This window comes from Carassius gibelio, chromosome B23 (genome assembly GCF_023724105.1).
Source record: "Carassius gibelio isolate Cgi1373 ecotype wild population from Czech Republic chromosome B23, carGib1.2-hapl.c, whole genome shotgun sequence".
NCBI lineage: Eukaryota > Metazoa > Chordata > Actinopteri > Cypriniformes > Cyprinidae > Carassius > Carassius gibelio.
In genome coordinates this window covers 20,311,844-20,456,022 of record NC_068418.1, presented here as the reverse complement: position 1 = coordinate 20,456,022, position 144,179 = coordinate 20,311,844, and the positions used below count along the sequence as shown (strand labels likewise).

General features: G+C 36.6%; 5 protein-coding genes and 1 long non-coding RNA gene across 9 annotated transcripts; 3 read left to right on the top strand and 3 right to left on the bottom strand.

Moving 5' to 3' along the window:
* Positions 1–26,578: 26,578 nt before the first annotated feature.
* On the top strand, positions 26,579–74,228 carry LOC128011333 (integrin alpha-5). The gene is made up of 31 exons (XM_052593608.1): positions 26,579–27,751; positions 28,038–28,511; positions 42,442–42,572; positions 49,138–49,238; positions 49,692–49,815; positions 49,900–49,961; positions 50,053–50,098; positions 50,758–50,886; positions 50,979–51,023; positions 51,443–51,486; positions 51,653–51,706; positions 52,288–52,340; positions 52,424–52,632; positions 53,534–53,734; positions 53,824–53,869; positions 54,071–54,184; positions 55,702–55,757; positions 56,458–56,615; positions 57,166–57,303; positions 60,013–60,080; positions 61,520–61,667; positions 62,104–62,196; positions 63,686–63,765; positions 64,691–64,771; positions 64,905–65,010; positions 65,500–65,658; positions 67,421–67,528; positions 70,592–70,705; positions 71,284–71,385; positions 71,475–71,597; positions 72,006–74,228. The coding sequence occupies exons 2-31, from the start codon at positions 28,315–28,317 to the stop codon at positions 72,087–72,089; spliced, it is 3,174 nt and encodes a 1,057-aa protein (XP_052449568.1). The 5' UTR covers positions 26,579–27,751; positions 28,038–28,314; the 3' UTR covers positions 72,090–74,228.
* A 101-nt stretch (positions 74,229–74,329) lies between these two features.
* Positions 74,330–107,551, bottom strand: LOC128011334 (rap guanine nucleotide exchange factor 3). Of its 3 annotated transcripts, none has more exons than XM_052593611.1 (28): positions 107,121–107,551; positions 102,004–102,071; positions 94,414–94,458; positions 87,616–87,722; positions 87,283–87,404; positions 86,846–87,026; positions 86,363–86,447; positions 86,220–86,280; positions 84,859–84,935; positions 84,577–84,723; positions 84,388–84,500; positions 83,182–83,270; positions 82,874–82,952; positions 82,593–82,743; positions 82,086–82,168; positions 81,701–81,731; positions 80,875–80,953; positions 80,556–80,693; positions 80,350–80,447; positions 78,976–79,101; positions 77,402–77,583; positions 76,519–76,609; positions 76,056–76,106; positions 75,885–75,972; positions 75,715–75,779; positions 75,575–75,629; positions 75,364–75,435; positions 74,330–75,247 (listed from the first exon to the last, which is right to left on the bottom strand). In XM_052593611.1, the coding sequence occupies exons 2-28, from the start codon at positions 102,055–102,057 to the stop codon at positions 75,129–75,131; spliced, it is 2,589 nt and encodes an 862-aa protein (XP_052449571.1). In that variant the 5' UTR covers positions 102,058–102,071; positions 107,121–107,551; the 3' UTR covers positions 74,330–75,128. The 3 variants fall into 3 exon arrangements, with proteins under 3 accessions (XP_052449571.1, XP_052449569.1, XP_052449570.1); XM_052593609.1 differs by lacking the exon at positions 107,121–107,551 and adding an exon at positions 104,462–104,577; XM_052593610.1 differs by lacking the exons at positions 102,004–102,071; positions 107,121–107,551 and adding an exon at positions 99,324–99,619.
* Positions 107,552–108,949: 1,398 nt separating this feature from the next.
* Positions 108,950–112,319, top strand: LOC128011737 (heme transporter hrg1-B). The gene is made up of 3 exons (XM_052594438.1): positions 108,950–109,208; positions 110,045–110,212; positions 110,307–112,319. The coding sequence occupies exons 1-3, from the start codon at positions 109,079–109,081 to the stop codon at positions 110,441–110,443; spliced, it is 435 nt and encodes a 144-aa protein (XP_052450398.1). The 5' UTR covers positions 108,950–109,078; the 3' UTR covers positions 110,444–112,319.
* A 109-nt stretch (positions 112,320–112,428) lies between these two features.
* On the bottom strand, positions 112,429–114,581 carry LOC128011738 (uncharacterized). Of its 2 annotated transcripts, none has more exons than XR_008182641.1 (3): positions 114,448–114,581; positions 114,266–114,319; positions 112,429–112,741 (listed from the first exon to the last, which is right to left on the bottom strand). It is a non-coding gene; the product is annotated as an uncharacterized LOC128011738 (long non-coding RNA). The 2 variants fall into 2 exon arrangements; XR_008182640.1 differs by having other exon boundaries at positions 112,429–112,738.
* Positions 114,582–114,657: 76 nt separating this feature from the next.
* On the top strand, positions 114,658–120,720 carry LOC128011735 (chitotriosidase-1). The gene is made up of 11 exons (XM_052594437.1): positions 114,658–114,941; positions 115,920–115,968; positions 116,768–116,800; positions 117,043–117,211; positions 117,682–117,729; positions 117,909–118,071; positions 118,165–118,274; positions 118,361–118,418; positions 119,424–119,612; positions 119,705–119,785; positions 119,864–120,720. Exons 2-11 carry the CDS (start codon positions 115,953–115,955, stop codon positions 120,272–120,274), a joined length of 1,278 nt encoding a protein of 425 aa, XP_052450397.1. The 5' UTR covers positions 114,658–114,941; positions 115,920–115,952; the 3' UTR covers positions 120,275–120,720.
* Positions 120,721–129,084: 8,364 nt separating this feature from the next.
* Positions 129,085–136,286, bottom strand: LOC128011677 (transmembrane and death domain protein 1-like). The gene is made up of 5 exons (XM_052594353.1): positions 136,232–136,286; positions 134,184–134,360; positions 133,680–133,799; positions 131,448–131,606; positions 129,085–130,700 (listed from the first exon to the last, which is right to left on the bottom strand). The coding sequence occupies exons 1-5, from the start codon at positions 136,284–136,286 to the stop codon at positions 130,396–130,398; spliced, it is 816 nt and encodes a 271-aa protein (XP_052450313.1). The 3' UTR covers positions 129,085–130,395.
* Positions 136,287–144,179: the final 7,893 nt, after the last annotated feature.

The window sequence follows — 144,179 nt, the reverse complement described above, 5'->3', positions numbered from 1 at the left end:
GGTAAAATGAATGAGCAAGTTAACAACTAGCAAAACGAGGCTAGTGATAATTGGAAAATAGTTTCTTGTTGAAATATGTATCTAATAGGCCGAATGTCAATATTGGTGATTTTTCTGTTTAGTTTTAAACTTTTCTAGTGTTATGAATTTGTACACAGAGCTTAAATTCAACAGGAACAAGCCAGTATGACTTAATTATTATTAGTGTTCGATAGAGTGTAATTTGAGCATTATTTATATACTAGGATAGTATTTATTAAGATTTTGAATTGGCTTTTTTAGTTTTCATTATGGTTTGTCTTAGTAATTTTATGTGCTTTTGTAATTTTTATTAGTTTTAGTTATTATATATATATATATATATATATATATATATATATATATATATATATATATATATATATATATATATATATATATATATATATAAAGATACATTTATGAAATATATATATATATATATATATATATATATATATACATATATATGAAGATTAATTTATGCTATATAAATACACACACACGCACACACACACACACACACACACACACACACACACACACATATATATATATATATATATATATATATATATATATATATATACATATATAGCATAAAATAATATTTTGCCAAATCAACATTTCTACGTTTAATACGTTTTTAATCCATCCTTTTTTATCGATTTTATTTATTTTAGCCTTATTTTATTTAACATTATCTTACCTATTTTTAGTATAAGTTAACAATACAACACAAGAAAGAATCACTATTAAAATTGATCTTACATTAGTGTGCTAAATATATCTTCACCGCTAACAACCATTTGTTGCTTTGTTTTATTGTTCCTTAGCAACATATTAACTGTTGTTGATTAACATTTGCTGAATGGCTGTTAGAACTTTCATTTCCTCTTAGCATCTTATTTAGAATATAATTAAGTCACACATAGTGTCAAACCAAAATATTTGTTCAGAAATATTGCCTTAGCAAGCGAAAGCAGCTGTGGATGGAAGGTGTGGTTAGTTACATTTCCTTTTTTCCAAAAAAGATTTCAGTTCTGTGGCAGCAGAAGAGGGGCTAGTAGCAGATATTGTTGTAATGTACTTCCTCATTTTGCAGGCAGAGGGAGATCTATGAATCCCACACTGACGATCCACCCATATGATGTAAATTGTGGTTGATCCGGAGCACTGAACCCTCACATGTCACTATGGGAGTTCCTGTCCCATTACTGACAAAATTATGCACATCAAATCCCAACTTACCATTGACTATGTTACAGTATACATTTTAAAATGGTCTTTGCCCTAGGAGTTGTTTGTGCCATGCTGCAGAGGTACTACTAACCCATACAGCAAGAACCATACGAAATCAATTATGTCATACATTTGCAGGCGCACGGCCATCGAGCAGGAAAATAAGAGAGGAACAAAGGCAGAACATGACAACATAGTCAAGCTGTTCCAAGAGGACCCAGAAAACAGCTGCACATCAGCTGAAGAAAGTTTCTTAAAAAGCAACATAGGTTTACAGTATAGAAAGGACGAACCTCCAAAAATTGTCAAAAACATATATGGGTCATATTTCATTCCAAAATTACAATAAAACAAAAGAGAAAAGAAAGAAATTTATATTGTGTATAAATTATTGTAAGACCATTCAGTTCAAAATGAATTTATTTTCTGTTACACACATTGATTTTTAACATCTTAAGCAAACTACAGTCTTTGTTTCACAGGGATTTGCCTGCTATGCTCCAAATGTGTAAATTCTTGTGTAAATTGTACCTTGCAGGGAACAGGTCTTTTTTCTAACCGTTTCTCACTGGTTGGATAAAACATGTTGCCTCATATCCATTTTCATCTGTATTCCTGGCCATCTCTTTCTTTGTAGTTTTTCATGAGTCTCCGTGCCTCCCATTGTTCTGACAACACTGATGTGTAAACACTCGTGGTGCTGAAGTGCCTTTTGAAAACAATACGGTTGTAATCTCTTCCAAATATTTTTTACATTACCTAACAAATGACATCTTCATTTCCAAAGGAAAACAAAAGAGGTCACAGTAAATTACATGTTAAAGGAAAATCGAACTCACCCACTCACATTTTTCATGAAAAAGCAAATTATTTTATACATAATGCCTTTTTAAAGTGGCTCTCGTGAGACATATCATAGTCAACTCTCTCTCCTGTAGTTCCCCAAACACAGAAGGGATGTGCTGACATCATGCAGATGAATGATGAGAGAGGTATGTAATTAGCAACAGTATGGTGGAAGTCATACCATGAGCCTTTTATGGTCTTTTAGAGAGAGACCACAGGAGACATGACCAACGGCAACACTACCAGACCCTCCCGAGCTGTCTAAAGCTAACTTAAAATCAACACTATTTACTTTCTTAACCCAAAGTCATGGTCATTGTGTTGCTGTAAAAATAACGTTTCCATGATCTGACCTCAGGCCTAAAATAATTCTGTAAAATATAAATGTTATGGCAATAATTAACAATTAATCAGAGTAAAGGAAAAAAAAAACATGCGGTTTGGAATACAAATTAAGATATTTTTATGAAAACCAAAAGCTTTATGATCCTCCATAGAAAGCAAAGCAACTAGCACGTTCAAGGCCCAGAAACATAGTAAGGGCTTCATTAATTTTATGAAAGGATAAGAATACTTTTAATGCACAACAGGACAAAAGATGACTTTATTTAACAATTTCCTCTCTCATGTGTCAGTCTTTAACGTGCGTTGACGAGAGAACCACAACACATGCGTGTTCATTCCATTAAGCTACTCTCGTAAATGAGCATTGAAGAAAAATCGTTGAATATAACCTTTATTTTTGTTTATGTTTGTTCTTTCCAAATAAAAAGTATTCTCGTAGCTTCATAAAATTTAGGTTGGACTACTATTGATGTCACACTGACAATTTTAACGATGTAAAAATAAACTTTAAAGGGATAGTTCACCCAAAGATGACAATCCTGTCATCATTCATGTCATCGATCTCCCCTCATGTCATTCCAAACCTGTATGAGTTGCTTTCTTATGTTGGACAAAAAAGACGATATTTTGAAGATTGCTGGTTATCAAACAGTTGGTGGTTCCCATTGACTTCCATACTATTTCTTTTCCTACTTTGGAAGTCAATGAAAACCACCAACTGTTTGAGAAAGCAACTCATACATGTTTGGAACGACATGAGGGTCAGTAAATGATGACAGAATTTTCATTTTTGCGTGAACTATCCCTTTAAGTTTGAAAACCTGCATAATTAGGTCTGACTTTGTTCTGATCCTACACCATAATATGGCACATTACAGAAGAAATAGATTGTGAATGCCATTCTAAAAACATTTGTGATTCTGACTCTTCGGCTAAAGGCAAACAATGTCATAGAAACTCACTGAACTCTTTCCCTGTGTCAATCTCTCAGCGTTCCTCTGCTATCTGAGATGCATCCTGCCGCAGGTGTGACCTTGCTTTCGACAGAAACATTGTGTTATGTGCGTTACATCTGTTGCCTCTTCAGCATACACTTCAAATTAGCTCAACACTCTTCTATTTACAGGACCTGAGTGCATCTGGGTGCTCAGGGGCCTCGTCTGACATGAATTGTGCACGGTGATGTCAGCGGAAAACTGTGGTGTTGCTGAACAGAGTCTTGGGGAGGTGGGGGTGAAGTGATATCATCTCATTAATGCTTTGGCCATGAAATCATTTCAGTGCGTGAAGAGCTTTGCATCGTTGGGTCACATAAAAAAGGGAGTGCTTGGCGTTTGCACATTGTAGGGTGAGATATGGATAAAGGGAATGCTGGGAAGGAGACCGTGGTGCCTGTTGGTCCGCTGATCTCGTCTTTAAACGTCTGTCATCATGCTGATGTCGGTCGATCAAGCCTTGATCATTCTGTAAGGGAGGAGAAGACGAATTAGGAGTGAGAATCTTTGGGAGGGAAGAAGCGTTCATGAGAAGAAGTTATCGTGAGAATGTGTAAGGGTAGATTTTTTTTGGTTTCTCAGGGTTGCCGAAGGCCTTCACATCATTGGGGTGAATGTGGTCAGTTTGGGTGTAAAGGGTAGATGATTGAGGCTTGTCATTTCTCACTTTCATGTCTGACCACATGAGCTAGTTTATCTGACATGTGACACACTCTAGATTAGAAAGAGGATTTTCAGTATCTCAAGGGTTGCTAGACAACACTATTGAGTGATTTAAGATGTTAATGTTTTGAAATCAACCACTAAGGGAGGTAAAGATGGGCAGATGAAGATAGAGGCAGGGTAAGAGGTCACCACCGAGTCACACAAGAGCTGCTCAGTGATGAGAGATAATATATTCTGTTAAATGATAACACATCCCAATGCGCTCAATACCCTAATGCTTCCTTAAAGCTTAAAACTTGCTTTTGTTTACCTTATCATCATGCATTATGCTGATGCAGATTTGATGAAATCCAACCACATGAAGTCACAGGAGATGCAATTAAGGTCCCTGTTAATATCAGCTGTTAACAGCAATCTAAAATTGTGGACTACTAGTGATCCGATTACCTGAGACGGATGTTAATACCTGAGGTAAAATGACAACAGTGGAAGTTGTAGAAATACAGAAGAACAAGAGAAAGACAGTATAGAGATGGAGAATAATTCACTACTAAATCACCCCACAAGAGGCCCATTCACTCAAGTCACATGGAATCACTGGAAACAGAGACAGATCATGCTGAGGGAAGGGAGATATAGAGGAGTTATTCAGGGTGAAGGGACTGTTTCCTGTGTGCCACAGAGGGAGAAATCAAGCCCCCTGGGTCAAGAAAAACATAAGGCTCAAGTGATAGAAGGAAAACACTAACTAAAAAAGCAAGTGGTTTCTGTAGAATTGGAAATACAGAGGATGCACGTTTCCTCTCTACTACATTTCTCTTCATGGCAATAGTTTCGTGGAATAAAACAGAACCAAAAAAGTGATTTTAAAGTGATTTTCCATTAATTTGGATACAATTTGAAATATTTGTTTTCCTTTGTAAGAATTACCGCACGAAGCAAGAGGAGGTTAAACTCTGTGTTGCACCCAGTGCCTTAGATTTCTTGAGTGCACACTTGCTTTTCACACTCTCAAAGAGCTCTCATAAATTTAGCTCCCTGGGCGGTGACAACAGACCTTCATTAGTTTTCCCACAAGGACACCTGTTGTGTTTAGTTCGGCAGTGTTGATTTTGCTGTGGGGTTCCTGTTTTGGAGTAAATGGAGAGGGGCAGAGCTTTAATGCTAGGCAGTTTGGTTATGATTTTAATATTATAGCTAAGAAATAGGTATAGTTTAATATATAGCTAATCAAAGAAAGCATAGTTTGTGAATTGTACCATCAAACTTCTTTGATCATTTCTAACATGCATTTATTCACATTTTAAATTATATTTTAATTATATATTAGAATTAATTTAATTATTTATTTTATTTTATTTTTATTTAACTGTAACCTGTGTGTCCTATCAATGTCCTTTTCACACAGGATGTGCTTTACTATTTCAAGATTCTCACCCAACTTGTAGCTGCTGAAAATTTTCACAAGTAAGTTACAGTGAAATGCAAATCATTTCGGAACAGAAAAACGTCCACCGACAATAAGACCAGCATGCTTTCCGAAGTTTATGTATCTTTAATTGAACTCAGAGTAGAGGAAGTGTCGTTTTAAACATATTCAGATGTGATCAGATTTTCCGATAAAGTCTGTACAACAGCCAGTGAAAAAAAAAAGAAAAAAAAGACAGACACTAGCTGGACAGCCACTGTTTCCGGTTTCTAATGTGTTGATTTGTACAGCAGCTCTCCGGTTCCATTACATCCCAGCAGGAGACACTAACCAGGTTACCGGTGGGAAAACAAGCCCAGCATGGGCCCGAGAGGTGACAGTGGGTGCTGAGGGATGATTGGGTGTCATGAGACCCTATGGCTTCTTCTGTAGGGATCCCCTGCCTGTAATTAATTACCATTTGCAATGAGCTCATAATGTTATTTATAGGGTCTCCCCGGGACAGGGGGCTCGCATAGGGGGGATCATGTTATGCTCTTTGAGAATAAAGGACATCTGGGCTGTATGCCTCGAGAGTGTGCTTTGAAACATAATTTTACCACAACTATGATGAATGTTTGTAGTCATGGGAATGGAAATGGATTCTATTCCGAGCTGAAGCGTATGTATGAACCGTATGTTTTTGCGAAAGCACGCCAGTGACCTTGGCTAACGTTTATAAACCAGTGAGGCCATCCATCCTTCAATCTACTGTAAATAACATTCCTCACATCCTCTAGAATTAAAACGCTCCGGTAATTACCAAAGAATCCACTCCGTTTCACGATCATGGATTACCTCCCTTCATCGGCGCACATAAATCAGCGGACACACAAATCCCCATATCAGCGAATGTTCTGCATGAGTAAGACCTCATCAGGATCGGTTCTTAATTTAATCATGGACTCTTATTTGTCTTGTAAGGCTGTCTTGGTGAAGTTGTAAACCATAGACGGGTACAGAGTGGGGGATTGTGAGAGGCACGACTGGAATTTAGGGTCAATGCACCGCTGCTCACCGTGACATGATTTACTGCCATCTTGGAAGGGGAGATTTAGGATAAAGCACCAGCAGCCGCCCAAACTCTTTTCTCTCCTTTGCATTGCATCGCCCATAACCTGTGCCCGCATGGTTGGACGGTCAACACCATACCTCTCAGAGAGATGCATCTCTCCCTGGGCTTCCGCTCAGCTGGGATTTCATGGTGCTAGGCTGTCCAGAGTACTCATTTATCTCGCTCTCCAAAACCTGGTCTGACAAAATGAATTCCTGAGGACTTCAGAGGAAGGGCTTGAATTGCTGTAGATTTATGCTATACTCCCATGCTGGATGGCTTCCAGAGGAACTGATAAAACAATTTCAATGGCAACCCAATCTCACTTACACAGGATCCAGCTCAGGGGGAGTGGCTTTTAGCCACTATAAATTCTCAGGTGGTAATTCGAGCTGGATTGAGATGTTAGGGTTTGTTCCTGATTAGTTAGTGGCCTTCCACAGGTAACAGTACATTATGCATCCAGACCATCCGAAGCACACGTTCTTCTCCTCTGTCAAATACGGGATACTCAACTCCAAAGAAAAGTCTATTGAGATTTCCAGAGAAATGCTGTTAAAGCTGTGAGACATGCTGGGTGTTAAACTCGACTGGAAAGATAACATGAATATAAAATGAGTCTGAGTTTTACCATTTGTTTTGTGGTTTTATTAACCATGCAAAATTTGCTACCATCATGCTAGGCTGTTATTTTGCAGCTGATAAACACATTGCTATGCAGTTCCTAGGGTCTACTAGTTTTATAGGGGGTTTCTAGGTGGTGTGCTTACTAGATTTGAGACCCTGATGTCACTAGTACAAATGAAGTAAGAAACACAAATTAATGTTTTTTAAATGTTGTTCACTACACAAGTTGGAGTCCGTTTTTTGAAGGAATCAATTTTGAGCAATGTTCAAAATTGTTTAATTTTACCCAAAGTTGCGTTAAATTAGTTAAAAGTCACAGTAAGTACCTTTACATTAATATATTTTTTAACTCTCTTCTTAAAAGAATCCTAAAAAAAGTGTATCACATCCAAAAAAATATCAAGCATTTCATGAGCACCAAATCAGCATATGAAAATGTAAGTTACCTAATGTAATCTCTTAAACAACATTTTAGTTTTAAATCATTCATTCATATTTATTACATACCTCACTCAGCAACTAATATAAACATCAAATTCACCATTACACGATAACATCAAATATTAAAGCATAAGATTAATTTCCCCATGTGTAATTGACACTGAAAACAGGAACAACTAATCAAAACAGTCGTTATACTAAATCCGGTTACCATATTTGAATTTAATGATCCAGAAGTGTTAATGGAAGATCTGTGTGGTGTGTTATGGCTGGGAAAATAAATGATCATTCTCATTTCCTTCCCACACGTCTCCATCAACAGCTGTGGTGGCACAAAGCCTGAATAGTCCACACTTAATCTATAGATCCTCCATTTACAAGTTTTAATATGAGAAGTGGTGTTCTCACACAGCCAATGATGCCAGGTGGAACCTGATGTCACTGCACTGTCAAATTAATTCTCTGTATAAATTTGTTCGACTGAAATGAGCGGATAAGTTGTAAAGAAAACAGTTGCCAATGTTTAGTCTTCACAAAGGATCCTGTCTCGTGATCTTCGCCATGGTCTAAATTGTTTAACATAATTGGTTATGGATATAACCGATGAAATGAAATGCTAGAGGACATGCAGTAAGATGAGCACAGCACATATACACACTCACCAGAAAATATGCACTCAAGTTCTGTCTTCTCGCAGGACTTGAATTGAGGCATGCAGGGTTCATTTATTTAATCATTCCCTCAGGGTTTCCTCCAGTGCGTTCATCCTCTACTCAAGAGCTCCAGTCCTTCATGATGAGGGGTTTCCTGGGGAGTGAGAGGTCACAGGTTTCTCTTTAATGTGTAGTCACACTCTTCTCTGTTCGGTAAATTAAAAATGTATGCCTTGTAAAAGGGACTGAAATTTGGCTTTGGTAAAAAACAATAGCAAAAAAAAAAAAGTAACACTTTGAAAAACAACAAAAGTGTTTTAAGAAAGGTCAGAAATGAATCAGTGCTCAAGACAAACTAAAAAGTAACAAAAAAGTCATCATAATATTAAAAGTAAAAATGATGCTGCTACTGGAGAGAAGAAAATCCTGATAGCAGATCAAGTCAGGTGGTGCTGGGGAGGCGGTCGGCTGATATGAGGACATGCATAGCATATAACGTGCAGACATGACATTCATTGGATATATCCTGGTCAAATAGGTAAACAGTAATGAGTTCAAATGATTGGCTGGAAACATAATTGAATGTGCCAATTAGAGCGCAAGTAGAGTTTGATGGCTGACTGAACTATCCACTTAAAAAGTCCCACATAAAGCTAAAACATGCCCCTAAAATACAGTTTAGGGGGCATATATGCTTATATTATTTTATTACTAAAAATAATAAGATAAAAGATAATAAAAAAATTCTGACCTGGTTTTAGGCCAAGTACCTGGGTTCAAAATTAACAATTCAGGTTACTCACACTTCCATTTGTCATCCCAGTCTTCCTGTAACATCTTTAAAAAAATGAGGAAAGGCAAAAAGAGGGCGAATGAATTAACAAAGAGCCATTATTGTCACTTAGACATAGCGGGTGACTGGCCTTAACCATCTTGAGGGGACTTACTTTTAAAGGCTCCATAAAGGCATGCTGGGATAATGAGGGCAGACTGACTCACTGTCTCTACCCAGCATGGATGCTCTCTGGGTGGACTAAATGTGTGGAAATCACTGGTGCTGGTGGAGTCTATCCCTATGATGATAAGCTATGAGGAATTTCAATCATTCAAAGTAATTAAATATTATGGAAGACAAGAAAAGACTTCAAAGCCTAAAGTGGCATTTAAGGAATGTTTCGCAAGGATCGAAATGGTCACAGCATTAAATTCATACAAACAGCTGGAAGTAACAATTGGCAGATTTTTTGTACAAATTATGGTATTTAAGTGTTAAATGTTGTGTACTTTTACACATTAAGCCTCCTGTCTAGAGAAATGTGAGAAACTATTTGAAGCATTATTTCAAGAATAAACTGGCTGAAGAAATATAACACCATTCAAAATACCCAAATGACAGCAATTCTAAGCTAAATTAAAAAGAAAACTTAATGGGAAATCTTACGCTTTATGACAACGACTGTTTAAAAAATCCCAGAGCATTTATTGGAAAACAAATGGAGTACTTTAAGAGTTTATGCTGTTGTTATTTTTTTCCCAACTATCTTTACACCTAACAGCATTGTTTGCATCCATAAGAGCTTTTATTGAAATGGAAGCAGAACTTCCCTTCTGAGCTCCAATGATCTGTGACGTTTCCATTGTGTAACCTTGGTCACCCAGACGTGTTGAATGGCCTTTCAGGATGAGATAAGGCCAAAAAGCTAGTATTCAGCCATTTATCTTTGCCAAGTGTCAGCTACATTGACTACATGTCCACTTCACTTAATCTAGATCGCATTCTTTAAGGATCTGTCAAACTGTGATATGGTCCTCCTGAGGTCACCAGGCTTATAACCTCCACACAAGGGTCAGAACAGGTCAAAATATCATGCTTCACCACGTCCTGATCCTTATTTAAGTCTTGATTTGATAACACATTACAAAATACCTTGTTGACAAATGATGCTCAAAGGTCACCTTTTCTGTAGGGTTGGATGATACCACTTCTATTTGACATAATACTGAGGACAATCAGGGCCATAATTGATCCCTGATATTGTTTTTGTGATTTCTGAAAATACAGTTAGCAATAATTATATCTTTACTTACAGCCAAAAGTGTGGAATAATTAAACGTTTCTAATGGTGTCTAACACAGACACAGTCTTAATTTAATTATTAATATAATGTAAGAACTCCAGACTTAAAGCTGAATTTATACTTTAAGACTCTGCATTTCATAGTGCCCTGATGAATATGATATAAAACATGACTGTTTAGATTTTGTAATGCGATGTTAGTTTGCAAAAGCAATGAGGATGAGGACAGATACATAGAGTGATGTTGTAACTCTCTACCATGCAGCACCTATGTTTATCTAATAGTTTTTTTCCCAAAACATTCCGAAATGACTCCAGACATTAGAAAGAAAACAAAACCAAAAGGTAGGGGAATCTAAGAAAGACATAAGAGAGAACATATTTTCTCTACCCCTTCCTACACTTTTTCATTTAAGTGCATGTCAGTTTGCATGTTTTTGCATGAGAGCACAGATACATTTGTGATCTGCTCAAGCATGTGACCTTACCAAAGTACAGATTCAGATAACATCTAGGGCCTATGGCTATGACCTTATGCTGTCCTCAGCAAACAAATAAGTTGTGGTGCACCATGACCTGCTCAGATATAAACAAAATCATACCAAACACAACAGTCGGGACAGAATTCAGAAGAGATCAGTATAACTTTTCATCACACAAAGACAAGTAAGGTCACTTTGCACCACACATATTTGACATTCAAAAGAATTATTAGCTGTATTTAACTATGATTTTATTAACTGTGTCATTTCTGCGCCACATGTCTTCACACAATGAAGACATGGTTAAATAATAGAGGTACATTTATGTCGTTTCTAGTCTTTGTTTAAAAATTCAAAAAATCAAAGAATTCAAGTTTAGTGAGCTTTCAAAGTGTGGGCTGTTTTCTGTCACCTCAGATGGAATTTAATTATCTTTGCAGGGGGGAGAGCTAGGGAGTATAACTTATTGCCTAATTTATAGGCATAAACTTTGTCATAAAATGTAAGTTTTCCAAGGAACAGTCATGACTGAAGGGAATCTCCCAGGGATTTAAGTCTCACTGCACAGAAATGCAAGCTAGGCCTCATTATATTAGACCTGGACATCCTCCAATGGATGTGAACATTTAAGCTGACATTCACACCCTCCCTGAAGTTGTGAAGTCCCTGGCATTCACATACTCTCACGTAAGAAAACTTTGTCTTTTCATTTACACGGACATTGCTAAGATTGATTTGGTCAGTGCTTCCTCATTACCATGTGACCTTAGGAGACATACTCAGACAGACAGCAAGCAGATCCTATCTCTCGTAGACACATACACACTTTGTCTGCCTCGTTTGTCTCAACACTCATTCCCAGGAGCAATATCCTCAGTCATTGCTGTAGGAGGCTCATCATCTTCATGAACATGTGGACACTGCATTATTCTGAGCGTGTGTGTGAGTAAGTAACCAGTTTCCTTCATCAATAGGAGTCTGTTTTGGCTCCAGCAGGGGAGGTGGAGAAGTCTTGGGCAGTAGGGTTATAGCGTCACTCACCGCAAAGATTGTGGGAACATTTTTTTCTGCTTTCCTTCAGTTGAGTTGTCCATTGTAGGGCAAGCCAAACTAGGTCTCGTGCCGACTCCCCAGGTAAGCGTATCATTAACTCAGCTGGAGACTCAATGGAAACAAAATGACTCAGGTTTACACAATGGAAAAGACATACCCACCCTGAACAGAGACGGGTTGGGGTTATGGTCCCTTCAAAAAGAAAGGTGAAACTGTGATTCTACTTACCACACGCTCTTGGTCAAGGTTTAGCAGTGAAACATAACTTTAACAACTTAATGGTATGCAGGGACCTCTAATGGGGTAATTTAAGGATAATGTAGCAATCTAACTATTTCAGCCATGGAGCCCCTGTTCCCCTACTCGCCTATCCTCATGTCACCCCTCCTTCATTCATATCAAAGAAACATGTGTTCAGGACACACCTGGAGAACAGTAGGTCTTAGATAAAGCACACCTGTGGAATTCAACATCTTCACCTGCTAGGAGAGACTCGGGAGCAGCTATCTTCCAGTTTCCTTTCCGTTGATCTTTCCTTATACAAAAAAGCAGCGTTCGTACAAGTGTGCATGCAGTGTGGTTTCTACATAGAAACATATTCTTTTTTATAGAAACATACTCTTGTTTATAAGGCAGAACTGTTGCTGGTGGTGTGGGTGGAAATCATCTGGGTTTAAGGTGTGTTGTTTTGCAAGCCTTCTCCTCAGCGAAGGTCCTAACTAAACCAAAAGTGAAGGACTCCATGCAACTTAGATTGCTGAGAGCTTCTTATCAAAGTTGTATGGACATTATGATATTTGAGAGTGTGGTTTCGTAATCCCATGTGCAATGTGTTTTCAATCAAAAGCTCCCATTTCTTGCTGTCTTATTCAGCAAGTTGTTGTAGTCTCTATCTGTTTTCATTCACTTTGTTTTATTTTTGCTTGCCTATCTAAAGATTTGGTCTGCACTGCTTTTCTCAGATGTGTTGTTTTGAATATTTTGGGACACCTTTTGTTTATCTGTGAATATGTGAACGAGTTGCATATACTTTCTTGGCTTCTCTTAGCAGCAAGTACATTCAAAGGTGTAGGATCCAATACAAATAAAAAGAAATCACAACTAGGTGACCTAATCCTCCCCACCCGTCCCGTTCTCCTAGCCCTCCCTGCATTAATTCTCTAGCAGTCAGCATTGACTGCACCACAACTGAGAGAGATGGAAGCAATTAAGGCCGTAGGAAAGCACGGGAACATTTTAAAAGACCGAGCGCTCAAACGGTGGGATCAAAGCAACCCTGTCTCTGTGCCTGCCAAACCGTTGATCAACTGTTTGAGAATCTGTGACACGTTAGATGGGAGGTGATGTGAACTTGAGCATGGATGAGAGGATAGATGGCTTTACTGTGGTGTGATCTGCTGTTTGGGTGGGGAACCATAAATTCCAGATGATATTACAGATGATGGAAGAACCCAAAGACTTGAATTTGGAGACCTGATGTAGTTGCTATCAGGGGACAAACTATATTCAGAACTGAACAGGACAAAGGCGTACCTAGCTCTAGTGGTTGCCTGGAGTAACATCAGTAAACCTAGCATCCACCAAGTTTATAAACTCTCTCTCATTCAAATCTCCCCAAGTCCCTGAGTTCTTGTTGCAATGAGCTTTACGTCATGCAACATATCTCTCTCTTTAAAATTCCTGCCTGGGCTGGCCACATTTTTTACAGTCTCCAATAATGCTCACGTCAGAATTGAGTGCTCTGGGCCTTCCCAAAATCCCCAACCTCAGCTCAGGGTCTATAGCCAGAACATGACAGGATGAGTTAGCCATGATTGTGTACGCACTCCTCAGAGATTCCAGCTTAGCAACCAGCTTGCTTACACACCAAACTTTCAGCTCACTCACACGTTCCGAGCTCTGGCCATGAGTCTAAATATTCAGTCGGGAAAAAGGGAGGGTGGTGTGTGTGACTGTAGGGGGCTGGAAGGCTTCGATTGGTGGACGGGACTGAGACAGGCGGGGGTCTGAGCAATGAGGGCTCTTGTGGCTGTGTGAACCGCCCCAAGGGGAGCCATGCCAATTCGTTAATGTAAGCCAGACCTCTGGCAAATGGGGAGCAGGACTTTTCATAGCAGAGGAAAAGAAATGAAGGATATACATAGAGGAGAGGGGAATAGTAATATGGGGTTGCTCTTGTTTGCCATGGTTATGTGGAAATCCCATGCTACAAAAGATCATGTGACTCGGACATCTGGAAAGTTGACCTTTTGGAAGGGAAAGGTGAGGTTGGTGGGATGTAGACCTGATAGGATGGCAGCCAAGTTCACTCTCTCATGAAGTGAGACATTACATGCTGTTACTGTCAGGCTCGGACATTGGCTAGAACCTTCTGGATCCTCAGTTTGAAAGCTATTTAAATCCTATCTTCCAGAGGTGACTGCATGGAATTTAAAAATAGGGGAAGTGTGTCCACAGGACTGCCCCAAACGACTCATACTGGGAGGGCAAGGAATGGAAAGACATTTGAGAGACAAGCAGTGGGTGTGTGAATATTTCAAGCTGTAAATCATATGATTCTTAATCATTCTTTTGTGACTCATATTTCCCAGGAACTTTCAGGGAATAGTACCCCCTCTCAATCTCTGAACTATTATGAAGTCAGCTGTCTTAAGAGATATAAAGCGCAGCATTCAACTTCCGAACAGCTTCATGTGATCCTGTCAGAATGGCTCCACTTACCATGGCCTCTTATCAGCAGATCTGGGATCACTTTCTTTTTTCAATATTGAAATCATGTCAGAACAGACTCTACATCATCTCCTCTGGGAACTGTTGTATTAGCTTTTTAGGGGGGGTATGACGCTACCACAGCATCATCTGATACTAGCGGTCAGGAATGATACAGATAAGCGGAGAACTGTGTCTGTGTTCTGTTTTCAACCTCACACTCATCACGGCCATCATTAAGTGCACTTGGATCAGTAGTCTAATAGCCAAAGCCTCTTTGAGAACACAGATGGCCATACAAGGTGGTGGCTTGGTACGTTTAGTATAAACAGTTAAATGTTAGTGAGTTTCCCGGATGAAGGACGATGAGTTGATTCACATAAGAATAGATGCCTCACATCCTGTAGTCACAAATGGAGATCTGTTTGCATGAGACTTTTCATATGAAGGTTATGTTTGGCAATAAAAATATACTATGGTGATTCACAATATGGTGGATTACACACACGGCACGCAGTGAGTTTACAATAATTTAAAAACAAACACTCACAAAATAGCACATGTAAATAGTCGTACAGCATAATAACCTTTTTTATAGTCTCTGTATGTTTACATGCTAAAGAAGAATGCAATATCTAACACAAAAACAGCTTTCTCGCCTAAGCAAATCATCTGAAGCTATTTTGTAGTGCATTAGAAACTGCTCTTGTTCTTGCTCAGTTTACATTAGCTGCTAATGGAACCCCTGTTACACAGTTAGGCCTCAGTTGGCATAAAACTGAGGAAGCCTGTGTCTTGTTCTTTGTTCATGGTTTGTGCTGTTACAGTTCTCTATAAAAGGAAGGAATTAAGGTTTAAAGGCCTGAGAAGGTATCATGTCTTCTCATCCTTGTGCTCTCCCTATGGTTTTGGGTTTATCTCTAAAGTACCTGTGAAGGATTCTCACTTGCTATCAGCGGGTCTTGTTTATTTCGACGCGCTGATGTCAAATACACTTATAGGGGGCATTCAAAGTGACCTGGTGTGAAAAGCCCTGGTTATTTCCATAGATTTAGTATTCATTATGGGATTTTTTTTTTTTTCAAACTAGGGTCTGTAGAAAATGTAAGACAAAATTAGTTTAAAGTAAATGTAATTGAATGAATGAATGTCATTTGATAATTATAAGTAATTTTAATAAATATAATAAACAATATACATTTTATCTATATAAAATATATTTCCTGTGGTGACTTTGGGTGATTTGTTGGATTGAGTTGTATTTAACTGAATGGTTGGTCTCATTCTTCTTGGGTGTTCCAGTGTAGCAGAAACACTAAAAGACAAAATTGGTAGAGTAGAGCAGCACATGCCACAGTGTTAAAGAAACAACACACATAGAGTCAGCAGGAAATGCAACTGTCACATAATTCTCCAGCTGCCTGTCTATGGCTAAACACATTTATCAGAATGTTGTTTTATTTTAACGTGGCATACCATGCATTTCCTCTGTCCGATCTGCCACAAACAATCCCGTCTGAATCCCAGCCCTTCTTCTGGGAAACATGAGGATGAGCAGATGAGACTCTCACAGTAGCAGATGTCTGCATGCATCTTAATGTGCTGTGTAGTGTCAGAGTCCCAGTGGCAATCCACTGAGCTGTAAAGCAAAGCCGTGTGTCATGAGAAACGGTCAAAAAACATTCAGAATGGAAATATGGGGGTGATATCGGAGTAGCTTTTAAACAAAGACTGAAGCACATAAGTTGACGGACAGGCAGTCATAAACAAGCTTCACCCCATGCTGTTCAAAACTGTAATTCATGTACTGCACCAGACTTTTCAACAATGCACCATGGAATATGTTTTTTATTGTAAGAGCTGGAGATGCATCAGACTCTCCAAACAAACCAAAAACATAGCAACATTCTTTTACACAATAGCAGGAAGTGATGGATTGTTCCTGTAACATATAGTCCGGATTTAACACCATAAATGGTCCACACACAAAGTTTCACCACAAGGAGACTTCATCAGAAAGACTTGCTTGGTCAACCCTTTGTTGGGTCTAACAGACAGTAATAATCACTAATGATAATGAAAAGATGACAGATCACAACGGAGAAATAAAGTAAAATACACACACACACACACACACACACACACACACATATATATATATATATATATATATATATATATATATATATATGATAAAAACACATAGTTTATATATAATATGTAAACATAAGCTTAGTTTGAATGCTATTGATCAAGTATACATATATATTTATATAATAATGTAAAAACATCAGCTTGTCATCGCAGGAATAAATTACATTTTAAAATTTATTCATATAGAAACGGTTATTTGAAATTGTAATAATATTTCACAACGTTACAGTTTTTACTGTATGATTTGATAAATGCTGCTCAAAATTTTTACTGATAATGTTAATGTATATAAAAAAACGCTTTTATTAAATGATCAAAATAACTCTTATTTAGTCCTTGTTATACAGTACATTATGCATTTTGGTTAAACATCATGTATTCGGAACAACCCCAGCTGTTGACAGTTATCTTATAAATTGCATGAGTGAAAGGAATTTAAGGTCATCCTAACAGGTGGAGTTGCCTTAACAAATGGAAAATGAACTGGCATTATTAATGGTCAGAATATCTCAAGTTACCAGTGCAAATCCAATGGTCAGCATGCTTTGGACTTCTCCATTAAAAGATATCACCCTGCCCCAAGTTTGTTTGTGAAGACAACTGTGGTATATTTTCACAGAAACCTGACCCTGCAAAAAAAGAAGAAGTGTAAACCGTGCTCCATCAGCCCTGCCCTCAGTGTTTTAAAACAGCCACTCAAATGCTTCTCTGAGATGCCCCCTAAATGGTGTCATATTCAAAACAACTGTTCTTAGAGAAGGGATGATGTCCTACAAGTGACTAACAGAATAAACGGTCCTCTCCACCATACAGATATGCAAATATTCTAATCAAAACCTGCCTTCTATATTAGGGACTCTGTTGTATGTCACCCTGTTTTATTGTGAGCATAGTCTTATAAGGAAGGCTCTGTCATATTCTGAGAGTCAGAGTTATAAGGCTATTAGAAAATGCTGTGAGTCACTCCAGAGAACACTGTGTTTCATTGCAGTTGGGCTGCGATGATGCTCAAGGACTATGGTGACCTTCTTATGTGAGTGCCAACAATCTCGCTCACCAAAAATGGCAGAACTATGGCTGCACAGGATGCAAGGAACAATACGATACAGAGCATTAAAGAATGTTTCAGAGCCAAAAGCAACACACAGAGGCTGTGACCTATCAGCGGGCTCCAGTTTTGATAGTATTCAGTTTAAGGTTGAAATATCACAGAATTTGATTGTTTTACCCTTGTCCCCGACCCAAGTATTTAGTCTTGAACTATGAATATCAAAATATAACATCAAAGTTTATAAACCATTTCAAAGTTAACTTTGAATTTTTGCACAAATTACGATAATCCCACAGCAACATTTCTGCAACTATAATAAAATTTGGTTCAAAACTTCTAATAATAATTGGTTGAATCATGCAAAAATGGTGGAAATATTTTTTAATAGCCCCTGTGTCTGTTAGCTATAAAATTAGTCTTAATGCAGTCATTAATATGAGGAAAACCATTTACGCAATTGTCATTTCCATTACAAAACCGAACACTAAACACTACATCATGTGAGAAGTTGTGGAAATGACTCGTTACAATTTTTCATAGTATTTTAAGTATAGTTAATGTGTTAAAATCAGTTAGTTTAACCTAACTACATTTTAAAATGCCACACATGGCATTTTAATTCTGAGGACACTGAATGGGAATTAATTGATTTTGGAAAGATTTTTGGACCACAGCTAGCCATTCTTTTGAGTATAATACTTCAAACTTTAGAAGCCCATGGACATGGAATGACCGCAGCGGTGATCTGTGTTTATTTATGTGTGCGTGATTATGTGTGTTGGGGGTTCAAGACAGAGGGAACAGCGTTCCCCTGTGGCATCCCCCTAAAAGCCTGATTTACTGCCTGTCTGTTCTGAGCTCAGGACCCCTGGACACACATACTCACCCACACAAACACACTTACCCATATTTTTTCCCCGCTGGGCCTCATGCCTGCCTCCAACTTGGTTTAACCCAATGAGAAAACACAGAAGAGGGTCAGAGGGCCACTGTTACGCTAAAATAAATACTATAAATACTATATTACATGGCAGGTAGAAGAGACACCATTTAATATAAAAAATAAAGGATTATTAGAATCCAGTTAAGTATGTTTGTTTTGTTCCAAACCATTCAAAGTAAGAATTTGGAAAATGCCAACTATGTCATTAAGTGTTTGTCTCAGTTGCACAAATTCAAAGGAGCTCATTAGCAAGTGACCAGAGATCGTTATGAGATCAACAGAGATTTTGTCTCGTATGCTCTCGTTTTTTCGCTTAAAGAGAAAACCAAACATTAAATGAACCTTGAGCCTAAAAAACAAAGCTCTGGTCCAAAACCTAGTGAGCTGAATTTTGGGAGACTCAACAACATGAAAGCGATTCAAATAGAGTTTGTGATTAGCATGTTGCTAAGCTGACAACTCTAAGCATTAAAACATACAGTAACAAAGTCCATTTTAATTACACTTAACTGCTTTTTGGCACATTGTAGAATTAATATAAATAAGACTCAAATACATACACTATAGGGGTTGGTGAGGTTTTTTTTTCAATACTCACCAAGGCTGCATTTAAAACAGCAAAATTGTGAAATATTATTACAACTTTAAATAACCGCTTTCTGTTTTAATACATTTTAGAATGTAATTTATTTCTATTTTGGCAAAGCTGAATTTTCTGTAGCAAATACTCCAGTCTTCAGTGTCACATTTTTTATTATTAGAGTTGAAAACAGTTGTGCTGCTTAATATTTTTGATGTTGCTTAATTATTTGATGATTAGAATGTTCAAAAGAACAGCATTTATTTGAACATGGAAATCTCTTGTAACATCATTAATGTTTATCAGTTTAATGTATCCTTGCTAATTAAAATTGCTAATTACTTGCTAATTATCCTTGCTCAAGGGCACCTAAGTCGTGGTATTGAAGGTGGAGAGAGAGCTGTTCATTGTGGGTGGGGGGAGTGCATGAACAGCTCTCTCTCCACCTTCAATACCACGACTTAGGTGCCCTTGAGCAAGGCATCGAACCCCCAACTGCTCCCCGGGCGCCGCAGCATAAATGGCTGCCCACTGCTCCGGGTGTGTGCTCACAGTGTGTGTGTGTGTGTTCACTGCTCTGTGTGTGTGCATTTCGGATGGGTTAAATGCAGAGCACAAATTCTGAGTATGGGTCACCATACTTGGCTGAATGTCACTTTCACTTCACTTCACTTAAAAGCATTCATTTGTTTAAAAAAAAATATTTTTCTCTCACTTTGAACTCCACCTTGAATTGTTTATTCCCTGTTGTGCAGTGTATTTTGGCATGGCCTTCGTCATGATCTATGATAAATTGTTTTAAATCAGCATGTATATATGCAAACTGAATGATTTATTGTGCAAGTTAAGTGAAGTTGCCTTTTTAAAAAACTGCGCATCAGGGGCTTACCCATGATGCGGTTTATAGGCAGCTCATTGGGATTGGAAACAGAGCTCAAGATGCATTAGTTTATGTTAAACTGACGTTAACTCAAATGTTTGCTCTAAACGTGCTCACCTCTGCTGTCTTGTGGATTTTAGGTGACCCTGAAGGCCTTCACATAGATCTTTTTGCACTCTCTGTCAACATACCCACTCGGCTGCTGACTCTGACCAATGTCCTGTACCTCTTCTGTGAAATTGTGTCACATTTTATGTGATTCCTAAACAAGCCAAACAAGTCAAAATGGGAGACTGGAAATTTGTAACCATACTTGAATGGTAAAACCATCACATGATGTAGCCTTTAAAAGTGAATTTTCATTGACTAACACTAAGCTGAAAAAAAAATGATTCCTATGGATGACATCTGATCTTACGATAATGCAACATATGTGTGCTGTAAATGGCATGGTGGGATGTTTATGTGGCTCATTAGTTGCCTGGTGAACTTTGAGCTAGGGTTCAATGCAGAATACTATGCCTCATGTCTCAGTGTGGGATCCTGGTGGATGTGCATTAAACACAAGCACGCATGAACCATTTTGTGGCTCTTTAAAGAACGTTTCTAAACAATGAACACTTTAATGTCATCTCAGAGCGGTTTCCTGTAGTGATCGGCTGAATGGGGAAAAACCAAAGCTAAATGCAAATAATAATATGAAACAAACCATATATGAGAACCTGGACCACAAAACCAGTCATAAGGGTCAATTTTATACAATATCTGCCAGCTGAGTAAATAAACTTTCCATTGATGTATGGTTTGTTAGGATAGGATCATTATGGTCGAGATACAAATAATTGAAAATCTGAGGGTGCAAAAAAAAAAAAAAAAATCTAAATATTGAGAAAATCACCTTTAAAGTTGTCCAAGTTCTTAGCAATGCATATTACTAATTAAAAAAATAAGTTTTAATATATTTACAGTATAAAATTCACAAAATATCTTCAAGGGACGTGATCTTTATTTAATATCCTAATGATTTTTAACATAAAAAAAAACAATAATTCTGACCCATACAATGTATTTTTGGCTATTGCTACAAATATACCCCAGCGACTTTAGACTTAAGTTTTGTTGTTCAGGAACAAATATAACCATAAGACCCACTCATCTATTCTTCTGAGTATGGACGCATGTATGTGAATCAAATGTTATGTTAGTAATTAAGCATATTCAATTTTAAGAAGTTTTGTTTACTTGTGCATGCACTTTTGATGCTGTGTTCATTGTTTCTGTCTAATGCAAAATGCAAATTCTAAAGCAAATCCAATTGAGATCAACTGCCCTAGCCTGTAATGTAATGAGGTAATTCAATAATAACACTTGGGGGGGAAATGTTTAGTTAGAAATGAAAATATGACTTAAGGAGCCAGCTCTGAATTTCTCTACATCTTGGTTTCTCAAATTACTTTTCTTGGCTGATGATCTTTTATTACCAAAGCAACATGCAAGACCGTGTTTGTCACTGTACCTATCAACAGTGAGAAAACAACAACGATTTTGGTGACCTTCTAGAGATCTAGAGCAGAGTAATGAAATTACACAGTGGGAGAATTTATGGAGTCTGCAATGTTTCTCCAGGAGGACATAATTCTAATGAGTCTTTGAAGAGCAATGTAACTCTGGAGCAAGTTACTCAGAGAAGCTGAAGGAGGTCCAAACATCACAAACTCAACATCAAAAAATGGAGATCAGAGCACCGTCTGCCACATACGCTCAACTTTATCACAGACAAATCAAAGAAAGAAGAAAAGAAAGGAAACAGAACTGTTTCTCGGTCACAACATGAGATTCCCATTCATTAAAATGAAACAATTTTGACATGTTCTGAATGCGAGTTCTTTAAAAAAAAAAGATGAAAAGGCCACCAACAACATCCCTTAATGTATTTGTATAGGTCTAGACGATTTTTTTAAACCCAAAGTTTGATCGCTTTGATTAATAACACACCTATTCCCAATAAATTGCATGATTTGAGATATATTTTATGTAGTACAAATGATTTATGCTATGGTCACACTTTATTTTAAGGTCCATGTCTCACTATTAACAAACCATTTGACTTTTTCCTCAATAAACTTCCTATTTACTGCTTATTAATAGTTAGTAAGGTACTTGTTAAGTTTAGGTATTGGGTAGGATTAGGGACGTAAAATGTGTGCTTTATAAGTACTGACAAACAGCCAATGTGCTTACAAAAGGCATGCTAATAAGCAACAGTGGGAATTGGTCCCAAAGCTATAGTGCTACCTATGATATAAAGTAAAGAAATCCTGTTTTGGGGTTTGTTCAAATATTGACTCTTGTCACAAATAATATTTTTTTTTTTAAATCACTAGAATTATATAGATCAAGTCAGTTGTGCTCTGTTTCTCAAGTACAATGGAAAGCCCAACCCTCCCACTAGCCAAAATCCCATTCCTTAAACTCTGTCTACTAACTCTCATAATGTAACGGGTTAGTTAGCATTTATCAGCAACATCAGCTCCCCAAACTTCCTCCCTTTCAAAGGAAAACGTCTTTTACATGAGAAAGGCGATAAGTGGAAGTAGCAGGAAGTGAAGGCAGGTATTTACGTTGGAGGCATTTCCTGTCCGTGTAATGCATATCAGCTTTCTGAAGTTAGGTAAAGGGGTGTGTGACAGAGAGGGAGAAAGAAAAAGAGAGCACTTGATTGTGTATTTAGAGCTTGATAAGAGATTGCCAGATTAAGGCATACTGCCAACACAAATTTGAACATAACTTCACTCTCTCAGAAAACAAAGAAACAGCCTTCTCTTGTTTTAAAATCAAATTACTACTACATAAGACTAATCTAGTATGAAGGTAAAAGCATCTCAGTTTCTTGTTCTCACTTTTGAAGTTCAAACATCTGAGGACATGAGACTTTCTGTCTTTTTCACATTTGCTTTGTTCTTACATTTTATAACGAATCAAATTATACATTTATGGCATGTTTAGGCTTTAATTCAAGTTATGAGGAAGCTGTCAATTATTAAAAAATATTTGACACCCACCATTCTGTAAATAAAGAAATTTTAATTCTAAAGTAATGCATTTACTATAGAAGTCTATGGGGCAAGAAAAGACTAACTTGCAACTTGCAGTTGAATTTATTTTAAACTTTCTTTAAAAAACTGCACATATTCAGTCTAAGTAAAATACATGTTAGGATCAACAAATGAAACTGAACTTCACAATGTTAAGTGAGCTTTAAAGCAATTATGCATGAAGGCCTTGAAGTGAAGGACATGTGCATTTGGTATCATGTGAATATAACACCTGTGCAGATATATCTATAAATGCAAATTAATATGAGTATGTATAATATTTACAGTATAGCTCTGTCTTAAAACAGCCTGCCAGCTGTTTGAAGTACAGCGTGCGCCACTCACACTATTTTTGTTGTGCTCACTGTTGGTTGCCATGGCAGCATTTGTGAAGTCACAATTCAAGCATGTAAGTCCCCCACCTACAAATCTGTCCAAGTAAAAGCTGAACCAAATATACAATGTATTTAAAAGCCATATTGTAAAACAGTATTGTATAGGAAACACGTTTGTTTTTGAAGTGAAGTATGAAATAAATGTGTTTTTTTCTGCTTAAAACCTAGCAAGGGATCTTAACCTAATGTTTCCAGAAAGCTTTTTGTGTGTGATTACAATTAAAATTCAGTGCTAAAATGCTGTCAGATATAGTTTTAACAAGAAGTGCTTTTTTCAGTAGTGTGACAAACCACAAGAGATGGTGACACACAGACGAAAGACTCATTTGTAATGTATCTAAACTCAAAGACGACTTGAATGTTCTCCAGACTCCAGTCATCCATGACAAACCCCTTGACTCAGAATGGAAAAGCCAAGGACAGCAAATTTCCTTCAAAAGTCATTTGGATACCAAATAGTAAGCTATCACTTTCTTTACAGACACACTTAGTCTCTTTATGTACACTACACTCATTATGTGGGTGAAAACTTTAAGGAACACTACACTTTTTTGACAATGGGCTCATTTTCCAACTCCCCTAGAGTTATACAATTGAGTTTTACTGTTGTCGAATCCATTCAGCCGATCTCTGGGTCTGGCAGTAGCACTTTTAGCTTAGCTTAGCATAGATCAATGAATCTGATTAGACCGTTAGCATCTCACTCAAAAATTACCAAAGAGTTTCGATATTTTTCCCATTTAAAACTTGACTCTTTTTGTAGTTACATTGTGTACTAAGACCGACAGAAAATGAAAAGTTGCGATTTTCTAGACTGATATGGCTAGGAACTATATTCTCATTCCAGTGTTATAATAAAGGAATTTTGCTGCCGTACTATGGGCGCAGCAGGCAAAATGATATTACGCAGCAGCTGAAAATAGGGACCAGCGACTCTGCTATTGCTGCAACTACACAAACTAGCTGGGACTATTTTCAGGTGCTGCATAGTTCCATCAAAAATTAAAATTCTGTCATTATTTATTTGCATTCATGTCATTCGAAAACTGTATTTCCTTCTTTCTTTTGTGGGACACTGTATCTAGCAAGCCATATGGATTGCAAAACTTGTTAATGACCCTCCATGTATGACAACATCCAAGCAATACAGATGTGGCATCCCTTTGCAGAGCCTATGAAAAAAATAACTGTCCCACATCCAGCCCCATTACCTAATCCTTCTCTATTATTCCAACTCAACATTTGCAATACCAGATATGTACAAAGGTCTCTCATGGAATGGTTTCAAAATGACTCCCTTACATTATATATAAGGCTTTCCTTTTGTGTTTCTCTGGATGCTTTGTTCTGTGATTTGTGAAATGTACACCATTCATTCTCTTCAAGGTGCCAGATGATGAGGTGCACAGCAGACATAATGTGTTTAGTGTCAAGAATTTACAGTCTCTCAGGTAATAGGAAGGAAATCCTTCTGGAGTAGGAGGGCTGACTCTCAGACAGCATGATCATGTAACCATTTATCGCTCTCTAAACTGTATATGCCGAAGTCTCTCAGAGGTCCTCAAACTTTTGACCCTTATAGTGTCAGCAGGATACATGTATACATTGGTATATGTAAGTATAACTCTGCATCAGTAAATCTGCATGTTTTATGGCTTGTTTTATGGAAATCAAGTATGTGTAAAAAAGTGAAGAACGACATAAACCCAAATTACAGGAGGTATAGGCTAATTTAAGAAAAAAATATTTTACCGTTAAACCATTAGGCTACATTTAACGTGTTAATTAGATTAATTATGGAGAAAAATAACGCTTTAAAATTATTAACACATTTAAAGCACTTGCTTTAATCTAGGGGGCTCCCAGACCTATGTGGATCATCTGCCATTTAATTTACAGTCGATTGATGATTAGAGGCAACTTACTGTGTGATGGAGCCTATAAAATGTCCCTAAAATTCAAGGTGGGGCAAACGCCCATTTGAGATTGCATCTCATATTTACATCACATAGTTAAGAAATATCACACGAGAAGTCGGCTAAGTGCAACATCACAGCAGTGCCAATGTGATACTCATCTTATACAACAGTTCATTAATAAGTCAATATTGTTATTTTAGACACAATGTTGTCTGTTTTCAAGTCGAACAAGCCCAATGATTCAATGTTTTCAAGTCGAACAAGCCCAATGATTCAATGTTTTCAAGTCGAACAAGCCCAATGATTCAATGGACCATTCATAAAGAACCATTTACTTCACTCCTGAATGAATCAAACATTTGAACGAATCAAATGAATGATAAATGACTCGATGACTTAAGACATTTACCACCACCTACTGGCAGTTTTAGTTTATTATTTAGAGTATAATTTCATTAAAGAAATAATTTCAAATTTTCATAGTAATAATAATAAAGTTAAGAAAATAAATTATTAAAGTAACAGTTCGCCCAACCAAAAATGACAGTTCTGTCATCATTTACTCACATGGTCCAAAAGAGTAGGCTATATGTAATACATTTTATCAAACAAAATATTTCTTTCTGAACCTTCTTTTTGTAATGCCAGTTTGATGCTTTTACACAACAATGACTTTAAAAATGCATTGATGACGCGTTACATCAAGCACTGGATCATAGGCGTCACACAGTCTAATTTAAAGATTTTTTTTTTCGCGATCGCCAACATTTCACGCACTCAGATTTTAGGAATACTTTGGCCAGTCTAATTTGATAACGCTTTTAAATTAGTGACGAGAAGTGTGAGTATCTTTTTTTCCGAGCGAAAAGAATCATTTCGAACTTCCGGTTCAGTGGTTCTTTCTTTGCGCCTTTCCGCAATTTTCACGTCATTCCCATCAGCGTGGCATTTTACATGATCTAAACATTTCAATAACGCGATATTTAATGAAACAATAATCAAATGAGTGGTTTTCCGTTCTATTAAAATATTTTTATTGAAACCACATATGTTCATGTGTGGTTTGTGCGTATTAGAACGAGATTCTTAGTTGATTCGGTGAGTTGTACAGAGCATCGCTTTCATTAACGAAACGTTAGGATTCACTTTGTGCTTCATTTATATGTTGGATTCAATGGAAAGATTCGTTCACGAACTAAATCTCGTTAGGATGAAGTTAATAACATTTTGTGGTCGGTCAGAATTTAAACAAGACGAAAAGTTTGGTTAAAAGTGGTGTGGCTGCGGTCCGACAGCTGTGAGCTCCCCCTTCACACCCTACTTTCCCAAATAGAAGGCTTCTCACGGAGAGTTCCCTGAAGCCACACAGCCAAATTTGGCTCCCCATTTCAATCCCTTGGGCAGAGGCTGAATCAACTAAAACAACACAATCTAATTCCAGTCGGTGTGGTGGCTTTTTACAGCTCAGAGACGCGCAGTTTCCCAGCTCCGTGCGTCTCTTGACTGTGTCAGATCTATAAATGGAGATTGCTCAGTGTACAGGCTTGTGTATCATAAACAACATTTCTCCAAATTAAAACGGACTCATAGTCTAATACCTACACGTGGAATTTATAGTATTGCTCCAAATCAGGGATGGTTTTCTTGGCAAGCTTTATCAGCATTTAGCGTCTATATCTCGATGCTGAGAAGGTTTATGTTGAAGGCAACAAGTTTGGAGATCGTTTTTTGGAGGATACCGCACTTTGAAAACAGCTCTTTCATTGTTTAAAAGGTTAATCATTCATTCAGTTATCTTTGACCACCATGCAAAAAGTCCATCAAGTGGACAGATAAACTGTTGAACAGGTCACACATGTTCTACTTTTTTTTTCTTCTAAGCTATATTATTTATTTATTTTAATTTTAGTGAACATTACTTTATTTTATCCGTAGATAATTCTTAATGATGCGTTCTTATACCGTACATCAAACCATTAAATTATGTAGGCCCACTAAAACCATAAGTAAAAACTGTCATGACATCATCCTTTCAGGATATGAAATCTACAAGGACAAGTAAGTGTCTCTTCGTTTTTTTTCCTATTTATTTGTTTGTTTGTTTATTTATTTAATTTAGCTTTAAATGGCACAGTGTATCATTGAACATAATTATTAGAATACTAAATTTTAAATGTAATTATACGTTTTTTAATAAACTTAATAAAATTTAAATATCAGCTTTCAAAAATGTCAAATGCAATAATTAAAAAAATTCAACGTACGTCTACTCATTTGATTAATTAAGTTATCTAACTCTGTTGTACCGCTCATTTTTCTCCACTTTGTGAACTGTGCTCTTAAGCTCCACCTCTATGGGAGTTTGTCACGAGTGGAAGAACTGAACCTCCTCCTAATACCCTCTTCAATTAAGCTGGAGGGAGGACGCAGAAAGGAGAGAAGGGGACAGATAGACGGAGGCGCGGTACCAGAGCGCTTGGAAAAATAAGGAGCAGACTGATACGCTTCACTGAGGCATGCGCTGTGCGTAAGGAAGCATCTTCAGGAGAATTCCGCTCAAGTGCCCTCTTTTGTTCTGAAAGAAGTTTAATAAAGAAGTGGATTGTGACATATCGATTACCATGGGCTGCAAAAGGCACCGTCCAAAGACTTCAGCGTCTTCACACAAGCCGAGCTGCTTTTCAATGGGACTTTCACTGTTGATTCTTCTACCTTTGTCTGTTGCCTTCAACTTGGATGTGGAGAACCCAGCGGTGTATACAGGACCAGACGGTAGCTACTTCGGGTACTCGGTGGACTTTTACATGACTGACTCAAGGTAGGTTTCTTTCTCTGATTTTATATATTGAAATTAAAAAGGCTTGGCGTGCATTCAAAGAAAAGTCCAACAACTAGACCAAGTACACAAATATACAGTTATTTAATTACAGGCAATGTAAATGCTGTTTAATAACGTTAAATGGCACGTATTGGTGTGTTTGTCCTCTCTGTTTATCCTGATATGACTGTGTCGATGTAAGTTTTTACCATATGCATTTTTATCATAGAAATGCTAATGTAGTGAAACACCTATCTGACCTCAAAATAGAGTTTTACCACAGTATGAAGTACAGTTCCATAGTATGAAGGGTTACTATCATTAAAATCTGAGAAAGTAATGAAGGAAGACTAGCCAAGTTTTTTAACCAGGGGTCTCTAATGTACTCTGGGGCAATGAAACCAGGGGTATCCCCCAACTGTTGTTTACAATCTCAGCCCAGTCTGTGCAATACCATTCAGATCAAAGCATATCACCACAGTATGGTTTTCTGTTTGTTTACCACAAGCCTAAAGTTTGTGTGCATGTTTAGATGTGAGGGGATGACAATGCCTCTGTCGGCGGCATCGCTGGTGGTTTTACTATAAATAGGAATTGACTAGAGTTAATGATGTCATAGTAAGGTACCAGCTCTCCTAAAGGGGAATGAAGATTGCCCCCCATAATTATCCCTGATTGCATGTGTTATGGTCACTTAAACCTTCATCTAACAGGAGAATCTCCAACCATTCAGAGATGAACTTTGCTAGATTATGAGTAACCCTTGGGAAAAACCTGAACTTTTTCAATGATGTAGATAAGTCACAGAATGCATGTTTTGAGGGTCAAAGACTGATCATAAGCGATGCTTCATTGCTTGGCTGATATCGTGAGTTTATAGATATCCTGTTATTATAATTATGAAAGAAAATCATCATTTAATCATGTGGGTGGAAACCTCTAAGACATTCTTCTGTGGAACATAAAGATATTATGAAGAGTGTTTAAACTGGTTTTGTTTATACAATGAAAGCTAAAGGAGTCCGAATCAACATTTTCTACCATCTTCCAGTGTATGGAAAAAAAAACCAAACATATTTTTAGGAATAACTTTTTTGTTATCCACAAGGAAAATAAGGTCATGCAAGTAAATTATGACAGAATTTTGAATGAACTATCCATTTAAGTGCTTGCATACTGAATAGTAATGCTAAGCCAATGTGACGCATAAATGATTTTATATGTAGCCCAAATACCTGCAGTCTGCCTTTGGCAAAGCTTTGAATGGAGATTGTTGTTGAATGGAGCAGCAGTTATCGTAAATGTAATCTAGCTTTGATTGCAAGACCACATGATCACCTTCCACCTGTAGATATGATCTCCGTGGACACAAGGTTATAAATCTAAGGGGAAATAGGAGGCATGCCATTCAATCATAATGCTGATCTGCTGGGTTTCCCTGCCCTTTGGCTGCATTACTCTCTTTTCAAGCTGCAGACAGCTGTGCGGCACTGTTCAGAGGTATGATTGCAGTTCTAATCAACTCACGCATGCCCTGACTAGAACACGCCACAATCAGCCATCTCCATCTGTGTTTGTCTGCTGGACTGTGTCTGGCCGTGAGCAGCTGTAGAGGGGCTTTAGTCAGAGTGGGCTCATGCTGGATCTGGTTTCTTTAGTGTGTTATTTTCAGGGAGACTTCTCCATTCCTCTCACTTTAGTCTCTTATTGTCTTTCTTTGCTTATTTTTCTCTAAGGCAGACCCTCCAGCTATTGTTTTAGTCTGCCATGATGTGTCTGGCAAAGATGAGATTCAGAAGCAGCGGATGATTTGGTGCATGACGCATGGTGGAATGAGTCAGAGGAGTGGGTGCGCACCTATAAGCGTGTGTTTCTCCGTTCTGGGTCTATGATGATGTAATTCGGCATGGTATTTCAACTCCTTACCCTGTGCTTTCAGTCTAATACTCTAGACCGTACGCCCCCAGACTCCTACACGGCATCTTGGCCTCATTCTTATGAACAGTGAAGTCATGGCAAGAGGCAGCTCTCTCAATGATGACTTCATCTGAACTTTTCACTCCCGAGATGTCGTTGTCGTCGTAGAGGAGGATGGATGGGCCTCAAACTGGAGGCTGAGTGAAATGTGAAAGAATGTTACAATATCAAGAGTTTTCTTTCCAGGCGTTCGATAGAATGTGTATTTCTTAATTTTCCAGTGTTGTATGTCGACCATTAGCTGTCTATGGGCTACCGAAATTGACTAACTGGTCTTGTGTGTTTCATTCATTAATCATATTTTTTATAAATTATTATAATTTTTTTTTTTTAAGTTTTGAAGTTAATTTTGTTCAAGTAATTTAGGAATCATTTTATCTTAGATCCTCTCTAAAATATGAGTGCTATCAAAACATACACGTTCACTAAATTGAATTTATGGCATTATATTTTAGCCGTGTGCTATATTTGTTGAATTTTTGACCGTTACCCTATTGAATGGCTGTGCATTTTTGGGTTTAAATATTTTTTTAACTGTTAGCATATGTACACATTTAGATGAACATCTTTGACACAGGATTTCATCTTTTTAAGCACAAAAACATGTATTTTATGGAAAACCCCCTTAGAACCAGGTCTGGGATGTGTTTCCCAAAAGCATTGTGAACCTAATTAGATTGTATGTACGACTGGAGACAATGTTTTCTACCTTTTCGTTGGTTTACAATGCTTTTCAGAAATTCAGTGCTGAATGTGGTCTGAAGGACAAAGACTGAGTTAAAATATGTAGTTTTGGATCTTTCTATTACATCATGCCATAGTTATAAGTTCCAGCAGTTTAAGATCCAGTGGAGTGCCTCCATATTATTCTGAGTTTCAAAAAGTAGAGGATTGATTTACGTATATTTTAGTGAAATCATAGTCAAAGTGGGATGGAAAAGCCTGTCTTCCAAACTTCATTTGAACAGCGGCAGCCAGCAGTCTGAAGACTCTGTGTTCTTTTTCTTAAAATGAAGAATCTGGTGTCAGGTATAAACTCTCTGTCCTGCATGTTCTTCTCCCTCATTCTCTAGCTCTCTAAATCTTTCTTTCTTTCTTTTTTTCTTCTTTTACGAAACATTCACTCCTGGCCTCGTCCACTCCCTAATAGTCTGAGGAAAATAGTACTCTTTGGCACGCATTTATAGAATTAGCCAGTATGCAGACCACCACTGAGAACTGCCTGAGGACAGGGTTCATGATCTTGGTGTCAGGGAGCTTTACAACTGTATACATGGAAGAGAAATTTATGGTTCTTGAATGCCGAGAGAAGAACAGTGCAGTACATATGTGCCTCTGGTCTGGTATATAAACCTAATTTGTCCTAAAAAGTATGGCTAGATGTCCTACTTGATAACTTGACTTGAGGAGATTCTCAAGTACTTTAGTTGATTATTGCAGCAAGTGTCTCCTTGTATGTTCTTGTCAGAAACCCAACAGTTATTTTACTTCCAAAAATGATGTACACCACATTCCTCACTCTGTCTTCTTTACCTTTGGATAAGAAGCTGATCCTCCGTCCCGTGAAAGGGTAAAGGTCAGGGTCTGGATGTAGGTTTGAATGTCAGAAAACGAAATGGCTTTATTTGAAATGTTTGGATTGCAGAAACAATAGAAACCGAAAACCACCATCTCTGTTCCTGCTGGGATTTGTGTGGCTCCGGATGATAAGTGTTGTTTTCAAAGAATAACGTGTTCCTATGCATAAATTCCTTTTGTGTTTATGATGTTCAAAAAGATGGTTTTTGGTGTTTGATGATTGTTGGCGACCGTCTGAAGCTTGTGGTTGAATCCGAGGAGCTGGACTGTCTGCATTCGCGGCCAAAGGCAACAAATTTACAGCCACAATGGCAGGAATATTACTGTAAAAACACCAAAAACTTTCTCACCTGCCTCTGTCTGTTTTATTACCAAAAGATTCACAAAGTTGAGGTTTACCAGGTTGCGTTGACTATCAAAACCTTCGGCACTTTACTGATAATGACCTCCTGGGGCTAGATTCACAAAAATCTTACAAAATTAATAAAGTTCTTAAGATAATTTTAAACTTTTCCATCTATCAAACTCTAAGTAGAAAGCACCTTGTGATTAGTTGCAGTATCTTTGAAGTTTTGAAGACATTTGTTCTTAAGAACGTCCCATTGTCTCGTATCGTATGCTTGAATAGAATGGTACATTGGAATTACATCATAGATGGTTTGGCCCTGATATTATGTACAGTAGATCATCCTCTGCTGTGGTCAACATTCTCACAAAGTTTACTCTCTCTAAGAAGGTCATTGTTACATCAATATTTACCTCTGTCCCTGAGTTCAGTTTGCCTTTGCTAAATACAGAGATCGACTTCAGCTCTACCAGGGTTTCATTTGCTATTTATCATTTTCAGTCTTCCTCCATGGATTAGACTGTGTTGTCTGTAGTCTTGCATCCAGCTGGAGATGGGTGTGTGTACGTTGGCTGCCAAGCTATTCTTCACCCAGGTTCTCCCTACGACGACTAGTGTTTTCCATGGAGTCCGTACAATAGAGGCCTTTGTGCGTCGGTTCAGTAGTGAAACTTTTCCATGTGACTTAAATCTGTATTTATTTATTCATGTTTCGGCTTTTTGGGTTCTTGATAAAACCTTGTTTAGCTCCTTTGGCCCGATGACATTTGGCTGTGATGGTAGTGTCAATCAGATTGGCCGGTTGTAAAATTATAGTCCACTATTTGGGTGCAACCTTAGCTGATTGGGACTGTGGGTTGGATTGTCTTTACAGTTGACAAGTTGTCTGCTTTTAATGACTTCGCTGGACCTGGCAGGCTCGCATAATAGGCTCTTGTGTGCAAGGGTGTACATGTGGTGGAAAAACAGGCATGTGTTCGATCACGGTAGAACAAATGACCCAGTCAGCTTTGTAGACGCATTGCCCTTGGGCTCCACAATGGCCTGGGGTTGATGCTTGGACTATTGCAGATCTCCATTGTTCCTGATGTACATTTTGGGTAGATCATTATCATCTTGATCTGTTCTGTTTTGGTTTATCAGGCCCCTGCTGGTCTGGCAATGACAATGAATGTCCAATCAGACAGCATTTAGATGGTCTGTTTATTGCCTGCAGGATTACAAACAAAGGACGCAAGGCATAGCATGCAAAGGTGAGCGATTGATGCGAATTGTTTGCTCCTGATGGCCCCTCTTACTCTTTTCAAGTGTGAAGATGGGACTCCATGCTGAGAAAGCTCCCTCAGAGGTGTCGACGGCCAACAGTTGCAACTCGCTATAGTATGTTTTCTGGTCTGTGTGCATGTGTGAATTATAGCTCTCGGGGGTTGTGGTTACAATTTGGTATCAAGAGATTTAAAAGGTAAAACCACAGTCTGTGTTTATGTAAATTTCATGGGGTGGTTGAAATTGTTGTCCTGTCACATATGAAAATGTGGCTTGCAGTCGAATGTCATTGTTTGTGCTTTCTTTAATGCATTTTTTTCAGACCGTTTTCTCCTACAAGAGGTTGTATGCTTTTTGAAGTGTAAACTTTTATACATTATTAAAGAGGGGACAACCTAACCTTACTTAAAATCAGCAAAATGACTGTTTGTGAAATGGAATAACCTACTTCCTGTTGTGTATTTGGTTAAAAAACAGTATGTGAGAAAAGTTCACAGTATTCATTAAACGAATGCAAAAAGTACCTGGGTGACTTCCTACTTTCGGACACTTTACTATCCCATGAGGCCATGGGAGAAGATTTGTGAATGACAATTGAAGCAACTCAACTGTCGCTGTAGTTCACATGACAAAGACATGGCGAGAATGGTATACCTGGATGACAATCATACTACAAGCATCTATACTTCGTAATGGCCACGAAGTAACTACTTATTTAAAAGAAGTGCCTTATCAGAGAGCATGCAATTATGGACATACCCTTACGAAAGGAAAATATATTTACCAATATATTTCTTTAAATATATTGTGATATATTGTAATATATTATTTTCCCTTTTTATTTTCTAATATTTTATATATTTGAATACATTTAATAATATATTGATGATACATATATTTTATAATATATTGCAAAATATACAAATGATTGCCGCTTTCAATATATTGCAATATATTGGAAAAAATAAATATATATAAGAATATATGCCTAATATATTACATAAAATTTTCCAATATACTGCAATATATTTTTGTTTCATAAGGGTAGCCATTGTCTGATCTACACCAAGTTCATTTAGTGGATACGATGGTAATTTCAGACTTAGCACTGACACCTAATTGCGTGGATGCTTTATAAAAAGCAAAAGTACAATTTTTGCTTACAAATATTGTAATTTAATCTACAAGAATATATTAGATGTTTTACTACATAAGGATAGAAATTTTTTCGTGTGGAATGTGATATGACAAATCTCAGTGTCTTTTTATTTTATTTAGCCATAAGATTTAAGTGGGAAAAAGTGCACTTTAAAGTGTATTGAGTGTAAGACCAAAAAAAATGAACATCAAATTTAACAAAATTCCCACTCTTCACTTTTTTTAAAATGCACCCTTTAGCATGTTGTTATTATGCTTTCACTTCAGCTTCCCTCTGGTTTGATAGTTATTGCGTTAATTGGCATAACAGGTATTGCAGAGCTGGCGTTTTGCAAGTCCAGCCAAGTGCTCTAGATATGGCTGACCTCTCAGCACCCGGTGTACCGATGTTGATTTCAACCATATCCTTTGGGAGGAAATGATTTTGTGGTGACATTTAAAATCTGCCTGTTTAAAACAGGGTGGGGGCATTTATCAGATCAACAGCCGAGGGCATGTGTGCCATTTTAACGGTTATTCCAGACCAGCACAGCACTGGAGCAGACATTGCACAAGTGTTTTTTGTTTTGTTTTGTTTTTTACACGAGGCTGTGACTTTTTATTGTTGGAACTAAAGGTTGTTGCATCTTGCAACATTCCAATGCATTGTGCAAACTTTGAAACAGTTTGACTATAAGTGAATGCGTTATTCATTTTCAGTTTTCAGTTCAGTTCACAAACTGAGTGTTTCATTTTCTTGCGCAAAGCTTCATTTGTTGGTATTAATACAAGGATATTTAGTGACTGCTTTCTGGTTTTCCTCCATTCCTATGCAGTTCTCCTCAGGGCTCTTGGCACACCAGCTTTGTGAGTGAGCTGTCGTCCCCCAGTGCCAGCTTACCCAGCAGTCACTGCTTTGTTCATCATCTTTGGGCCGCGACTCCCAGACAGCAGAACAGAGCACGTGTAGATCAGGTCTAGCGAGCAGACGGGGGCCAGAGAAAGTTCTTCTTCTGCCCACTTTTATCCATCTCATTATTAACTGCTTCCATCACAGCCGCTTAGCTGCTTAACGATGCAGAGACAGACTGGCATCTGAGTTAATGCTCACTGGCGTCGCGCAAAGGAAAACACCCAAAAACGAACCGTCCGGGCCTTGAATTTCACTTTGGCTTTCTTTTGATTTTGAAAATGTTAGTTCATTGAGGTCATTGGATTTTTCTTGATGTCGGAGAGTTGCAACAGTGTACACTTTGTGTTGGATCCCCTCCATATTTTCTGGGAGGACGTGGTGTGCTATCACTGTAACCATTTTTGCTAATAACAACATTCAAATTCTGCTTGCCTCTGAATAGCTTGATAATTGTTCAACTTTGTTTGAGCATAGTTTCAAAAATGTTCCTAAGGCCACAAACTGCAATCAGTCTTAAGAATTACGGTCTTGTTAATATGTCTGGTGGCCATGGGAAAACTTGGATAATCACAAATAACTAAAGTTACTTACAGAAGTGACTGATGGTAATGAATTGTTCTTGGCACACATGTTGAAATCCAGTTAGTTTGATTGATATTGTTGTTTTTTGACACACAAAGATAGGAAACACAACACCATTCAAAAGTTTGGGCACTGTGAGATTTGTATGAATATTTTTAAAACAAGTCTCTTATTCTCAGGAAGGCTGGATTTTTTTAATTAAAATACAGTAAAATTGTGAAATGTTTTATTTTAAACAGCAATTTTGCTATGCTCATGTTGGCAAAGCTTAATTTTCAGCATCCATTACTTCAGTCTTCAGTGTCATGATTAATAAACATTTCTTCTTATCAAGTTTGATTTTGTTTTGTGGAAACTGTGAAACATTTGATGGATAGAAAATATCAATCAAAAAATCTTTACTGTTACTTTTGATTCATTTGATGCATCCTACCTGAATTAAAGTTTTAATCTAAAATATAATATCCTTAAACTTTCAAACAGTAATGTGCTAAAAAGGCCTAATGTAGTATACAAAGCTTCCCCTAAAATTCATTGTTTCTTTTTTTTTTTATGCAGTTTTCGGTGCCATTTACAAAGTCATGTAATAATGGCAGATGGAGGTTTTGTGTATTTTGTCTGCTTGTGATTTTCTTGCACCTTCATTAGCAACCAGTGTGGTTTCTTGGCAAGCTTAAGCGTTCTAGTGACATAAGTTAAACAGCTGGACGATAATGAAGTGTGGAAAGGGTGGGAGAATGTTTTAAGCAGAAGGTGGTGGAAATTAAGGCATTTGCCATCTGATGGCCTCTAACCATTAGTGCCATTAGTTTTGCGTTATCAGCATCTTTCACCCGACGTTTTCTCACCACAATTTAAATAGATTATATATGTGGTGCGCCAATTAATTTTTATAGCTTTAATTCTGGTCTGATTACCAAACCTCAGAAGCGATGGGTTAACTCTTAAGACGTCCTTTGCCTTCAGTGGTGAGTATCTAGCAAGTTTAGCATTTTAGTGGTAACATATTCCAGCCAGATATTCAGACTAACTCAATTAGCTTAATTAGAGCCACACCGAGAATGGTGTTTGCATCTTGGTTGGAGTCGGTGGTCGTCTCTCTCAAGCCCCTTTCACACTGCACGTTGGACCCAGAAAATTGCCGGAACATTGCCGGGTCGCCTTCTGTGTGAACTCAAACACGTCCCGAGATTGATTTCTGGGGACCTAGTAACATTGCCGGGTTCAGTCCCGGAACGAGCTCTGTATGAACAAAAAACAGCACTAATGCCGTAAAGGGTGTGTCGTAGGGATGACGCACATTATCACGTGACTCTTTTACCAGGTGTTTTAAAGGCAGATCAGCCTTCGCGACAAAAACAATAACAAACAAAAAAAAAAGTGCAAACTGTAATGAAGCAGAGATCAGTTGTTTCCTCACTTTCCACGCAGACACGGAGATTGTTCACCAGCTTAAGTGAAAGTTAACATGCCTAGCGCTTTCGACTCGTACATTACACGTCACATCCTGATGTCATGTGTCTTTACGGGACCTTTAACGAGTTGTATGTAAACGCACGCACGCACACATTCCGGGTAATCCCTGGCAGTGTGAAAAGGGCAAAATCTAGCAACCAGGGAACAATTGTCGGAACACATTACCCGTGTATTTTCCAGAATCGCAGTGTGAAAGGGGCTTCAGAGATACCATAAGGGGTGTTAATTAACATAGCTTTTCTTCCTTAAAGTAAAATCAAAACTGATTCTGTTTACTTTGCGTTTCTGAGTGATTTTTTTTGGAGGCTTCACTTCTGAAATGATTTTGACGAATGCCTCAGGTGGTTTTTGTCATAGAGTAAAAGTAAATGGGGTCCAAAATAAAATCAAACCTGTTGATTTTCATTTGTATTTCATATATATTTGTCACACAGGTTTATGGAAGACATAAGTGTAGATAAAAGAAGGCCCACTGTTGCAAAAATCCAACCTCCAAAGGCAATGACCTCTGACCTGCGCAATAATTCAGATCACCAACTACTTACAGATGCTAATAACAGTTAAATCAACATTTGTTCTCCATATAACAGAATTGAAACAACATTCTGTTGTTCTCGTACAAGGCCAGATTGTTTTAATTAAAGTTAGCTTCACTTTGGCATTTGTTCTGCTGGAAGGCCTCCTGAAGTCTTTCTCATTTTATGTGGAGCCGTTACAAAAGCTAGCATCTAAGCCAAGAGCAATCTGGCTCTTATCATTATGCTAATGCTAGCCCAACATTTAAGCATTTAGTGGAGAAAAGAAGGACATTTAAGAGCGATGAGACCCCCCCCCCCCATAAGATAAACCCCCATTACATGCTAATTGTTTCTTATTTACAGTTCTTTCAGATCATTATCAAAACGGCCCAATTTAGGCTACGTTTCTTGGGTTTTAAGCGGAAGACACAGTTATTTACAGCAATTTGGTGTTTCTAAGTTTCCTGATAGTGAGATTTGTATATTATAATTTTGCATCAAAATGGCATATTTGAATGTACATTATTTAATGTTAGAGTAGCCTACATGTGTGCCACATAAATTGTTTTTTTTATTTGTTTTGCAAAAAGGCTCAAAGTTACTTGCTTTCTCATGCTTAAACGGAAACATTGTGGTGTAATTCTTTTATTTTAAATGAATGAATATTTAAAACGTTACCTGGTTTTGAATTACGTGGAAACTTCCAGTGACTTTCAAGATAGAACTCAAGCTTAATGAGATGAAATGAGTGTAATTTATCATAACAGATGTGCGGTGATTGTAGCTGCACTGTAACTGTACACTTGTGAGCAGTCAGCCAAAGCAGTAGTGTAAGTGTACAGCGTTCCAGGAACTCGAGCAGAAGAGTGAAAGTGCTTGGGAAAGCTAGTGAATTTGCAGCTGTTAGACGCGTTTCACATGCATCATAGAAACCAAACATTTCATCAGACTAGTGCACTTGAGTTCATTCATAGTGTGCTGGGGTTCAACTGAGGTGGACCAGCCTGTTCACGTTTGAATTATTTTTTTTTGACATTATCTGTAGGTGTTATCGCTGAGAGTGGGAATTTTGTAAGATTCCCTTATTCCCAGGAGAAAGCCAACATGGGAATCTGGGATTGATATTACACCTCAGCTGGGGTTCTATAACACCTCTGGGACACTCCCTCTGTCCATACACACATATGGCGGAAAAATGGGATACTCTGTCCAAGCCGGAAAAAGGCTTTGTTTTGGTTCCCCCCCTTATAAAAACAAATTGAGCGTCTGCTCTTTTTGTGTGTGTGTGGTTTGTGCTCCAGTTGTAGTGGCCTTGAAATGTGGTGACCCCAACAAACATTTCTATGTTTAATGTCCTCCTCATTTATCCGTTGATCCACTGTTCAGGCCTTTTCTTTCTTCGTCTGGCATTCCTCCCAGTGCAGGATTTGTAAACTGTCCTATTAAATTATTCAATTCTTTTACTGTCATTGCACAACAAATCTTGTTGCGTGACTTCCAAAGCATAATCTTTTTTTTTTTTTTAGAAAAGACTGAAGAAAACCCCAAAACATTGAAAGTCAGTTTAGAAATATGACGAATTGGCTTTTATTTTGATGGTTTCAGGTTTCATTTTAGTTCAAGGCAAAAACATTTTACACCAAAATATAGTTTTTTTTTTTATTATAAAAAATATTTAATAATTTCTTAATAGGGTGTTCCCATTGCTACCATTTCAATTGATTTTTTTTTTACTTGGTTGCAACAGAATGTAACACATTTCCATAGTACACGATCGTCCTTCATTTTATGACCTTGATGATGATAATGCTCTCAAATTTTTAATTCTTTGCCTCCAGACACACTGTTTTTTGTAAATAACAGCTGAGAAAATCCAACCCTCTTATTTAGGATGTGGTCAATGATTTGTCTTCTGCTTGCTCTGCTGTTTACAACTCAAGTGGTCATCTGGTCCTACCTATAGGACTCTATCTCTGCAGTCCATCTAAAGTGTGCTTGATTCTCCATGGCTGACCGAAGGGTTCACTGAATACAGCCTTTGTGAGGAAGCTCTCGTAACGCTCTCGTAACGCATGACTGAGACCAGCCCTGGGGACAGGAAAGGGTGTTCTCTTCCTGTACCTTAACCCCCCCACCAGAGATGCCCTTAGTGCCCTCTTACAAACACCTCCACACCCCCATTCCCCTTCTCTCAATGGGCCAACCTTAATGAAAGGAAAGATGATAGTAAGTTTACAGACAATGAGGTCATGGCGGCACTGCACCAATCCATGCCGGCTCTTGGAAAATTAGACACAGATTAGAAGAGCAGGGACTGTGGAGTGGCTGTCTGACTCTTGGGTACATTTGAGAGAGCTTGTTTCGAATGTCAGATCTTAAGAAACAATGTGCGATTACCTTTCTAAATGGTCATTCTCATAATTTTCTCATGACTGATGAAAAAATAGGGGAAAACATTTTTTAGATTCACACTATCGTTCAAAAGTTTAGGTTCGGTACATAAAAAAAAAAAAAAAAGAAAATATGTTTTTGAAAGAAGCCACTACTGCTCACCAATTTACTTGATCAAAAATATAATTTCCACCACGGAATAACAAAAATAAAAGCTAGTTGCAACTTTTTAGCTTAGAGCTTTGATTTCTGATATGAACTCTCAATTGCGAGTTTCAATTTCCGAATTGAAAGCTTAAATGATATTTTTACTTACAATTGTGAGATTGCCACACAATTCTGACTTATCTCACAGAATTGCGAGATGTAAACTCGCCATTGTGAAAAAAGTCAGATTTGTGAATTAAAAAGTAGCAATTAACTTTTATGTTTTTATTCAGTTGGGGAGACAAGCTTCCATAAAAAAAAAAATATGAATATATTACAATGTAAATAAAGCTTTTTATGTCAGTGAAGCATCACATGATGCTTCAGAAATCATTCTAATATGCTGATTTGGTGCTCAATAAGCATTTTATTTGTGGAATCCGTAATAAATTCTTTAGAATTATTTGATGAATAAAGTTCAAAGAACAACATATATCATCTAACACACAATTTCTGTCACTTTTGATTAATTTAATGTTTCGTAATTTAAATAAAACTATTCATTTCTTAACAACAAAAACAAAAAAATTCTTACTGGTCCCAAACATTTGACTGTGTTCTTAAAAAGAAGGAACCAAGCCATATTCAGAGCCCAGAATATCAGATAATTTTGACGTGAGCCTGTAAGAAACCACCTAGCAACCACATAGCAACACACTAAACACCATTCAGCACATCTTAGAAACCACATAGCAATGTCCTGGCACTCGCATTTTATTCAAAGAATGTAAAAATATAGTTTTAAACAGCTGTTCCTGTTTTTTTTCACTCGTCCTGTCAAACCACAATTGTTTCTTCCTCTCAGTTGAGAAGTTTATTTTGTTTATGAAGTTTTGACATGTGCACTACTCGGAGATCATGCTTTTAAATATGTGTCTATGTTTGTCTGTATGTGTTCAAATATTTGGTTGCGTTTGTGAGAACCCAGGGGGGATAAACAGCTGTAGAAGCAGCACTAGCTCGACTTCAGCAGTCTCGGCTCTTGTTTTCTCATTGACTTATTACCCAGTGGGCCTGGTGTGTGTGGTTGTGTGTTGGGGTCACATGTTGCCAACCAAGTTACTAACTTTTGCACATGGCCACAGTGTTACATAATTCAGCTATGGTCGATTATTAAGCAGTCCATTTCTTCAAAAACCATAAGTTGTCTGCTGGCCTTTATCATATGTTAATCTTAATTGAATCCGAAATCAGACTAATATCAGCTTTTGAATTCTAGGAAAATGAAGCTAACTCTAAAAGTAACAACCCTACTAATGTAATAATGTAGCATGACAGAATCTAATTTTTGATTGTAACTCAACATGCTGCTGATTCATAATTGCTTCCCAACACTTTTCATCGGTCTTCTTCTTCAACATAGAAGGATAATTGTTGATTTGCAGCTCTGATGTTCCAAGCCTAACCCTATAACAAAGCTTCCTGTAGACTTTCTGTGAGTCTGAACACTGTTGTATTTGTCCTGTTCTCTTATAAATATTCCTCATAGTCTTATTAGTATGCTAACAGCTTCCTTCATCTTTTTTTCTCTTTGAACAGTGTGAGTATTATAGTTGGAGCTCCCAAAGCCAACACCAGCCAGCCCAACATCAGAGAAGGAGGGTCGGTCTTCTACTGTCCATGGAGCCTCAGCCAATCACAATGCAGCAGCATAGAGTTTGATATACAGGGTAAGTCAAACTGACCAGTGGATGTGGGTGGTCACTAAAGATTCAACTCAATAAGCTCTACATATTGCTACTTTACCATATTTTTAGCTGATTACTTACAAATCAGCTGCTGACATGTTGACTTGTAAGTAATCAATGTTTGCACAAAATATGCATTCAAACTCAGATAAGCGATGATTAATCGTCTGTTGTTTCTTTCAAGGTTTTGAATTTTTTTTCTTTGTTGGCCACATTAGTTTGGTTGCCAAAATTTTAGTGCATCAGTACAATACATACTATGGTTTTGATCCTCAAATCAAGTTTATTAAGCTTGTGCAACTAATTTAGTGAATGAGAATGTACAATGCTAATTTTACCAACAATTAAATCGGATCCAGTGTTTTGACTTCAGTTTCTACATCCTCTCTAAAACAATCCTAGTGTTGGTGGAAATCTGCTCCTTCTGCTATGCAGCTTCCTGAAAGCTAGCACCTTTTGGTCGCAAAGCCCTTCTCCTTTCAAAGTGTAGATTTTGCTCTGCGAGGGTGATGGAAGTTTGGGTTTAGATGAAGTGAAAGCAGACAAGTGCTCAAGCAGATTTCCTGAAGTACATGCAAGCTCTGTTTTTCTTAAATTAGATGCGTTTCTCAGTAGAACATGTTAACTAGCAACTGCTAAACATTGGTTGAATTGAGTAGATAGAGATGGTTTTATGTAGTTTCTTTCTGGAAGTCTGATTCTGATGCAAGAATGTCATCACGACCAAAAAGATCATATATTATTGGCCAGTCAGGAAAAGACTCAACATACAGAAAGAAAAAAAACACCACTGGAAGAATTTCAAGTGGTGTTCACAACAGATATTCAATCTTGATATGAACCGAGACTGTGCAGCTTTGTGGCTGTCTTGTTAGTGCCTGCGTGTTAACATTGCTAGCATTGTTGGTCGTTGATCTACTCGCCATGCCAGAATAATTTCAGTTGTGGTGGTGACGTAAAACATAAAAAATGCATTTCATTAGGATTCAGATTTCTGTGCACTACAACAACCAGAAAAAAAGAATAAGTAGAGACCAATTGTGTACCGTCTCTTTTCTTGAAGCAGACAGAGTCTTAAGAACTGTTCCAAGTTGCTGAGTATGTAGAACACGTGTCAGGGGACAATGAAGTGTTCACATCTCAGTGAGAGACTGTTGGCTTCATTCCTTCAGAATCAAAGTCTCCTCTGAAAATCCAAGCTGTGATTTACTGTCTATTACTCAAACACAGGGAGGTATATTCCAACAAAACTGTCACAAAGATCCATCATTTCAACTTTTCTTTGGTTTCGAAACTTATGACGCACAGCTGCATGTTCTAGAAAACAGCCAGGTACGTCATATAGCAGCTTTTACTCTGTAGGGCTGTTTTAGCGAACGTATTGTGTGCTTATGAGTCATGTTAATGTCATGCCCTTCTTTTTATTACGTTTGACTTTAAATAAAATCTAATTTTACTTTGGTTTAACTCAATAGTCAAGCAGAAGATCATAATTGAATCAAGCTAATACCCTGTGACGTGTGATGCATGGCAGAGGCTGGTTTAGCCTCGGAGGTTAATGTTTATCCAATGATCATTCAATTAGATGTCAATCAATCCTGACAGATCCAACATGGTTGATATTTTGACAAATGGTTTTTATGCGTTTACTTCAATTTCATTCAGTGTCAGCAGTTCAGGACATGAAATAAAGGCAAGATAATAACCACCTTTTTCAGCACGACTGGTTCAAGAAGTATTTACCCCCATTATTCGTGTGGTGGATATACCCTATATTAGACTATTATATAGTAGTATAGTGGTTCAATGCATTATATTATGGAGAAGAAGACTTTTTTTTAAGCACAATAACAATGCCGGGAACCGTTTTTGCATGAGCTAATTTTATATGTACATATACGCAACTCTGTATTTCTGGGCTGTCTGAAAAACGTCTCTATATGCTTCTGCGCACTTTGATTTGTATGTGACAACAGCTCGTGATTTCAGAATTGAGCCAGCACCGCTTCAAATCCAATACGTATAATACTTCGCTCAGTTTGTTAAAAACATGCTTTAAGAAATTAAATGCCACTGTGTGTTGTTTGGAAACGAACAGTTCTTTACGTTGGCAAAATTGTGCAAAACAGACAACATTGTGTCTAAAATAACACCATATTAACTTCTCACTAACAGAACTGTTGTATAAGATCAATATCACATTTGCACTTGTGTGAATAATATAATAACACTTATTGCTTGTGTGATAATGCTTAACTATATGAGGCAAATATGAGACAAAAACTACCCAACACTTTATTAGTACATAATTTTTTTTGGCAATGAGTCATACTTAAAAATCTATTTGTGTAAAAAGATGAATGACAGCCCAGTCTTACTGTTGCATCCATTTCCATTTCGCATTTAGTCACAACAAATATTTCAAATAAAGACCTCAGCACTTAAATCCGGGCTTGACCCTGCAGCCCCTGATGCTCTATCGGTTCTCTTAAGTGGGCTGCAAGAGGGTCACATAGTACTTCCTCCTCCCGAACATCCCTCAGTTACAGAGAGCATTAGCTAATCGTGTCTGTAGATCTGACCTCTTTCCTCTTCCTCTCTGATAAGAAAATAACAGAGAATGATGAGAGTGGGCGGGAATCGGAGGAAAGCGAGCGTTGACTCTTGTCTCTTCTCATTTCCCTGTCTCTCGGCATCTTCCCTGGGGACGCGTGATGTGATGACTGAATTTAGCCATGTGGCTTGTGCTTTCCGCTACCCCTCCCTTTGTCTCACACAGATTGAGATACTCCACTAATGGGGCTCTTCTCTCATCACTGAAAGAGAGAGGTGTGTGTGTGTGTGTGTGACCTCTTCACCTCCACCGTCCCACGAGAGAGTCGGCCAGGTCGTCTTGGCCTGACTCCAGGAACTGAGAGCACTCACAGGATTAGCAATAGACGGAATTTTGTTTAAAATGGCTGTAAATTTCAGCAAAGGTGTCTCTTAAGGTGCCTTAATTGTTTGAATACTTCCTCTTAAATCCTGTAGGTGACATCAGCATTAGTGTCACGTTACCAGACTAATGTCTGGTCCACATTGCAGCTTACTCTGGCCAACAACCACCCACTTTGACATTTGGTTAAACCAAGAACTCCTTTTTATATGATGTTTAAGATGAAGTTAAATTTAACCTTGAGGAAAGCGGAACATGTCATTTATTTACTATTAACAACAACAAAAAACTAATAAATTTTGAAGATTGAGTTGAATCTTCCACAAACCATATATTAAATAGTTTTTTTAATATATATATTTAAAATTTGTTTCATTTATCAGCACAGTTTTTTGGTAGTGAAATTTTTGTTTTATTTAGGTGGGTTTAGTGTTTATAATGTAACATTTGTCAAATTAATTCTAGAGCTTTTAATATTTATTTTTAATTCGTTTCATAATTTATTTGAATGTAGTTTCAGGTTTTTTTTAGTCAATGAAAACCATTTTTATTTGACTTTTGTTTATTTATTTTCATGTTCATGAAATGTAAATTAATTTGTGGCCTTTTAAAAATTATTTGTAGTTATTTTGATAATTTTTAACTAATGTTTTTTTTTTTTAGTTAAGGAAAACATTTTTATTTAACCATGTTCATTTATTTTTTATTTTGTTTATTGTTTAGAGGTTTATATTGTGCCATTTATCAAAAATGTTAAATAATTTATGGCTTTTGAAAATGTTATTGTAGTTATTAAATTGTTTTGTTTTGGTGAAGTTTCAGGTTTTTTTCTTTTTTTTCCAAAGTTAATGAAAACATTTTTTTTTTGACTTTTTGTTTGTTGATTTATTTTTCTTTTATTATTTTTGTTTCCTTTTATTTATTTGTTTTTGTCAAAGTCAATATCATTAAGATCTCATGTTAGGTCTTTCAAGATTTGCTGTCATTATAAGTCGGTCCATGGAGAAAGTGAATAACAGCCCATTTTACGCTCTATTAACATCTTACATATTGTCAGCAAATATTTCAAACAAAGACCTCACCACTTAAATCTGAAAACGAATGTTTCAGCTGTTTCCAGTTTTGTTTCTTTGAAAGATAATCAAACTGCTCAGAAGTTGTGTTAAGCCATCCAATCAGATTAAACGTGTAAATAAATGCCCAGATTCAATCTTCAACAGTTGTAACTCAACAGTATCTTGCATCAGAGTCTTAAACAATCACGACTGATGTTCTGACATAAAGGGAAATCTCGTCCAGTTTTGGGTAGCTCTCCCCTAACTGTAGCCAAACAACACCATTTTCTCCACCTTCCCTGCTGAGCTTTATCTTCCCAGCTGTATGTGATGTGGAAAGTGAGATAATTGTTAGTTTTAACGGCCCACCTCCATCGACGTTGCCCCCCCCCCCCCCAACCATGTATTAGTTTTACATTAGCTGGCGTCTTCCATATAACGTGTATTACACACACTTCACTTAAAACTTCAGTTGTAAGGGATCTCACAGGGGCAGGGCTGCTAGTTTTCCTGCGTAATTCTTTAGGCCTCTTTACTTTGGCAGCCAGCGAGGGAAAGACAGGGAGGAAAAGAAAGAAAAAAACCATCACCCTGGAGGTGACCAAAAAGCATATATCCTCTAATGTTATTAAAGGGCTCTAATCCCCACTGCTTTCCTGCTGGGGTACCAAACATCCTTGAGAGAAGGAAACAAAAGACGTCTGGGGAAAAGGAGGCATGTGTGTGTGTGTCTGTCTGTGTTAAGGGTGTTTAGGAAAAGAATAGGACGAGTATATAGAGATGACAAGTAGATGGAGATAAAGAAACCATACAAGATAGTAAAGGAATGAGTGGGAGATGGTGACTTAAACAGAGAAAATAATGAAGTGGAATTCCTAGAAAGGGATGACAGACTTTGAGAAAGCGAAGAGGAAGGTGAAGGGTGCTGTGAACTGAAGAAAGAGAGCGAGAGAGAGTGTGTTTGTATCAGTAGGAGTGTATCTGACAGATAGCTTGAGCTCCTGTTTTGCTTGGACGAGGGTTTCCCGTTTCCTCACTCCGAATGAGACCGCGTCTTTTTAGACCGTAAAATAGAGTTGTACGAACTGGGTGAATCACACACATAGAAATGTTAAGGTTATATTTCACATGTTGTATAAAGATTAGATCTTAAGACCACTATTTTGTTTGTATTTTGTTTATATTATGACATTATTTTAATGACTGTTATGCACATTCACTCCTACACCTTCCATTACTGTGATATGAAAAAAAAAAAACAGTGTTAAAAAAATAGATGAAGAGATAAGGAAATCTGTAATAATGGACACATTCTAGTATTCATTGTTAACACACACATATATACATATATAGTATACATTATTAATTTTGTATACTTTTTATTTATACATTTATGTATTCATTTATTCATTTTCTTTCTTTTTAATATTACCAGAAAGTTTAAAGTTGTATTTTTTTATTTTTTATTTTTGCATTGCATTGCATTGCGTTGCAGTAGGCTACTGACAGTCGGGGGAAGGGGTTTGATTAATGGTGCTTAGTAATACTTTGGCTGATTTAATTGTAGACTTGGTTTTCTTAATGCAAAATATAATTTCCTATTCTTCTTCCTTTTGATTTGGGGCCGCAGTATGATCCAGACATTTCTTGACAGTTTTCGTAATATTAACCCACATAACTTGAGCTCTGAGCTTGAGTTTTGTTTGGATGAGGCTCCCTGGCACAGTTCCTTCACTGCGCATGAGACCGGGCCCTCTTTAGAGCCAGCTGAGAATTGTGTTACCGCCAGTTGTACCTTTCACTCATTTCTCCTCTTCCTCAATCTCGCCTGCCCCCCTTCCCCTCCATCACACCACAGAACCTTGTTGCATCATGCTTGTAATTATGGTGCAACTGGAGAAATGTCTGTGGCAAAGTTCAGTTTGGCAGTCAGAGTGGGGAAAGGAGGCTTTCGGGTGATTCAGTTGGAATTTTCTGGCCTAGTGACTCCTCTGGCAGTTGAACCTGATCTCTATTGGTCTTGGTCTGGTGGTCTTATTGTTGAGTCCCGACCTCTCTCATTGGCCAGGACATGTCACCTTTGTTTTGATTATGAATCCCATTTCAGCCCATATGTGACCATCTGTCTTGTGCCTGCTCTTCATGATATGACCTTTAACCTCACCGGTCACCTGAGCCTGCGCTATACAGTCTGTTCTTTTTTCCGCCTTGGACTTTTAATTTTATAAGTGGGCTAAATGTGCTTAAAATCACAGTTGATTAATGTGATGTGACACTAGACTATTCACTGGAAAATAATGTTGGCACAGACTTTTATCCACTGGGATGTGAATGGGTTGTGAAATGCAGTGATATATATAAAATCACCCAAAATGTTTATAAAAAAAAATACAAATATAATTTTTTTTAATAAACATTTTGAGTGATTTGTGCACAGTAAATGCAAGGGCATTTATTGCATACTATGTTTTTTGTAAATAAACAGAATAAAGTGTTTTTTTTTCTTCAAAATGTTTTATTTCTATTTACTTGATTTTTTTCTTCTCCATGGCTGTAGGAGATCTGAACATAACAGTGAATGGCGCAGAACATCAGGGAGAGTTCAAATCCCATCAGTGGTTTGGAGCAACAGTACGAGTGCATGAAGATAGTGTGCTGGTAAGACCTTCTTACTCATATTTATGCTGTATGGAAAATAGTCAGTATAATAGTCAGACATAAAGCCTTGTTGAAATCATGATAAACTGTAATCTCCTCTTGAACATTTGTGCTTGAATCCAAAGTATGGTTGGTGTCTCAAATCTAAGTTCATGTTCTTGAATTAACTTTGTAAGTCTCAAATGATAAATAATCAGATCAGATCCAGCGCTATTATTTTGTCATAGTCTTCAGATTTCCTTCTGATTTTGAACTTTCTGACTCTTTGGCTTGTGGATAATACTGTAACATTAAAAGTCCAGGTTCTGTTCCTCATGGATTATGAAACTGTGAACTGAATTCATCTTCATTGTTGCTCTATTCTTTACTCATGTGGGCGTATTATTATTATTATTATTATTATTATTATTATTATTATTATTATTATTATTATTATTATTATTCTTTCCATAGGCTTGTGCCCCCCTCTACTCCTGGAGAGCCATGGAGGACACACCTCATGCTGATACTACTGGCTCATGTTTTCTGTCTGTCAGAAACTTCACTAAGTTTGTGGAATATGCTCCGTGCCGTACAGGTGGGCTTGTGGTTGCTTGGTTGTGGCACTTTTCAATTTCATTTGTTTTGAAGTCATGGTAACATAACTTGCCATCCGTTGCAGAATTCCGTGGAAGAAAAGGACAAGGCTACTGTCAAGGTGGATTCAGTGCTGATTTTACACAGGTAAGACAATATTGAAACTGAATAGAACAAAGTGCTTTGCTTATCTGCTGTTTCCTTCTGGTCTCACCTAGATACTATTGCTGTGTTACAGGAAGGAAAGGTGGTGCTTGGAGGACCTGGCAGTTATTTCTGGCAAGGTTTGGCTTTTAGAATAAAAATCCCTTGTTGTAGAATAGTCTTTAAGGGCTTATAACTTAAAGACTCAAAAAATAAAGAAAGAAACCCTTTTATTCAGCAAAGATGCATTAAATCGATCAAAAGTTACTTTTTTTTTTTAAATTTACATTTTTTTTTATTTTTTTATTAAAGACCAATAAATGCTGTTCTTTTGAACTTCTTATTCATCAAAGAATCCTTACAAATGCATCATGGTTTTCCCAAAATATATCAAGCAGCATAACTGTTTTCAACATTGATAATAACAGGAATAGAATGATTTCTGAAGTCTCATGTGAGACTGAAGACTGGATTATGTTGGCTGAGAATGCAGTTTTGCCTTTACAGTAATAAATAACATGTTAAATGGTTATTTTTAATTATTTTAGCATTCACAATAGTACTGTTTTATGTTTTTTTTTGTAATCAGATAAAAGCAGCTTTGGTGAGCATAAGATACTTTCAGACCGATCTTACAGACTTTTGAACAGTAGTGTATATACCTTCCTTAAACGTGTGTTTTGCAATTTGATTAGCTTTCCATCTAATGTGGATATTTGCATTTATCATTTGCATCGACTGTGACCTTTACCTCAATGCAAATGCAATTAAAAGATCAATTTCTCCTTACCATCTCTAGGACAAGTGATCACTGCCGTTAAACAAGAAATAGTCAAAGCCTATTACCCAGGATTCTTCTTGACCTCAGTGGAAGGCCAGATGCAGACCAAACAGAAAAAAGAGATCACATTTGATGACACCTACATGGGTATGTCTTTCCGTCCCCCTTATTAGCTGTCAAGTTAAAAAATACTTCGATTTTTCTGTTTGTCACCACCCATGTTTTTATATATTCGACAGGTTACTCAATAGCTGTCGGCAGATTCAGTGGTGGTGATGATGAAGGTGAGTGTTGTGACCTTAAAATATAAAACCTCTACATTATAGTGTTCATTAGATTACAGTTTCACTAGATTACTTTGATGTCATTTTTATTATATTCATAAAAAAATGGAGATAGAACGACGGTGACCGTGTTGTACCACGGATAGTGATTTAATATCCTCATCTGCTGTTGGAATAGCCAAAGACGGATGCATTAAATCCATGCACTGTTTGTAGAACCTTTCAAAGGAAGTGTTATGATTATACCTTCTTTATGAATCCATTACACCTAAACAAATTCAAAAATAGAGCCTGTGGAGTGATTTGGAGTGGCTCTGATTGCCAGAATTCCTGAGGAACTCACATTTCCATGTTTCCACTATTAAATCTTTCACTTTTTCCTCTCTCTTTTTTTTTTTTTTTTGCTTTCCTGCTTTCAGACTTTGTGACTGGAGTTCCCAGGGGAGTCAGACTGCATGGACAGGTGAGATAACCCAAGATGCGGGTTAAGTCAGATTTTCAGTGCGTTAAATATGAGCCATTACTCATCCGCTATAGTATGACTTTTGGTTTGGAGTTGGTTATCAACCAGAGATTTTTACGTTGGTACTTGATGGAATGAAAACTCCAGTGTGTTGTCTTTTGATCAGGTTTCAATTCTCAATGGTTCTCTGGTTATGCTGAAGAACTTCACTGGTGAGCAGGTAAGGTTGATGGCATTTATTGTGTAATGGCTTTTGTTGTGTAATAGTATATTTTGCTGGAGCTATTTTAGTACGTGACATTTTAACAGAAGTTATGTAATCCTTACTGCTTTTTATAAAGCTTTGTCCCACCCTGATATGCTTCAAACTGTTGCACACTGATGACATAAGCAAAAATCATTTCCTTTACAAGACTCTTTAAACCAGGCTGGAGTGCTGTGTGGTAGGCTGTAAAGGGCAGATTATGCGAGGCAAGAGTTTACGGGCAATTTTCCTAAACGAGCACCACAGTTTTGCAAATGGAAATTGTTGGAGACCTTTAACTGCTCTGATTGCCTCAGCTGAGTAAATACAATCAAAAAACATTTGTGTGTGCCCACCTCAGGGGGCTAGAGTACTGAGCCACATCTGAATCATCAAAGAGCTCTTTTCATGTACTCAAACCATAACCAATTGGAGTATATGTCAACGTGTGCCTTAAGATCCTGCATGTTGTTTGTATGTACGGTTCAAAATGGGAAGCTTGTATTTACATGTGATTGAGATCTGTTGAGAGTTTGTAATGTTCCTGAATTTTTCAGATGGGTTCCTACTTTGGCTATGCAGTGGCCGCTACTGACATAAACAATGATGGGTAGGTAACGCAACCAGGTTTAGAAAAGAATCTACCACAAGAATGTGTTCAGTGTTTTAGTTTGTGGTTCGTATCACCTCCAGTATGACGGACCTGCTGGTTGGCGCACCAATGTTCATGGTTCGTGACTCTGATGGGAGGTTGGAGGAGTTGGGTCGGGTCTATGTGTACATGCAGAACGGACCTCTGGATCTCAGACCTCAGCTACCTCACCTCACCGGCACACAGATGTTCGGCCGGTTTGGGAGCTCCATTACCCCTCTTGGAGACCTCAACCAAGATGGTTACAATGGTGAGAGATTTACCCAGATTTCAGCATTTGTTTGTCAGTCAGTCTTAAGACAGCTATAATGGATATCATTCAATATTGATTTTTTTCATTGGTTTTGTTTGCTATATTTAAATGTAGGTGTTCAGTTCCCTCATTTTTTATTTAAGATTACATTTACTTTTGTCTAACTGCAGAGTTATTTGAGTACCATTGAGATAGAAAAATATTTTTTTATTAATATTTTGAATCTGTTTTTATTTTTAATATTTTTAATCAAACGTTTAAATGTTTTTTTTTTTTGTCTTCTTTGGATAAAAGCACCTTACAAAATGACTAAATGTAAATTTTCTTTGTAGTTTTTTTTATGCATGTCTATATTGTTTTTATTTATTTTTATTTCAGTTTTGTTTATTTTAGTACATCAAGTTAAATTAAACTGAGAAATTTTGCCTCAGCAACTAGCTGAATTCAAATTTTCTTTTATATTTACTTTTTTTTCAGTAAAATTTTTTTTGTTTAATTTCAAGTAACACCAGTTTTTTTATATTGATTTTAGTTTTTTTTTTTGTTTGACTTTTAGTCAACAATAACAACCCTCAACACTCACTTGAATTAAATCTTTATAAACATGAATAATGTTATAACATTGTTAAATGTAATATAAAAATGAATATCCATCTTTATACTGTATATATTATGATGTTGTGATGCCTAAATTCACTTGTAGCATTTTCTATAATAAAAAAACTTTTTTTTCTGACAAAATAATGTATAATTTGTTATATCTTCCATTGTTCAGTTAATTAAAAAATTTATTTAAATTGTTTTTATTTTTTATTATTCTGACAAAATAATTTAGACCTTTAATTTCAGCTGTTTATCGAGTATTTTCACCCCTAATTCTACAATATTCTCTTAACAGACGTGGCCATCAGTTGTCCATTTGGTGGGGAGAACAAACAAGGACTGGTGCTCATCTATAACGGACATGCTGGAGGACTCGGGGAAAAGCCCTCTCAGGTGATCGCTGGCCAGTGGGCCTCTGCCACACCGTCAGCTCTACCTGCCAGCTTTGGTTACGCCCTTCGTGGAGGCAAAGACCTGGATAATAATGGCTACCCGGGTGAGAAAACCTAGTCTTTTTAGCTACCATACACCACTGATACTGCTGCTGAAATCTTGTCTGATACCATGTTTTTTTTGTTCTTGCAGATCTTATTGTTGGCGCATTTGGTGCAAACACTGCCGTTCTTTATAGGTCAGTCACAGACATTAAGAATAGAGTAACAGCTGCTGAAAATAAAGCTTTTAAAAGAAGTATTTCAGATTGTAATAATTTGATAATTATAATTCACAAATGTATAATTTTTTATTCTATTTTTTTTAATTATATTCATAAAGCTGATTAAAATACTTTTGAGTGCAGACTAAATCTTTTTGGCTCTTGTGTCATTTCCAGGTCTCGTCCTATTGTGAACACCAGTGCTATTTTGACTGTCTATCCAACTATGATTAATCCTGAGGAGAAAGTTTGCACTATAAACCGTGGGAACGAAACCCTGCAAGTGTCCTGGTATGTCTGCCATCTTTTATCAGCCTGAATTAGTTGCATTCCTGGTCCAAAGCAGCAAATACATTTTTGTTTGTTTACCCAAATCCTAAACACTCAACATGCAATGATATGGAAAAAGACCTTTAACATTTGACATTATTTAAGCAGCACTGAAGTGCACTTATGTAGGAATTGAAAAAATCTAATTTAGTACATTAAGCTTACTTCATTACGTCCACAGTTGGGCTTTGTTTGTCAGGCTGGACATATGGAAGGGTGTAGTTATGCTGTCAGCGAAGGCTTTTCCAAATGGTTTGGACATGCTGTGCTGGTTGAGGGTGAGCCAAGAAGGTGGCGAAAAACATGAAATGCCATTTTCCCAACTCTATGACGTGCCTTTTTGAAATATGCTTCCTATCTGTGGAGGGAAAGGAAACTCCACAGGGCTGGTCTCTCTCTGACGTGTCATGTCAGTGTCTCAGCCTGTTCTGTTTTATACAGGGAAAGTTTGTATACGTATGTGTTGATTACAAGTCGTTGCCTAGACACTGAGGCTTTTGGGAGAAATTAGAGGGGGAGAGAGAGGGAAAAAGGGATCTAGCAGTGGCTTTGAATGAGATATTGTTTAGTGATGGAACACAGCTGGAAAACATCAGGATGCAATGAGCTGCACATGCATGTGAGCTCTCTCTCTCTCTCACACACACACACACAGATGTATGCTGAGGCTTAGAAACACACATGGGAACACACTGAGTTTATTGCACAGGTCAAAAGTAGCCTGGATTGTGATTTTTCTTCTTTTTTTCTTCTTCAGTCTTTCATTCTTCCCCTTCTGTGTCTTGTTTCTTTTGTACGTTTTGTTTCTTTTGGATTCTTCTGTCTCTTTTGTTACTTTTCCTTCTTTTTTTTTTTGGAAATTTCTTTCTAAAAAATGTTTTCTTTCATTCATTTAAACTGTCATTCAAACTTGTTTTCAAACCTTTCTTTTTTTTTTGTTTTTGTTTTGTTTCTTGCTTCCTTTCAATTGAACCCTTATTTATTTTCCACAATGTATTAAGCAGAACAACCATTTTCAACATTGATAATAAGAATCAGCATATTGGAATGATTTCTGAAGGATCAGGTGACTGAAGACTGGTGTAATGGCTAATGAAAATTCAGATTTGCCATCACACAAATAAATTGCATTTCAAAATATATTAAAATGGTAGACCGTTTTTCAGAATGTTAATAATATTCCACAATATTGCAGTTTTTACTTTTTTTTTTTTTTTGTTATCAAATAGATGCATGCTTGGTGAACACGAGACATCTTTCAGAAATTGTACAGTTAAACTATCCCGTTTAAAAACATCTTCACATATATTTTGATCCATTATACTATAGTCATCCTTCAAGCTGTCAAGTATTATAGCCTGAGGAAACAATAATAGCAAATATTTCATAGCCACAGAGATGCAACCAATATGTTTCTAATGCATCACTGTAATAAATCCACTTCATCTCTCATCATTTGTCTGCTCTGTTTCTTACAGTGTCAACCTGAGCTTTTGCCTCTCAGCCAATGGGAAGCACCTACCAAATCACCTCGGTAAGCCACATCTTCTCCTGTTTACCCACTTGTTATTCCCTTTTGCAAATAGTATTCCTTTTTAAATAAGCAGCCACCCAGAACACTAGTCATGCCCTTACAATCACCTGTAACACCAGTGCATTGTGACGATCATTTATCCTAGGACTTAATTTGACTTAATTTCCCTAACAACCTAAAAGAAAATCTGGTTTTAGGCATCTAAAAGAGCCTTTATGTTTCCCATTCCCATCCATAAGCCGTTCTTTGTACATACACAGCCTTTACAATGCATTTATTCAGCAATTACTTCCCTCCATTTCCCCCTGGGCTAATGATAGCACCATATGGCCTGCCATTAGAGGCCTAGACTATGTGCGAAGAATAACACCTACTGCACACGCTCCGATAACTGAGCACAGGTGCCCAACATACATCTGAACGGCATGCAAATTCCTTCATGCCCTCACGATTTTCTATCAAAAGTGTTATGGCTTTTCTTATAGCCATTCTCTTCAGGTGTTGGATAATGATAAAAACGAGATGTTTGGAAGACGTCTTTACGCTTGCCAAAGCACAAAGTTCAGATCTACCAATAGGCTTTGAGATTTAGTGCTGTGTCAGCTAGGCTCCGTCCTGCACCTGTATGCTGGAGCCAACATGAAGGCATCGTGCCCAAAACTTTTTCTAAAATATCAGACACTGTGTGTGTGTTTGGTAGAGTTTAACGTTGACGTTCAGCTGGACCGGCTGAAGCAGCAGCAGAAGGGGGCCGTACGGAGGGCTCTGTTTTTAGACACCCAGCTTCCCGCTCTGAAGAGGACTCTGACTGTGCCAAATGGAGCCAGAGTCTGCAGTGACACCAAGATCTTCTTGCGGGTGAGTTTGACCCCAGATTACCTACCAAAGCAGCACATTAATGGTGCACTAAATAGCAGGGTTTTTGACTGGGACTTGGAGTTTAAAATTTAAAGACTTGCAACTCGCCTTTGACAGCAATGAATCGCAACTTCCCTGTCTTGAGTCTAGACTTGGATGCATAGATTCAAAACTTGACTTCGGACTACAATGCAAAGCAATTGGGCTTTCATGTGTTTTGCAAAAAATTTTACTAAATAGTATATACATTATATTAAAAAGTTGAATATAAAATGTCCTAATGTGGCATTCGGTAGACTGTGAGCCAATTAAGATTTAGAGAATTAAGAGTAGGTGGGGCTAACCATTGGAAACATTGAGGGGAAAATGACCTACATTATTTCAGTGAGTGAATTTTCCATTTCTTTGTACAAGATAAGTGTTAAAAGTGAAGATAAGTAAGATAAGTGTGGCAACAGATGCCAAAAATGCTGCAAAGGGATTAAGAGTGTCGTTTCGTCCTGCTTTCTGACCTTTTTCACAAACTCCCGCTCTGTTTTCCTCTCTGTAGGATGAGAAGGACTTCAGGGATAAGCTGTCGCCCATCTTCGTCGCGCTCAACTTCAGCCTGAACCCTCAAGCTGCGGCTGACAGATACAGCCTGCGGCCCATCCTTAACTACCAGACAGCGGAGCTCATTGAACAGAAAGTATGTACATCTGCTGCTGCAGATATCACACAGTGCTTAATGTGAACATGCATGGAGCGGTGTGTTCTTCTCCTCCTTTATGAAGAGATTTTCAAAACATACAACTGGTATTTTCTCCAAATTGTCTGGAAAGCCACTTGAGAGCTTAAGGAAATGTGTAGCATGTACAGCAGAGAACTGTTCCATGTCCCACCAGGAGTAGCTTTCTGGGCTCTGTGGAGGTGTGTGTGCATATAGAGGGTTAATAGATTTCAGGTTTTTTTTCCCGGGCAGGTTCTCGCAGGCCATATGCCGTCTGTTTAGGTTTAGCTTTTTGGGTGGCAGTTTTCTTTCAGTAGTTATTGAGACCGTGCCGAACACATGGGCCGCGCTGACCATATGCAGAAACATTCTAATCCGAGGTCTTGGAAACATTGCAGATGGAACGATCTTCTAAAACCTTCGCGTACTCAAGCCAAAAAACTAAGTGGAAACCCTTTTATTCATGATAAATGAGTGTCAATTATATAGAAAGGGAAAAATCATTTAAAAACCTAGTTTGAAACACACATGGCAAGATTTTAGAAAGTTGGTTTTATATGGTTTTAAATTACACAACAACAAAACATTTAAAAATATATATTCTTATTCTTCTTACCCTATTGTTATTAAAGTTGCATATATATAATAAAAGTGTTGTACACTATCCACATTATATTCTTAGAGTAATTGAAATGAAATGAAATTTATTTTTAAATATTACATAAATATACAAAATGTTTAAGTCAATAAAAAGATGATGATGATGATAATGTTACCACAATATATTTTATAGAGTAATATTATTACCTAAATATACACGATTGACAGCAATTTTGTACAATAATGAAAAGTCATATTATTATTTTTATTGTTATTAATATTATTTTCTAATCAAATAATAACTGTCTTATTTTTTATGACTTTCTTTACTAGAATTAATGGAAAAAAATGATAAATTTGGAAGGGGAAGCTTATTTGTTGTCTTTATTGTCAGGGGACTCTAGGTGTGAGGTCTCTGTATTAATCTTGGCTATAGATTGAGATGTTTTAGACCTCCTTTTATAAATGTTGTTGGTGATCCCGCCAGGCACCCTCCAGTTTGCTGACCCAGTCATGCTGTTTGCAGACATTGACACTTCCGTAAACACTTTATGGTGGTTTTGGTGTGGATCAGCTTGAACATATGCACATGTGACCCTCTCTTGTATCTCTGCTTGGGCTTCTAATTGTTTGGTTGCTCCAGTGAACCCAAACAACCCTCTCCAGGAGGTTCGGAGCGACCCGATACAGAGCTATGGAAAGGGGTGGCCGACCTCATCGGTTGTAATTAGAGCTCAGCAACTGCTAATTACAGGGAAGCCACTTTGCCCTTTCTAATCTCCCCATTCTATTTTCTTATCCTCATCGTTATGTTGCGTCAACCATGCACATGTTGGGAATACAGTGTCAGTTGGTAGCAATTAGCCGCGGCACCACTTTCCCCTTTTCTTTATGTATTCGAGTCATTCATAAATTGTATATAGATTCTCTCTCATTAATGTGTGTGCGCTTTTTGCGATGTATATATTTAGATTAGTCTGTGTGGTGAGAGTTGGGTGGTGTCGCGTGCAGCTAGCATGTGGTTCAGGGTCGGCAGCCTCTGATGTGGATGTCGGTGGCGTATAGAACAGCCTTATGGGTACAACCATAGCTCTTTATCCCTCCGAGTGAGCTCTATATGTTTTTTGAAGCCCGTACACATCTGCTCTTCAACCCTGTATTCGTTCAGCAGTGTAAAGTAATTTTAAACTGAAGAGTGATGTGTACGATTGCAAACGGCGATGTTTAGATTTATTTTGTTTATATCCGGTAGTATTCTTTGACCATTACATGGTCATGCGCTAACACTTGACCTAAGTGTGCACACTGTTTATAATGCAGCCGGCCGCTGCTGTCTGTCCTGTGCTTTGTTTGGATTTTTGAAAAAAAGATATTTCGTTTGTAAAGGTTTATTGAATTTTTGTTTTGTTTCTGTTTTAATTGCATGGAGAGGTTTAGTTTGGATTTTGGTTATGGGAAGTGTGACTAAAAGTATGCTTATTATAGGGCGATGATGTCTGAATGACATTAAAGACACTGGATTGCAGGTGGTATCCTGCATATGATTAAGAAAATGACTGGAGAATCTGAGACAGCCTCTTTTTCTTTTTAGATCACATTGTTCGTAAACGACTGGCTTGCTTTCTATTTTTACCCTTTAAATCAACAAGAAATTAAAATTGACCTACTATAAAGGTGCATTCCTGGTCTTATTATAAATTAAATGATTGTTTGTTTTATTATGCATTTAATTACTCTAAAAATACTATTGTTAATACATTTTTATTAACTTAATTTAATTGCTGAATGTGTATATATATATATATATATATATATATATATATATATATATAAATGACAAAAGATGATGCCAAACTTCTGAGGCTTTTCTTTTTAATACATGTATGCCCCCATCTAGTTATAAAACATTAAGTATTAAAGAAGTATTAAAAACATTTTTGTCATGAATTGAATGTCCAGTCAATTCCTGAAATATAAAATCAAGTCCCAGCACTTATAAGAAGTTGGTTCTGAATAAAATAGGTTGCAAATCAATGACTAATAATCTCTCAGTAACTTACCTTAACATTTTTCTGGCTTGTGTTCTAGGCCCAGATTTTATTGGACTGCGGAGAGGACAACATCTGCGTCCCTGACCTGAAAATCTCTGTGCACGGGTAAGATTATTAGCAAGGAATGCAAAAAAGAAATAAAAGCCTTTAGTGTGCTTTTGCGAAGTTTGCAATAAAGGCACATATAAAGTAGACATGAGAAATAAGCTATGGCTGTTTCAGCTACTCTTTAGATTAGATATTTGGATAAATATATGTGATGAGTCACAGCTTTTAGAAAGTTGCACACAATTGGACAGATGCACAGGAAAAACAGGAAGGAGGGCTATGCAACAGGTGCTGGGATTGGCTGACTTAGCTGGCTTGTGGAAAAAAAAACGACTTAGATATAGCGGATAAGTTTGGAAAATGTGGAATTCACTGCGGCCCCCTTTTCCCTGCAGTTACAACGGCAGTTTCCTGCAGTTGATTTGTAAAATCTGTGTGCATTTTCTTTCTTTTATACACAGATTTGTTTGTATCTCTTGTTATTCTTCGACTGTCTTACTAAAAACCTTACAGATTTGTTGCGTTTGTCTTAGGTCAAATGTTTATTAAACTGTGGATGGTATTAATTTTCTCCACAGAGTGATTTTGGATTTTCTTGTCAATCAACAAACAGAGGAAAAATACTGTCTCTTGGAAATTCGCTCATGGGCTTATTCTTTAGGAGAAAATGTGAAAATGCATCAGAGATGCCTCGGACAACATGGCTCGTTCTTTAGTACGGCTATCAGAATCTGCTTCCCGGGTCCAGGTTTCTGTCAAATTAACTTGTTGGTGTTCATTTATTGTAAGGGTCTTTATATTTATTTTGATTTGCCATTGAATGCTAATCATGACCTCCTTATGACATGAACCCAAACCTCATATGTGCCATCTGGAGGGGTTTGTTACGAAAGTACAGCGAGCAATGGCTTTCACATAGGTTTGAGTCCCCCACCAGCCGAGTGCCAGTGTTTGAATTCGGTACGTGCCGCTTCCCCAGCGTGGCTTTACGAGGCCAGGCGGTAATTGGAAGCGTCTGTGTGGCCCTCGCATGGAATTTCTCATTGTGTCTGAGATGTAGAGAGAAAAGAAAGAGGGGAGGGAACGCGAACGAATAGAAAAAAAGGGAACATTGCGGAATGTTTCACAGTCTTTGTCGTTGCATGTTCAACTTTATAGCTACACTGGAAATTAGGGGTTTTTAATAGGAAATGTGTGTACAGTGCTGGAGGAAGGGCTTCCTGTTGGAAAGATCGGAGTGATATTTACTGCTAGATCAGCAGAATTACATACGCTCAATGTCCTGTATGCTTAAAACTTCACAGCTAGTTTCAAAACTACTTCACAGTTTTTCTTTTTTTTTAAATGGCCAGTTAGTGGTGCTTATTAATGTATTGACTTAAAAAGTGTTTGAAAGTAAAATTTGTATATTTGGTCTTCGCCCTATGGACCCTATAGAAAGTAAATTAGCCACCAATGCATGATTTTTATGTTTTGTTGGTGTTTTGGTTCCGTAGGGACAGGAAGGAAGTGTACATGGGCGATGACAACTCTCTGACTCTGACTTTCAACGCAAAGAACGACGGAGGCGGGGCTTACGAAGCCGAGCTGTATGTGGTCTTGCCACCAGAGGCCGACTACAGCGGAATAGCCCGCAATAACGAGGTGAGATACGGAGACCCTCCCTCCAGGTGCTGCCTATTACACCATTAACTCCTACATGTGTTCAGCATTTCAGCTGAGAAAGACCTTTGTTCTGTTACTTTGATACTCCAGAGAAGACGTGTTTTTTATTAATGGAGACATGTGATGAGAGAAATCCTGTAGCGAGGCAAAAATATAGATTACTTTACATTTTAAGAAGGGGGAGTGCTTAATGCAGGATTATGGGCACCAAACAGGGTCTGTTTTTATTAATTACTTGGACTTTTTTGTTAACCCTTACCATGTGTGTGGATGATTTAGCACAAAAATGTAACATTCAGCAGTAGTACCACACTTATTCCAAGCAGGTTAAGACATGAGTCGGTGTGTGAGTTATCACTGTGTGTGTGTGTGTTTCCCAAAATGTATTGGTCTTTTTCTCTATTTCTCTGGACAGAGCCTGACCCAACTGACCTGCAGTTATGAGACGGAAAATCAGACCCGTTACCTCAGCTGTGACCTGGGGAACCCCATGAAATCAGGCACTAGCGTAAGCACCTAACTGTTCTTTCTGTCTGTGCGGATTTACACCCTTGAGTGACTTGGGGTCTTGAGTTAAGCTCAACTCTTTTTCCTTGGCTAAAAGATGCAGTTTATCTTTATTTTAAGGTGTCCTTGTTACAGTGTGATTGTACATTTAAGTACTGAGTAATGTTAATTAACTATATTTACTCATTCTAGGGTTAGGGTTAAGATTAGGCTTTGGTTAATGAATTGCTAATACAATACTAAGTACATGTAGCGTGTAACAAAGACACCTTAAAATATCTTTTTGTGTGTGCAATCTCTATAAAATAAGTTATGGTTATCCAGTTATCCTTTTCCAGTATTCACAAACGTCTGGAGAAATCATGGAAATTCTGATTACTGACATCTACTATTTTAAAAAACCAGGCCTCCAGCAACCATAATTGTGCCCTGTTAGTCACGCAACCTTTATTAGTCATCTAACCTGTGTGAGTCAGCTTGTAGTGCTGTCTGGGGGGCTTGTTAAGGGCTGTGATGGATCATGTTTGGACAGGCAGGAAGTTCCCACCAGCGATGCAGGAAGTGACAGTCATTTTGGCTCTGCTCCCTTAGAGAGTGGAGTTCCCCTTTGCGAAATGCCACTGTGTGGAGGTGGTGGGATCTGTGGTTTTTTTTAATGTGTCTGCAGAGATGGAGGATAATTGAGTGACTGTTCAAGCTGCTCCATGTCAATATGTGTTTCCAGACACCCCTGTCTGTTTTTTAGTCAGCTGCTCTCATTAGCTCGGGGCAGTTTATTTGGGGGTTTTATTCAGCAATCTTATTTTTAACGCTATTATTTTTGGATTCCAGGACCACCTAAGAGGTTCCTCATAACAACTGGCCTTTATCTGTAATAGTATCAGAAATTTAGAAATTACTGCCACCCCCACACACACACACATTTGCACGGACACCCACACCCGAACTCTCACACACTGAGTGCCGAGAGCCGCTCGAATGGGGTCTTTTTGCCAGAGCTTATGTGAGTGTGGTGGGAGCATAAAACCACAATTATAAAAGGGAGGCTGGAACTCCCATGCAGTCTGGGGTTGGGAAGGTGACTTCGGCATTTTAGGATAGTAACTAAGTGGAGTGCTTTTGACAGTGCACCTAAACATGACATCACTAGATGAATGAGCGAGGATACGTTTTAGTGTTTCCACTTGTGTTTTTTGGATGGAATACAGGAAAGGAACATTCCACCAACCTCAACATCCAATTCCGTTGCTATGGCAGTGCATTATTGGGGGTTTGTGTGTTTAGAGAATTCTCTGGTGTAATTCTTGGAAAGCTGAAATTCAGTATTGTGGCACTGCTAATATTGTTGTCTCCTTTGAGAGACTGCTTGTGTTTCTCTCATTTTGGGGTTGTTTAAATGACTGAATGTATTAATGAAATGTACTTTTGTATGTATATGTACTTGTAGGAAGTGACTTTGGATTTATTTTAAATGAATTGTTTTATTTCAGTTATGGGCCGGACTGAGATTCACAGTACCACGTCTGAAGGACACACACAAATTTGTGCAGTTTGACCTGCAGATCCGTAGGTATGAAACTTGAAACCAACACACACCGCTTTTATGTTGTTTTGTTTTAGTTTTTTGTTGTGGTTGTTTTTGTGTTTTGCATGTTGTGGTGTTTTTTGTTTTGTTTTTGCATGTTGTGGTGTTTTTTTTTTGTGTTTTTTGTATGTTGTGGTGTTTTTTGTTTAGTTTTTGCGTGTTTTTTGTTTTGTTTTTTGCATGTTGTGTTTTTTTTTAGTTTTTGCATGTTGTGGTGTTTTTTGCATGTTGTGTAATGTGTTTTCTGTTTGGTTTTGTCTGGTTTTTGTTTGGTTTCCTGTTGTTTTAATTTTGTTTAAAAAAAGTAAACATTCACACTATCTACAGACAACTTGACTATATAGTAGCAAACATGAATAACTGCTTAGTACTTTTGCAAAGTAAAAGATCACGGTAACACTTTATTTTTATGCACCTTTGTTACACGTTACATGTACTTGCTATTATAATAACAATCAATTATGCATAATTGCAAGCACGTAACCCTAAACCAAATCCTAACCCTACATAGAGTAAGTACATGTAGTTAATTAATATTTCTCAGTACTTAAATGATTACTATAATTATACTGTAACAAGGACACCTTAAAATTTACTGTTTGAATTGGGGATTTTTTATTTTCTTATTTATAGATAAGAAATGCATAAAGACATATATGAAATGTGTAAAGAAATATACATAAAATAAATCTTATATACAGAAATACACTTTTTTTATTTAACATGTTTGGACAACAAAATGTATTTATTTGTTTATCTATTTATTTAAAAATGTATTTCATATTTGTAATTATACTTTAAGTGAGACTATTATGCATCATGCATCTTTAATATGGTTAGGTTAGTTGCACATGTGGTTAAAGAGGCCTTAGTCTGCTCTTTAATAAGCTCTCCGTTTCTCAATCTGCAGTAAGAATGAGAATAACTCCCAGAGTGAAGTCGTCTCCTACAAGCTGGAGGTGGTGGTCCAGTCAGATGTTATTCTACAGGGGTGAGTTCACATGCAGAACCCATTTAGAAGCACTTCACAAGACCACTGCTCTTCTGGATATCTCACTAGAAAGCTCTCTCCCTGTTCCTTCACTTTCTGATTTTCCCCCGTCTCTTTATCTCTCATTTTACAGTGTCTCCCGACCAGACAAGGTCTTCTTTCCCCCACCGAACTGGAAGTTGACCAAAAATGTGAAGGTTGAACAGAATGTCGGACCCTCCGTCCGGCACACTTATGAGGTAAAGACTTTGTCTGAGTCCTTCAGTTGGACTTGAAGTCAGAGAAGCCTGTCATTGATAGGAATCCAGAGTAAAAGCTATAAATCCCTATGGTGTAATTATGGGATGTATTGTTGCCTAGCAACTAGCAGTTAGATTAGCAAATTTTGCCGATTGGTTTCTTTATATGACACATACTTTCTGTGAGGGTTTTGCTGACGAGTACCGCAAATACTTTGCACATGTAGAGGTTGTCATGAAGAATCTCCAGAAGTTACACAGAGGTCCTAAAATAGCACGAGGCATCAAGCCATCCTTTTATGATGACCAGAGAGTACAGAAACACCTGTGGAGTTACTTTAACAGCACAATTTTATCCTGTGGTGGTGGTGATGCAATCATGAAAATATCAAGGCAGCAACCTTGATTTTAAACCGAAGGGGTTGAGAGGGATTATTATGACATACCATAGGTTTCTGATTCATATCTTTGTCTGTTTCTTCTTCTCAGTTGGTGAACAATGGGCCGAGCCGCATCAGTCACACTATACTGCAGCTCAAATGTCCCATGAGGTTTCAAAGTAACAGGTTAATTTACCCACTGAATGTTACAACGGAGGGCCCTGTCAACTGCACCTCCCACAACATAGTAAACCCCATGAAACTCGAGGTAAGACGCTGTGGGTTAACCACAGGGCACAGATTTAATCAAAGTACAAACTCACGAAATAATTCAGACTGGGCAGCTTTCTGTCATTATGTGAACGACTTTGATCTGTGAGGCTTTTATTTTAATCCACCGTTTATGGGCAAACATGTCTGGGTCGTGTTTCACCCATAATGAAAAAAAAAAGAACGGAAAATAGATTTTACTTTCATTTGATAGTTTATCATATTTAATACATGTCATATTATCTAAAAATATTTTTATGTAATTGCTTCAAATATAAGGAAGCTTATTTTTATGACTTTTACATGTAGTCACAAATTCTCCTTATCGGGTCATATTTCACCAATAATGGGGAAAAAAATAGATTTAAAAGAAAAAAGATTTTACTTTAATATATACTTATATAATAATAATAATAATATGGATTTTGTTTCATATAAAAGGAAGCTTATTTTAAGGAACATTGAATTTAGTTAATTGCACAAATTCTCATTATTTTAATATGAAAAAATGTAACAAGCAGATAATTTTATAAATAAATGTGAAGACAAAAAATAAGTTTAAAATTTTACATTTAATTACTGTGTGTGTGTACAGTTCTATATAAGTATTTGTATAACATGGCAACATTTGTTTTAGCTAATGCTAATTATGTTAGTTTTAATACAAATAAAGTAATTGCATTAAATTGTAAAAAATGCATAATTGAGAATGACAATTAATGCTTGAGCAAGTTATAATCATGCTAATTTGAAGAGAAAATGTGCTAATTGTTATAACAAAAATCCTTGATTGAATGAAAATATGCTTAGTTTTCTTCTTTAAAAACACAGTGCTGAAAAAAAATGACCTGGACATATTCTTGGTAGGTTATTTCAAATGTATTCTCTCTGTTGTCATTTCTGCTGTAAAGACATTAGAGATGGGAGACTCGCATGCAGTCATGTGAGGAGAGAACAGATGTCCATCAGAACATCATGAGCTCTTAAAAGGGACATCCGCTGTCAGTAACACCCAGTTTGTCCAATATAGTCAATTACATATGCCTAACACATGCACACACCACCCATCCATCCATCCATCCATATTTCCTAATATGTCCTTTTTGGAGGCCACCCTGTCCCTCACACAGCCCCACCCATGGGCATTAAAGCATCTTTTGATCCTCCTGCCGTACTCTCATCTCAATCTGCTCCCTTCATGCTTCACGTCCCACTGCGGTCCATATAAACACAGCCATCAGCTCAATCAGAGCTCTTTTTAAAAGACCCCTCTACAACATCTCTCCATCTCATTCTAGGGTTATACACATGATCTGACAAAGTGTGGGTCACATGTTATAATAGAATAAATCTAAACATCTAATGATTCTTCTGTATGTTATAATGGTTCGTATACCCCTCTCCCGTTTGGGACGAATCTGGATGATTCGTAACACGAAACTGCTGTTACATCTGGAATTCTGCTGAATTTCTCCCCTAAGTGGTTGTTTGTTCAGTTTCTCATGCCGCTTGGGGTGTGTTCCTTGGTCTACACGATGGAGAAGTTGGGTAAAATTCAGACATCTGTTGCGAAATGCCCTTCGTGTCCCACACACAGCGCGTCCCTCCCGTTGAGCTCACAGATGAATGTCCGTGTTGAGTCAGAGGGCTTCAGTACAGACTGAACCGTGATGTCAGAGTTCACAATGTCCAAAAGGGTGGTGAGTTTCCACTCAATGTTCTGGCTTTCCCTCTCTCTCTCTCTCTCGCTCTCTCTGTAGTTCCAGCAGCCTTCTACCGAACAGCCTCCTTTACGGGACGCGGCACATGAACACCACATCGAGAAGAGAGAAACGCACAAGGGCGAGCTGTCTCAGCTGACCAATCTGGTGAGATTTCTTGAAATTAAAGGGGTGGGGTGGGGCACAAAGAAAGGGAGTGAAACAACATCATCTGAAATGGAAGCTCTTGATTTGAAACACTGTATGCAGTAACACAGTCTCTCAATCCATTAACACTCCTAGCATTTGATGACAGTAGAGTGTGAGGTTCGCTTGTTGCTAAACTATTAGAAAAACCATGCTAAAACATCTTATCTGGTTTGCTGGTCTTAGTTGGTCTACTACAGTAGCTTGGTCAGGCTGATCTGTTGGCTGGTTTTTAGGGGATTTGGACACTTTTCAGCTGGGCATGCCGAGGGACCATCTTCAGACAGCTAAGACCAGCAAACCAGCTCGGGTTGGAGGGAAACTCTAATGTGCAAAAACACACACAAATATTGGTTAAAATGGAAAAAAATGAGATGAGAGGAAAAATGATTTACTCACAAGAACGTGAAAGCATTCCTCCAAGAAGGTTTTGTATTCTGTGTCAAAAACTGGTGATGTAAATAATATGAGGTGGGAGGAAAACCTATATTTCATTACTTTTGCATTTTCTTGCAAAAGGTTTGTGTTCCTCTGAGATAATTTTGTGAGTGAATGCAAAACTGGTAATGGAAATGATAAAAAAAAGCTCTATTTCAAACTCGTGAGCGAACACTGTTTCTTGTGTCAAAGCAGACGTTTCGAGAATGAATGCAACGTTTTTCAAGTTTTGTGTGTACAAATGCAAAGCTTTTTGTTCATATGTTCAAATCTTATTTTTTTTCATCATCATGTCCCTTTACGGTCTCTGTATGAAATAAATATAGCTATTTATAATCCAAAATGGTGAGACATTTTTGAGATATGCATTCTAGGATTACATTCCCTTTGAGTGACACATGCAATGCTGCTCTTGAATTTGGCCAGAACTCTGAATAATTCTGATACACACATTTTGGAACAGACGTTGCATCCAAAATGCACACCTGATGCCTTAAAGTACTGTCTAGGTAGGTTTCGGGGGCACAGTTACTGAGTCCTGACAGCAGGAAGGTCCGCATGAGTCATTTGCGCTGGGTAAAATGCAAATGTTGAACAAACACATCTAATTCAGCATTCTCATGACCTCTGATGCCATAAGACCTTTGGTTCACTAGTGTAGGAACTCAGAAGGTCAAGTCATCCAGGGTCAAAGATCTGCTGTGACTGATTGGCTGCCATTAAAGATGTTTTGCTTGGTTGGTTTAGGTGCATGCGTGTGTGCTTGCGTATGTGCGTGACCATGTGATAGAACATTAATGACCTCATTACTCTCTAAGTGATGGGTCTGTCGAAATGTCCTCGCTCTGCCCTGTAATTTCCCGTTCTCCTCTGCGTCATTAACCGCTTCAGCTAGCACTTCTCTCAGACAGCAGCTGATTGTGTCGTCCAGCTGTAAGCTCTCATCCTTGCTCTGTACCTGACCAAATGAAAGAGGGCTTTGTCGCCTGTTGCGCTCAATCGCCCACATTTATCATCTCTTGTTGAGGTGACGTGTTCCTGGAGGCCTATTTCTGTCTTCGGCCTGATCCCTTGTGCTTATTTTAGTGAGGGAGAACAGGAGTCTCTGTTGACATGACCTAGAGAACAGTGAAGATGTGTTACAGGACTTAGGCTTAGACAATCATGAGTGTCCAAAGTAACAAAGTAAAGAAATTAAGCAAACTTGACCTTGTTTGAATATAATATAATATAATATAATATAATATAATATAATATAATATAATATAATATAATATAATATAATATAATATAAATTTCTACCTCATTGGTCAATAGTTTTATTCATGTTTTAACCATTCTATTAAATAATGTTCTATTGCCATTGAATGTAATATATATTTATGTAAAAACCACTTATTCTGACCTGTACTTTTTAAAAAGTAATATTACTAAATTGTATTATTTTAAATGACACAGTGAGTTTTTAGGTGCTGCATAAGATATTTTTGGGTATATAAAATATTGTTACACTGAATTACATTTTAGTGGTTGTCTCATGTAAATCATGGTAAAAATGTTTGGTCACACTTTATTTTAGGGTGCAATTCTCACTATTAACTAACCATTAACTATGACTGTTGCCTCAATTAACTCCTTATTTGCTGCTTATTAATAGTTTATAAGGTAGTTGTTAAGTTTAGGGTATTGGGTAGGAGTATGGATATCATGCATTATACGTACTTTATAAGCACTAATAAACAGCCAGTATGTTAATAATAGACATGCTAATAACAACTAGTTATTAGTGTGAATTGGACCCTATACTAAAGTGTTACCAAATGTTTGATAGCCATAAATGTTTGTTTTTGAAAATACATAATTTTCTTACATACTTATTTTTTTCTTATATAAAAAAATACATTATTCAAAAGTTATTTATTTCTATATGAAGTACAAGAGCAAGAGCTCTAAACAAAGCAAAACATTGATGAGGTTCATACACAAATAGAGGGAATTGTGTATGTTCTGTGATCATTGTTTTCTCACCCTCCTAATGAAAAGATTGTCACATTACAGGGATCCGATGATGAATGTGGAAGTGTACAGCTTGTAAAAACCAGGGAGCTAAATGTTATTGCTTCAGAGGGTCCGGATTTGGCTTTAGGCAGCTGTAGGCAGAGTCCTGTGACTCTACCAGTGAATTCCCATTCATTTAAAGCAGTCGATGCACAAGACGTTAACATTAGGTCTTTTGTCATCGCTGGTGGCTTGTGACGCTAACGTCTGTCTTATGCTCTCATCTCTATTATTCACATTCATATTAGTTTTGGGATTTTTAATTGATCCATGTATCTCAGACGGCAGGCAGGCATGCTTTTATGCTGATTTTATGCATTTCTGCCAGGAAATTGAATTCACATGATCTTTGTTTGTTTAAAGAGCACATCTTTTATGTCATTCCATTGCAGTGTCATTTGTTTATTTGAGAGACTGTTGTTAGGAGGGGTTTGTAATGAGTTGTGACCAGGAGCTAGCATGCAGTGTGATGAAATACTTCTGTAAATTTCGTTATGTTGATCATTTTCTGTTTTTCCGATGTGTTAGTCTTGCTCCAATGTGGATTGCTGGACTCTAACGTGTAACGTTGGCCTGCTGGAGCGCGGGACTAGTGCCATACTGCATGTTCGCTCGCGAATCTGGGCAGAAACGTTCATGGAGGTGAGTGGAAAACCTTGACGCCAAAGCTGTCTTCTCTAGATTAGTACTAACACTGCTATAAAAGCAAAGCATGGCATGTACAAGCTTTCATACAGCCAAATTTCAGACTCCAAAGCTTGCTGACCTGTCTGTTCCACGATTACACTGAGGAAATATCCAAGATTTGAATGTGAAGTCTGGCTGTGTGTGGCATGGTCACTAATAAGTGAACTAACAGAGTTTGTGAGTGTCTGTTCATGCGTGTTAAAGCCAGTCAGATGATATCTCCGAACAGGAGCTCTTTTGAGAGACGCCTTACATGCTCTGTGCAGTTCTAGCCAATACAAAGCTTATAAGTGAGTGCATTGAAAATACATTAAGAGGAGAAATCCTGAGAGCTCAGCGGATTGGAATGTCAGAGGGGTTTTGTGAGAAGCAAAGCCAGACTGAAACTCTGGGATTCAGTGAAACCACACTGCCCCCATCTGGAGGCATATGGGATGGGAAGCTCAGCTCAGTTCGGAATTTAAATGAATTCTACTATTTTGCTACTTTCTTTTGTTGGTGTTCTAAATGTGTTTCTTTATGCTTTATCGCAGAATCCTTATAAAACCTTCAATCTGGAGTGCCTTGCTAGTTACAAAGTGGAAAAGATGCCATATGCCATTTTGCCCAAAGTGACTCCTAGTGGTGCTAAAAAGGTACATTTACTCATCTAATTCATGTCTATCGATAGACGCCATATATTTGGTTCATGTTAGTCAAATGAGCCACTGATCTTCATCTGTAGATGGTCACTCCTGTGGTCTGGAATAAGCCAGACAGTACGTATGCTGTTCCTCTGTGGATCATCATTCTGGCTATTCTGGCCGGACTTCTACTGCTTGCACTGCTGATCTACGTCCTCTACAAGGTCAGTGTCTGCCGTTTTGAGTTCTAGTTGGGCTTGATCATTTAGTTTGACTAGCTAATTGTAAAGTAAAGTAATAAAAAAAACTAATCATATATGAATATGTACTTTGGTAACACTTTATTTTAAATCGACTTACTATTATAACAACAATAACCTATGCATAATTACATGCAAGTATAACCCCAAGCCAAACCATAATCCTAACTTTAACCATATGGTAGGTACATGCATTTAATTAATATTCCTCTGTACTTAAATGTAACAAGGACACCTTTAAAATCAAGTGTAACCTGTACTTTTTGTAATGAGATTCATTTATAATTCGAACTAAACCGTATTCGATCCTAGATGTAAAAGAGTCCTTCTCTTCACCATAATTTAATCTCCTTCTCTTCTCGGTTCCTGTAGCTCGGCTTCTTCAAGAGAACTCCGTACGGCACGGCGATGGAAAAAGCCCAGCTCAAACCTCAGCAGGGTGCATCCGAGGCCTAAACTACACAAGAGAGCATTCAGAAAACACGTCCCAGAGAATGTTCTTAACCAGAGACCATCCAAAGAGAGAGCTTACTTGCTGTTTAAAAAAAAAAAATTTATAAAAAAAAGACAAAGACTAGACTGCAGTAAAGGAATACGGAGGAAAGATCACTGGATCTTCACTGTACTGCACTAGATCAAGAGACCCTGAGGACTTAAAGCCAAATGAATGTTGACATGGTTTATTTTATATTATTGTTATTCCTTGATGTGGGTTTCCATTTTTAACCGCCACTTATAGCCTACCACTCACAAACAGAGCTTAACCAAAACTCAGGATCACTTGCCTCACCTGGCAACCTGCTAAAGGAGAGAATGAGACTAAATCTACGACGCAATCTGCACTAATACATCATTTCTGATGTTTGAATTCGTTTTTCTGGTTTTAGTCCGCAACTGTTCATATGTTTCAGATGGTTAAACAACATCTGCAGTGTAGCATTTTAAATTTTTAACGTTACACACACACAAACACGTTTGCACCAAAAAACTTCTTTGCAGTATTTCACAACCAACCAAAGATATTGATACAGGTTTTGCTCATGAATTTTGTTTGGAAAGTGAGAATGAGGTAGTTTGACACCTCACCACGGACGCTCATCTCCAGTTTTCTGCTGTCTTTTTTCTGTTTTTAACGTTTTTTTTTGTTTTGTGATTTCTATCGGAATGGGTTTTCACTTCAAGTGAGATGTTTTCAGCTCAGTCTCCTCTGTATCTTCTGAAGAAAGCAAGCCAGGTTGGTTTCGCTCTCAGGTGATGCCGCGGAAAGGATCGAGTGACTCATTTCCGCGGAAAACATGGTCAGGATCCTTCGTGGAAGGCAACCGTTCTTCCCTGCTGAATATCAGCCGTTTCCGTCCCCTTATCGTAGTTGTAACAAGTGACAACGTTGCCTTAAGTCATCTGGGACTCAACTGGATCCGCACCGAGCCTGTGAAACCTCGCCGATGCCTTGAAGCAGAGCTGTGCTTTGCCGTTACGCTAACAGACTCTTGGGCCAAAAAGTGGAAGGGGCGTCCCTCCAAACTTCTGTGGGTGAACGGAGAATCACTGTGGATTTGGAAGGAGATTTGAAAACAAACCTCTTCCGAGGCAGCAGGCCTCATCCAGGGACTGAATGTTGAAAAACATCTGTATACTTTTTTTTGGTCTTTTTTTTTTTTTTTATGCGTGTATTTGTGATCATCTGCTTGTGTGCATTTGGATGCAAGATTTTTTAAATTTTTTTTATGGAGAGCCACAGTGTAGAAATGCCTCCGTACATCATGGTGCTGAAGTGGCCAAATCAGACAGGAAGTAACTACAATCACCCATCGTGAAACTCCTGTTTCAGCGAGCCACCTAGAAAGGGAAAGCAGCTGGAACTGTGGGATGCGTAGGAAATCTGTATGGAAGTGCAATATTGTTCTATTTTTAAAACTTGTTTTGTCATGTGCATATTAATACTATATTTTAGAGAAGTTCTCAGAAATAAGGAGCATTTGAAGACAACACCCAGTTTGAGGGTTGAATTAGCCCAGATGTTCAGCTAATTTAAAAGACGGTGTAATGCGGTGGTCTAAAAAAATACAGAAACGTGACTCGTCTGACAAAAAGGTCCAGCTTTTTAATTCTATAAAGTTTGGCTGTACTATAAAAGTTCGGTTTTTAATCACCAATAATCATTTGTCACATGTTAACATGTAATTTAAGACACATTTTGTCTGTAATGGTTTTACTAACCAAGCCGGTTGTTTGAATTGGTACAAAGCCAAATAACTGACACACAGACTCCACTTGAATCCTTAGTAATGTTTTGAATCTCTTTTGTACATTATCAAAAATTATTTATTCCTCCAAAAGTTAGATTTTTGTATTTTAAGCGGGAGGAAACACTGGGTATGTCTTCATTTTTTTTTTTTTTTAACTGCCCCAAATCCCCGTTTGTGTTCTTGTTTTAAGTTGTACATATGTTTGGTGAGGAGATTATTTTAATTTTCAGGATTTGACGTATTTCATCGCCCCATATTGGGGAGAATCAGAGGGATGTTCAAGTAATTATTTGTATTTACAGTTTGCATTTCAAAATAAATCTTTCAGTTTTTTTTTTTTTTTTTTTACAACTTCTGGTTCTGGTTTTTCCTTTTTAGATCATTTGCTTATGAAAAGTTATTTAAAGGAAAAAAAAAGTAATTTTAGTAATTTTAAACAAAAAAACACCATGTTCAATAATTTATTTATATAAAAATAAAAACACTTCATTAAGAAAAATGCATAAGATATATATAATTTTATATATAATTTCTACAAAACTGTGCTTTCTTCATAGTACTGGTTTAGCTTAGTGGTATTCAGCTTTTATACACAGCAGCTAGTAATAATCTGTACAATCTGTTGTTCACAATGAAATTCAAAGGGTAATCTTCAAAACAAGCTGCAATACTGTTAAATAAGGAATAAGTGCTGACAGACCGTAGATTTACTGAAAATCCCTGCATCTATGTGCATTCATTTTCAATAATTCAATGGTCCAGACTCAACTGTCAGTCAAATTGTCTATATAATGTTTATTTACTGAGTCACTGTTCAGGTTTTTGTCTCTAAAATGACTTTTACACAACATCATGCATCTAAAAGCAGCTCAAGCCAGCATTGCTATTTAAGAAACAATGTGGTGAAGACATACAGAACATGGTATACATTTTTGATAAATAACAGTTAATGCCAGCAGCACTAAAGTGAAATCCTTTGCTCGTGGTGTAGTGTGTCAGATACGGCGCACATTAGTCACAGCAGTCAGATCAGAACACTTCTGATAAGGCATCAAAAGGAAATAGTCACTTGTCAGCGTTTTCTCAACCAATGCTCGGCTTTGCAAAGTCCACGCAGCACTGACTGACGACGTTTGTGAAAATTTACACCAATTAACCACACATAGGGTGATCATGGATTCCTTCAGTCACTTTTGTTCTCCAATATGGAGCAGGACGGGCTAAAGAAAGGCAGTCTCGCGGCATCTCAGCGCTCTATGGCTCTGGAAAGCAGAGTCAGTTTCTTCTGATTGTCGATCACTTTGAGGTTCTGGATGTACTGTCTTATGTTGACCGCATTGCGCAGGGTCAGGGACTGGTCTGAATCTGCAAGATATGAGGGAGAAATCAATGCCGAATCGCAAGGATAGACTCATGATGATTTAGTCCATTGTTATTGTTTTTTTAATTATCATATTGAGGAAAAAGAAAGAGCAACACACATGTTGATAGTCGGATAACTTGGGCATCCAAGAACATTCTCTCTGTCAAGCCTTTCTGCGGAGATGAAGGCACTGCAAAAGCACAGAAGAAGCTAGAATATTGCTGAATTCAATTTTTTTTTTCAGAATGAAAATGAAATTCTACAGTATTTCTGGAGTATACATTCTAGAGTATACACACTATGATCCAAAGCACTAGGGGGAGCCATACCGTAAGGTTGACTTCGACACTCTCGAACTGTCTTCAATGTTCTGGCAATCATGCGCTAAAAACAAGTTAAGAAAGCACATGTTGAATATTTTTCTATGTTATAGAGAATGCAACATTTGAACTGAAAGCAAAACTCTCACCATTTTCTCAAAGTTGACCAGTTTATCAGTGTAGTTCTTGTTTCCCTCATGGATAAATGTCATATCTACACAGGCAAATGATTAATTGATAAGTTGATTAAACTTAAATTCACTAAATAATCGTGACATAAATAGTAAATATTGTCAACTGGCTCAGTAGTGAACTGCACCTTTAAGCAGTAGAGGCATGAAGGGGATGTATGGAGGGCTGAGTTTGGCTACAGTCAGTCTGTAGGCCCTGTGGTTACGGGATGGATCCTACAACAAAGAGGTGATTACTTTTCATATAGTACCTAGACATGACAAATCCTGGTAAAGAGTGTGCAAATATTTGATCTTACCATCAGTCTTTCATATGCACAGTAGATCCTCTTGGTTTTGTTTGGAAGTCTCTGTCAAGTCAAGTCAAATTTATATGTTTACACATTGTTATGAAGTAGCTTTACAGAAAATCAAGATGTTAAATGAAGAGTTAACCCCAAAATTAGTATTGATCTAGATAATGGATTGGTATTTTGATGTCTTAAAGTTAAAACAGCTTAATTATTATTATTATTTTTCAAACAGGAAGCATTTCATTGGTGGAATTTGATGGACTGGAGTTGTGTGGATGATAATGGTGTTTAATCATCTTTTTGGACTCTCTAATTTTATTGTTATATGTATAGTTATATTTTGCCACAAATTTAATGTAAGGTCATTTAACGTGTTACAGGTCTCAAAAGAAGTTTATGGTAATATACACAGAAATAAAACAACCAAAAGCTTATTTAGACTAGACTAATAGTACATAGTTGATCTTACCTCCCATGTTTTATTGAGCCTCTGTACAGCGCTGTTACTGAGCCCGAACATCACTGCGAAAAACGAGTTCAGGTTCTTCTGCTCTTTAAGACTGAAATAGATCATATCGGATGCCAATGAGCTAGTACTCCATAAAGCAAATAAGTCAAATGCATTCATTTCATTCATTTAGTAAACTACTGGTGTTTATATATATTACAGATAACAGCTCCCCCTAGTGGTCATAAATTGACACACTATAACAATTGTCATTATTTTACATGATATAACAAGTTTTTCAAAATTCAAACAAAGTACATTCTGAATTTTACAATGTAGGTTGGGTCATTTTATGTTTTAACACAACAAATTATTATATTGTGCTGCAATAACGGACAAAAAAAAAAAACTAAAAAAACAACCACATAATTTATACTGTTGAAAACAATTCTTTTTGAAGTTGTAAATAAAAAATTCTAGAATATTCTAATTTCAATAATTCAATGTTACTAGATATTTCTTTGTAAATGTAAAAATATATTTTTTAAGTGCACATTGTTTCTATGCTAACATTTTCCAGTTTATACAAACTTTTTCAGCATATATTTGTAACATTAACTGAGATAGTTTGTACACATTCTCCTATGTAAGTTTCGACATAGCTGTAAAGTTGCAAAACAGAGTTAGCACAAAGTTTGTTTAAAGATTACGTGAATTAGTCTTAGTGGGTCGGGTGGTTACAGTGACTCATGCTGATGTGAAGGTGAACTTGAACGAAAGTGTGACGTAAAGGAAGACTAGTGTAAAAGAAAAACTACTGACATATGTGGAATATCATGCACTATAAAGCATGTACATTGTATGGTATGGCGCCTTGAGTCTTGTGAATTGATATTGTACTCACACAACAGCCATCTTGATGAACTTCTTGAGTAGTATGGCTCTCTTGAGCAGATCCTCACAGAGACACAGCTCCGTCACCACCCAGTACTGAACCTCATTGAAGCGACGCACAAACCGCTCAAGATTAGCCGTCGTGGCTCCAGGGAACTTCTCCCGTCCGAAAACGTAATAGACCAACTCCACCTGTAGCACAGTAAACTGACTGTTGTTATGTCCACACAATGTTTCCAGTAAAAAGGTTTCTTGAGCAGCAAATCAGCATACTAGAATGATTTCTGAAGGATCATATGACTCTGAAAATTCAGCTTTGCCATCATGAAAAGTCATTATATTTGAAATTACATTCAAATAAACAGCGGTTATTTGAAATTATAATACTGTTCGACAATATTACTGTCTTACTGTATTTTTGGTGAGCATAAGATGCTTCAAAAACAATGAAAAATCAAAATTACTCCAAACGTTTGTACAGTAATGATATCCCATTTTATCCCATTCATAATTCAGAATTTTTTAAAGTATTCATCCATAAACTCTTTCTAGAAACAAATACTATATTAATATATTTCTTCAAGGTTAGAGTTGCTTTTATCTGCTCTGTATAAAGTATTCGGTTGCTCTGAACGTAGGACTAATAAACACATCCACTTCACTTCCTACCAGCATTCATCTGAGATGCACTTCTACAGGTATTTGTGAGCCGGCGTCAGATATTTCAAATGTTTACCCAGCAGGTGTGAGCCAGGCATGCGATCGAAATATTTCACTGACTCATTCTCCCGGACATGTTTGATTCTCAAACAGATTCACTGATATTTACCGGATTAATATGCTGTGATGCGCTAATTGTGATTATTGGTTATGGTGATTAAGGGAATAGTTCAACCAAAATAAAAAACCCTGTTTTTTGTTTCCTTATCGAAACAGATTTGAAGAAATGTAACAATACATCACTTGCTCGCTAATGGATGCTCTGGAGTGAATGGGTGCCGTCAAAATGAGAGTTCAAATAGCTGATAAAAACGTTGCAATAATCTCCACCACTCAAGCCCATCAATCAATGTCTTGTGAGGTGAAAGATATGTGTTTGTAAGAAACCAATCCATCAAGGTCCATAATTGATAATATCAGTTCTTCCAATGAAAAAGTCTTTCCCTGTTCAATCAAAATTTCCGTATATGCGTATTTGCTTAGAACTGTTTTTGCTTGTAAATAATTCATCAGACCAGGCGACGTTCTCACTGGAGAAAGCAATTTAGATTAACTATAGCATCGTATTTTAGCCAGAAGCAAGGGTTTGACGTTAAAAATGAAAACCACATATTTTCACTTAGTAGTGTGGATCACTGTGACTCTCATTCTGACGGCACCCATTCACTGCACCTACATTCTGGGTGGCCGGCTGTGGGTGAGTACATTTTCCTTAAATTATTAATTGTATTGTTGTATGATTGCTTTAACATAAATCCTCTCATTTAGTCTTAGTTTCTAGTCTTTTTTGTTCAATACTCCTCCTTAACTAGGTATCATAGATTATAATAAAACAGTTTCATGTGCCGGTGACAAATCTGTTACCTCATGCATGGCCATGAAGAGCTCCCAGTCGTAGCTGGTGTGCTGGCTGGCCATGTCCTTGGAGCACATCTGCTCCAGAGTGTCCATGGTGCTCTTCTCTGGCCCCAGCTGCTCTTTCACCGGTGTCTGTCAGAGGGAAAAATACACACAGCAGAGGAGACTCTTAAATCTGAACCGCGATATTCGACCATACTGTTAATTAACTAACTGCAGAATGTAACCTTTTACATTTGAAACTACAGTACAGACCAAAAGTTTGGAAACATTACTATTTTTAATGTTTTTGAAAGAAGTTTCTTCTGCTCATCAAGCCTGCATTTATTTGATCAAAAATACAGAAAATTGTGATATATTATTACAATTTAAAATAATTGTTTTTAAATGTATTATACTTTAAATTGTCATTTATTTCTGTGATGCAAAGCTGAATTTTTAGGTTCATAATCACATGATCCTTTAGAAATCATTCTAAAATTATGATTCATTATCAAAGTTGGAAACAGTTCTGCTGCTTAATATTTTTTCAGAACATTTGATACTTTTTTAGGATACTTTGATGAATCAAAAAAAATAAAAAGAAGCTATGTTTTTAAAATGTTTTTTACACTACTGGTCAGTAATTTGGGGTCTGTAAAAAAAAATTTCTTTCTTCTTTTTAAATAAAATCAATACTTTTATTCAGCGAGGATGTGTTACATTGATAAAAAGTGATAGTAAAGAAAATATATTATTAGAATATATATTATTAGAATTTTTTTTTAATTTTGAAAAAATGCAGTTCTTTTTAACCTTTTATTCATCAAATATATTAGACAGCAGAACTGTTTCCAACACTCATAATAAATCAGAATATTAGAATGATTTCTAAATGATCATGTGATAGACTGGATGTTACGTGTGACACTGAAGGCTGGAGTAATGATGCTGAAAATTCAGCTTTGCATCACAGGAATAATTTATTTAAAAAGTATATTCAAATAGAAAACTATTATTTTAAGTTCTAATAATATTTCACAATATTACTGTTTTTTTCTGTATTTTTGATCAAATAAATGCAAGCTTGACGAGCAGAAGAAACTTCTTTCAAAAACATTAAAAATAGTAATGTTTCCAAACTTTTGGTCTGTACTGTATATGACTGAAATTAGAAATGTTGTCTCATTCAGTAAGTACATTATATATGAATCAAATGAAATAAAAATAAATAAATCAATTATAAAATAAATAAAAGCTCATTATTTTAAGTATCCAAAAAACAATTTTGCAAAGTATTTCAGTATGCAGAAAAACAAATATGTCACAGCTGATGTGTATACAAACAGCTGACTTGTATGGCTAGAATTGCCGCAGCAATAATTCTGTTGGCATCCTCACCAGTTGTTCCACTTTGCTGGCAGTGCAGAAAAAAAGCTTCTCGTTCACTCCTAAAGAGGCAGAGACCGCCGTGGTCTCCAACTTGAGCTGGACCCTGTCTGCAAGAAGCAGAAGAAGCTTTGATCACATCAAATATCTGATCAGGTGGGACAGAATCTACTACTGAAGCTGTAACTCCAGGAAATCCTCTGAATCTCATAGCTTACCTCCTGAGGAATTCATCTTGACCAGCACATAGTCTCTCTCAGGATCCACTAATGTAGTCAAGATGTCGCTCACTGAAGCATCGACCGGCAGCATCACAGTGACAGCCTTATGATCCGCTTTAAAGATCTCATATAACACTGCAAACGGACAATTGGACTCTTTTAAATGAACAAATTTAATTAGGCACATTCAATGGTGTCTATTTTGATTCATTTGAGCAATTTCACGGGGATATTATCCTTGTTTCATCTGCCCTTAATTTAATTTCTTTATGACACGGGTTATTATTAAAACTCTCACTGAAGTAAAAATACAAACCTTTATCTTGAGCTTTAATCGACCGTAATTTCCCCACCGGCTCTTCGTGAGCAGAAAACCAATCAAACTTTTGGTTCAGCTGAAACAAACAGATGACCATATTGGATATTAGAGCTGCAAAAGGCAGTTTTCAATATGTTTAGACAGACGGTTTCTGAAATAAATAGACTGCATCGATGGTCTCAGGTATGATGGTTTTTGGTGTCTATGAAAAAGTGCAGTTTTTATTCCAAGAATGTAAGGAATTAAAAAAAAAATGGCTTTTTAAAACCATTTTTAGGATGCCTTCTCTCAGAGAAAGCTGAAAAACCCTACCAGTATGTCTTGTATTACTGCATTGCACTAATAGTGTTTTGTATAGAAATCTGTTACTTTTTTACAGCAAGGGAGACTATGTATAGTTTTTTTAATACAGTATATACTGAAGAAAATAAATGTGTATATATATATATATATATATATATATATATATATATATATATATATATATACATGTATGTATGTGTGTGTATGTTATGTACAGTATATATGAGACCACCTGTTCTCAAATTCACTGCAAACGGTTGGCTGGGTTTATGTGACCATAGATAACGCTGACCTACTTATAGTGTACTTTTCAAATATAGCGTGTATGACTCTGTCAGAACGGGATTTACTTTTGATTTGTTCTCTGAATTTGTTCTCTAAAGACCTCTGGCCTCTTAGATGTTGACTTTTCCACCGGCGAGTCTGTTTATCATGCTGTGTCATAGAGTAAGTAGGATTTATTGGTTTGTCTCTTATCGCTTTACGTTTTCCATTAGACTAAGAAAGCAGGGCCTCTTACCTTCGTCAGAGTGTGACATCCATTTTCGGTTCTGTAAGGAGTATAATAGGGATGTAGCATTATGTAAAGAGGTTTGATGACAAAGCAGACTCAGGAAAAGGTGTGGACTTTATAAAAGCAGGTCAATGAAAAATCATATATGGTATTTATTACTTATGGCTTTGAAAATGCATCAAAGTGTGAAGTGCCATAACTATGCATATACTGTTAAAATGACTTTAAAAGTTACTTTACTTGACTTTGAAGTACAGCTGAGCTGTGTCCATCAGTCACATGGTCACAAATCATAATAACATAAGAGACCTGATTTTGGTCCTTATGACAAAATATTTTTGTGCTTGTGTTTTTATGTGTACACATGGACATTGGCTAGTGTGTCACTTACATTTTTGTCTTTCTTCTGTCCCTCAGCTGTTCTCGGAGAATGCTGGAAAGTCTCGTGTCAGCCATCACCCCTTCCCTGAAGTTCTGTCACAAAAATAGTGATATTTTAAATAAACTTACATTTAAGGACAACATGAGCACTTGACAATGCAATTAACTTCTATTATTTTGTGGCACATTTTTTGAGAAAAATACATACAGTATAAAAAAAAAAAAAAGTAAAGTAAAATGAGAACGTATTCATTGGGATCTGATTGGATTATATCTCTTAGGTAAGGATATGACCATATTGGTTAACATTTATTTATTTATTTGGTATCCATCCATCCCTGGGAAAATGCATTATATTTTTGGATTAAACATAATAACATTGGTCCAAAAGTCATTTTGATTTGATTTGATTCAGTATTACAGTGTACCGTCTTCACCTCTAAAGTACCATGAAAACATTTGAAATTTGAAAAGTTTTTCTACTGAAGAAGTTCTGCAGCATTAAACCCATTTTTACCTCCAGGAATTCGGAGGCCACAGGATTGTCCCTCAGGAGCAGACCGTACAGAGCCACCCAGTGAGCCACCAGTTTCACAATCTTCTGCTTGGTGTTGAGAGCATACGCTGCCTTCTCCAGGTCTGTACCTTCTGATGGCTCCGCTTGGTAGGTTCTAATGTAGGTTAAGGATACACTTACTTACTGTTTCAGTTGCCCTTTGGCATAAAGACTGGCAGTAAAACAAATAAAACACAGAGGAAATATCGATATGAAGTAGAAAATCAGTAGTGACAGGATATTGATGCTGGAGGGCTGCACAGAGCTGGCTGTAGGGCATGAAGACTGGATGTGTTAAGAGGAAGTCCGTCACACTGGGTTCTGCAGATGAACAAAACAGACTCATAAACGTCATTAACAAGGACTTGTTTTCTTTCCTGAGCTGTGTGGAGAATCATCTGACTGCTGGTTTTAAACACTAAATGTTCAGGAATGCTTTGGTCTCTCGCTCAGTTCGCTCTTCTGCAGTGATACTGTAAGTAACTGATCCGTTTTCAACAAACTAATTCTAGATTCCTCAAGTTTTCATATTAAAGTTACAAAGCCTTACCTATAAAATCAGTGCCATTGGTTTCCAGTTTAATCGTCTCCAGCATGTGTTCTAGGATCTTCTCTGGTGTTCCTGACATTACTGTGTACCTGAGAGAGGTGGAGAATTCATATTGGCAATTAAGTGTCCTCCATTTCCATCAATCATAATTGGTTCATTGCACTTGAAATCAAATAACAGTGAGCTTGTATTTCATTCTACAATAGCACTTTTGTAGATAAAGTATCCAGGATGAATCACCTTTAACTGCAGACATTGAATGGCTTTACCTATTCTGGATATGTATAATTCATATAACATATTTTATATAAATGGTTAATGAAGATGGATTTGAATTGGCTGATTTGATTTACTCACGTGCGTGGTTAACTCCGAGGAGATACTCTCATAAATTAAGTAAATGTAATTAAAATTACTAAATGATTGTTTTTATTAACCCCAAAATGCCTACCGTATCATATTTAAGATGCAAATTTTAAGGTGCCTAAAATATCAACATAATCAAAACTTTTCTGAAAACCTGTTATTCACAATCTACTACATTTAAATATCTTGCAAAGACATATTATTAGAAGATACTCACATTTTATGTAATTAGTCTGCTATACTGTTCAGTCTCATTGATTTATATTACAACATATTTTTAGCAGGCAAAATACTGCACCAAATACGTTTTTGCTCAGTTTGGGCCCCTGGATAAATTTGAGATCATTCTATATGAGCCATAAAAATCATATTAATACTTAATAATCAATACTCAAACATTTTTTTTTTACTAATGCAATTTCTATTTTGTCTATAAACTGGTTCAGTAAACTGTTCTATTTTTTTTAAAATAGCTTTTGTCGCTATTTTAGATGTTAGGCTTTACAGGGTTAAATCATCTGCACAAGGTGAATTCTATAATTGTTCAAAAATTTTTAATGGAAAAATTTTCTCTCTCTTGGACTAAACCTGTACTCTTATGCCATTTACAGTAAGGGTTAAATGTGAAATATATATATATATATATATATATATATATATATATATATATATATATATATATATAAAATGCTAAAATACTTTAAAATACAGTAGTTTTTGCTATTCTGTTTGACGGTATTTATGGTGCAGTAATTACTTTAATTTAACATTTTAATTACTAAGCTTTAAGTAAATCATTGAGCTATGCAATTTAGCATAAAATTGGACAGAATCATTTACTTGTTGCTGCTTGCTGATCCTCCCTGATAGGTGGAGTCCTGCGCCGAGCTCTTCTCAAGAACCAGAACCACTTTACCGTGTTCCTCCAGGCGGACGGTGTTGGCCTCGACATCCTGCAGTTCAATTCAGGTTATAGACCACCACAGAGACCCATCCATGCAGATCCTAGGCCACACACACACAACCTACCTTTAGGATACGTATAAAGTCCTGCTTGTCCACCCGCAGGAAGTGGCAGTTGTCCTCTCTCAGGATGATGGTGGCAGAACGAGGGGCGTCGTTCACCAAGGCCAGCTGCCCAAAGTCTTCTCCTTCATGAAGCGTGGTCACCAAGCCCTACGTGACACACATACACAAGATCATCTTTCCTTAAGAGGAAGCGCACAGAATAACCTTCAAACCTTGTAAGTATATCTATATTTAAACTCAATGACTTCTAAGGGTCACTCAAGTGATGTTAAATAGCTTTACCTTGCCGTGTGTGATGACATTAACAGAGCCTCTCCAGATGATGTACCAGGAAGTCCCTTTGTCCCCCTGACTGAATACTGAAATAAACACAAACACATTACATTATATTCTTATAGTAAACAAAAGCTTCCCTTTTTTATATATACAGAAAAAGCTTGATTAGGCTGACCAAATTTAGACATCTGAACAGAGGAATTTTTTCTCCCCTAAACATTTTAGACAATAATTTTGTGCAGGGTTTCTGTAGGTCTTAAAAAGTCTTAATTTGCCCCATCACAAATGAAGACCTAAAAAGATCTTAAATTGGAGCAGAAAGTCTTAAATTCATGAAGTAATGACATTAAATGTTTATATCTTTATACATTTGCGCATGAAAACAAGACAAAAATATAATGAAGATAATGTTTGATCTGAAGGAACAGTAAAAGTGTGTAAAATGAATTCAAAATATTAGAGATCCATTGGAAGTATTTTTAAACTTTGATGTGTTGCTAATACAAGACGTGTACATTTAAAGACCATATTGACATTGTTATATTTAATTTATTTTTAAAAATTTCTTTACTTGGTTTTAAAAAGGTAATGTAAAAGATCTTCAAAGAATCTGCAGAAACCCTGTTGAAACAAAAATAATCATGCTATGCAAAACTTGATAATTAAAACGTATTTAGTAAAAACTGTAAGATTTAAAGTCCCCTATTATGGATTTTTGAAAATTACCGCACATGCAGTGTGTAACAAGGGAATGAAAACATCCTGCAAATTTATAAATCTAAAAGTGCACCGTGTATAAAGTTATTCTATCATAAAAAAAGGGTTGACTATGAATAATTGAAACGAGTTGTTTTTATGTTTTTATTGTTTTTAACGAATCCCAAGCCGTTTCATGTTGAGGTCAACATGAAACATTAGCATCGCGTTGATCTGAATGAATAATATGTGAATATATGAGTCTGAATAAACTGAACTATTATGAGCTTATGAAACTTGACAGATTTTAAAAGTGACTAAACTACCTTATTAGATAATCATCAGTGTCTGCTTCCTACTCGTGCTATTCTCTATACATGAATGACTGCTGCGCTGACGCCAGACGTGCTGTAAATGCTTTCATTTCTTTTCCCTTTGTCTCTCAGTTTGCTGATATTAGGATGTCAGTCATCGCGTTCATCACATAACAAGGAGATTACACATACAAAATAAAATGATTTAATCATCTCATTCTTATGCTGTCTGTCTGTGGTGTCTAAACAGGAACTATTCTGCTCATTTTTACTCTGGCTAAGCGCAAATTCAGTATAAGCACCGTTCGTTCTTCCCGCCCACCACTAATGAAATGTCATCATTGCTTTCACACTCACAGACTGTTCCCGCCTTGGCATGGCTTTCAAAAACCAGCACTGCTGCCAGCTCCTTCCGAACCTACGGGAGAGAATGAAAGAAATGAGGGATGAGAGAAGATTTGTGGCGCAAACATGACGGCAGTCAGCGATTGTTGACTCACAGATGTAGACAAGTGGGCCACAGCTTTGACATGCAGAAGTTCTTCATAAATAACTTCCAGTTCCTCTGGAGTTCTCTGGCTTGGGCTAAAACACAGACGCAGATAATTACAGAGAGACATCTCATGCTGTTTATAAAAGAGATTAAATGTGAAGTGTGGGGCTTTTTAATGTTAAAATTCTGTCCCAGCTTAATATCTTCAAACAATATAACTGCCACAAATATTGATTTGATATTGATTTCTAAAAGAGTCTGACATAAGCGTGTTCCTTAGCCAATGGCGATGCATTTTTTAATTAAACAGAACAATTTTAATGGCACTTTACAGCCCCTAATGATATCAAAGTTTATTTATATTCAGCAAGCTCTTTGTCTGTTGACCTTACGCGCACAGAAATTACACTCTTTGAGCGCTAGTACTGTATGAACTGTGTTTATGCATGTTATTTTTCAGACCGTTTTGGCACAATTGTTGGTGTCTTACCATTTACGCAGTATCATAGTCAGAAGAGCATCTGGACCCATCTGGATCAGGAGCGCTAAACTCTCTTGGAGTTCTTCATCTTTGGAGTCTTTATCGTTGGTTGTGTGATTCAGGTCAAACTCTGCCTCCATGAAGCGGTAAAACTGTGTGTCTTTGTCATGGAAGTTAAACTCCTGTTTCACTGCACATTTTTGAGACATTGGTTGCCAGTTAGTCAATATATTCAGATATTATGGTAGTAGCATGTTTTGGCAATGGGGAAACAATTTTCTGGACATGTACTAAGTAGTAAATACAATGATGTAATTCCTCAGCACCATGATGTGTATCAAAATGCCATAGTTTTACAGTCCGATACCATCACTATAGGATAGGACTCTTGTTTAAAGAAAAGCATACAAATAATCTTGTGTTGATATCTATAGATGATCACTCACCATGACTCAGGATGCCCTCATCTACCAAAACTTGCCACATTCCGACTGCCTGACTCCGGGACTGGAAGCAATCATTGAGTTTCATTAGCCAATCCACAAGTTCCTTCCCACTGCAGCACTGTCTGTGGGACAAAGCAGTCAAAAAGCAGACTGAAGTTAAAGTGTTACAAATTTATCTGCATGTCTCTATGGTTGAGTAATGTGTAAGTTGATTTATTTATTTCTCCAAAGTATGCTAAGTGTTTTCCTGGGAATAATTAGATGCATTTCCATTACAGTCAGATTTATAACGCGCTTTGCACAAGCATGTGAAAGATGTTGTGAAAGATTCACCTGTAGGTCTTAAGATGGTGTTTTCTGTCTCTTATCAGGCCTGGGTTACGCTCCATCAGAGTGCTGTAAACCACCCGCGCAGCCTTCAGGATCCGATCGGATAAAAACTGATGGAGAGAAACCGAAAATAGGTAATGAACATTTTTATTGTCATTACTTTAATTTCTGACTAATTAAGTCTTTTGTAATATTTCAAATGTCTTTGAATGCTGTTTAAATATAACAGGAAATTAAAATTGACACCAATTATCTTCTTAATGACTTTCTAAAAGTTATAAAAAAATTTATGAATGACTTTATATTTATATGAACCACATTTAAATTTTACATTTATTAATTTAGCCAATGCTTTTATCCAAAGTGATTTACAAATGAGGAATACAGTAAGCAACTGTATCATAAAGAGGCAATGTGCTTTAAAGACAAAACGTGCTGACAAAACAAAGTTTCAGGCATTGTTTAGAAAAGTATTAGCTACAACAGGGAGCGATTGAGGAAGAAATAATATTATTATTATATATTTTTTTAAGTAGGATGCAATGAAGTGCTCATGGAAGAAATTAGTTTATTTAAATTGTTTGGGATTTGGCTTTACGCATGAGACTGGAAAGGGCATTCCACCAGCAGGGAACAGTGAAGGAAAATGTTCTGGAAAGTGACTTTCATATTATTCATATCTGGGTCATATTATTAACCCAGTCAACAGATATATCACACCCTAATTATTTTCCACTGAATTAACCATATTATGCAAATCAAATGCATTGCGATTGCTGTTTCAGGTTGTTTTGAATTGGATGAAAGTTTGTCATTTCCAAAGCATACACACAATTTCCTTTACAACCATATCAGCCATATAAAAACACAACGAGTTGGTGTTTTACTGAACAGGTGAGTGGAGGGTGAGAACCTGCTACATTTTTTCCTACACCACCTCCGCTGAGTTGAATTTACCAAACTAATGATCACTTGCGTTCACACTCCTCCCCCGTATGGAAGCTGTTTCTCCACTCGTCTGTTTTCCTTCTATCAGCTTGCTCTGTTTTCATTCTTTCCTCCCTTCCAAGACTTCTGTTTTCATTCCATGTCTCCTCCTTTCCCACCCCTGTTGGACCCCCCGCAGACGGCGTGTCCCAAACAGACTTAGAAAACTGGAGTGTAAGAACTCGACCTCATTGACTGAGGCTAGAGTTTATTGAACTACTGAAGCATGCCACTGTTGCTACGCAGCCTTTTTTTTTTTTCTGCACGCCTGCCAAGACCAACTCACTGATCGCATGGTGATAAAACTGGTTCGACGCATTGACACACTGAAAAAAAAAAAACCTCCACTGAAGTGTAGGCAAACATAGGAGGATATAGACAAGTTGGGATGGCAAGCATTGGATTAAAAGCTAGTTTTAGAAGAATGGGCCGCTTAGACAGGCATCCAGTTAAAAGCTGGTTTTAGTGCAGGTTTGCACTGACCAAAGGAGGCTTGCTAGTTGAAGCTAAAAATATAACATTTGCTGGGTTTTTTTGTTGTTGTTTTTTCCTGACGACGCTCTGTAAGTGATTGAAGTGGTTTTAGTAGAGATCACACACACCAAAATACACCTCATTTTTACATTTATGTTTCACAACATCAAAAGCTGCAAGTTCAAAGCCAAACGCCTCAAGCTGTTGCATGAGGCCGTAACAGCACAGCAACCCAAGTAAAACTGAAAACTATTTGTGCATTTACTGAGTAAAAACGAGAGTGGAGCTTTCAAATGTTAGGGTGTTGTGAGTGGTTGTCTGGGCATTGCAAAGGTGTTTTGCGTGTGTTTTTTTAGCCTATGACTAGGTGGTTGCTTATTGGTCAAAATCAAAAGAACATGCACTACCATTCAAAACTTTTTGGTAAAACTGTTTTCATGTTTCTGAAAGAAGTATCATAAATGCTGCATTTATTAAATAAAAAATACATTAGCAACAGTAATATTGTGAAATTAATCATTTAAAATAACTTATTTCTGTTTTAACGTATTGTAAATGTAATTGAATGCTTTGATGACAGTTGAATTTTCAGCAGCCATTACTCCAGACTTCAGTGTCATATAGTCCTTCAGAAATCATTCTTTAATACTGATTTTATGTTTAAGAAATATTTCTTATCAAAAACAGTTTTTCAATGAATAGATAGTCTAAAAGAACAGCATTTTTTTATAGTAAAAAAGTCTGTTACTTTTGATCAATAATAATAACAATATTAATAAAAGTTATGGACACCAAACTTTTGAACAGTATATTTTTCATGTACCATAAGACAGTATATGGCAGTATGAAAGGTATATAGTTGTATGTATAAAATGGTGCCGTGACCCCACCACCCATCTAAATGTAAAAATTTGCTTGTGTTTACATCTAACTAAAAAGATTTTTATACACAATCAAAATAGAATAGACTTATTGTATATAAAACAAACTTTTTGGAGGCAGTATAAGCCCAAAAAGCATACGCACTTCAGTCAAATCTGCAGGAAATTTTAACAAACGTTCAGTTTCCTATTTAAACACACATATTCCAATACTGCATACTATTTGGGATGGATAACATGTGGATTATGACACATGCTTCTGCTCCACCCTAGCTGTCTCATTCTTTAGTCTTGTGATTTTCTTTTTTCTTTTTTGCAGAAACTCTGAACCTTTATTTGTTTGTTCAGTTGCTCTGCAGAACAGTTTGTCTCAAGATGAGGTCTTGAACTTGAATTGCCTTCATTTCTCACACTTTATTTGTTGTGGTTGTTGCTGAGGGCGGAGGCGTGTGCCCCTTCTTGGAGGCCCCTGTCCTGGTCGGTCAGTCACGGTGATGTAATTGGCTCCTGACCCGTGAGGGATCAGCTGACCCGTCTTTTCACCTCGAAGCGAGGCCAGATCTACAGTGCTGTTCTCACAGGACCACTTCATTAAATGCTGCACAAGGACAGTTCTGTACAGAACATGTGCTTAGCTTCCAGTCCAGATGATCCCGGGACAATTTCAGAGTTACACTTTTCTTAATGCCTGTTAACGTAACTCATTTGGTAATTAGTATATAAGTAGTTTAGCCAACTAAGCAAGCACAGTCCTAGTAAAAGTGGTCAACCTACATCTAGCCTGTATCCTCTGAGACTTACACCCTGCAGAACTCTCCATCTAGCTCACTCTACACAGCGTGATCCCAGACTCTGTGTCTGCAGACCCTGAGCATGTAAATCTCTCTCTTGTCATCTCCGCTTCATGGTTCTGTCCCTGGAGACGAGGGTATAGATGGGAACGGTGGCTGGCAGCCTATTCCCAGCATTCTACAGTCTCCTGGGGAATAATTACTTCCCTGTGGATCACTGACTTTGACAACTCTCCTGAACACTTGGGATTATATGTATCATAAGATACCTGCGACAACAAGAAGCATGGCTGCTCATTCTCCATTTTATCCAAATATCCGTTGGATCATTCAATTCACATATCAATGTTGTTTTGAAAATGTCATTTATTGGGTACACTACCATTTAAAGGTTCTAAAACCATTTGGGGTCCTAAGATTTTGGGAATGTTTTTGACAAAGGCTGCATAAGGTCCAATTCTTGTTAATAACCAACCATTAACTTTTGCCTCAAACTCTTAATTTGCTGGTTATTAATAGTAAGGATATTGTTTAGGTATGAGTAGAATTAGAGATTTAGAATAGTGCTGAATATGTGCTTTATAATCACTAATAAACAGCCAATATATTAATAATAGTCGTGGTAATAAGCAACTAGTTAATAGAGAGAATTAGTCACTGTAAAACAGTAATATTGTGAAATATTATTGTAATTTAAAATCATTTTCTATTTTAATATCTTTAAAATTGTGATTTATTCCTGTGATGACAGAGCTGAATTTTCAGCAGCCATTACTACAGTCTTGAAGGTCATACAATCCTTCAGAAATCATTTTAAAATGCTGATTTGGTGCTTAAGAAATGATTTTGTTGTGTTTTCATTGTGCTGCCTAATATGTCAAATGAGTCCTAAAAGTCAAACGAGTTCTAATTTTTAATGTCTATGATTTCACTTTGCAATTTATTTACAATTTTGCAGCTCACAACTGTGCTTGTGCTATATTTATACACTTGTTTTTCGGATTCTCTCAGGTATTTCTAAGGATCCCTGGAGAGCTCCAGCCAAACTACCAGCTCATAGAACACTGATTATGTGATGTCTCTCCACATGACTGAGGGTTTGTCCAGAGGGAAAGGGTGGCATTGTTCAAGTCTAGGTCATATTGCTATACAAACAATGTAGAGGCAGCAGGGTAGCACATACTGTATATATATGTGTGATAGAATATGTATAAAACAAACAACTTTTTTGTGGTGTGGTCACTGCTGAACACCACCTGAACTACTGAAAAGCATCCTTATTGTTCCTGTTTGTATGAATATGAATAGCTGCTCAACAAAACAACAGAGCCTCACCCTACTGAGCTTTGCAAGCTTCTAACACAATACCTCAACTATAGAGACTTGTCGGGAATGTGATTGTGCTTCCTTTGTATACAAGTGTTAGTCACCCACATGCATCGGGTTTTGAAGTAGCAGGCAGCACAGCCCCGTCCTCCTCTGTAGTGTGGGGAGGAAACAGGCTGTGTTTTCCATCTGTGGGCGACGGTAACAGCGGAGGCAGTCGTGAGGGCGTGACCTTGGTGAGCCGAGGGAAAGGCTTCGTTCTGTACAATACATAGCAAGCTCACAATAGAGCCGGGCAGGAATCATATCAGAAACACCGGAGCCACTCAGGACGCATGACGGTTCTGAACTTATCAAGGATATTATTGTTAACTAAAGTATTAAAAACTGCTTTGTAAACTGAAGCAAAGCTCAATAAATATACAGATTTCTTAATACAAGCACAAAAAGTTCTAATAAAAAACTAAACTAAAACTGAACTTAAGATTTAAATAAATGCAACCTAAATAGTAATATTAAAAAAAAAACATTGAGTATACATTTAATACAAAATTCTTCTATTTTCTTCCAGGGTTAGGGTTTCAGAATAACATTCAAAAACCCTATTGCCCTAAGTAGAAGTTATGATGAAAAAAGTGATGCTTGCCTTAAAAACACCAGTAATAACTGATGAAAACTGCTCTACTTGTCTTTCTGCTCAAAGGAACACACTCCAGGAATCACTGTGCCCACAAAAAAAGAAGCTGAGAGCATTCCACAGATGAAACGTCCTTCCAGAGCTCTGATAAACCACATGTAAATCCTTGGCAATATTGCCTTTTCTCCCATCAGGCACTGACCATGCTCGAACATGCAAGCCCAGATGTCTGCTTAAAACTATTGACTGAAAAACAAAAAGCATTTCAGCTGCATTTTCACTGGTTTTTTGACATTCCCCCTTTTGTGGTCAATGCAGAATTGCATAAGAAAAGAACCGAAAGGTGTGTGCAAAGGAAATAGGTGTTTATGGTGATTAGAGCGTGCTTTTAAGCCACAAAACAGTGGGTTTCAGTGGGTTAGGCAGCTGCTCATACGATTAGCAGAAACAATAGCTATGCATGTTTAGCTGTGAATAATTCTTAGTTTTCATTGACAGTGCTTTGAGGAATGATAGATGAGGATGAATGAACTAAGGAGGGGTTTAGGTAGAGCATAAGGGGGGTTTAGCCTCTTAAATTCTAAAATAGTGCTCAGATGTGCAGATTTAATGATCTGAGCTGCTACTTTTACTGTATGTAAACTCATTTGTTTCTCTGCATTACTCATGAAATTTTAGGAGAACCATCTTAAGACAAAGCTGGGACCTACATAATGTTGATACAGACCTACTGACCTAGTTTAACAAGATCTTGAAAATCTACCGTTCATTTGAAAGCCAGTACAACAACATATTTACAGTGTCTTCCTCCCTCAGGGGCTCACATGATACTGAAGGGACATGTATTATATGAGCCAAGAGAGTTGACACTGCAATGCTAGAACTGCGTGTAGTAGTGAAATAACGGCAAAATGTGTATGCATTCCTACTACTTAACTTTTAGAAAGCAATTACAACACACACATATAATTGCGCACAAATTAATAATCAAAACACATCCACATGAAATGACACTCAGATGGAATGAAAGATGCTTTGAATATTATGATGAGTAATTATCAAAATGTGTTTAAAAGGAATCTGTGTTGAGGCCTCGCCCATTCTGGAGAAATGTTGTGACATCTAGGCAAAACTGCTCCACAAGGTGAGTAATATTATTTTGAGCCATATTTAGAATTCCACCAGCCCTTTTATGTCCTTAACAATATTGTAGAGCGCCACCCTTTATAACCTCTGTGCGCATGACATTATAACCTCATAGCAGTCAGAGGTGTGCAGATGAAAGCATGCTTTCTGTTACAGAGATGCCACACATCACCTTGAAGAATTTTACTGGAACTCATTTAAAGGGGTAGTTCACCTAAAAATTCGAATTCCTTTATTATTTACTTAGTCAGATGTGTTCGTTCCAAACCTGTATGGCTTTCTTTCATCTGTGTAAATTAAAAAGCATGCAAAAGCCTCATTAAATAAGTTTGCATGGCTCAAATTTTGGTCTCATCTTCACAAATGTATCGTTTGACTTCACAAGATTTGAATCATACTGAATGAGTAGCTGATTTTAATGCACTTTGACCTCCTTTGTGGAGCTTCAGCCTTCATTCTTAGTAAATGCATGAAAAACGATGACTATATTGTCTAAAAATCTTCCTTTTGTGTTCCACAGAAGAAAAAAGCCCTGGCCACTGTACGAAGTCCTTCATACCTGTTTGATGGTGTGTTGTGTATCCACGGCTTCTGGCAGAGGTGTCTGTGAGAAGAAAACAGAGAGAGAAAGAGTTTAATGATAAGAATTGAGTTCCTGCTCAAGCATTGTGGTTGCCTTTAGGCAAGAACCAATCACTAAGTCTAGTTTTATATTATTATTGAGATACAAATAAATCAATCTGTGACTGTCAAAATGTCATTCTGTCTATGTAGAGCATCAAAAGTATTAAAACGCGATACAACAAAGGCACCGAGGGCTGAAGAATGCCAGAAGACATGCCAGACTAATGCTGCCATGTGTGGTATGTGACACTAGCACTGCACATGATCTTTGCCACCTGCCTCCCTCTCAGCAAAGACTAATGAACTGCCATAAAGTAATTAAGATTCACAAAGAATTTAAAAGGAATGTTTGGCTTTCGTGGTGGAGGAGGGACAGAGACTGTCGTTATGACTAAGAGGTTTATCATTTGTTTTTGCAATTAAGTTTGTTTGACTGATTTTTTAAATCTCACAATTCACTGTTTACTTTCTTGATGCAGTATATCTTACAATTCTGACTTCTGTCTTGCAGTTCTGGGGAAAAAAAATGTCAAATATTCCAAGGTATTAACTTGCACCGTGAGTTCATTCTGAGCAGAAAAGTCCAAATTGTGAGATATAAACTCGCCTTTTTTCCTCAGAATTACAATTTTTACACATACTTGAGAATGACCAGGTTGTAGGCATGCATATCTGATTGGATTCCTGCTCAAGAGGCACTCAAGGTTTTGGTTCTCCGTTCAGCCATTTACTAACAACAATTGCCAGCAGCTCTGATCTCTGTCTGCAATCAAGGGCCAAGAAAAGCTTCTCTCTCCTCTGCATCATAAAAATCAGAGCATCAGTGAGATTGAAGACAGAATAATGGATGAACTATGTTTAAATATTGATTGGTAATCTGTTAACCACTGGTGATTTAGATGCCCAAATGCTTTTTAGTTATTGATTCTGCAATGAACTGACCTAGTGAAATCAATATCAAATATAATTAATCATATCTATATTTAAAGCACTATATGAATAAAGGTGATATCGTATTTCATGTTACAGGTAGATACCCAGGCCCACACAGAATTTGTTTGCTTAAGAATAAGAATTCCTATCACTCACAATGCAATACACAGTTTCCATGTATGTTTATTAAACATGTTGGTCAAGCAATATAATTTTTGCTTTAAAAATATAGTTTTTTCTTTTTAATTGCAGTGCGAAATTGGATATCCAAAATAACATTTCAGCAAACAGTTCTTAAAAGATTTTCTTTCTTTAGTATAAAGAATATTTGAAGAACTTTTCAACTATATAGCACATTTTTTGCAATGGAACTTTAGATTCCAATAAAGGACCTTTATTCTTAAGAGTGGATCAAAAAACATTTTATCATGTTTAAATACATTCTGCATTCTGTCAACCAAAAGTGCAAAAATGAATTTGCATATGTTCAGTCAAGTCAATTTATTTAACTCTGGTCATGCCCGTGACATATATGTAAAGAAACTAATCTATTATTGACCAGTGCAATTACATTAAAAAATATATATAATTTAAATGAATCACTCTGAACCAGACTGAACCAGTTTGACCAATTCCTTGATTCAAAGAACCTGAATAAATTTACAGATTCAGATTGAGAGCAAGTTTTACTCTGCTCAGAGGCAATATTGCAGTAGCAGATTGCATATATTATAGAGACAAAAAAAATAAAAATATCTATTAGAAATTTTCATCACTTTTAATAACTTTTTTTTCAGGCCTGGAAAACAACATTTCCTTATATTTCCACATTTTATATGACACATTTTTAGCCTTTATTGAGTTAGAGGGAGAATGTATGATAGATTTGTTTTGAAATGTTACTGCAAGTCTCCGGCGTCAGGCTTTGACTTTTCAAACAGACGGGAGCTGTACTTGCATGACTAGAAAATATCTGCAGGGAGCGTTACCATGATGACCAAGTGGACCAACTTGAATCATTAAGGAATTGAGCTACAAGTTGAGATGCTGCCAGCATAGTTTTCTAACCTTCTGACAAAGAGAAACTTTCATCCGCCCGAAATCCACCCGATTCCCCTCTGCATATGGTGGAGAGTCCATAACTCAGTTTTTATGAGCCATTGTCAGACTCTGTTCCCATGGCAGGTGTTACTCAGCATCGGCTGACTAATGCTGTGCAGCATTAGGAAGCATGGGCTTGCCCTGATAATGTATCTTTATAGGTTTTGTGAAATTTAATCTTTTGTTTCCATCCAGTGTGAACAGTCCCTTACCATTACAATGGCTCATTGTTATTATAATAATATTTAAGGCTTTCTCCTTTCTCGCTCCTTTCAGGATATTTCTGTCATAACTTATTCACTCTAATGTCATTCACAACCTACTGTAACCATTCTGTTAATTGACACCACTATGAGCTAAACATCTCCTTTTGTGTTCCCCAGAAGAAAGCAAGTCATATGGGTTTGGAACAACATGCGGGTGAGTAAATCATAATTTTACTATACCTATAACCACTACACCACACCACCTAGGAACATAATGCAGCAGACGCCCACAGAAACAGTGAAACATCAGCCAGTCAACAGTGCCAACATTTAAAACTAATGTATAATTTGAAGATCTTATAAGGATAAGCTGATTTGTTTTAAAAAGAGTTTTTTTTCTCAGCATTTTCCCTGCTTGGTTTCCTTTCAACAGCAACAATGGGCAGTAAAAATGGCTGAATGATTCTCAGATGATCAGGTTCACTGCATCCTCTTGCCTGATTTAACTTAGTATAAGGTTGGCCATGGAGATATCTTTACCTCTGTTGACTGAGTAAACTGTGTAGAGTGAAACTACAGCTGCTGGATCACATGTTTGTTTGTACAAGAGGGAAATTACAGATGGATATTGACTGTAAGTGTGGCGAAGGTGCTGGGAAGTATTTGAAATCACATGATTCTGAAATGCTATTGACAGGTGTCTTTATTCCTTTACTTTATTGAGTGTCCAAATTGGCCATATAATTGCTGATAGATGGATGCATCTCAAGCTTCATGGCAGTAAAAGAAAATCATAAAGACTTACCATTTAACTTAGAAACTCTTATGGGAATCCCACTTAACAAATGTATTACAGTGTAACTAATGCAGGACAATAGTTCACTCAAATTATTTTTTTAATTTGCTTTGTTCGGGAGGGTTGGATTTGTTTTAAATGGTGCTTGAACTGTGCAGATATCTCTCCTGATTCAGACAAGATTACACTGAAGAAACCAGTATTATGAATTGAGGACTCATATTTTAGCAGGAAGCAATGGTTTGTTTAAAGTAAACAAAACGTTTTAATGATGAATTTGTTTGGAGATTATTGTAATGTTTTTATCAGCTGTTTGAACTCTCATTTTGACGGCACCCATTCACTGGTGAGCAAGTTTATGCAGAAGTATTGCTAAATGTCTCTAAATCTGCGCTGATGAAACATACTAATTTACATCTCGGATGGCCTGAGGGTAAAAAAGTAAACTTTAAGCAAATTTTCATGTAAATTCTTTCCTTTAAGACAAATACCTCAGTGTAAAGTTTTGTTTTTGTACCGTATTCTGACAAAATATACTTAATTTCAGGTGGAACAAACCTCCAGAAAATGGCAGACAGATTAAAGTCAACCCTGATAAGAGTGCATACAGTGGCACATTGACACAACACATGGATATCTTTTTAACTAGGGCTCATTATCTCTTTCTCATGGGGTCTTTGGGCAATGTTAGATGTTTCATTCTGAGTCACGACCCTTATTGCTGGAATGTAGAAAAGGAAAAGGGGGTCCAGTCTCTTGAAACATAAAAGACCCCCGCATAACATCTGAAAGTCAGCAGGCCAGAAACTAAAACATATTCTAACTGGACTAACTGTTTATCATGTGTATTTAAAGACATGGATAGGTATGGGAGTAAACGTGCAGGTTAGTCAATGTTCAGTGTAATATGAAGGTGGGAAAGCACCAATAAGGTTTACACAGTGTCCATATGTTTGCTCGTCCCGTGTTTATGAGTATTTTGTTTTTCTTCTTGATATTGATATGAAAGTCACATGACCAGAACCAACCGAAAAGAATGTAATCTAAAAAGATCAGTCAGTCTCTTTTTGAATTGAGATCCTTCACTTATGATAAAAAGCTCATTATATAAGATTTACTCTGTAGTTCACTAAAGTTCACTCAAGTTCACTATGGTCTACAGTGGTTGTGGGTCTTCCTGTGCACATTATTTTCCAAACTGTAAGGGAACAAACCTTAAGATGGACAATGAACAATAAGGTATAAATAACTCATCCTTGATTAACCCTTTAACAACATTTTAAACACAAAAACATATACAACAACAATAGAAAGCTCTGCTCTCCCTGACTGTTTGGGGTCATGTTCAGTGTCTGAGGGGCTTTGGTTAAGTGTCTTAGCCTCTGGCTTCACATCATTTGGCATTGGTTTCAATGCCATCTTCCCTTCACACACAAACACACTTCATTAGCCCTACAATTGACTATTGACTATAGGTTGTTCTGAGAAAATTGTACCTGCATATATTCAGAATGAAAATATTGTTTGGGTTATTCCAATAAAAGGGTGCCAATAAAAAGCAGACATCAACATGTAATGTCTTATCATTAAGTTATTTTTCCATGAAGATGGCATTTTTAAGCACACTTCAAAGCAAGTTTATTTAACTTGAGAGTGCAGAATGTAATTTATTAATACTTTAAACATTCTTTGAAAGAACATAACTTTTCCAAACACGCTCCTATTTCATGGAATAACCAGATTATAGACGTTTCTCTTTCGGTCTTTACGAATAACAATTCTACTTTTTTTAAAGAATGAATTTCTTACCCAGCTGATTCCTCGAATCTGAGGTGTTTCCTCACTGGTACACCGATCTGAAAAGACTTGATATTTATAACTCCGAAAGAGATGCATGTTTCACCCCGGTCCGATATGTGAACAATTCTTTTACTTAAAGATAATCTGTTATAGCAACACATGTCGAAAACTACATCTCCAGTAAGGATCGGACAATCCCTGTTTAAGGACAACCGGACCTGCACGCTGCATTCCTGCGTGCGTGTGAGCTCCAGCCTCCGAATGCCATTAAGAGCTGCTGCTCGCTGTCAGACCAGACGTGCCTGTGCCTTCTCGATCCATCCGAGGCGAGGCGCCACCCCTCGCTCCAGCTCCCGCCTCCGCCTCTCACTACACTAACCACTGTAACCAGCATCCGCATGGATTATCCGCAAGTGTCTGTTTACATAAAATTGTGATCATATGTGATCCTGGACCCAAAAAAGTCATAAGGGTCAGTTTTTTAAAACTGAGATTTAATTAACTGAGCACAAATAAGCTTTCCATTGACGTTTGTTAGACAGTGCCAGTGGCGCCCCCAGAAAATTTTAACAGGGGTGGCCAGATGAGGCCACAGTAAATTTTGGGGTGGCACATTAAAATAAAGAAAAAAAAATTAAGGGTTTTCAATATAGACAAAAGGTTACATCTCTGTGATTTCTGGGATTTTATGAAAACGATAATTAAACTATTTCGCTGAGTGTTATTGTGCTGATGCCTTATTTCTAGTTGTGCTGACTCATGATTTTTTTCTTTTTACATTTACACCATTTTTTCTAAAAGTGTACACCATCTTTTAGGTCAAATACTTGCATTTGGGCTTTTACCAAGCAAATGCAATCAGTATCAACAATATTGCTTTTTGCAATGCAGAGATCTGAAGTGCCATTTTACACACTGTTTAATGCAGCTCTGTGGAACATGGAATACTTTAACCTGCAGTTACAAATGGATAAATAATGTTTTGATATATTAAAGATAAAACATTGAAAACTGATGTTTGAAATTATTTTTTAAATGAAAAGGTACCTAAAATGTAAAACCGCCAATAGGTGGCAGCGAGTCACTTAAGTGAGTCATTGGCTGCGATTGAACCGAATCATTTAAACGGTTGATTCATTCAGGAACGAAACACTTTAATGTTGCTCAGAGACGCAAAACTGTGGCTGCAGCGGGTGCTGCACGTTTTTTCCCCCACTTCTTAAGCTATTGTGAATTTACATTATGCATTTAAATTAAAGTGAAGTGACATTCAGCCAAGTATGGTGACCCATACTCAGAATTTGTGCTCTGCATTTAACCCATCCGAAATGCACACACACAGAGCAGTGAACACACACACACACACTGTGAGCACACGCCCGGAGCAGAGGGCAGCCATTTATGCTGCGGCGCCCGGGGAGCAGTTGGGGGTTCGATGCCTTGCTCAAGGGCACCTAAGTCATGGTATTGAAGGTGGAGAGAGAGCTGTTCATGCACTACCCCCACCCAATTAATAGTACCCACTGCAAATCATCCTAGGGGGTGGCCTTTGCCCTGGCCTTGCCACCCCTGGTTAGAATCGTACAGTATTTGGCCGAATCTGGAACCAACTATTTGAAAATCTGGAACCTAAGGGTGTATTTTACCAAATATCTTCATGGAACATGATCTTTATGTAATATCCTAATGAGTTTTGGCATAAAAGAAAAATCGATAATAAACAATATACAGTGTTAATTGCAGGGTCACATATGGTATTTTGTTAACTGCAATACATGGTCAGACTAGTTCTGAAGAGACGATTGCCTCATAGTGGGTGTTTATATTAGTGCTGTCAAACGATTAATCGCATCCAAAATATAAGTTTTTGTTTACATAATATATGCATAGGCTATGTATTATTTTAATACAAACACATATATCACTTGAAATAAGATGAACGTTAATTTGAAATAAAGTATTAAAAACCTAGTTTTTTTTCTTAAAATGTAATTAAATATAACTTAACAGTTATAAAAATTAATTTTAAAAAATGCAGTTTTAATTCAGTTAGCTGATAGTTTTATATACCGTGTTTTGACATTTCATTTGAATATGCATGAACGAATGATCTGTTAAGCATAATAATATGTTGGAACAGAAACAAACATTATAAGATTAAGCAAAGGTTTTTAAATGGAATAAAAACAGCATCCTATCCCGTTGTTTTGAAGGATTATTTGATCTGCATCCAGAAAAGTAGGAATCTGCATAACAAAACTCTGCATCAAGCAGTAAAAGAACCGCTAGAGCAGGCAAAATATGTTTAGCTCGTGCGTTCTACACAGTCTCTCCTTCAGCGCTCTTATCTGTGTGCTCCAGCTGCATGATAAACCTTGAGGGGGTGAGGATCAGGGGGGCGTGGCCATAACCCACCTTACTTACTAATGCAGGTGCCAAGGTTGAAGAGAAGGAGAAAATGAAGAGGAAATTGCAGCACTGGCTTGGATAAAAACCCTTCTGACATTTGAACAGTTGTTTTTAAAATGAGTTTTGAATGTTTACAGTAGTAAAATGGATTTGCTTTAGTGTTTGATTTAGAGTTTGTGCATCAGAGAAGTATAAATTACCCCAGGAAGTGCAAAGAAAAAAGCAACTAATAGTTGAGTTCATATGTGATTCTTAAGAAAGTTATTTAAATGTTCTGTACCTTTTCAAGGGACGGGCGCAGAGACGACCGGAGGAGCGTGTCTTCTGAGCACATGATTCCTGGAGCCTCTGAGGAGACAAAAGTAAAGAAAGAGAGGAAGTCAGTACTGTTTGATTCAGTCTGCTCTCCGTTGTACTGTTACATCATGTCGTTTCCCATCTCATGCTTATGATTTGTGAGATCTCATGACTCCCACAAAACCCAGTGGCTGGATATTGTGAACTCTGATGAATAGTATTGTGTTTGCTATAGCTGTTTATTTCTATACTTGCGAGATGCTCCGAAAATAGAAGCTCAAGCTCTTTATCAAAATCTAGTGAGCTGCCTCACTGTCTAGCAGCAGCTCGTAACAATCCTAACCCAAACAAACCTTAAAATTGTATTATTCATTAGATGATGCATAATAAATATAAAAACAATATATAAGATATTTTATATATCAATGTTACATTCACATTAAATTGAATCATTATTTAAATAAAAGTAATCATTTAAATATATATAAACATGACATTTACGTATATATTTGAAATGATATTCCATATATTTTAAAATAAATATATGCATAAACAAATATATTTTTATATGCATTATCCTTGTCTCTGTCCATAATTAGGTTTTCAACAGGCTTGCAGGCAGCCTATTCTTGGATCGCCTTATCCTTGGTTATATGCAGTGCTGTCTTAGATTTGAGCTAAAACAGGTTATCTTAAAAGGCAGCATATTTTGCTGCCTTTTATTTGGAGCAACACTGCCAAAAGATACTGTTTAGGTGAACAGCTCACAAGGATTGGAACAGCACTTATATTAACCTTAGTGTCCCATGCTGACATTATTATTATCATTTACAAAAATGTATTGTGTTTTTCAAGGAATGAATGCCATTTACTTTAATGGGCAATACCATATGTCCTCCGGCTCCTCCCCACCCACAGGTCACGTTGGGGACCATCTTAAGACATGTCCCACCCTGAGAATGTCCATGTGGCTGGAGGTCAGGGAACATATCATAATATTTGTTTAGACCCCGGCTATTGTTTCAGGAGAGTGGGCTTTCCTTTCTGGAGGACTGAAATATATCAACATGGAGTCACTTGACTGTTTTGGGGAGTTTGTTCAGCCACTGCGGATCCAGTCAGTCCAACATGCTGGAATAACAAGATCTAAATACAGCATGTTGCTGCTCTTTTACATATGTATGTTAATCATTACAAATTGGGGATCAAAACACACAGCACGGCATATAGCAAACAGAAAAGCGGTTTCGTCTATACTTGCAATCCAAGCTGTAAACACCTTGATAAGTGTGTAAAAAAAATGTCTAAATTAGTTAGAAGCAAAATTATGTGATAATGTGCTAAACTCCTAATGATTATTTGTAATATGGTGCAACTAGTTGCAAAGAGTCCTTGAATTAGCACATTTTTTTGGAAGCTTGTCCCAGTTTTGGCTCTGTTCACCTGCCTTCCTCCACAAGGGCCCCAGAAGTATTTCTCAACTGTTGTTCTGGGTTTATTATCTCTGTCAGCACTGCAGCAGCAGAGCCACAGAAACCAGCATCTCTCTCCAAAACAGAAACGACTGCGAAAGCAGCATGACAAAGCTCATGACAAAGCTCTAGCCTGCAGTTGCGTGAGTTGTAAATGTACAGTATGGTACCGTTAATGAATGGTACATTTAGAAGTCTTATGACCGAATGGATTTCGAGGCTCAAATCCCTTGAAATGAACCTAGCATCAAAAATATCATGTTTTAAACATATTAAATGTCTGCACTCCTTAAATAGGGATTTATATATATTTGATCTTTTTGGACATTTAAAATCAAACAAATTGTTGAATGAAATGTAGTAAAAGCAATGGTTGGTTAATTTTAATTAACAAAATTTTATTTTTATTCAAAATTGTCCCATATATTTTTTTTCCACTACAAAAATGCAAATAATCTTATTTTTTTCCGTTTAATCTACAGCATGACCAGAAGACTGGCATATAAAATACATATGAAACTTTTTTCTATCATTTACAGGAAATATAAATAAAACCCCAAACTACTCATTTATGTTATTTATTGTAATTTTGTTAAATATTATATGTAATAAAGACTACATAGTCAGAGATTTAAATGTCCTGAATTAAAAATAATAATAATAAATGTAAAAATGTCATACCTTATATAAACTGAATAACTATAAAAACATAAAACAGCTTATATTATAAGGTTGATGATCAGCATTTTCTAAAGCCTTAAGTGCCTCCCTTCACTGGATATTTAACCTTTTTTTAGGCCATATTTTGAAAAGTGCCATACGCAGTATTCAAGCATGCATTTGTGTGCTGACAGGAACAACAGAGAATACAACGCTATGTGATTTGATCTTCACAAACTCTGATCATGAGTTCTAAAACTCGCAAAACAGGCATTCACTTCCAGAGAACAGTATTAAGTTTTGTCTTACCGAATCTGTTTTTCTTCTTGGCAGACAAGATCTGTTTAAAGAACGAAAGCATTCTGGCATGTATATCCTCCATGTACTGTACGTCGCACTCCACAGCGGCTAATGATATAAACCCTAAGGCCCAGCGATAAAAAGAAAATAAGATCCACAATTGCTCCTTTTAGCTGTGCGCCTGACTGCTTGTCTGAATACGTGAAAGTGTATTCCTGTATGTTTATGTGTGTGTGTGTGTGTGTCAGTGGTTGGCTATGACAAAACCGGTGTCAAAGACAGAACTCAGAAATCCAGTTCTCCTGCATGTGACCCTCACAAGGCATTTGGACATGTATGTATCAGATGAGAAGAACTCAGATTAAATAGCAAGAGACACTTTGTCTGCCACTTTTTTCGACGGTCAGCATGTTGTCTGTGTGTAGTGTAGATCTAAAGATGCAGATAAGATATGGTCTTGCTACACTGAGAACATTTTAAACAAGGTATTTTAGATCAAGATCAACTCACATAGACAATAGTCTATTAAGACAGTTAACCTATTAGACAGCTGGAAGAACTGTTTTGCAATGTCTTATACTTAATTACTAAATATAATTTATTGTACACCTCAAATATCCTACACTCTCAGAAAAAAAGGTACAAAAGCTGTCAATGGGGTAGTACCTTTTTAAAAGTTACACTTTTGTACCTTTTAGGTACTAATATGTACCTTTAAGGTACCAGTATGGACTCTTTTGGTCCAAAGTTGTGCCTTTTGAACAGATACCACCCCAGTGACAACTTTTGTACCTTTTTTCTGAGAATATGTTGTTTTTGTGTACTATTTTGGGTCATTTGTGCTGTTGCCTGTCTTTGCCAAGATTTTATTTGTTATAGGCTGGATAATATAAATTATTTTTTTATATATATTAATAATCATAATTTATTACATTTATTTTAAGATATATATAATATATATAAATAAGTACAAGTATTTTAACTTATTATTATTTAGCATATTTAAATCTTTATTATTAAATATAAATTGACTCTGTGTTATATCGTATTGTGGATATTTCTGATCTGTATTTATTTCATATTTATTATTATTTTTATTATTATTATTACTTAGTGTCACATGTGTTTAAATAATAATAATAATAATAATAATTTAGAAAAGATAGATTGAAGTTGCCCGCAAGTGTCTATGATATAATCTGGTCTGTAAGATACATTTGCCTATTTAAAACTATGGGAATATGTTCACCAATTTTGTATGTCAGGCAAATAAAATTAAAAAGTAGCATTTAAAATTGCTGCTAGCATGAAAGAATATGTTATTGGCCAGAGATAGTTCCATAACCCAAACGATGCACAGTAGTGCTGCTTGACTTAGCTTGCCCTCTAGTGTGCATTTAAAGCTATTACTTTTTGTGACTGTTTTATAGTATGTTTAAAAAAATCGTAGTACTTTACGCTTCCATAAATTGTCCAGAAAGTTCACAAATTACTAGTTTTAACTGGCGGACCAGTGCTACATTTCTAGAAAACAAAAATAAATAAATCACATCACAGAGATTAAAATACAGTGCGAAAACAAGCACACATTTCCTTTGGGAAAGGGTGTAGGACTTCCTGCAACAAATCACAGCCTTTTGTAATCAATCTTCAACTCCCTGTAGATTCCCAATGCAACACAATTTTACATGAAACAAAAATCACACACATTAAGGTCCAGTTAACTGGAATCTCAAGCTTCACATATGCTCATGAAGATATTTTCCATCCCTTTGTAATTCTAGAACACTATTCTTCAGTCTCATAAATCCTGTCATTTCAAATCACCCTTTCCTTCCTATACCAACTGAGCGCCTGTTTCTTAGAAAGAGGATCTCTGTTGTCCATGGAGGAAGGAAATATTGTTTATATTGGAAGTCCAGTGAAATATGAAGTGATGAAAGCACATAAGAGAGAGCTGTTTTACATGCACACCTCCTCAGCCACATCTAATCATGTGTAACTTCCTGTCTTCTATTTGGGGGCTTCTTTAAACTCACAGCTCACCTTCTTGCACTCGACCGTCACCCACCAGTCTCTTAAGTCTCTTTCTCAGCATCATGATGAATCACATGCCCGCAGAATTTCCCAAAGTTATTTAAGAATTTTTGAGCATTAAAAAAAAAAACAAATCAATGGGTAACATTTTAGACAATGTGTTTGTACATAAATGTTGAATAAATATATAAACTAATTTGAATGACTAAATTGCTAAATATAGTAATGAATGTATTAAATTAATTAATGTATTTATTAATAAATATAACTGTAAATGTTTTTTTATTACAGTATTTTAAAATAATTGTCTTGTTATTATTATTATTAAACATGACATTTTGAAGTTGTCTTGTAAAATGTTGTAAAATTTACTCCAATAATCTTTGTTATATATATTTTTAATATTTACTGTGAAATACAATCTGCCTTTTTTTAAATCAGCACTGTCAGAAAATGTGTCATGGTTCATATTTAAATAATATTGATTCCGATTTAATTCAGAATTTTTAGAGGTCAGAAATCTTAACTATCTAATGAAATGATTACTAGTTAAATAATTGAAGTGATTTCTCAGGGTGATTTGTTAGACGAGGTAAATGTGGTTGCATCTGGCGGTGATATAAACACTCACCAGTATGTCTGGTCCGTCTGTAGATGAGGTTGGCAGTGTTTTCTTTGATTTCCAAATAGTTTTCTTCGGTGCCAATCAGGACAGTCTTGTCTTTCTTGTCTTCCAGGCGAGCGTCTTGTGAAGTATCTATCTCTGTATGACTTTTTCTTTCTCTTTATCTCTGCCTCGATCTCTTTATGTCTGTCTGTGTTGTCTGTGAAGCATACAGAGGAAACCGCCGAGCGTTGATCTCATTTGAATCACTGAAGCCACCGAGTTACCGGCTTCCTGCCCCGCTCTTATTGGTGAAACAAAATTAGGCTTTGTGTTCATTTCATGAGGGTTGACCTATGAAGGTGTGTCTTGAAGCTTGATGACACTTGTTGTCTTCCATTTCCTTGAATGCCATTAAAACCCATAGTATTTCAGTTCTCAGCAGTGACTGGGGGAAATGGGGCCAAAGTACATCTGTGGCCTCTTGATTTGGTTCAGTCCTCTCTGGACTTTCATTCTGTTTACATGGGCACCAACTCCCGTCTGGCCAAAGATGTGTGCTCATGCTTAAACAATGCTACCTGAGATCATCATTTTGATCATTTTAAATGCATACCTCCCTTTCCTGTGCTGTTTATACAGTTATAACTTCATGCAGTCATACACCTTTTACATGAGCACATTTCATGAATCATAAATTCATAATTACTAATTAATAGTATTTTATGTTATTGTAATTTATATGTTATACCCTAAGGCATGACATTTGTTGCTTGTGTATTCATGTACACAAGAAAGTAATAAGGTTGCATGAAACAATTTGTGAATGATGTCAGCCTGATTAATTCTGGGTGTAGCATTTCTTCTATTCTGTTATGTAATTGCATGCATGATCTGTTCTCGCCAGTTTTTATAGCCTACACTACAAGTCAAAGGTTTTTGAACAGTAAGATTTTTAATGTTTTTTAAAGAAGTCTCTCCTGCTCACCAAGCCTGTATTTATTTGATCCAAAGTACAGCAAAAACTCTCACACAAAATTCTTTATTCTTTAACATTAAAACATTAAAACTTTGGACTGGTAGTGTTCATTTGCATTTGAGAAGATTAATTATTTTTTTTGTTTGTTTGTTTCACAATTACTGTAGTGCTGTGACAATGAGTTTGACAGGTAGATGGAAAACCAGAGCAAAGATCAGAGAGATTCAAACCACCATCTTCAGCGCTGCACAGAAGAGATACATGTGACATTATGAGTGTCACCTCACCTCTAAATGTTTACACACTTTTCCACAGTTTTACATGATTGCTTTTTGTTTGTTTAGGCTGGTTGATTTATTTATTCATAAATTTAAACAATGACAATCAAAAAAAAAGAAAAAAAAAAAAAAAGAAACTGCATTCCTATTTCATATATGTTTTTTTCCATTGATTTTTGCAACCTTCACTCAAACTTTATGCCCAATTTATACTGTAATTATTTACAATAAATAATGTGTGTTTAATTAGCATGTGTACACGCTCATTAAATTCCCAGCAATTAACGCACATTTAATGCTTTATTATTTTTTTGGAGCACACTGCAATTAGCCACTGCTGACATGATGAAAATTACAGTAATTATGATTCATTCTATGATATACGAACCATTTATTTCCACAACATTTAAAGTACACAGATACAAGTGTTTTGTAAGCCTAAATTGATATCAAATTAATTCAAATTAATATAATAGAACTGATTCTGTTATGTTTCGCAAATATTTAGTTCAGTTGTCTTTTTACATATCCAAATAATACCAAATCATTTTGTTCATCCGCGACGGTGAGGTTGTTGATTGTTGCTATGGTGATACCGTGGAGCTCTTCCGGGTCATGCAGTCGTGTTTACGAATAAACCGCGCAGCATTACATAATCTCTCCTCGATGGTGTAATCATTCGCTTTAGCCTGTTTTTACAGCTTACTGCGGTACTTTATACATATATAATGGGTCCAAACAGGATCTACATCAGTGTGGGCTATGCCACGTTCGGCATGCTGGTGGGATTTTCGGCGTTTATCGTGTGGAATGTGGTTTATAAACAGCCATGGACGGCGGCGACGGGCGGGTTATCAGGTCTGGAAATAAACTCAAGGCCACACATTCGCTGTCAAATATAGATATTTCACATCCTGTTTCTTTTGCTGTCATGCTTTTTAATTTGTTGCTATTATTGTGTGATCATGCGGTTGGGAAGAACAGCCTCAGGCTGTCACCTTCTGTCTGCAGTGTGTGGTTTGTTATTCCAATAGAGATATAATTAATTATTATTTCATTTCTTTCTTAAAATAATCAGTCTGTTATCTTCTTTAAATGACTTTGGAAATAAACACCCATAAATATGGAGATTTTTTGACTGTTGCTATAATAAATAGTATATGATAATTAATATTTAAATATATAATTTTATTCAAACTAATTAAATTAGCAGTTTTTGTGAATTGCTTTTGATAAAACTATATTTCTTCCCCCCCAAAACTTTGCACTCAAGATTTTTGAAATTCTAAATGAAACAGATTATTGGGGTAAGAAAGTAATTTTTACGTTTAATTCAAAGTGTTACATGAAAATCCATAAAAAAATGTGGCAAAATGTACTGTATTACTATTAAGGAATAATGAGTTTTCCAAATTCATATTTTACAGGTGTTTTATCTGTGCATTTTGACTTTGGCTCTTCATTGCATTGTGTTAGGGTTAATGTAAATGTCTATAAACTTATTGGATAATATCCGAAAAACACCAGTACATTTTCCATTTATTTCATCATGTAATTTATAAAAGAAAAAAAAAAATAATTATACTAACTAACTAACTAACTAAATAAATGTATATATAATTTTTTTTTTTTTTTTTTTACAGTGTATAACCAATTTTTTTCTATGTGTTTATGTTATGGGTTTAAATCTCCAGGCGTTCTGGCACTCTGGGCATTGGTCACCCACATTATGTACATTCAGGACTACTGGCGCACATGGCTGAAAGGACTCAAGTTCTTCATGTTTGTTAGTTCGGTCTTCTCCCTCCTGGCTGTTGCTGCTTTTGCCACCTTCATAGCTTTAGCTGTTATAGAAAAGCAGTGTAAGTACCTTCATTTTGTCTAATAAAACATTCCACACAAAATATACGCATATTTAAAGTGTCTGTAATCCAATCTGTATGTTTTTGTCTTCAGCAATAACTGACCCCAAGAGCTTCTATCTATCTGCCGTGTGGAGCTTCATGACTCTTAAATGGGCCTTCCTGCTGGGCATGTACTCCCACCGTTACCACCAGGAGTTTGCTGACATCAGCATCCTCAGTGACTTTTGATTGGCTCCTACATCTGTAGTAGATTTGTAGTTGCCAGACGGTGGCTTCACCTGCCAATGTGGAGATGGAAGAAAGGATGGATCTCTTTTTTAAAACCGTCTTACAGCCTCCTTGCTTTCACAGAAAGACTCAAATCTCAATCCTCCTTCCCTCAGATCCAGGCCTAATGTCTGTGATCCGCTTCTTTCCTGTCTTTTTGAGTTAACTTGAGGTTTTACATTGACATGTTTCAAATGAAGTGAGTATACTAAGATGTGGCAACTTCCCTCCAAATGTCAGATGTGAAATGAAGGCTGTCCTTCACTGTCAGAAAAAACGTGCAAAAATTGTAGATTGTCATTGGGACAGTAGACCTTGTCTCTACCTCTTTAATAAGGGTGCATATTTGTTCCTGAGAGTGCTGATGATATGCATTCTTAGGGTATTACTATAAACCATTTTTGGAGAATGTGGTCCAAAATGCACACTTTGAAGAGACGAAGTACAATTTTTGCAATTTTTCTTCTTAGAGTATTGAATGAGGTGTGATGAAGGATTTGCACAGCTTTATCTGATGGTCTCAGCCAGCGATGGTGGAATCGACTGATTTAATGTCACTGTCGTTTTCAGATATAGTGTTCTTTATTATTCGCCATTGCAATTGTTATTGTTATTTCTTTTTAAATGTTGTTTATACTGAGTTCTATTTATGATAGGCTGTGTTTGGATACTACCATACTAGTAATTCTGCAGTAAGTAATTTTTTTAATTTATTTATTAAAAAGACGTCTCTTATGTTCACCTAGGCTGCATTTATTAGGTCAAAGATGCAGTAAACACAGTAATGTTGTGTACAGTACATTTAACCATGTTGACTTGTTATTTGATCAGACTACTAAAAGCCAAGACAAGTAAAATATTCATACATGATTCCTTACTGAAATGTAACAATGTAGCATTCTAAGCTTATTGGTGCGTTATGCATTCTGTTTTGGATACTACTTTTATATAGTAAATACTTTAGTAGTGTGACTAGTATTTTGTTCCGAATGTTACCATTAATGTATTATTAATATGCAGTTCCTCTCTTTGCCACTAGAAGATTGAGCAATTGAATGAATGACTAACTGGTGCTCAGTCCTTTGCATATGTTATGTTTTTAGTTACTTATATATTATCACAAAATTGTATGAAGTTAAAGCCATGAGCTGATTTCACCATATTTTTGAAAACTAAATATGTTATGTCATCAAGTGAAATGTTATTTTTGGGTTATTTTACTTCAAGATATGCCAGACAAAACAAAAGTTTATGTTTTAAAATTCATGTTTTGTTTATTTGAGGAATGAGCGCTCCGTGTGTTTGTGTGTTGAGCAGATGTTCTGTTGTAATTTGCAGATGTTAAAGGAATAGTTCTCCCCAAATCCTGCCATTTATTCACCGTCATGTCATTTAAATCCCATTTTTTTATAGTAAAAAAAAGTATAACTCATATAATTGCTTTGTATGAGAATCAGACAAAAAATTATTCATATTTAAATTAGTTTAATTATGAATAAAATTATTGAACCAAAAATTATATTGATGGTGAGTAAATAATTTTTGAAGACTTGGAAAACAATCCAGTTTTAGGAGCCAAAAAATAACAAAAACAGATTATTTTGCACTAGATTACATAGAAATGTTAAATGTATTATTTGTTTTAATGAGTAGAAGGGGTCATCTCCAAAATGCTGTATGTAGCGTGTATGTAAAGGAGTTTTGTACCATTCTCCTTTTAACCAGTTGTATGCAGATTCATCTGATTACAGTTATACTACCTGCAGATTAAAACTTTGCACAGTGTGTGTTACATTGAGACTTTTGAAGGGGATTAAAGTACTGTTGTTTAAATCTATACCACAAATTCAAGTTGCCTTTTTTTATGTAGACACTGATCGGAAGTTTGTAGTTGGATGTTTGAGCGTGTTTGAATGACTCACCAGCAGGGGGCAGCAGTTCAATATTTTTTTTAATAGATTACTACTAATGTTCTTAAGACGTTTTTTTTTTGTTGCCATGAAATATCAGTTTCAAAACGATATTGATGATACTCTGCCCGCTAATAACTTATATTTTATTTCCCACACTCACACATGAAGGTACGTCTGCTCATTATTTACGACAGTGAATTCCACATCTAGAGGGCTCCAAAGTCATATGCATAGAATTGCTATTAGTGTTATGTGGTGATGTGGATGCTAAAGAAGAGCTTTCTTTGGTCTTCGTCTTTCAGTTGGAGGAACATCAGCTCTCTCACCAAACCTCTGAACTGCTCTGCTGGACAGAAAAACGTATGCAAGATAAATAAACTTTTCAAGAGCAAACTTTTCCAAGAGAATGAGGCACCACCGTTTTAGTATTAGACGAAAATCAAACTGACAAATAAGGAAAAGCACATATTAATATATCAAACTGAATTTAGTCCCAATTATATTTTTAAACAACTTACAGCTGTGCAATCAAAGGCATCTCAAGGACCATCTACAGAGCATAATAATAATAATAATAATAAAAAAATGAATACAGAGGTCTAGTTTATCCATTCTAATGAAAACGAAGAACAATACCTTTAAAGTGTTTTTTCCCTTTTTTTTTTTAGGAAATAATACTCTAAATAAGAAACTAAAACTGCCAGCAGGTGGCGATAAATGTTCTTATGAGTAATTTATTTGATTAGTTCAAATGGCTGATTAGCCAATTGTCATATCTGCAACATTAATGTTGAAACAACAGAACACCTGTTTTATGAATGTCAACTGGCTCAGAATTTATGGAAATCTCTTCACAACCTGTTGTCCTCCAGATCTATAAACATAGATTTCTTTTCATATCAAAATATTCAGATGGGTGTAATTCTACAAAATAAAAATGATGAATTTTTGGTCAATAATCTAATTATAGCCACAAAATATTATATACATAAATGTCGATTTGCTAAGTCCTCCCCCACATGGTCTGCACTTAAAAATGAACTTTTGCTGTTCCAAAACTGTCTCATAAAGGTTGAGAATGCCCAGGCTAAAAAATTGCATAAACATTTAATAACACTTCAGATATGCTGAGTCCCTTTTATATGGTTTGTCTTATTTTATTTATTTTGTTTTAGTTTATTTTTATTGTTTTTCAATATAGTTTGTTCTCCCTTGTCATGTGAACAGTATAGAAAATGTTTTCTCAGATGATTTGCTGGAGGTGTGACTCTTAGTTTATGATACAATAAAATTTATATTGCACATTTTGAGGATGTAATATTTTTATTTTTTCTTCTTTTTTTGTGAGATATTTTCATTGTTTATTGTGATAAGAAAAAAAAAAAAGAAAAAAAAAAGTTCAAATGGCTGATTCATTCAGGAATTCAGTAAACGGCTCACTTTATGAATGGGCTTTTGAATCATTGGTTCACCTGATTTGTTCATTCAAAAAACTAAACACAGCTGTGTCTCTCTGAGATGCACAACAATTCTGCTGTGACATTAGTTTATAAGTAATATTTTCAATACTGTGTTATATTGTATATAAAACAATAATATAATTACACAATTATATAGTATATAATATATAAAACCCAATAATATAATTACATATATAATTGTGTTATATTGTAAAATATAACATTATTAACTTCTTATTTACTAAACAGTTGTGTAAAATCACATTTGGGACAAACAGCAAACATGCTCCATTATCTTGAACTTTAGGGGCATAACTGCATTTATGGAATTGTTGCCCTGCATCATATCAAAGTCGTCTTTGATCATATTTGATTATTACACACACACACACACACACACACACACTCACCATCAGTATGAAGATCCAACAGTCAGCGGAGCCAGCCAGCTGTTATGGAACATTCTAAAATAATGGAATAATGATAAAAGAATTTTATCTAAATTAAAATAACAGTAACTCCTGGAATAAGAATATGACAACACATCATTTTTATTAATAACTTTGTTTTATGAAAGCCTTATAAATCACACCTTGTTTTTGATCAGCTACTTTATCTATCTATCATCTGATTGAATCGTTTTAAAAAATTAAAAAATAAATGCTGACCTGACATCAACGTAGATTAAAACAACGTGGCGCTTATGCTTAGTAAAATAGCTTTTTCTCCGTCCACTTCCGGCTTGACGCTGCTGTCCTGAGACTGCTGTGACGTAAGGGTTCTGCAACTGGGGGATTATTGGGGGCTCTGTAGGCCAGACTCACCATTGTGAGGTGATATTTATATTATTACTTAAATGTAAACCTTGATTAAAATCTGTATACAGGCTGAAACAGACACGCACTCCGTTTCAAGAGGTGGCGATATGCTTTCTGAGCTGGATAAAACAAAGCTTAATCTGGAGTGAGGAAGAGGATCACGGTCTTTAAGCCCATCAAGTCTTAACAGGCGTCCGTCCTCGAATTTGGTGGGCTCTTGAAGTCTGCTTAAATCACAATCAAGTGTAAGAAGCTGCATTTTTTAACTGTAAGTACTCCTCGAAAAAACATGGATTACATTTTTTGCATACCTACGTTTCAATTACTCAGTTTTGAACTAAAAATCAGTCGAAAAATGTAAACTTCTGAAATTGCAGTTTATACATAAATATAACATGTAGAACCACATCACATGTATGTATAAATATATATGCATTTTTTATGTAATTCCATTGATTATCTGGCAGTAAAGGTTATTCCAGATCTAATAGGATTAACGTTAGTTTGCCAAAAAATGTAAATCTACTCCTCCTCAGGCCATCCGATATGTTGGCAAGTTTGTTTCTTCATCTGAACAGATTTGGAGAATTTTTGTATTTTTGCTCATCAGTGGATCCCCTGCGGTGAACGGGTGCCGTCAGAATGAGACTCCAAACAGCTGATAAAAACATCGTAATTATTCACGTGTAATCCACACAACTCCAGTCCATCATTTAACATCTTGTGAAGTGAAAAGCTGCATGTAATAACTTAATAATTAAAACATTTTAAACTTTAAACCATTGTTTCTGACTAAAATACAAGTCATCTATCCGTAATATTGCATTCTCAGGTGAAAGTAATGCTTGCAATGCTAAATTTCTCCAAATCTTTTCCAATAAAGAAGCAAAGTCATCTTGGGTGGCATGTGGTGGGTGAGGACATTTTCAGCAAATATAGATTTTTAGGTCAACTACAGTATTCCTTGAATCAGAAATATATTGCCAGAAAATGTACAAGCTTTCTTTTCAGTTTGTTCATATAATAATAAAGTTAATACTGTAAAAATGTTGCTGCCTCAGAAAATATAATCAGTTTTGTTTTAATATAAATGTAGTGTGTGTATAAGGATGGCACAGGCCTGTTGTACAACCAGGATGTGGGCTTTGCATCAGCAAAGTGTGAAGCTGACGGGGAAACTTTGGGGCCAGTGTTGACACAGGAAGTGGTGTATGTATGTGTATAATATATAGCCTGCCTTTATCAGACAACACAGCAGCTACTGACTTCTTCAGGAACAATGCAGCTCATCAGAGGCAAGTATTCAGTAAACAGTTTTTTGCATTTCTGAACTTCCAACTGAAACTTTGACATTTAAATGTCGTTATTAAACTGGTATTTTTTCAGCAGATAGTTTTTCTGACAGTTTACATATCTTTTACTAAGTGTCTTGGAACTGAATCATTTTTCCTTTAGTATATTCTAAATTCACAACCATTCAGAGGTTCGGAGTCAATAAATATGAGTTTACAGACTTGTTATTAAAGATGGAGTCATCAAAATCCTGTAAAAAAATGCATTCCTATTGAAATATTAAGCAGCACAACTGTTTTCAGCATTGATAACAATATGAAATTGTAATGATATTTCACAAAATTGCAGATTTACTGTATTTAATGCAGCCTTGGTAAGCATAAAAGAGATGTCTTTTAAAAAAATTAATGAAATCTAATATAGATATTGCTGATGTTCCTTATTCATCTGTGCTTTGGATCTATAGCAAAACATAACATTCTTGTGACCCATACCACAAAATAATTTCTAAAATAAAATAGCTCTACATGTAAGACAAGCATTTGATATGTTGCATTTTTGCCATAACTTGTTGCTGTACAATTTGCAGTCGGGTATTATCTATAACAACATCTACACACACATCAGGATGTGGCTTTTAATTTAGGTTTCCGCCGCTGGAACAACCACAGACCTACTAACTTGCAAAAAAAAAAGAAAAAGAAAAACAAATGTCACAAAACGACTTAAACATTTTTCATAGAATTCTTGATTCTGTCAGTGTATCAAGATATTGATGAGTATTTTTCTATTGTGTTTCAGCTTTTGCATTCCTTTGCCTGGTGATTTCAGTCGGTAAGTCCACTCGCAACCTGTTTAAATCGTCGTTCAACAGTCTCTCAAGGAGAACATTGCATGTGTGATGCTGGTGTGTGGTACAAGCACACGGCTGCTAGATTAGAGAGCACTTGAGAAAGGAAACATTTGAGAGGCTGAACAAGCTGAAACTAAAATAGCAAGCTTAGGCTGCTGCTGAGGGCATTCAGAGTAACAATAATAACACAGCACTTAAGTTTTCTCTCACTCATTCGTCACAGGTGCGCAGAGGAGTTACAGACTGACCTGTTATCTGGATGTTTTAACACACCGCACACATGAGGGGCCGTGCTCTCACATCATCCTCCCCTTGACCCCCACTGATGACGACCTTTACCTCCAAAGCTTGTCAGAAGTTGACAGTGTTACTATTAGAATGATGAAAGAGAGGTCTGATTTTTGATCTTTTCTTGACTCATTCTCTGACTTAATCTGTTATTAGTGCTTTTGTCAATATTTTAAATACAATTTTAGCATTTCGTTTTGTCATGGTTTTTGTAAATTTTTTTTTTTTTTATGATGAATTTTAATTAAATTTTTGTTATTTTAGTACTTTTAGTACTTCAGCTTAAGCTAAACAAAAAATGAGGAATGCTTTCATATTTAATGTTGGTTTTTTCATATTTTTATTACAGTTAAATGGCTATTTTATTTAAATTAATACAATTATTTTTAATGATTTTAATCTGAGATTTAGTTAAGGATAATGACCCTGGAGTGAACTGCTAAAATTCAGACATTTGTTAAAAAAAAAAATATTTTTTTAATTAATATTATAGTTAATAGTATTACTTTACATATATATTTTTTAAAATATAATTTGTAAAAATTTGTTCATAAAAATATGATACTCTCCCCAGAAATCCAACTTTGAAGATTTTGCTTGGCTTGGAAATCAAATCATCAAGGTACAAAAAAAATATATATATAATAGTTAATTTATTTATTTATTTTACCACTTTTAATTTATCATTAATATTTTTTTTTTACATGTACTGATTACTGATGGGAATTTCTGAAAACTCCAAATATATAAAAATATATACCATGACAATATATTGAATTAACTAAATTTGCTGTTGTTTAGGTTGGAGCTGATGTCTGCTAATGAGGCCGGTGTTGAGACTTTTGTTCAAACGGTATTGACATACTTAAAGCACCAGAGTTTAGACGGTGTAGACGTGACTTGGCTGGATGGCCCTTCTGGTGAATCTAGCAGAACCATAGAGCTATTCACAAATTTTCTGAAGGTAAGGGCTCTTATTTTTGGCGCACATTTACATGTGTTTTGCTTTAATAAAAACAAAGTGTATGTTTATTACAAGCTTCCATTTTGTCTGTAGAGTCTTAAAGGCGCGTTTGAAGGAGAAACCCAGCCTCTACTTCTGTCAGTATCTGTACTAGAGCTTGCTGACCACAGTGCAGTAACTTATAATGAGCCAACACTTTCACAGTGAGTCTCGTTTCTATGCACTATTCATATTGCACTTGCTGTGCTCGGTTCTTTTATGTACTTAAGTGTTTCTTTCCTTTCAAAAGGTACGTGGACTTCATATCCATTCTGCCTGCTCACCTCGAAAAGGATGGACCATACATTGTAAATTACTCAAATTTCTTACAATTTGTTGAGACAGGCTTTTATTTGCTGGCTTTAAAATTCAGTGCCTCAAGGATGACATATTTCTGGATGTTCATGTCCACCCTGGTTCACTCGACAAAGATCCAATAGAATTGGATTACTGCAGAAAATAAGCTCTGTGACCAACAAAAGTTTCTGATTCTTACATGCGTTGTTCATTATTACAATCTTTAAAAATGAAAATAAATGTTAAGAGTTTTGCAGTGCAAATACAATCACCAGAAGTAAAAGGCTAAATGTGGACTATAAACGAACTACCCCATGGTAACATGACTTCATCATCACTACCATTAAGTTTAAGACAATTCTTTCAGTATTATTATTATCTTAATTCCTGACAACAGGCTGTGAAAGTGTACTAGTAAGTTAAGTTTTACTGTTTGGTGTAATGTTTAATGTCCCGACAGCCTCTGTAGTCCCATTTAGCTAACTTGTTAGCTAGTTGCTAACTTGTTAGCTGCTACCTTTTTAAAGACAAGTAAAAGCTGTAAAGAAAACAGAAGTGATACTGTGTTTTTTATGTAGTATAAAATAATATCTTGAGTTTGTGTTCACCACAGACCTAATTTTAGGCATCTAACCAAAAACTCATTCAAAAAACCTACTGACTTCAGGATAATGGAAACTGAAATGCTAAAATGCTAAATAACTAATTTCCGGCCTACCAAATGCAGCACACATAATGTGATTAGCTCTAGTAAGATGTATTTAAGCATCCACATCTTTTGATGTTCCAGGAATAACATAACCTATAGGCCTTACACCATTAAAACTGCTTCCAAAGAGGATAAATGATGGGTCTGTAAAACTTTTGTAGCATCTATAATTCTTGAGAGCTTCATATGAATGTTATTCCAGGACCAGTAAGAATATAGATCTGTCATATTTGGGTAAATCATATTTATCTGTTAGCATGTTAGCATTCAAACTCTGGGTTTACCTCATATTTCTTTTCCTTTACAGAACAAAACAGTCCAGCACTGGCAGGACCAGAAAGTCGACCTGCAAAAGCTCAATCTAGCCATGCCTGCTTTTCTACGACGGTCACATAGAAGGCATCACCACAGGGATCGCCTCAAGCATGATGACATGAATAAAGAGACAGGAAGGATGGATCACATCCACGTTTTGGGCTTATACCTGGGCAATCAGGTAGGCTATAACCGCAGATAGTATTAGCTTAGCATTAATTATTAGGGAAAGCTCAGGTGAAATTTAATAATCTAAAACACTTATCCTTTCAGGTGTGCCAGGCCATTAAAAGTGGACAAGAGCGGTTCATTACTTTAACAAGTCTCTCAAATGAGCAAAGTTTTATAGCAGAGGTAAGTGAAGTGTAGTTTCAAAGCAGTAACAAATTGTAGAAATAAAATACTAGATGCTGTGACATTTTTAATGTCCAGGTGCTCCAGAAAGGCTTTGGTGGCATAGGAGTTGTCTTGATAGATCTGGACGTCTTCTATAACTCCATGTGTGCAAACATTACTCGGGAAGAACGAGCAATGGTTGAATCAAAGGCGATTATGCATTCGCGTCATGAACACCGACGTCATGAGCATGGTGGTCGTCATCACAGGAGGAACCATCACCAGCATCATCACTCTCATCTTCCTTACGGCAGCCATGGTCACCATCACCATGGACGCCATCAACACGGACATCATCATCAACATAGTCATAGTCACCATGGTCACCATCACCAGGGACATCATCAACATAGCCATCGTCACCATGGTCACCATCATCACCATCAGCATCGTCCAATAATTCCTCAAAGCAACATAACACTGGAGGAACGGCAGGGCATGGAGTGAACTTAATACATAAATTGCATATGATGAATATTAATGAGACCTGCTCTATATATATATTTTTTTTTTTCTCACAAAATTCTCATTAACCTTTATATACAGTTTATCTATATATCCATCTATTATTAAAAAAGTTGGTAAATAATTAGTTTACCATTTATTACTTTTTTACATTATAGGGATGACAATGACATTGCAATGTGGTAATGCAAATTATTTTTTTGTAATACTGCAAAAATATTTTGTTCTGCTTTAATAGTACTGAGAATTAGATTGTTTTGCATTAGACTAATTTTGTTTTGCACTATGCAAAAAAAAAATTGTATTACGTTTTCATGCTTTTACGAACTAACGTTTTTAATAATTGCTTATTATTGCAAAAAAGCTTATTGTATATCAGAGCAGATCAATGCAGCATTATGAAATAAACATGTAGCATAAAAGTCTCAGTGATTTCACATTCTTCTCTTGAACCGTAATGCAAAGCTGTGAGTGATCAATTTAAAGCTGCGGTAGGTAACTTTTGACACTCTAGCGGTTAATAAACAGAACTGCTTGTGTCTTGCGGAAGAACATCGTAGCCGGAACTACTTCTCTCTGTTTATGTCTATGAAGAATCACAACGGTACTGGGTTACTCCGCCGCGGTACCCCCAAAGCAATCTAAAATAGTCCGAATATAAACACTTATAATAGGTGCACCCTAGTGATTCAGGACAAGCTAAAACACGGTTTGGAAAATGGATTCATGGTGTACTTGCTTATTATATACATTTTTCTACATTTTGAACACAAACAATTCCGATTGGTTGTTTTTTACCGGGAGCCGATTACTTTCTGCAAATGGCAATAGGACCACTGGGAGGAGCCAGAGGAGCTTGATTTTTTTCACAGATTATTTGTCTCATATTCTACTGTCAGGACATAACGACAGGTTTACCAAATATGTAAAAAATATATTTTTACAAAAGTTACCTACTGCAGCTTTAAGTGCTTGTGCATGTGGATGTTCCTCAGCATCTGTGTTCATTAAGCTCTAAGCTAATTGTATGACCAAAATTATGATTTCCCCAAAAATGGGCCTGGATGAAGCACTCCACAGACTGAGCCTCTGGAGGGCGACTGGCTTCTGTGGTCAGGGCGGCAGGTGTAGGCATGGCTGGCCCAATGGCGGTGCGATCTGCTTAGCTTTTTATGCATGAGGAGATTCATGAGGCTATTACTTGGATGTCCTGGGGTATAGCATACAAAAACACCCACACACCTGATTCTTCAGCTGCCTGTGGCTCAGAAGAGCAGTGGCACAGTGGGTGTGCAAAAGCATCCTGCTGTTTTAGACTTTAATTGGGAGTATTTGGAGATGCAGGTAAATTAAAGGCTTATCTCTCCTTGTGAGAGAACATGTTCCTTAATGTCACCTCAGCATCACAAGCTGATGAGCATCATTTAGCATCTTTAGAGAAGGATGTATTTATGTTAATGTGCATTGCACTTTTTTTTAGTGTAATATAGATTTACTTTAAGTAGGTTTTAGTGGTAAATGTACACAATTTGAGTTTAAATTAGAATTTTTGGATTCAAATTCAGTTAGGTTTTCTCCCATAAAAACTGATCTTAAGTATTTAGCAGCATCTACTCATAAACTTATCTTTTCATCTTTATTTTATTATTTTGTTTTAATGAAGATGGTGTCTATCTCACACAGTATTTACCACTAATCAGACAAAATCGATAGAATGAAGCATTAAATCATTTTAAAATAATTGAAATTTCCCATATTCATTTTGTTGCACAAATCAGAATACTAATATTTGAACATTTGAATTTCTCTGTACTTCGTTCAAACTGGCAGCAAACAAACATATAAATATAAAATGGAAAATTGTTCATTTAAAATAATTTAATACTACATATTCAGCTTTTTTACACACTTATTATGCCTTACAACAAGAGATTTTAAATTTCAAATATAAATATATTTAAATATGCAAAACAATATACAGTATTGCCAAGCTATGTAATACTAATTCATGAACTGTTCGTTTATACATTATGCCTGAGTTTCTTGATTAAAATTTAAGTAAAAAATAACGTTATTTGAAGAATAACCCTGCAATGCAAAATGTCTTTAAAATGTATAGTTTAATGCCAATTATTTCCCTTCATTACACTCATGTGCATGACATTTGACTCTAAAAGTGTTTAAAAAAACGTACAAAATTATTAAATATCCGTGCGTGAGCAAGTGATCCATATCCCACTTTGGGCAGCTATTAAATTAAAGTTCCTGCTAGGACACTGTGAAATTGAATCGGGCTTCTGAACCATTTGTCCGTTTTCTGTCGAGTAAATTAGAAAAGAGTAAATTGGAAACACAAGATAATTGTCATTTGGAGAGCGTATATGGTTGGTGACATTTAGATAAAGATACAGGCCCAATTTAATTGTGTCTTTGAGTGTCTGACGTGTATTAATCTGTAAAACTGGTTCTCAAGGCTGGAAACAAACTAACAGCACTGAGATATGTCCCTCTCTGTCCTTTCATTAAAATGGAAATTCCAATTTGCAGCATCCCAGCAAGCAGCTGACCATTACAGCAATAAACCACTTCAATTTAACAAGACTTAGATGACACACAGACATATCCAACAACCTATGGACAGTGATCAACTAGTGTGATTAATCTTACAGATCTTCTGCTGACACAGTCTATTGTTTGCCTTAATGAACAAGTTTAGAGAATATGGTGCTATAAATCTCTGGCCAGCCGCTGGCCATTACAAACCGACTCTGGACATTGCTGGTCACTGTTGGCTAACATTATAATTTATGTTGTTCATTGTCTCACTCGGCTGGTCTGATTGTAAATAAATGTTCCATGAATGGTATTGGTAATTAATTTAGGCGTAAAATTGCAAAGCCTCTGCATTTGGTTAGAGGATGCTTAATTACTTTAAGTCCACTTGAGCAACTGGGTTATGCATCATGTAGTACACTATTAATTCTGTTGTCTCTTTGCTCCAATATGAAATTCTATGAGAAAAAGGATTTATCTGTATCGCTAATAGGCACAATGAAGGAACTACTGCCAATGCATCCACAACATGCTGCTGTGAGCATGTAAGAATATTGCTTGCTGTCAATATAACATACATGAAATGACCCCTTATAGCTTACATGAATCACCTTGTAGCAGATCTATACAGGTGGAGCTGGGGAAGGTGGAGGGTTTCCGAAGCAAACTGCACTGCTACAGCAAGCTCTACTCGAATGTTGAGCAGTGACCTCATTGGCTGCCAATACAGGAGAGAACCAATCAGCTGTGCCATGTGATGATATCATTACATTAGATTGAGTTAGACCTATCAGACTGCACCATCAGAGTTTCATGCCAGAACTCTGTACAGTATCTCCAGTCTAGTTGAATGGTGAAAATTGTATGTTTTATATACACTACTGTTTTTGAACTGTAATATTGAATTATAATTAGAAAGATAAATAAAAATGGGAATGTGACATATAACAGACTTTACCGAAATAAGCATTCCCCAAACTTTTGAACAGTATAGCTTATACTTCAGATTAGTAATAATATTTAACACAAATAATAACCTTAATAATAATAATAAAAATATTATTTTATTTTATTTTATTTATTTTGCTCAAATCATTTAAAAGTGTTTTTCAGGCTATTTCAGCTCTAATATTATCTAAATAATGTATTCAGTGTTAAAATTATATATTGATAGTGATATTTGATTTAGAATGCACTACTACCTAAAGGCTAAAATTATTCCAAAATATATAATTTTTTTTCTATAGGCCAAAATTTATAAAAAAAATTCTATATTATAGGAAGATTATTCCTATAATATTCCTATTATATATTTATATATAATATAAAATAAAATATTTTAATGTAAAAAAAAAACATTTTTATTTAATTATTTTATTTTTATTTATTAAAAAAAAAATATATTTTCAGTCCCTCTAATATATTTATTTATTGGCCAAATTATAGAACAATAGTGCTGATTTTTAGACTTTGATTGCACTGCCAATGAGGCTAAAATTAGGCCAAAATTGTATAATTTCAAAGTTTACTAATGGCCATATGTGAAAGTTACAGCGCACTTTGCTATTTTGCACCATTCATAACTGCAGAGTTGTAATCCACTTACTCATAATGAATTCTTGAAGTGCCATCTGCCTGATTATGCACAGTGTCTCTGCCTTGACCTTTGTGTAATTGTTCAACAACAGGACTTTCAGCTTTTAAAAAACCAAGGTAAGAGAAATCCCTCAGAAAATAACCCTTCGTCAGAGAAAAAAGAGCTGGCTAAGAGCCTATGTGTAGTTTTTCTCAGTTGAGCTGAAATGATTGGCAGCATTGTTCATGAAATTCAGATGTCAGGGCTATCTTTTTCTAAGTAAAGCAGACAGTGGACCAGGCTTTGTTCAGGAGCTGGACAGAAATTTAAACGGACTGTGTAAAGCTGTAAAGAGGCTCCCGAGGGATCTCATTATGAACTATATGAAGAGGTCAGTGCATACTCCGTTTCCTCCATGCATGTTAATATCGTAAAATGCTTGTATGTACATGTAGGTGCAGAGTGGTTGATTATGTAGTTGGGTGATTTCCATTAATACACTGACTCCAAAAATAGGCCCCATGCTCATGACTGAATTTACTGGGGTAATCAGTGTTGTTGACTGTGTGTTTGTGCGAATAATAATGGAGTAGCTGTTTGATGCTAACCACTGTGATTCTGCTTTGGCATACGTGCCTGTGTTCCCTAATCTTACACTTGCACACAAGCAGATTCTTCTTTTACTGTCAATCACAGCTTCATCTGATAGTATTGGTCTTGCTTTATTTAGTGCCTACAGCTGGATAGACTGCATTGAGCAATGCATGTGACCAGAGTGAGACAATGCAACTATTTGCTTAAGAAATTACTTCAATTGCATGTGTGGCAATGATGGTATATTCTTAGTAATGAACCTCATGTGGAAATCAAAACAAGTTCATTTTCTCCAACCTTTAGACCTGGTAATGAGGTAGGTGTTTGTGTGTGGATAGTGTTAAATGTGAATCAGCATAGTATAAAGTAATATTATTCTAAATCCAACATATCCATTCATAGGTTTATAAAAATGCAGTTCATTCCAAAAATTACTGTAATGCATTTTCTGTGTTTAAACATGTTTTCAGTTTTTGATCTTGAAAGGTGTTATATTAAGCTGTGCTTGAAATGAATGGTGTTATAAATAGTTTGAGCTTTTTATACTACCATTATTATTTATTCAACAACAGTGAAGCCATTTAATAAAATATTATTAATATATGAAACACTTTTGAAAAATGAAAAAAGAAAAAATATATATTTAAAAAGATTAAATTATATTTAATATATTTAAATGCTGTCAAACCACTAATCATGTTAAATCACATCCAAAATGTTTATTTATTGTGTATATATAAACACACAGACTTACAGTATATATTTTTTGAAAATATTTCCATGTATATATATATATATTTATTTATATTATTTATTTATATATTACACACACACACACACACACACACACACACACACATATATACCTATATATATATATATATATATATATATATATATATATATATATATATATATATATATATATATATATATATATATATATATGTGTATGTGTGTGTCTGTATAGAGTCAGAAGAATTAGCAGAAAATGGTAACCATATACTGTACATAAACATATGAATTTATTTATTATGCAAAAATGTATAAAGTAAAACAAATGCAAATATTAGATATCTAAAACTTGCCATCATGTTTATAACTTTTGGGACCCATATCGATATTAAAAAAAAATCCATTTGACCAACACCTTTTTATATATATAACCTTTTTTTTGAATTTAGATAGTGTCTGGAGTCTGGACCACTGGAGGGCACTGTGGTTCTGTCAAGTCAACCCTCACAGTGAAGAGCACAGCGTCAGTGAAGAGTCTCGTTTGTGTACTGAAGGAAGCCTCCACAAAACTTCGGAAACATAAGGATGAAAAAGTTTGCTCTTAAATCACAGATGTAATCTCAACAGCATAAGTGTGTTCGAGAGGCTTACAGACGGAGTCTGTCTGTGTTACATGCGCGTGGGTCCCAAGAGATGTCAAAGATGCAAATGAGGTAAAATCTTTGACAATGACAACATTCCCTGGAGACTCCATCGCTTTTTGCTTTTTAGGCACGGGAGCAGGAATGATATGTATTGATGGGAGTGGCACATTAAAGCACTGGTATTTAATAAAGCAAAGTCTTTTTTACCCAGTTATCTTTGTATCTTTGTATGTATTCATTTTCACAAGAGTTGGACACTGGGAGGAAGATGCTTTATTTGAATATTTGTACAATCCTCCTTGAGGCCTAACGTTACTCCCTTGAGATAGCGTTTTAGTATAGGTAAGGTTAGGCCTAGTATCTGTCATGAGTCTTTCCTCAACAAATCTTTGTTTTTGAATTAATAGTTAAAGACAACACATTGTTCTTCTTATTAATAATTGTCAAAAATTTTGTCTCTCCCTTTTAAAGTTTGTGACTGACTTCCTGCCTTCTAAGACAGCAGGAGTCAATAGTATTTTAGGCTAGACTATAAATAAGTATTTTATTGATTTTACATACTGAACAAATATGCCTCCTTCAGTTGAGTTGCTATTTTGATTCAGAGTCTCAGTAAACAAAATGGATAATGTACAGGATTGGTTCATCCATGGATTGACCAAGAACTGGTCGTTACGGATGTTGTTCGTTAGATTCCTCATATGAATTATGAATTGGTTGATTGAATGATACAAGTCATTTATAATGCACAAAAGGCCACTTCCATTTCTCCGGAGCCAAACACATGACATGCAGGAAAAAAAGTAAATCGTGCTCTACTTCCTGTCCACATTCTCATAAAACAGTCTGGATACCTCACTCTTAAAATTATGCACAAATTCTTATTTGTTGCACAAATTATATCAATTGCACAATTTATTTAAAATTGTGGAATAAATTTGTAAATTGTGTGCAGGATTTACTTTTTACCCATGCATGTCATTTCACTTTTTGCCACCTTCTGTTGTGAAGAAAGAAAAAGAGCAATAGAACTAATTAATAAATTAATTAATCTGTTTTTTTTTTTTTTTTTTTTTGGTGAACTGGTTTCAAATCTACAATTATGAATAGCAACATTACCCTAACCAACATTCTACAATTAATGAATTGCATTATATTTATTAGTCATTTCAAATTTTTCAGTTGACAAAACACATTATTTTAAATGTGAAATCTGATTTGTTTATACATTGGAATTGCATACAAGCACACTTTCATGCTGCTTTAGCACGTCAGACAATGCTAAAATGTCTACATAATCTTATTTGAAGTACAGACTTTTGGAGGAGACGTTGCATCAATGCATGGATGAGTCTGTTATGATATGTCTGTCTCCATCTGTTTTCATGCGTGTCGTGTCTTACAGAGACAGAATTCATTTGTGACATTTATATGTGTGTGAGGGACAACCAAAAATAGCAAGTGTCAGAGAGAATGGCAATGTGCCCATGTTGTTATGTCTTTCTTTCTGACAGAGCCCATCTGCACAAAAGGCATTGTCTTCATTCTGCTGTAAAGATGGGTCCTGGCTGCTTGCTGTGTCATGGCATTTCAACACCATCAGAAAATCATTGCAGTTCAGAGAGGAACAGGTAAATAGACACGTCAGATGCTAGACATACATTATGTCACACAGGTTATATATCTACAACATTTTTTGTTCACACAAACTGCATTCTTGCATTGTGAACAATTGGACAGTACATTTATAAGAGTTTTAACTCCCATACATCATATCTAGAGATGCTTATCACACTAGATTCATCTGATTGGTCTGTTGTTATACAACCAATATTGATCTGCAGTTTTCCTTTTCTTAAATGCTGCAAATACAGCAAGATTCAGGGCTAACCTTGCACTAATGATATGATAATGATGATGATGGGCCTTTCAAAATGGCTTATGCTTCATACTAGTGGCCTTTAAATGGGTGTTTAAATAAGAACTACAAATTTAGGTTCCTGGAAATATATAAGGCATGAGATCTTAAAGAGGTAGTGCATGTTTAGACTTGGCACATTTACAATGCAAAGAACCAGCCCCCAACCAAACACAAAACTTCCCAAACTTAAAGGTTTTTTTTTTGTTACTGGCATACAAAGGAAGATATAATGAGAATTAATTTGTTTGTACAATGAAAGTCAATGGGGTACGCATTTTTACTTTTTATTTTAATAAAAAATAAAATTATACAGGTTTAGAGCAACACAAGGGTGATTTTTATATATATATATAAAATATATTTGGATTAACTATCCCTTTAAGTTTGAATGTAGTTTTGGCACAATGGGAACAAATTAATTATAATTGTATATTTTATGAAAGTATACATATGCAGAAGTAAAGATTCACAGCTATTGAATGGCTTTAGAAGACTTGGAATACTGGAGGAGTTGGATTTAGACTGTTTTGTTTGACTTTATGCCAATTTTTTTGTCCTTGAAACCACCTTTCGACTGACATTTGTATATGATTGTATGATACTCGTTTCGCCCCCTCTAGTGGCAGTCACAGCAACCAACTGTTACATCCTCTTATTCACCTTGTTTTCAAATTAATTAATTTATGTATATATCCACACACACACACACACACACACACACACACCAATATGCTTAACAGAAAAAGCGTAGTAGGTTTTCTTTATAATGTCAAATTGTAACTGTTAATTATAACTATAATGTTATTTATTACTATGCATTTTTAAAAATGTACTGTTTAAAGATTAATGTATTAATGTCACTTTTACCGCGGTTACCAAAAAATGTTTTTTTTTTTTTTTTTTTTTTTCGTGTGTGAAAGAGTTCCCCATGCAGCGGGTTCAGTTTGGTAATGCAAAAGTTAAAGGACATCCAGTCTATCATTTGTTGGTTGTCTGAGAAAGGCAGTCGTTTGTCAAGTAAAATAGTTTTAAATACACTATTCCTTTCTAAAATAAGCTTGAAACAAATAATCAAATGCTTGCAGGTCTTAAACTTAGAACACTGTTTGTTCTGATTAGTGATGATTACATGGCGATTCTGAATCTATGAATCCGCCAGGTCTTGAATGACGGAACTCCTAAAGTTTTGAACATACAACACCCCCCTCCCCTGCGCTATAATTTGTTTAGATGTTGATTTATGAACTAATTGCCTATAATTGCTGCTTAGCACCACTATTAATCCATGATGTGTGGTTCCTGCAGCACATTAGTCTGGATTTGTATTTTGTATAATGAAGTAATTAGTTCAATTATAGAAGAAATAAAAGGAAAGAAAAAGGGTGAGGAGGGGGCACACATTTTTTTAGAAGAAGAGAAGCACTTCAATGATAAGAGAGACGATGCCAGTGTGTGCGAGACATGTTTTGCTTGCGCGTGAGCTCATTTCCTGCTGCATTGCTCATCTTGCTGAATTAGTTCCTTCTGTACTCCGTTCCAAACCTTTCAGCGCTCTCTCCTGTGTGTTTTCATGGCCATCCTCGCCCAGTCTATCCCGTCTCTCTGAGGCTGACGTACAGACTGCATTGTCTGCAGGCATTGTCATTGTTATTAGCCTTGTGGATTGCTTCAGGGGGTATGTGCGAGCTCAGGGGAGAAGGAGCCAGGCTGGATAATTAGTTTTTCCTCAATGCCAGACGAGCGCGCCGCCACTGTCACTGACTGGAAACAGGAAGTGCAAAGATTGTCAAGGCAACAGCAGCCAGGCTGCATTCCAGCGCAGCCTCCCCTACACTCCCATCAAAACACTGACAGGACAATGGCAGCGGTCTCGATTGAGGTAACAGATTGCTGTCATTATGTTCTGTCAGGTGCTTTATTGCGGAAACGTCTTTATGAGAAGCAGTGGGAACTGAAGGTGTCGACGCGTGCGACTGTCTAACTGTAGTTTTAATAGCACACTGGATGAGATAACAGACACTTTGATCAGCCATCAAAGGCACATTTAATATTGCGTTTTATAATGATGAACATGGCTTCATTAGTCTCCCGAACATCCGTTACTCGGTCTGCGTGTGTCCTCTGTGTGGCGTGTCTCTGATGATGTCACAACACTGAGAAGGGGACAGCGACGGGGTTGATACTTGGCCTTGGATTTGGTTCTGTTGCCATGGGATACATATATGCTAATAAGCAAGACGGCGACGGTTATGAGTACTGCGCCAGCAAATCCAAGCAGGAGGCCGTAAAGTAGAGGCCATGCTCTGTCTAGCAGATGGGGCTGATAAGGTGGTACTGGTTGCCTTTTCACCACCAAGTCAACGTCTTTCCAGGTGAACCCTTTGGCTGTCAAGCAATCGGAAACAATTGTTGGCTTGATTCATTTATTTTGGATAAGTTACAGTTGCTAGCAGACAACTTATATTTTATATGACTCTGACAGTTTAAGTAATTGAAGTTGTGTTTGCAAAGATAGTACACCCACACAGACACTCACACACACACACACACACACACACACACACACACACACACACGCACACACACACACACACACACACACACACACACACACACAGTAACAATAAAGACTTTCAGTTTCAATTACAAATAAATGTCGTTCTTTTCAACTTTCTATTCATCAAAGAATCCTGAAAAGATCTAAAATGTTTTCACAAAAGATATGAAGCATAAACTGCTTTCATCATTGATGATTAGAAAGGTTTCTTGAGCACCAAATCAGTATATTAGAATGATTTCTGAAGGATCATGTGACACTGAAGAATCGAGCAATGGTGCTGAAACTTCAGCTTTGCATCACAGGAATAAATTCCATTTAAAAATTATATTAAAATAGAGAACATATGTTTTAAAGTCAAACAATATTTCACAGTATTACTGTTTTTATTGTATTTTTGGTCAAATAAATGCAGCCTTGGGGAGCATTCAAATGCATTTTAAAATCTCACCAACCCCTGTTGCAATGTAAATGTATTTGCACAATAGCATATTTTATGCTTTAGATACTGTATAGAGACCCAGGAATATCACTCAAAGTATTTAAAACACATTACCCTTTCCGAGGCATCTCACCCTGTTTTGCAGAGTAATGCAGCACCTCCTCATGGTCTTCGTGATCTTCTGATGCATGCTTCTCCAGGTGAGTGGCCATTTGCTTAACAAGTTCATGGTAGCCGTCCACATATCTCTGCATAGCCAGAGTTTTGTCCTGGTTGATGTTCTTACCCACCTCTGTTAGATAAATAGCACATGCACTGCATTACTTGTAGTCCAGTTCTCTAGTTGTCTTTACTCACATGGTTTGAACATTAATTCACTTCGTTACTTGATTACAATTATGCTGGAGGCAATTAAAGCAGCTGTTTATTTGTGACATTCATTTCATAGTTGTACAAGACACAAGCAATTCTTGCAGCACATTAAGAAATCAAACACACAGTAATGGCCTCCATGAACGCCTGGAAATGAGATTAACTAAGTGTGCCGAGCCCAATAAATGCGCCGAGTATAATGAAGCCAGAACAACTGAAGAAGACACACATGCCGGAACATAAGTATGCAATTTATCCAAGGTGCTTTTGCTGAGTGGCTACTCCTCATCAGAGCCTATTTACAGGCCGGCAATTAAAGCCCTTGTAATTGCCGCATTGTGCGTTTGACGTATGCATCAGGTTTTGTGTTTGCAGGGGAATCGTTTTTTATTTTCTGCAACGCACCGCTTTGACTGAAGAATGTTCTTGGGCTGTCGAGCCTGTCATTTTCCCCCTCTTCTTCCCTGTTTATCTTTTTCTCCCTTTAACGGAGATGATGAAAGGAACAGATGGCGTGTAGTGAATCTGATGTCAGCTCCAGCGAGCCTGCTGTCATATCGTTTGCACCTTCTCATATCCGATGCCATTCGGCTGTGGAGTCGCCTGAACGCCGGACCAGAATCACTGCCAGAGGAGTGACAGGGTGCAAAGCGCATCCCATCCGAAATGTATAAAAATAACATTATGTGGTGCTGAATTTCATCTTTTTGTGTGTAAGATGGATTGCCTTGAATTAGCATGATGCTTATTGCATCAGTGGTGTGCAAAAAAAACAAAAAGAAAGGTGATGAAAAACTTTGCGTCTTTGCAGAACTTCAGTTTTTCTTGCTTGCTGACAATCTTCATTGTTGGTTAAAGAATGGCATGTTAGCTGTGAGGTTTAGGTGATCTTAAAGGTGAAATATGTAGTTTTACTATATTAAAACACTTTGTTCTATCCCAATTTAGTTTGTAGATGGATCATTCTCAACAAATATTGACTTACCAATTTATGCGTGTTTTGAGTTCAGTTTCTTGAAAATGTGACATTTTTACAAACCTTTTGTTTTTAGTTTTTTTTTGTTTATCTTAATCTGTAAAGTATTTTTTTCTCTTCTCCAAAATTATTTGACACAATGAACAAGAATAAATTTATATAAATTATGTTTATGTTTATATATAAGTGTGTGTGTATATCTATATATCTATATCTATATATCTATATATCTATATCTATATATCTATATATCTATATCTATATATATATCTATATATATATATCTATATATATATATATATATATATATATATATATATATATATATATATATATATATATATATACACACACATTGCATATAAATATAATTATAATTATAATATTATATGCATTATAATATAATGCATATAAGTATATATATATATATATATATTTTATCTTCAGTTTAAAATTAAAACTTTTAAATACCTTTGCATATTTGAAACAATTTAATCTTGAAATATTTATGAATTGTGAAAAGTTGATTGTAGATGACTTTAGAACAACAACAAAAATTTTATATTTCACAAAAAATAAAAATAAAATAAAAACACTAATAAAACACTAAAACTACATTCAATAATTTACATTATTTACAAGTGATTTAAGCTTAAAGTTATTGGAATCTTCTTCAGTATGAAGAATGGATGTTAGTTTTAAGATTTGCTAAAGATTACAGGGTTTGTTAAATTATGAGTACTGTATTTATATTAACCTTAGTGAGTGTTAGATGCTGTCAAAGGTAATATGAATTATATAGAAAATATAAAAATACTTGAACATGCATGATTAAATAATCAGCATCTGAACAATTAAAACATACATTTAAAATAAGACTGCTAAATGTAAGAATCTCCAATATTTTCTGGTTATGATAATCAGTTGTGCATCTCTACGCAATATTCTACACATAGCAGGATGGTTTGAGTGATGTGGTGCATTGCATGCGTGTCAGTGTTGTTGTGTGCGGCTGACCTATGGCAATGTCAGTCCTGCCGATCTGTTGCAGTGCACGAGTCAGCCTGTCGTAGTATATCTGCTTGCCATGAATCTGCAGCCAGTCCTTAAGCGATGAGCGACAGGGGGCCTCCTGCTCTAACAATCACACACATGTGCACAATATCAAACGTGCTGCAGACAGACACAGGGAAAGCAGCCAGCAATAGAAGCAGCAGCTCTTCAATTGTTCAGGCAATTAAACAATTCAGTCATGTCCCACTGCCTAGATAGATTTAATTTCTGATGAAAAGGGATTATATCAACAATTGGTTTGCTTGAGATGTCTCTTGAGTGGACCTCTCATTGACAGACTGATGTGTGCAGTGGAGATAAACAAATACATTTGGCTGTTCACGACCTCTTCATTTACTGCAGGATGTGTTACTTCACTTGTCATTAGCATAAAACAAATAAGTATCAATTTTTTTAGAGCTGATTTAAACTATTTAAAGCAGCGGCTCTCGTGTCTATCATACTTACCTGTGTTTCTGCGTCTTCTTGAATTCAGTAACTGGTTCCTTTCTGCAGATAGTCGGTCTAAGTGAAGGAAGATGCTCTCCTCAGGTTGAGATAGGGCAGAGATGAGCTCCTCACACTCATGAGCGGTCAGCAGCTCCACCAGGCGCTCCAGCTGGTGAGGTCCAATGTCCTCTGCCACTGTGGCAGGAGTGGAAAAATCAGACACATTTCAATATATTGCCCCCCCCCCCCCTCCTAAAGTTAGTCTTTCTGCACCAGAAAGTTGTAATTTCGTTTAACATGGCGATTCTTGAATATGTAAAACAGCTCTGTTTTGATTGACTGATGAGTTACCACACCTCTAGGTTTTTGATATGGTAATGTGTGCAGTCATATTCTGATGTACACTTGGTTGTGAATATGAATGTTTTTTTTTTAATGTTAGATGTATATTTCGAAACTGATGTCAAGTTTTTTTTTTTTGTTTACGGTTTTGAAAAGGCTTCTTATATATATGGGATATATGGGAGCCTGCTTCTGCCACTGAATAAAAATAGTTCTATCATGATAACTTTCTGAAGATTTTAGCATGGTAATGGAGATGACAGTGTTAATGTATTTGGTGTTGATCTGCAATGCTGCTGAATTGTTGCTGTTGTTGTAGATTATTGCTGCTGCTTCAAAACAAGTAAAGGAACTTGCTACTGCTAGTACATACACAATATAGTACTGTGAGTATTTAAGACGTACTGCTGCTGCACAAATAACATATATAATAACCTGTAGCAGATCTAAACAGGTGGAGCTGGGGAAGGTGGAGGGTTTCAGAGGAACTGAAAATGCTCTGGTGGATGCTAATAAGCCATTTAAATGTAAAGCAGCAAGCTCATTGGCTGCATATGAAAGATGAACTAATCAGCTTGTGCCATTTAGTTTAACGCTATGAATATCAGCCTGTGCCATCTAGAGTTTCATGACACAACTTACCATTTTATAGTTTATATCATACAGTTCTGAGAAAAAAAGTCAAAACCGTGAAATGAACTCTCTGTTGTGCAGAAAAAAAAAGTCAAAATTGTTAGATTAAAAAGTCACAATTACTATTTAAAAAAGTTTTTTCAGTGGTGGAAACGAGCCTCCATACTAATGCTTAATGATGCTGCCTTTATTTGATCATAAATATTATTGCAATTTAAAAAACTTAGTCTATTTTAATACAGTAAAATGATAAAGTGAAAAGTAAAAATGATAGCAGGAATTGCTTCAGTCTTCAGTGTCACATGATCCTTCAGAATTCATTCTATTATGCTGGTTTGGTGCTCGAGAAACATATTTTTTTTATCAATATAAATTTTAAAAACAGCTTTGCTGTTTAATATGTTTGTGGAAACCATTAAATTATTTTTAACCATTTATTTGAAATAGAAATCATTTGCAACATTAAGTCACTTAAAATCAATTTCATGTATCCTTGCTGAATAAAAGTAATTTATTTTTATTTAAAAAAAAATAAGTGGTGTTAGTGCTAGAGATGGGTAAGAGAACCAGCATACTGAAAAGGCATGGACGTTTCTGTAGTTACTTTTTTATCTTATAAGTAAAAAAAAAGAGTGATTAAATTTTGAGATTTTTAGCAGTTTAATTATTAGCATTAATGAACAGTCGGAGGAGGCTCACAAATGCTGGACACATTCCTTTCAGACGGCTCGACAGAGTGCTACTGAATGAAATAAAGCACATTTTTAAGACATTTTATGTTTTTTTTTTTTTTTTGAAGAAAAGTTACTTGTGGCAATTTACTCCATTTTCTTACTTGTTATAAATGATTTATTCAATAGATCAATTAATATAGAAATTATTGAGATGCAGTACAATTAAAAAAAATGTCCGGTTACAATGATGTCATGTAACCATCCCACCCCTCTCTCCAACACATATATGACATACAGGAGATATATATATATATATATATATATATATGCATACAATTGTGTAGCCCATAGATACAGTTGCTAATGAGGCATCTATCTCTATATATCTATGCCTGAACCATTCTAAGTTTAAGCTACCTGTGTCACGCTTGACGGTCTTTATGGCAGCTGTTATGACTGCAGCTGATACCATCCTTTGAGGAATGTATAGAACAGCTGTGAATATCATGGGAGAGGCAGGCACATGATATCGCAGAGAAGAGGAGTAATCAGTTAATGGGGATGTGAGAAAGAAAAGTGAGAAAGTGAAGTGACATTCAGCCAAGTATGGTGACCCATACTCAGAATTTGTGCTCTGCATTTAACCCATCCGAAATGCACACACACAGAGCAGTGAACACACACACACACACACACTGTGGGCAGCCATTTATGCTGCGGCGCCCGGGGAGCAGTTGGGGGTTCGATGCCTTGCTCAAGGGCACCTAAGTCGTGGTATTGAAGGTGGAGAGAGAGCTGTTCATGCACTCCCCCCACCCACAATTCCATCCGGCCCGAGACTAGAACCCACAACCCTTCGATTGGGAGTCCAACCCTCTAACCATTAAGCCACGACTTCCCCATAAGTGATAGGAGAGACACATTTCCCCCTCTATCACCGTCACCTTCAGAGAATAAACCATCCTCTCATGTCAATACCACACAGCAGGTGGATCAGTCAGTCAGAACTTTGTGTCTGGTTATTATTTGCATTTGCTGTAAGCCATCTTCACTCACCTGTATCATCAGCAAGATTTGGGCTGAGGAAGAGGAGGAAGAGGAGGAGGAGGAGGAGGAGGAGGAAGCTGAGCACCGATGCAAGCATTGTAACTGAAATCTTGGAGATGGCAGTTACTTCCCTTGGCCTGTCTTTATTTTCAAATCGTCCGGAATCATGAGTCATCAAGTGTGGAATTTGAAACTAAACAGTCTGTTCTGTTCTCTGGACAAATGGCTGTGTATGGCTGCTTTCTGCTGAAGGAACATCCAGTGCTGGAGGCTATGATAACCACGGTCTGAAATAGTCAAGGTCCTCTGCAAGGACGCCTTGCCATTTCTTCTCCTTTCTTCTCTTTGGGGATTTAAATGGATAAATACTATGAATTTGAATTTAGCACAAAGAAATATTATCAACCAAAATAATAATATTGGCTTGAGACGGAATACTGTTTTATACTTAAACAAATTTTTATTTTACAGAATGCTGTATACAGAATATAAGGAATAATTAAGAATAATATTTTACAGAATATATATATATATCTTGGTACACGTTCCTGTTAACTTCGAGCTGTTATATCAGATTTGAGTGAAATAGAGTTTTTTGTATTTTTAATAATGAGTGCATGCTTTATGCTTTAAAAAGCTGTTTGGATATTGAACTACTGAACTGTGGTGTCTGGCAAACCAAAACCAAAACCCGCAACACCGAACAAAGCCAAATCACAGAAAATGAAATGAAGTCATTGTGCATCAAACGCTGCCTTGATGCTTTTCCAACCTTTTAAAATGTGATACTAACATGGTTCACATCAAAGCATAATAAGAACACACAGTTCTTTGCTTTAAAATGGTAAGTGTGCATTACACTGCCATAATAGTGGGCCATAATAGTGGCTGGACATTATCCTCTACTGTTTGAGCTAAGGGAATGTAAAATAGTACAATTGTATTTCTACTATTTTTAACACTGTAAAAGAGATAGGTAGGTGTTATGTAAGGTATAATGTACAGTCAGCCTGTCATTATCACATAATAAACCTCTTCAGTGTGATATAACCCCTCTTTGCTTTGTGCCTGGGTTTAGTTTTATTGTGATAATGACCATCCTAATGTACATTATCTCTTACATAACTCTGCCTTTAAAAAACAAAACTGTGCTTGAAAATGACCGATGAGATGTATGTGAATACCATTGTTTTATATGGCGTTCAGTATTGCTTTGGCCGAACATGTATTTTCAGCACTGTTATCTAATTTTTGAGGCCTTAAATATAGGCCCTGAACAAGTTGAAACATAATTCAACAATCAAAAAGCAAGAGTGCGTAAGTTGAGCGTGGCCTTAAGGCGAAACTCTAACTTTGCATTCATTTTTCATTTTCGAGGAGCAACTCCACAAGGGGAATCAACTAAACTGCTCAAAAGAAAAAAAAGTTTCTTTGCATTGAATGTTGATGAACTTTAAAGCCGAGGGTGTCTCGCTCTGTCCTTGCCTTGCTTTGAACTCGCTTCACTTCTGCTTGACTTTGTGTGAAATCGTTTCCAAGATTAACATTGTCTCAACCTCACCGTATGCATGCGAAGAGCAGGTCACATATTTGGTGGACTAATTGAAATTCATAAACCGCAACATTCATGTTCTAAATGCCAAGGGAACGAGTTAGGGTTATGTTTTATTATAGTGGTTTATTGTCAGGATTAAGCAATTCACACAAACACATTTTGTAAAGTGAGTTTATTAGTGTGGGTTGAGAGGATAAAGCTGAACCAGTATACATTAATACATCTTGGCAGGCTTTGTGAATCTTGTATGTGTGGGTGTGTGTGTACTCTGCCCGCCTCGGCTCTCTCCACAACAGCAAATGAACAAACATGCCATGTTGTGTGGAGCTGGAGCGGTGCGCTAAAGGGCAGGGTGAGGTACGACGGTTTACATAGATGTTTAGATATGCTGAACTTAAATGCACAATAGGACAGTCAGGGCTTAACATTCAGAGTGTTTAGCATACAACTGTCACAGCCTGCACTGATCCATGCAAGCATGAAAGCACAAAGCAAATTACACTACAATGCAAAAGTAGCCATGTGTTGCTTTGAAAACTTGTAATTGTGTTTCACCTCACATCTGTGCTGTTTTTCTGTTAAGCCCATGAAGACAACCTTCGCAGCTTGTGGAAAAAGTGATCTTTCCATGTCTCCTACACTTCACACCACTGAAATCTGATTGGACAGCTACACAGACTCCGGTGGAATGAAGGATAGAATTCACAGAACGGATAAAACCGCTTTGCGGCTTCCGCAGCACGTCTGTACCTGTTTGAAGGATGACACAACATAAGCACACTGTCAATAAAGAAGTCAAGGGATAACAGACTTTTTAAAAACACTGTGCATTCAAATTTGGAACATTTACATTTCAAATTCCGTTTCTAACTGATACTATTTTGCAGTGACGGTTCAAAATGTTCCATTCCGAAGGCTGTTGTTGTGTTCAGAGAGTGTTAGAGAATGCACTCTGTGTCTTGGCCTCTCCCTTCAGCGAGCCCAAACCTGTCTCTCCCTCCGTGCCTGTAGGCCATACACGTAAGAGGCCTGTTTGCTTTGCCAACCAAAAAAACCCCCCTGCATTTTGGCTCCCAACACAATGTAACTCAACCCTAACACCCCCCCCCCCATGCTTGTGTGTTTGAGAATGGGGTTTTCCACACGTTTCAAAATTGATCTGAATTTATTTATGTACTTGCATGCACACAATCAAAATTGAAGTTGTAATATGTTTATATACTTTAAACAACTTTTTTAGATTGTCTTTTTAACATCATAAGCGCCAAGCTGAATGTAGAAAGACTTTGAAAGAAATCAACGCAGTATTTTCACATATAACACAAATGGCATTTTCAGTTCAAGACAGTGGCTGTTAAATGTTACCCACCTTGATTCTGACCACACACTCACCTTGCTCGTGCCGTTAGATCCCAGTTGGAGCTAAAGAAACAAAATGTCAGAAATTGTTTTCTGTTAAACCATGCTAAAATAAAAAGGCCTAAACTTTCAGTATGAAGGTCTTGAACATTTTTAGTTGGTCCTAATGTGCGTCCTGTCGTGATGAGCAGCAGTGTGATCCTCTTTCTCAGGTCTGTCTTTATTTGCCTACCTGCTTCAGGTAGCGCTTCTACACCAGCAGGCAGCAACCAATGGGAATTAGCCTTGTTTTGTAAACCGCACCCCTTGGTATCATAAATCTGAACCACACCTAGTGCCACAAACTCAGTTAAGTAAAATGTGAATTTTGCGTACTGCACGATGCTTGCTTATTTATCTCAAAATAATTTAAGTTCAATTTGTCTGCTCAATCGTAGTTGATCATTCTTATAGTATTATGGATTTCTTTTTTTATTGTTTTCTTTTGGCACCTTTCTGCATATATATTAATTTAATGTTAACTCTAAAATACATTAAAGTAATGTTTCAGTATACATCCATTCTTTCCCATGTTTTTAACACTACTATTTCCTGGGCACACATGACACACAGCCACAGAGTTTAGTCTTTATAGCTGTAACTTCCTTCACATTGTATCACAAGATCGTGTTTAAAACCGCATGTTTTTTTCACAATGCGCGATGAGCTCAAGTCTGAACAGGAGCAGGAATGCCCCACCCCTCCTGTTGATTTCTTTAGGCATTTGAAAGAAGACAATGGGCATGTGGGTAGGAAGCAGCGGGGGTTTGACTGATTACAGATCTGATGGGATTCCTGAGGACTAATTCTCACAATCACCTGGGAATATGATTTAATGTGGCACATTTTTGATTGTTTTATAGGATTTTGTTTCGCTTGCCATGTTTAATCTTCTAAATTTGCAAGCTGATACAGACACTGATGTGGTACAGTGAATTAGGGCAGCTTCTGGAAATGCTGTAGTCAATAAAAGGTGTATTAAGAAACATGCCTATAATAGGTAAACTTTGCAAATGCCTGGAAAAGAGGATGTGGCACTCAATAATTCGACCCAGTCCATACTATATAGTGTTGTGTGATGCCTTTGAAGTATTGCAGAAGGTCAGTTTCCTGTTTTCTCTAAAGTTAGATTCATGTTCAGCGCTAACCACTTTCACTTCATTTTTTTTTTTTTTTTTTTGTAGATCATGAATTTATATGAGGAGCTCGCAGAGCTGTCTGAGCATGCAGTGACCACCCATTCCTTCTCTCTGTCTGTTCTCGAACTCTAAGGAACTCTACACCAGAGGGGGAGGTTTGAAATCCTGTCAGATAAAATCTCTACTGCAGGTGTGTCACTATCTGCACTGTCTCTGTGAGTGTCTCCAAGCACTCATGAGCATAATTACTTATTACTTATGAATTTGTGCTTTTATTCAGCAAGGATTCATTAGGTTGATCAAAAGGAGCAGCAAAGGCATTTGAAAATGTTTACAATTATTTATTTTTTTAAATAAATGCTGTTCTTTTGAACTTTCTATTCACTAGAGAATCCTGAAAAAAACTACACAGATATTCTATATTACAATGTTAAACCATAATATTTTAAGCAGCACAACTGTTTTCAACATTCATAATAATTGAGCACCAAATCAGCCTATTAGAATGATTTCTAAAGACTTATGTGACACTGAAAACTGTAATTTTACATTGTAAAATGCATTGAAATTGAGATTTAAAAAATTCTTTTTCAATGATATTTCACCATATTACATGACTATATCCACCCATGGTGAGCATAAGAGATGGTTTTAATAACATTTAAATTTACATATCAATTGTACCAACCCCAAAACCTTAAAGTGAAGACAACATTGAAATTCTATCACTTGTAAAACATTTGTATCAGTTTGATGATGATTTATGATGAAAAACATTTGAATTGGATTAGTGAATTAGCTTTGTGTTCGACTTTTGTTCCCCACTGTTTGCTCTAAAGGCCACTGCGGCATTCTTAAAAGTACGATGCAAGCACATGGTCAGAACCCAAAGAATAAACAAAGAAACAGGCCTCACCAAAAAAAATCAGTAGTTTAACTGACCCAAGTCAAACTTTGGCGGAAAACAAAAGCTGTGTCAATGGAGGTTAAAGGCAAACATCCTCCCTGGTGTTTGAGGATGAAGTCTTTGTCCCCAAGTGTTTGTCCATTCAGTCAGCTGCAGAAATCACTCATTCTGTCCCCATCTTAAATCTTATATACACTAGAATGGATACCACATTAATGTTTTGAAGTTTTTTTTTAAAGCATATAAATAATATTAGTTTTTTTTAATTTAAAAAATGTAAAAAAAAATGTTTTATTAAATATTTTATTTAAAATGTGATGTTTTATGTACAAATAATTTATTTGAAATATTTTTAAACAAAGAATTATCACACTATTAACATTTGTCATGTACTATGGTTTAACTACAGCTGACTGGTTACAAGTTACAAGTTAATTTGATTATTGATTTGACTTTTTTAATTAAATCAGAGACATGTGCATGTGCATTCAGGTTAAAAGAGACAATTTAATGACGAGGTGGAACAGCAGTAGACTCAGATCAGTTGTATTGTCAATGCAATAAGATTGTGCTGTGGCTCTGGGGAAGAGATGACCTATTGGTCAACATACCAAGCATGTGTAATATACCTGGCTGTATTACTTTGATACTCCAGGACAGGGCAGAGTTATGCTTTTTTGACCTCCATCAAACAGAAACACACACACACACACCCACACACACACACACACACACACACACACACAATGGTGCTGGGTTACAGTAGCCTCTTCCCTGTAGGCGGCAAATCTGTCTCAACGCGCCCAGGAATGTATTCATTCTTTCTTTCTTTCCCTGTATATATGTGCACGTGCAACTCCAGAGAAGGCTAGACGACTCCATTTACCTCAGAATTTACATTTTCTCTTCTCTCTCCCATGGGAGTAAGAATACTAATTATATTAAAGACTCGAATGTGTCCTGTTTCCCTCACGTCTGACTCATGCATGCAGGAATGCGGCTGTATTGTGGTTCTCATGCTCTGCTCTTGCGAAAACCTCCTGCTTGCACACTATGACAAGAAAGCTGTGATTTCAAAGTATCCTTTGACACATAAAACAAGTCTTTGCGCTTCACCTTCACGTTGCTTTTAGACATTTTAACCTGTGATTCTTGGCAAAGATGCTTCGGAATAAATGTAACAACTTGTATAACTTTAGAAAGGTGGGGGCTTCCCTATAGGCGACGTATGATGCATACTGCTTTCTCTCAGTTCATCTCTCTCCACTGCTGATGGGAATGTGGCTTCTCATCGCCCTGAGTCTGTTCTGACTTGCCCAAGCTGGAATGCGGCAGCCATCTAATGTACTTTTATGTCCAAGCAAATTGACAATGAAGAGTAGCATTACTTTACAGCATAAATATTACATTCCTGCTTTGGATGCAAATTCGAGGAGTCGCGGTTGGAATACGAATAAGCTGTATTCGCTTAACGCTGACTGTGAATGTGGTTTGTCCGAGAGGAGGTGTGTGTATGTCTGATTGCATGTGTGTATAGAGACTATTGCGATTTGTTTGTATAGGACAATTAGTCAAGTCACGTTAGTTACGGTGGCTTGTGTTTTCAAACATTACAAGGATCAGCATCAGTCTTACATCAGTTCACACCAAGCACGGTAACTATAAAGATAACGATAAAGATATAGTTCTAAAAATCGTTCTCAATATTAAAGAATAGCAGAGTCCACACCACAACTATAACGATAAAGGCAAAGAGAAACGATATCGTTGGAATCACTTTCAGAACGATTTTTTTCTTTTCTGATGAACGATAAAAACATTGCCAGCCAATCACAATCAATCCTGCTGTAATGAGCTCGATAACTTTTCAGCTTAGAATACACAGGCAATATCGTTCGCTGGTGTGGACGCTAATATCGTTATCTTTATAGTTATCATTCTTGGTGTGAACGGGCCTTTAGTTTAGTTAGCTTAGCCTAGTTTATTTGTTCATATTTAGCTAATTATTCTGAGGTACATTACTTATCACATTGGGACTTTTGCAGATTTTAAAATGGCCCCACTAAGATTCATGCTGCGTACCGGCCCTCATAGACCCACTTTACACATAAACAGGAATATGGATATCTGTTTAGTTCATTTTTTTTTTTTTGTAATTTCTAAGCCTCTCAGTAAAGGACATAAATTGGAATTAGAAGTGAATGAAAAGGAAGAAAATGTGGGGAAATTAATAAGATTCCAGTGATTTAAGTATACAGGTTTAAATTGTCCTATATTTTTTTACACTTATATGCAGAAATATGCCCTTTTCCCCATTTT

Excerpts from the sequence above, each read along its gene's own strand:
- LOC128011735 (XM_052594437.1), top strand. Across the intron at positions 117,212-117,681 it reads ATTAGAATGATGAAAGAGAG|AAATCCAACTTTGAAGATTT; the intron begins GTCTGATTTTTG and ends TACTCTCCCCAG. Across the intron at positions 119,786-119,863 it reads AGCAAAGTTTTATAGCAGAG|GTGCTCCAGAAAGGCTTTGG; the intron begins GTAAGTGAAGTG and ends TTTAATGTCCAG.
- LOC128011677 (XM_052594353.1), bottom strand. The coding sequence starts at position 136,286 with ATGGTATCAGCTGCAGTCATAACAGCTGCCATAAAGACCGTCAAGCGT. Across the intron at positions 134,361-136,231 it reads GACCGTCAAGCGTGACACAG|TGGCAGAGGACATTGGACCT; the intron begins GTAGCTTAAACT and ends CTCCTGCCACAG. Across the intron at positions 130,701-131,447 it reads GCATTACTCTGCAAAACAGG|CCAAAGGGTTCACCTGGAAA; the intron begins GTGAGATGCCTC and ends ATTGCTTGACAG.
- LOC128011334 (XM_052593609.1), bottom strand. The coding sequence starts at position 104,534 with ATGGAGGATATACATGCCAGAATGCTTTCGTTCTTTAAACAGATCTTG. Across the intron at positions 102,072-104,461 it reads CAAGAAGAAAAACAGATTCG|AGGCTCCAGGAATCATGTGC; the intron begins GTAAGACAAAAC and ends TTGTCTCCTCAG. Across the intron at positions 84,501-84,576 it reads ACTTTATACGTATCCTAAAG|GATGTCGAGGCCAACACCGT; the intron begins GTAGGTTGTGTG and ends ATTGAACTGCAG.
- LOC128011737 (XM_052594438.1), top strand. The coding sequence starts at position 109,079 with ATGGGTCCAAACAGGATCTACATCAGTGTGGGCTATGCCACGTTCGGC. Across the intron at positions 109,209-110,044 it reads GGCGACGGGCGGGTTATCAG|GCGTTCTGGCACTCTGGGCA; the intron begins GTCTGGAAATAA and ends TTAAATCTCCAG. Across the intron at positions 110,213-110,306 it reads AGCTGTTATAGAAAAGCAGT|CAATAACTGACCCCAAGAGC; the intron begins GTAAGTACCTTC and ends TTTTGTCTTCAG.
- LOC128011333 (XM_052593608.1), top strand. The coding sequence starts at position 28,315 with ATGGGCTGCAAAAGGCACCGTCCAAAGACTTCAGCGTCTTCACACAAG. Across the intron at positions 62,197-63,685 it reads CCATGAAATCAGGCACTAGC|TTATGGGCCGGACTGAGATT; the intron begins GTAAGCACCTAA and ends GTTTTATTTCAG. Across the intron at positions 71,598-72,005 it reads TGATCTACGTCCTCTACAAG|CTCGGCTTCTTCAAGAGAAC; the intron begins GTCAGTGTCTGC and ends CGGTTCCTGTAG.